The sequence below is a fragment of the Paralichthys olivaceus genome, chromosome 9, assembly GCF_024713975.1.
Source record: "Paralichthys olivaceus isolate ysfri-2021 chromosome 9, ASM2471397v2, whole genome shotgun sequence".
Lineage (NCBI taxonomy): Eukaryota > Metazoa > Chordata > Actinopteri > Pleuronectiformes > Paralichthyidae > Paralichthys > Paralichthys olivaceus.
In genome coordinates this window covers 26,531,523-26,675,701 of record NC_091101.1, presented here as the reverse complement: position 1 = coordinate 26,675,701, position 144,179 = coordinate 26,531,523, and the positions used below count along the sequence as shown (strand labels likewise).

At 43.9% G+C, this 144,179-nt stretch overlaps 3 protein-coding genes and 2 long non-coding RNA genes across 7 annotated transcripts in view; 2 read left to right on the top strand and 3 right to left on the bottom strand.

The window, feature by feature from the left end:
- The window catches only part of b4galt7 (xylosylprotein beta 1,4-galactosyltransferase, polypeptide 7 (galactosyltransferase I)), a 32,403-nt gene extending 19,480 nt beyond the window's left edge, over positions 1 to 12,923 (bottom strand). The window contains exons 1-6 of one of the 2 annotated variants that reach the window (XM_020106199.2): positions 12,384 to 12,923; positions 10,804 to 11,142; positions 10,446 to 10,671; positions 10,166 to 10,249; positions 9,445 to 9,549; positions 6,877 to 8,627 (exon numbers count right to left, since the gene is read on the bottom strand). In XM_020106199.2, coding sequence (XP_019961758.2) covers positions 8,472 to 8,627; positions 9,445 to 9,549; positions 10,166 to 10,249; positions 10,446 to 10,671; positions 10,804 to 11,142; positions 12,384 to 12,436 — 963 coding nt within the window. In that variant the 5' untranslated portion in view covers positions 12,437 to 12,923 and the 3' untranslated portion in view covers positions 6,877 to 8,471. Of the gene's footprint in view, positions 1 to 6,876; positions 8,628 to 9,444; positions 9,550 to 10,165; positions 10,250 to 10,445; positions 10,672 to 10,803; positions 11,143 to 12,383 lie in introns of those variants that run through there. The other variant, XM_069531074.1, reaches the window with a different exon arrangement.
- A 1,027-nt stretch (positions 12,924 to 13,950) lies between these two features.
- tmed9 (transmembrane p24 trafficking protein 9) lies at positions 13,951 to 18,159 on the bottom strand. The gene is made up of 5 exons (XM_020113845.2): positions 17,952 to 18,159; positions 17,322 to 17,422; positions 17,120 to 17,245; positions 16,717 to 16,863; positions 13,951 to 16,238 (listed from the first exon to the last, which is right to left on the bottom strand). Exons 1-5 carry the CDS (start codon positions 18,097 to 18,099, stop codon positions 16,089 to 16,091), a joined length of 672 nt encoding a protein of 223 aa, XP_019969404.1. The 5' UTR covers positions 18,100 to 18,159; the 3' UTR covers positions 13,951 to 16,088.
- tmem216 (transmembrane protein 216) lies at positions 17,737 to 20,681 on the top strand. Of its 2 annotated transcripts, none has more exons than XM_069531075.1 (6): positions 17,737 to 18,200; positions 18,510 to 18,618; positions 19,444 to 19,537; positions 19,654 to 19,746; positions 20,197 to 20,398; positions 20,520 to 20,681. In XM_069531075.1, exons 1-6 carry the CDS (start codon positions 18,127 to 18,129, stop codon positions 20,533 to 20,535), a joined length of 588 nt encoding a protein of 195 aa, XP_069387176.1. In that variant the 5' UTR covers positions 17,737 to 18,126; the 3' UTR covers positions 20,536 to 20,681. The 2 variants fall into 2 exon arrangements, with proteins under 2 accessions (XP_069387176.1, XP_069387177.1); XM_069531076.1 differs by lacking the exon at positions 17,737 to 18,200 and adding an exon at positions 19,181 to 19,194 and having other exon boundaries at positions 18,574 to 18,609.
- Positions 20,682 to 28,158: 7,477 nt separating this feature from the next.
- Positions 28,159 to 29,881, top strand: LOC138411495 (uncharacterized). The gene is made up of 2 exons (XR_011244128.1): positions 28,159 to 29,103; positions 29,616 to 29,881. It is a non-coding gene; the product is annotated as an uncharacterized lncRNA (long non-coding RNA).
- A 33,741-nt stretch (positions 29,882 to 63,622) lies between these two features.
- Positions 63,623 to 102,702, bottom strand: LOC138411383 (uncharacterized). Its single transcript, XR_011244022.1, has 4 exons — positions 102,537 to 102,702; positions 101,350 to 101,457; positions 63,851 to 63,977; positions 63,623 to 63,761 (listed from the first exon to the last, which is right to left on the bottom strand). It is a non-coding gene; the product is annotated as an uncharacterized lncRNA (long non-coding RNA).
- Positions 102,703 to 144,179: the final 41,477 nt, after the last annotated feature.

The window sequence follows — 144,179 nt, the reverse complement described above, 5'->3', positions numbered from 1 at the left end:
TACACAAGTACACAACAGTGGTTCAATCACAGTCTTCAACATCGCTGCACAGAGACGCAGAGTGTCATCAAGAGAAGATCTAGATAAATACATTTACTATTTCCTTTCACACATGAGCGGAACGTCAGACATGTTCCTCACATGTTCCTCACATGTTCCTCATTTTCTGGATCTTCTCCTGCAGCCTCTAGTAAAATGAGTGAGTCCATGTGAGAAAACATGTGGAACCTTCCCAGTGAGCGAGTGGACGTGTTGATGAGGTTTCTAACACGGGACGGACGTGAAACTGGAAGAACACAAATCTCTCAGGATGAGGAAGAGGAGCCGTACACGTAAGATGAAGACTTCAACTTTGAGGAGGAGACGAGGAGGTTCCAGATCTTAACAGCTCAATGAAAAATCCCAAATACACATAAATTGAAAATATGCTGCTGCTGAAACCGCTGAGGGACAGAAGAAGAAACCAACGTGTGTCCTCTCTGCTCCACATCGACTCTGTGAAAAAGACGAGATGAAAACTAACGTGTTCAACAAAGAAGAAGAAAAGAAGTTCAAGAACAAAGAAAAGAGCATCAGGCCTGAAACATCAGATCATTTCCTCTGACTCCAACAAACACCGACATGTCTGTGACGAGACCAGCGACAGTGTTTGATTTTAGCAGAGACGTGGAGGCCATTTGCACAGAGAGCCGGGTGACGGCCGAGGTCGTGTAGAGACACATCGCCCATCAGCGTCCCCGTAAACACCCGCTGAGCCTCCGGCCCACGTGTGGCTCACATGTATATACGAGGTGTCACTTTATTATCAAGTCGTAGTTTTCATTTTACAGTCGGTCCTGAGGAGATGGAAACTTTTCACACTGGACACGACAGACTTCAGGCTTCAGGCTGGAAAAGTTTCACATCTGAATGAAGGAAACGATTTTGTGGTCAAACGGAATCAAAGTTTCAAATCATTCTTCTGTTGGATTCTCCGACACGACTCCGGCTGAGGACACAGGTGACGTTCGAGTGTCAACCCACCTGAAGACTTCAGGATGTTGTCACCTGGAGATTTCTTCATGAGGCGATGAACTCAGTGAAACATCTGACGACACACTTTTAAAAAACAGACCCTGGTTCTCTTGAGACAAATCTCAGCTCTGATATTTAAAACACTAATGACGGCTGTCGCCTCACAGACATCCTTCAGTGTGGTCGGACGACATTCCCTCCACAGGAGAGAGAGAGAAACACACACACACACACACACACAGTGTCTTTCATCTCGGAGGTTCTTGCTGCACTTCCTGTCATGTCATCCTGATGTGATGAAACGTTGACTGACCGACTGTTTCTCTGACACTAACGAACGGTTTGTGATTCTTCGCTGTGAAGAAACGAAGGAAGCTGAAGTGACGTGATGACGGCGCTGAGCCTCTGAGGCCCACGATACAAAAAACAGTATTCTGAAGACGTGCGGCTCCAGTGACGGTTGAAGGAGTCGTGATGGTGACGGATCCTCGTTTTTCAGATATTCCGTTCCACCTCCAACCTCATCATTTAAACATGTGTGAGAATCTAGTTATCGTTTTCGATCCAGGCCTTGCTCTCGAGCTCGATGCTTCATCGCGCAGCAGTGATTTCTCTCTGTCGTCTCTCGTGGACGTGAACTTTGAGGTTAAATGAGTTTTGTGCTGCAGGTTTTTCTTCTTCTTCTTCTTCGGTCTGCATCAAACCAGAAGAGACATTTCAGACTGAAATAAATGAATTTGTGTGGAATCAGTGAATTCACAGTCTGAACTGTGAAACAATCATTTTTAAATCTTGAGTCATTTAGATTTCCCTGCATCTTATGAATAAAGTGTATTCATGTGAATTGAACGAACTCTTTGCTTGTGACCATTGTTCTTATTGTGATGATGTGGGTCAGTTGTCATGGACACCACTGACGAACCGACGTGACCAGACGGCTGCCTGACAGATCTGAGTGAAATTTAAAGACTCTTTCAGTCTGTAATTGGGGAAATTCTTGTAAATCAAAGTTGAATTTTAAAAGGGAACTCCCTGCAGGAGCCCCGGGGGGGGGGGGGGGGGCTTGAGAAGTGCTGCTGTACTCGCCCCAAACTGTCAGTCAGCGCTGCGGAGCGCCGGGGGCCTACAGTCGTCTCCTAAACGGTAATTTATGTGTTGTTGTGCAGGACAAATTGCTGCAGGAGGTGAACCATTAGTTAAACTGCATTTCACAGAGACGTGTTTCCACCTGCAGCACAGCTATGCCAACAATGTCATAACTCAGCGCTCGGCCGCCGGGGGGGGGGGGGTTTACTGACACCCTGCACTGTCAGAGGTTCTGTTCATGTTCTCACACATAAACTGTATAAACACACACACACACACACACACACACACACACACACACAGTCAGTTCTGATGACCCACGTTTCTGACACCGACCTTTAACCTCTGACTCCACAAACATTACATCAGCTCATGAATTTGAATCAATGTAAATTCGAATTGTCTGTAAATAGTTAATTATTAAAAGTTCTCATCATGTCTTGATTCAGACAAAGTCAACTTTAATAAGTTAGAACAGTGGGAGCTCATCGAACCACCTGATGTAAACAGTATTATATCTATATTATAATATTATATTAAGATGTCTTGTGTTTGTATGATTATCATTAGTAACTAGAGCTGTCAGAAGAACTGGAGGAGAAAATATCCTGTGTAAAAATACAAAACAGCATCAAATGAAGAGGAATAACCTTTAAACTGTACAGTTACATAAAGTACTGCAGTAAAAGTGTTTCTGTCACAGTTACTAATTATTCAAAGTAGTTTTTTATTAATGAACAGATAATGACTGTTAATTACAGATATAATCAGACTTTACAGGTTATAGATGCATTTCTTTTCTGTTTATTTTCTGGTATCGTACTGTTTATATCTTTATGTGAGAGGTTTTAGTTTGAATCCATTTTTAAGTCATTGAAGACATTTACTTGCGTATTTATTGAATATTTTACATTAAGATTATATAATGAAAGTTTGTTTTTGCTCCTCAGCTCATAACAGAAAAGCACAGCGCTCTCCAGTGGTCGGACACTGAATCACACACATCACAGGGAGTGTGACCTGAATTAAAAATGTCCTTAAATGTAAAAATAATATATATATATATTTCTCATCTCAGATATTATATATCACTACTATTAAATGTTATTTTGTGTTTTTATATTTAATTAATGTTATATACTGTTATATTTTCCTGTTTCTATAAATCTAATAATACTTGTTTTCTTATTTCTGTGTCATATTAATAAAAATATTAAATATTCACTTTATCTTATGACTTTTAATTTCACTTTCACCAAAGAGCATATTTTCCTTGTAGCCACATTTTATTCTATTATCAACATTTTGTGCTTCAGCTACAAAAGTGCAATAAACATGAAACCAATTATTCCCTCTGTGTGTGTGTGTGTGTGTGTGTGTGTGTGTGTGTGTGTGTCATGTAGCTCAGACGTGCGTCGTTAACACGTCTCTCAGTCTAAAATAAATACGTTTAATTGAAAACTAAAATATTTCCCTTGAACTGAACTGTAGAGGAATAAAAGTGTAAAATCTCATAAAACTGGTGAACAAACTGTTTCTGTTTTGATTCACTTTTTAACATTTACTGTGAATATATATTTTTTATATTTTACATGATTTTTACTGCATCTTTACTTGAGTATTTTATTTTTCCTCATTTATAAAACTGTCTTTGGATGAACTACAATTCAAATGCATCTGATTCGAAGCAGAATATCTTCTGTGCTAAATATAATAATAATAATAATAGAATATATATAATGATTGTGTGTTTATAATAATTCTGAGTCAGATTTTTCTGCCTCTTCTTCCTGGAGACACATTAAGACTCATTTGTTCTGGATCGTTTAGTATTTTCTTAGAGATTGTTGAACTTATGGTGATCGAACAAATTAACCACAACAATCTACAAATTAAAAACATTAATAAGATGTTGTCACTGCTCGGCCCCGACAAATTCAACAAAGAGCAAACGAACAAGTTGAAATCTAAAGCTTCGAGAGGCGTCAGCAGCTTCACCGAGCTTCTAGAATTCCAACATGTTCGAGGTTAAATCTTCATCACGAGCACCAGACACCATCGTCTCTGGAATTACATGTTGTTACTGCTGCTCTGTTCCTCCTGTGTGTGCCATACTCTGTGTGTGTGTGTGTGTGTCTATTTGTGTGTGTGAGTGTGTGTCTATTTGTGTGTGTGAGTGTGTGTGTGAGAGAGTGTGTGAAAATCTGTCTGATTTGGTTCAGCAGCTTCCAGCAGCAAAGCAGCCAATCAGAGTGTGACAGACGAGTGTGAGTCTGACCATCTGTAGGTGGACTGATGCCGACACACACACACACACACACACACACACACACACACACACACACACACAAAGATATGTTTAAAGAAATTCATTTAAAATATATTTTGAAACTTTGCAAATCTTTGTTTAAATCAGTCATTCATCTTTTCTCTTTTTCGTTTCGTGTGTGTGTGTGTGTGTGTGTGTGTGTGTGTGTGTGTGTGTGTGTGTGTGTGTGTGTCATCAGGACTCCACAGCGCCTCTAGTTGACTCAAACACTGAATTTAAACTTTGGATTAAGGATAAAGTTGCGATGAGATTTAGATGTAGAGCAGCAGCAGAAGCAGAGGTCAACATGTAGAACATCATGTTCATGTGAGAAGGTTCAATCTACAAAAAACTCAAACTGTGCAATAATTAAAGGACGAAGATTTTAAGACGTTTTTGAGTCGTCAACCTGAAGTCAATTTAAAAATGGTCCAGAGGAGTAAAAATAACCTTCTGATCTCTGAAGATGATCAGGTTCAGTTATAGAAGTGGACGTAGACTCCGACAGTGAAGCTCATGTGGAACCTGGAGACGATTCAGTGAACGAGTCAAAGCTCCAGAGGAACCGTGAACACGTCTTCACCTGAGATCAACGAGCTTTGATCACATTCCTCTCCTTCACTCTCGATTAAAGAGTAAATGAACTGTATTTCAGAGGAGTGAAGGAGCCAGGGATCGAACCACCATCCTTATGGCTGATGGACGACCCGCTCTACCTCCTGAGCCAAAGCTGTTTGGCTCTCCTGTAAACGACTGACTGAAGAATCAGCGCCACCTGCTGTTCATCTGCATGAACCAGCCTCTGATATTCACAGACCTGCCGAGGAGGGAACAGTTGTTTCTGGAGCTCAGACTCAAACAGGATTTTCTGCTTAAAGTTAAATCAACTTTGAAATCAAGCCACAGGTGAAAGTTCTGTAAAGTCACGTGAGACACAGAGAAGATCGACACTGAGGGACTGAGACCAAGTGCTTGTGATGTCACGTCCTCATTAAACACAACCAGGAGGTGAAAGCATCTGTCCAGAGGGACATTTCTTCACATCCCGTCTGTCTTTGAAATGGAATCAGGAAGTCTTCACTTCAGAGCTGAAGCAGTTGCTTGTGTTGTGACTGCGTCGGCCCCTCTGTGTTTTATGAGACATGCTGTGAACATGATTACGTGCTCTCTTCGCTCCAGTTTATCTTTTATTTTTTTGCTAATTGCACCATAATAGAAACATAATCCCCCCCCCCATTCATTAACAAAGGCTGAAAATTAAGTGTCTGCACCACATCTGCTCTCGAACTCTGAGCATCTATAAATACGTGTGAACGGCGCAGCCTGGCTCTCGTACTTATTACTATACAATTTCCATTATCTTATATTACAGCCGAGATAAAGAATTATAATTACTGAGAGGGGAATTAAAAAATTAGCACAAAGCTGCAGTGCAGGGGTGCTGCTGTCGTCTATTTGTGAGCGGAGGTGTTTTTTTTCCTCATCATCACAGTCACCTCCAACAAAAGGTGAAAATTGCACCCGTGGGGGAAAAGCTTTGAGGGGGGGAAGGTGTAGATTCACCCCTCTCTTTGTCTCTGTCGCCGTCTTTGGCTCGTCCCCCCAAAAAATCCACAACTGCACCTTCAGAGCTGGTTTCTGTCGGCAGGAGACGACACAGGCGGGTTGTCAAGGCAGCCGGGGCCTTCAGGGGCCCCAGGGACACGGCTGTGATCAACATGTGTTCAAACTGCAGCCTGAACAACTGTTATCGTAGACTTTAGTTAAATGAATTCACACCGAGGTGCTTGTTTTTATTTCCAGATCTTTCTCAGTAAATGTCCAGGATGTGACGTTCCTCCGTCTGATCTCCATGAGCTCCTCATGTTTGTGGATTCATGAGTTCATAATGAATTAAACATCAACACATTAGAAACACAAACAACGAGCAGAGTGTGACGAAGAGGTCGGGTCAACTCTTCTTCTTCTGCAGTTTCAGTGTGGAGCAGATCCACCGTGGCTCATTAGGAGGAGCAGGCTAACCGGATGTAACTCCTGCTGTCTTAACCTGCTGATGGCTCCGCTGACCTCTGCTCCGTCACTCCGGTAACCACACACCTTCATTCCTCCACGTTCACCTGTGTTTACCTGCATTCCTCCCGCTGCTGACTCACATGTGCGTGTGAAAAGTCACACCGGCAGCAACTCGTCATGCAAATGAGGAGCGAAGAGGAGGTGACATGTATGTGGAGGAACCGTAAAGATGCACACCGACGATCACACATGTAAGAGGAGGTGATTTAAGGCTGTGAACTCGTCTCCAGCTGCTTCATATGAACAATCAAGTATTTAGATTTTCTTGTTGCTCAGATTGAGAAGAAGTGAATTCGGTCACTTTCAGAGTTTTGAATGTGTGATAAGTATCAGAGGAAGATTTTAAAATCATGAATAATAAGAAGACAAAGAAAAAGACACAACCACACAACTGCTTCTTTTTTCCTTGTATATAAATACTGAATACTGTACAAATAAATGGCACCATCATCGGTGTAAAACTAAATCACATGACATCATGGTCTGTAAATGAACGCCTCTAAACACATTGCCTTTAAAACTCCATGGCGCACCCTGGAGGCCGACCAGCACATGACAACAGCAGGGAAGAAGACAGTGTCAGCAGCCGAACAAGAACTAAACTAAAAACCAGACCGAAGAGATTCAAACTGAAAACACGCTCCGAGTTTTATCTCAATAAACCAGTTCAGTGATTCTGAGATCATTTTCTTTCCTTTTGTGTTTTAAAAACAGACTCCGACTTTATTTTATTAAACTGTGATGAGAATAATCTAAATCATTGAGGCTGGTGTTAAAAACACTGGTGAAGCATCATCTGCTACCATTCATTCATACTGGTTTGGCTCCGCCCACACCGACACCTGGAAACACCAGGAAGAGAACGTGAGCGTCATCGCTTCTGTCCCTTCAAACTAAAACACAACCTCAGAGTTTTCAGACTCAAACGAGACCAGCAGCGTTTAAACGAGTCTCGAAAACTCCAGAGTAGTGTGGGCAACAGGCGTAACCATGGCAACAGTGATGAGTTTAAAAACCAAAACGTGTCAGTGTGGGCGTCACCAGAGTTCGGCTCAGTTAACTTTGAAGAAACTCAAAGAAAAGAAACTACTTTCTCGTAGTTGTGACATCATACCTCATCAGTTCTTGTAATTATGGAAAAGTGAAATCGTTCATTAAGTTTTGATTATGAAACACAGAAATCCTGATTTCTTTTTTTCCTTTGGTGAATCCTCTGAGTTTAAAAAAAGTAAATACAAACACTTTCTCCGAAAAGAATAAAAACGAGTTTCAACATAAAATACTTTCGAGGTTCGTAGTCAGAACTTTGCCAAACGCTTGAGTTTGATGAATCTTCAATATTATTTTCAACCATTTCCTGATTTAAAACCTTAGAGAAACCCTGTGATGTTACAGAAACACGCACGTTGTCCAGACGTGGTGAAACATCTGGTGAAACGGGCGTCGCTGGAGGTTGTTCCTCCATCTTCTCAAATTGCTGTTTGCACAATCCCACAGTAAAAAAATAGATTTGAAGTTCTCGTACCAAAAGAAAACAACAAGCTGCGTTTCGGTCGTGATCGTCCAGTTTGATTCAGATGAGCCACGATGTAACAGTCGGTGTCCGTCCGCTGAGGTTTGAGGTCAGACGCCAGGAAGTGTTTGTGTTCATGGTCGTTTTAACCCGTCATGTCCGAACCAGACGGATTAAAAGAGAAGTTAGCGGCTGGTTTGTTTAATCCTCAGATCATTGAACTTCAGCTGCTGTTGTTTCAGTTCAATGTTGAAATGAATCAATGTTCAATATGTCTGTTATTGTCACACAAGTATTTGCAGCCACGTTTGGTTTCACTGAAGACGATGGTTTCAATCCAGCTGCTGATCATCAGGACAAATGAAATCCCTTCGCAAAAAAACTAGAAGCACGAGCGTTTCCCTGAAGAATCGGCGTCTCGTTGAAACCCTGAAAGGTTTCCAGGGGAGCGTCGGGAACTGAACCCACGTCCGTGGTCTACAGCAGCAGACACCAGGGCGTCTGGTTCTGGTCACACTCCAGTTTGGTGTTGATGACGGTGCACGGAGCCCCGCTGATGGTCAGCTCCTGTCTGGACTCCACCTGGTAACGCAGGTTAGTCAGCCCCCCCTCTGGGTCCACCTTAAACTGCTCCTACAGGGAGGAGGGACAGAGGGGGGGGGGGGACATCTGGATTTACATGTGTTTATTCAAATGTTGACATCCAAAGGTTTTATTCTTGTTCTCTCTGTAAATCTGATTCTTTTTCCGTGGATTAGAGATTAGAGATTTTTTATTCTGTGTTTATGTTCCTGAATAAACCTTCAGACTCTTCATCACAGAAACGTGAGGACGTCTCCTCCAGCTGAGCTGCCTGTGTTTCACCTCTGATTTTAAAGTGTTGCTGTTGATGACACTTAGCTGAGTTTCTAAATTCCTCCGCAGCAGCTTTAATCCTGAGATCCTCTGATAAAGACACTGAAGAGCAAAGGTGCATTTTCACCAGCACATTTATTTGTTGAAGATGTTTTGAGGATCACAGCGTGAAAGTGAGAGAGCGTCGGAAACCTCGCTGCGGAGCGGCCAGGTCAGAACTGAACCTGCGGCCGCTGCAGAACTTAATCCTCAGGATTAAATGTATTTTATTTGAATGCGTCTCAACAACGTGTTCTCTTACGTCCACTGAGTGAATATTAAATGACTCGTGTGTGTTACAGGTTTGTTGAACTGCCCGTGTACTTTTACACATTTTGTAACGTACGTTACTCATGAATCGATGCAGAGCTGAGGATGTTTGGATAAAAGCTTGGAGCAGCTGTCATCACATCCTCTGTGGTTTTCTGTAGTTTCAGAGATGGTGACGAGACAAATGTAAATTAATTGATGATCCTCTGGACGTTTGACTTTTCCACCACGTGCAGAACAAGCTGCTGAATTCAACGTGTGACGGACTCGTGATGAACGCTCGTACCTGTTTCTGAGCTGCCACTCTCTTCTGGTCTCTCTTCCTCCAGGCCGGGTCGTGGATGTGGAGGAAGGTTTTATATCCTGTCGTGATTCCGCTCGGTCTGAACAGCTGGAGAAGAACAACGAGACGTCTGTCACGTTTTCAAACACTGATCAAAGCGAAAGTCATAAAAGTGAACGTAGGACTCAAACCTCTGACTGAAGACTTATTTAAAACTTGAAATTCTTTAGGGTTTAAAGTTCTTATCAAATTATTAAAACTGATTTAACGGAACATTAATTATAATTAAATTAAAACTGTTTCCTTCTTTGTGCAGAAGGTTTCAAACTAAAGGTGATAATAATTTTACTTTCACCACTTTCTTCACCTCAGGTTATATTTTCCCTTTGACTCACACTCTCCTATCTTCATTATTACATTTACATAAGAGTACTCATTATTCACATTATATATTTCATCTTTATGTATGCATGTAGCTTATTGTGAAGAGATATATTATGTTCATGGTTTACTGTATACTATACCTGCATTTCTAGATATATACTAACATCTCCCTATACACAAGCAGACCATTGTAACACTCAGTGTAATCATCCTGTTCTTAGTGAAAGATGTTTATAAAACATCGAGTCTCTAATTAAAAGATGAATATTTGTCGTCTCCTGAGATCTTTCAGTCTCTCTCTTATTGATGAAGCTTTAACTCTGCTCATTCTTCTTCTTACCTGTAGTTCAGCTTTTTTCAGTCTCCTGTAGAACTCGTCATCTTCTCTGCCCCAACCCCAGAAGCGGTTTGACATCCCGTTACACTGTCAAACAACAACAGGGCTCATCACATCCTCTCTGTGCACTTACTGCATGACTGCTCAAACTACAGCTAACAGCGTCACCTGGTGGACGAATTAAATCAGTACATCACAACATCTGAGTCAAGAACAACTCTAATACACCTGAATGAATAAATATAGTATATTGGGGTCAATGATGTGTGAAGCAGCTCAGTACCATGTGGTAATGCTTCTTGGTGAGCAGCAGGATTCCTCCCACGTACGTCTTGTAGTGGTAGAGGGGGTGCAGCTCGGGTGAGGCCACGTGGAAGGGGCCGCCCTCAGGGAAACCGTAGTCCAGAGCGTCGTTCTGCGGCAGCAGGTCCACGTCGTGCATCGCCAGGTAGTCTGTGTCGTTCCCGCTCTCCAGGTAGCCGACATTGATGAGGGACGCTCGATTAAACCTTTAAAGAACAAAAGAAAACACTGGAAGCTTTGACGTCTGCAGACGGTTTAACGGAACCCGTCCACGTGTGACCGGTGGACGTGAACGGTCACGTGACGTGTGTTGAGATTACGGTCGTCTTCCTTCTCACCTGTAGTGATCCACCTGGTTGATGATGATGAACTTGTGGCGGATCTTCTTCTTGTTGAGGAACGTGTGCATGAAGGGAACGAACACCAGCAGCTCCTCGAAGCGCTCTCTGAAGGGGATGATCAGGGCCAGTTTGTGAGGACCCCAGGAGAGGTCGTCCGCTGCAGATGCCCGACTGTCAACGGGACAGGGCGCCGGTGGCGGCTGTTGGCGTCTGCCGTCGTGCATCGGAGACGACATGTCCCCTGAACAGCTGAGCTGCAGCCACAGCAGAGACACCAGCAGCAGCACCATGCAGAGGCCGAACAGCTTGTAGATGGTGCATCTGCCCGACAGGAACCTGAAACACAGGACGTCCAACACGTGATCCAGCACGAACCTGGAACCTCCCACAAACATCTGCAGAGGAGGAGTGGTCTCTGCTTTACTCATTCCTTCTGTTTGACACGGCTGTTAGGGTTCAACTATCAGACTGTTCAACTATCAGACTGTTCCACTATCAGACTGTTCCACTATCAGACTGTTCAACTATCAGACTGTTCCACTATCAGACTGTTCCACTATCAGACTGTTCAACTATCAGACTGTTCCACTATCAGACTGTTCAACTATCAGACTGTTCCACTATCAGACTGTTCCACTATCAGACTGTTCAACTATCAGACTGTTCAACTATCAGACTGTTCAACTATCAGACTGTTCAACTATCAGCTCCACATTTATCCACGTTCCAGACAAAGACAACTACCTGTCCCAAACACATAATGAGAACCACAGGTCGAGAACCACAGAACCACAGGCTGAGAACCACAGGTCGAGAACCACAGGCTGAGAACCACAGGTCGAGAACCACAGGCTGAGAACCACAGGCTGAGAACCACAGGTCGAGAACCACAGGCTGAGAACCACAGGTCTAGAACCACAGGTCTAGAACCACAGGTCTAGAACCACAGGTCTAGAACCAAAGGCTGAGAACCACAGGCTGAGAACCACAGGCTGAGAACCACAGGTTTAGAACCACAGGTTTAGAACCACAGGCTGAGAACCACAGGTCGAGAACCACAGGCTGAGAACCACAGGTCGAGAACCACAGGTTGAGAACCACAGAACCACAGGTTTAGAACCACAGGTTTAGAACCACAGGCTGAGAACCACAGGTTGAGAACCACAGGTTGAGAACCACAGAACCACAGGCTGAGAACCACAGGTCTAGAACCACAGGCTGAGAACCACAGGTTTAGAGTCACAGGCTGAGAACCACAGGTTTAGAACCACAGGCTGAGAACCACAGGTTTAGAACCACACATAAATCACGGTTGGTTCTTCTGTTCTCTGTGAGGAACTTCTCACGTGCCAGTTGTCACAGTAGAGCAGTGTTCGTGTATCTGATGAGGACTAGAACCACAGGTTTAGAACCACAGGACTAGAACCACAGGTTGAGAACCACAGGTCTAGAACCACAGGTTGAGAACCAGAGGTCTAGAACCACAGGTTTAGAACCACAGGTTTAGAACCCCAGGTCTAGAACCCCAGGTTCTCACGTGCCAGTCGTTGATGAGCCGGTGGGTAAATCGAACTCACCTCCTCTCCTCTTTGAAGTACAGCACCGGTTTTCTTCTCGATGAATACATCATGTTTTCTCCCGGTGCCTCGAACACCGACACACCGACAGCAGCTCCGCGGGGCTCGGGGGTCCCTCTCCGGTCACTTCCAGCGGTCCTCACGGCTCCATGGTCCGGACCGAGCCCGGTGCTAAGTGCCGGCTAACGAAGCGGTTCGTCCCCGCAGCCTGTGAACATGAGCTCGGGTGAATCTAGAGCAAAGCGGTGGAACCCTGGTCGTGTCTGTGAGCGTCCATGTTGGTGTGTCGGGGTCTTCGCTCCGTCACCGGACACGTAGCATGTAGCGGGTCACACCGCCGCCGCTCCGGGTCCGAACGTCTCCCGCTCTCGTCTGGGTTTTACCGGCACCGCGTCTCCGTCAGAGTCCGGTGAGAAGTGACCGTGGACGGAAGAGAAGCGGAAACACGACACGGAAACATTTAACGATTATTTCACACGATTGAGAAACAATCAGCCGTTTGTGATGCGGTGCACCTTGAAGATGAGTCCGGAGGGGAACGACCGTTATTGGTTCTAGAGGTTCCTACTGCGTTTGGAATTAAAGGGACAGTACAACACTGCTGACGTGTTCTATAATTAATCAATTAGAATATTCTAATTAATCAATTAGAATACTTAAACACTGTACTTTAAAACCGGTCATGTACTTTTACTTTACTACTGTACTCATTTTATTCAACTGGTGTCAACGTCACATTACAGAGAAACATTTACACAAATACAGTGAAATACTGTAAATTTACTATCATAGAGAAATACTTAAAAGGTTAATTTAGTTTTTATAGTTCAATACTTTTGATTGAATATATTAACAGACTTGATAACTTAAATGTGAAAACAAGAATTAATTTAGTTAAACTTTTCTCTTCTGTCAGTTTAGTTACTTTACAATTTACACACATAACATAAAAACACAATTTAGTGTAAAAGGCTGAATACATTTTTATAAAACGTTCATATGACTGATCAGTAAATTATCTGGTAACTGAATACTGTTTTGATTAATTTAATTTTAATCTGCTGAGATTAGATCTGAATCATCGGTTTTTAAATCCATCCTTTAAATATTTTTCAAAATACTCGTTTGTGTGAATTACATTTTTTTGTCTTAATTCTTTAAGTTATCCACAAATGAATCTCCTTATAATTCTTAGTGCTTTTCTTCAAGTACAAATGAAATCATTGCAGTTTGATTATAGCGATAACAATAAAGAAATCACTGGAGCTCAGTATCTTTCAGACTTTTGACACTGGAATTGATTGAGCTTCATTAAACATTATGAAATATGAATTTAATAAAAATAAATATATTGTTGTGCTGTTACAGGAGAAGAATCCTAAAATATCTTCAATTAACTAAATCAAAATCTATCAGAAATTTTAACTCAAGGAAACAAAATAAAATTTCCTTCAGTTTTTCACACTAATTTGTTACAAATGTTTAATTTAAGCACAAAGTTATCGGAGCTTGAAAACTGACTTCTTCTGTTCGTACTTTTTAAAAGAATAAAAACAAACAGCATCAATTAAACCAAATGTGACAAACTTTATTTCGAGTGCAACTTTTCCATCTGATTTCACAAGGACAGAATCTCTGAAAATAAAATTAATTCACGCCCCTTTTCACCACTTATTCAAAATCTAAAAAACGTCCCAGCAACATTCACCTGTTCAACACAAACCAGCAGAAGACGAAAACACATGAGGAAGAGAAACAAAGTTTTCACTCAAAGAAAGTTTTGCTGAACAAACCTGTCGTTGAGCATTTAGAGCCTCAGGACTTTGAGGATTCTGCTCAGTGAAGAGTCTGAGAACGTGAAGTTGTTCTTATGTTATGATTTAAATTTCTTGTTTCTGCAGCTGAAGTGAGAAAACGTCATCTGAGCTGGTGATGGAGTCAGACACAAGATATTTTCAAATGTTTCCTCATGTGGCTTCAATAATTTAGATTCTAATCATTCAAATTAACCTGGAGACTGAGCTGACTTAATGCAGCAGAAATGTGGAATTGCTATGTTCATTCACACAAACTTCCCTTCAAGCCGCTGGTTGTTGACAAGAAGTCAACACCAAAACCAGCTGATAAAAACATGGAGAGACATTGTTCATCTGACGGAAGAACGGACGTCTTAACGTGTCCAATTATTCAGATTATTCAAACTCCAGACTCAGATGAACAGAAATGTACATTCACCCTGGACGCTGTACAAAATAGAGATTCACTCAGATGAACAAAGCATCAAGCAGAAAAAAAAGGTTTTGGTAGAATTTCACTGAGTCACGCTGAAATAAAAAAAAAAACCAATAAAACCCCTCCACCTGCTGAACCTGGAGCATCTTCAGCTGATCCACAGTTTACTGCATCATCATGTGATTTATTTTCATCGTCATTAACACGAGCCGACGTCTCACACTGTAAAAGATGTCACAGATTCTCTGTGAGCCGCAGAACGAACACAAAGTCTGATGTTAGCACTGGAGCTAAAACTGGTCACGTGACAAAACGAGCTGGGGACATTTATTACCAGGATGTGACTGAAAATCAGAGCAAATCTAACTTCACTCTATGTTAACGAACATCGATCATGATGTCCGACAGCAGGATGTTACGTCAGGTTTTATTATTTAAGTGAGTAACGGAGAAAACGATCAAATCCAAACATCTGAGGAGATTTAACCATCAAATATTCAACATTTGTGCTTCAAACAATAGTTTTAATGAGTGGATCAGTTTTTAGTTCCCGTGCTGCAAAATGTAAACTTTTAAATCAATTTATATTATTTTACGTTGATTTTGTGCTGATCACGTTTTTAATCCTGCAAATATAAACTGTGATTGAATCATTAAAATCAAGTATATTTCACACATTCTAATCTCTTTGTATGCAGAGTTATACAACGACAACAAAGACTTTCTATTATATTCATCTCAATCAACAAAATAGTGACCGTCAACATTTCACCTCATTTTATTCAGTTTATGAAATCATCTGATCCGGTGATGATACAAAAACAAAACCTGACCCACTCCTCTACAGATAAACCCAGATTCTAATTTCAGCCGTCACTCAGAGACCAAGGAGCAAATCAACAGTTTCAAAGTGAAAGTTCCTAAAAAGACAACTTTTCTTTCCAACATCTCTAGTGGCCAGTAACACGTCAAGTACTTTTAGTAAATAACACGAAAGAAAAGGGGAAAATTTACAACAATAATAAAAGAAAACTCCAGAACTGAGAAACACGGTTTGAACTTCCCGACAGATGCAGACTCATTTGTCCTCAAGCTGAAATTAAATTAAAGAAATTAAACGTATCTGACATGAGAACATAAGACAAACGACCTGTGATCAACATGTTCCCTGATCGTCTGCTGCAAACGTGACGGGCTCGTTACAAACAGTGAGTGAGGAAACGAGAACATTAAGAATCATGATGAGGATGAAAATGTTGTTTTTAAACCAAATTGTGCTGCTGGATTTTTCTGTGTCACATCTCCTCAGCAGTTTTCCTCCGACAGCAGCCGCCGCTCAGTAATGCATCAATCAGTAGAACACACACACACACACACACACACACACACACACACACACACACACACACACACACACACACACACACACACACACACACACACACACACACACACACACACACACACGGTTGGTTACACCAGCTTCTTGGCCTCGAAGAAGCTCTTGAGATGTCTCATCTGCCAGATGCCGATGGCGACCAGGATGAGGGTCTGGACGATGGACCACCACAGGACTCGCTGGTTGGTGCTCTCGCTGGTCAGACGGAAACGCTCCTCACGATACTAAGAGGAGACACACAGACAGCAGGGGGCGCTCAGAGACACACTGTCGAGGGGATTCAGGTAAAAAGTCTCACGCTCAGATCACACGAGCAGTGACGTTACCACAGCAACGCTCAGAGTGACTTTGTTCCAGCTGCGTGAAAACAGAAAGTAACGCAGCATTTCAGGCTCCGTCCACACAGACACGTTTGAGAACTCAAGGGGCTTCCTGTCAGTAACACTTCCTGTCAGTAACACTTCCTGTCAGTAACACTTCCACCTCGTCGTCCCTGCTCTGACTTTTCACCTTCACTGTTCCTTTTCTGTAACTAACCAACTGCAGGGGTCAATCTATTTCCTGTTTACATCACATGACCAGTGTACATGAACGGTCATGTGACGTGTTTTCATGTGTGTTAGTGTGGGCGATGGTTATTTTAAAATTGTGGGCGGTGCCTCGGTTGCATTAGTTTGACTCCTCAAACATTCACTGACTGACCCTCTGATAGTTCTGCTCCTTCTGGATCTGGTCCACCTGCTCCACCAGCTGTCGCACTCTCAGCTGCAGCTCCGTCAGTTTGTCTTTGGCGGCGATCTCAGCGTAGTTGTTGGCATGCTCGCCCACCTGGATGTCCAGGTGAACCCTCTGCAACACAACACCGTCATCGTGAGTCGTATCACAGAATCACAGGTTTAACACAACAACACGCCCACGTCGGACGTCGTCTACAAACCAATCAGAGTCAAGTACAGGTAGACGACGCCCACGTAGGTGAAGACGACAGGATGTAAATTATAACGTGAAACTAAAACTAACAGATCAAATGAAACATGAACAAACACACGAAGCTTCAGACTCTCAGTGTGAAGTTCAACACGAACACAAACTCCAGTTTCCTCACCAGCAGGCCTCCAGCGAACAGGGAGAACTTGGAGGAGTTGGAGTGCAGACAGATCTGATGCTCTCCAGGCGTGTGCGACGTGAAGGTGAATCTTCCCTCGGAGCCGTACTGACGAGACAGAATCACCTGCAGGAAACAGAACAGTGAACTCCTGCAGAAACCAACAGCTGCTGGACGAGAACATTTGGAGTTTTGTCCGCACCTTGTCGTCAGGATCCTTGACTTCCACAAACATGCCCAGACCCTGAGTGGCGGGCAGGTACTCCTCCCGCTGTTTGTCGTACAGCTGAGTGCGGTAGTTTCCTGCAGAGAGAGAAACACATGAAATCAAAATGGTTCTCAAACATCTCAGTGAATAAACTTCAGATCCATTATGTGTGTTAAAGATCAACGATCCAAGAAAAGCACATTTATATCATTTCAGTTTGATAAATGATTATAACCATCTGTCAATCAACTGATCAATGACATCAGGTGGCAGCTCCTGAGCTGCAGAGAAGTTCAAGTACTCATTCAAAGTACAAGTAGTGGAGTACTCTTCTTTGAGATACTTTGGTCAGGCTGCGTTAGAGACAGAAGAGAAAACTACAATCACATTAAAGACAAACAGGAAGTTCGTTAAAGCTCAGCTTCTTCTTCTTCTTCTTGAGCTTCAGACTGAAACTCAGCTCAGGTGTTGAAACAGTTTCCATCTGAAGCCTCTTCGTCTTTTATTCAAACTGTGAAACTCGTTTCAAAGATGTTTGAGGACACGAGCGGACTTTAGCTCCGGTTAGCCGATTAGCTCAAGTTGGAGAGCTAGCATTAGCGGTTAGCATCAGCGCCCACTCACCGATGATCATCGTCTCGTCCGGGATCTCCTCGATGAAACATTTCTTCTCCGTCTCTCCGATGTGAAAATACAGCGAGGACACGAGTCCGGAGAAAACGTGGAGGAGGAAAACCGACAACACGCACGGCTTCATCCTGACAGACGCCATGTTCACACCGGGACAGAGCCACTGCGCATGCGTGCTCCCCGCAATGCCACGTTAACCATAGTCCGAGGGTGGCCAATCAGCGCGCCGCACGAGCATGCTGGGTAATGTAGTTTAGCTAGAATTATCATTTGCATGTTTTTTAAAACCAAGAGCATATTATTATTATTATTATTATTATTATTACATATGTAACTTTTATTTTCAATAATTTCATATTATGTGAATAAAGTGTTAAAATAAGTGAAGAGCGATAATAGAGATAGATAAACATAAATACAGATAAATGATTCAGAAGTTCACTAATTATGGGAACGTGTTTTTATATTATTTAACTTGATTGTGTGTTGTTGATTCCTCATTGATCCTCTGAGCTCAATAAGGTGAATCATAGGATCATAAACCAACTGCAGGGGGCAGCAGCAAGTTAACTACACCGAGCTTGAACCCGGCAGAGAAGAAGAAGCACTTCCGGTAAGCTGCTGTTTCCATGGCAATCAAACATGGCGCCTGGTAAGAAACGCTCTTTCTGTTCTTCCGTTAATGAATAAACATGTTGTCATGTGACTGTTGTTTTAACGTGTTCATCAGCGGGTTCACGTTTAACATTAAAGATTTATATAATATGCATATTTATATATAATCCACCTCCCGCTACTGCTCTACTACTATTACTATTACTACATCTACTACTACTACTACTATTACTACTACTACTACTACTACTACTATTACTATTACTACTACTATTACTAATATTACTACTACTATTACTATTACTACTACATCTACTACTCTTCTCAGGTAGTTTTATTCTCAGCAGCAGAGAATCAGACCGAGCAGATGAGCTGCACAGGAAGTTAACAAACGTTCACCAAACCTCAGCCGTGTTTGCTGAGAGGACAATTGTCCTCTCCACATCAACCTGCCGGACAAACATGGAATCTATGGCTCATCTTTTCAAACCTTTGTTTTCTCCTCCATCTTCCAGAAAGTCAGAGTTCTGTCTTTCCCTGCTCACTGTCTCCTGTCACGTGGTGTCACATCACATATTAAAGATGCTCTTTGTCTCGTTTCTCTGCAGGAAATCAACCAATCGTATCCTTCACAGAAAACCGCTGCTCAGCTCAGTCTCTCTCTTCCTGAGCACTATCCCTGATAATGAAAGATCATAAGAGGAAGTGAAGATGCGAAGGAGAAGCTGAGGGAGTCAGGAAAGAACCTGACTCCACTTCTACTCGCTGCTTTTTAAACTTACCTTGATCTCAGATAGAAGATAAGTTCAGACCGTACAGTGACATCTCTGCAGTTCTCTCTGTCTTTGCTCCTTGACTCCTTCGTCCTCAGCTGTCGTCCACTCCTCTGCAGATCCTCCTCTACCTCAACTCCTGGTACTTTGCAGCCTTCTACCTGGCAGAGATTCTCATGTTCATCTATAAAGGTTTGTTCCTGTTTGTGTCCACAAGTCACCATCAGCTGTGTGAGGTCATGTATTTGCTGGCATCTGCTGGTCAACCTGGGATATTACACTCCTGTAACGAGTCTGTGTCTGTTCAGGGATTTCTCTCCCGTACCCGTCAGATAACCTGGTTCTGGACGTGGTTCTACTGCTCATCTTCCTCGGACTGGAGACGCTCAGGATCTTTTATGGTGAGTGAGATTTTATTTATACTCACCTGAACAGACGATTCCTGCCTTTTATGAATAAAGACAAACAGTCATGATTTATCAAACACGAGCGAGGTCTGGTTTCATTCAATCAGAAAACTCCTGGACGAGGAGCTTTGAAAAAATGATCTGTTCATGTTTATGATCGTTGAAGCAAAATATTCACTGAAAAGTAAAAGAAACGTAATAAAATCCTGAATCTGAGGATCAGAGAAAAATACAATCCTGACAGAGCCTGTGACATGAATCCTTTGTTCATTAAACTGAAATTAAAACTGTTTTTCTGTCTGAAAATGAAAATTTGTTAAATGTAAATGTTGGCGGCCATGATGTCGTCACATGTTCCACCCCAGTGTGACGTCATGAGTTCAGTTAAATGTGTCAAGTGACAGAACAAAAATCCATCTCTGGTGTTTCTGTGTCTCGGTTCAGGTTGGAAGGGGAACCTGTGTGAACGCTCTCTGGCTTCGTGTGCGTCGATCTTCATCCTGCTCCCCTGCGGCGCGCTCGCCGTTTACTTCCTGCTGCTGCAGACCTTTGTTCTGCGGCTGGAGTTCATCCTCAGCGCCGTCCTGCTCTGCTTCTACGCCCTCGAGCTGCTGCTCGGACTCCTCTCCTTATCTGCTTTCTCCAGGTGAACACGTCCAGAGGCTCAGATCGTCTGATGTCAAAGTTGAGATCAAGTCTTTGATTTCTCTGCTACATCTGAAAATATCTGAGTTCACACTGTTTGTGCTTCTGTTTTGTGTCTGTAGGTCCAAAGTTTACTGAAGAACGTTCACCTGAAACAGAACATGACGACAGATCAACTGTAAATATAAAACACTGCTGTTAAATACTTCTACTGTTTGATACCAAACTTTTTGTAAATGTATCAGTGCTTTGATCTTTGTGTAAATAAATTCTGGTTCATTTTAGATTTGTATGATGAACAAATCTGTGTTTTTATTTGAAGAGTCGACAGTAACGAGCAGCTCAACATAGAAAGTCAGAGTCTTTCCACCATCTTCACCTTCGTCTTTGGGTTTAATCGATGAATGTGACGGAGGAAGTTCCTACTAAGGGCTTTCTGATTGGACGCAGAATGACTCAAATGTAGTGACATGTTTGACAGGAAGAGAAAAGACAGAGATTTAGATAAATAAAAAATAAAAATATCAGCATGTTGGTTTTATAACAAGAGAGAAATGAAAAGGAATCAAACTAGAACATGAATCATACAAATGCAGAATTTAATTTCCTCCTCAGAAGGTGTTTTTGTAATTACTGTGGGTCGTATTTGATCAAATGAAAACGGGCTGAGAAGCCATGATTGACGGCTGAGACTGACTCATGATTGGTTGACCGTGTATATAGGCGGGGCCTCGATATTTCAGCTCCACCCCATGATCACTACAGACTCTGACTGCAACTTACATCACCACCACAAGATGGCAGCGTTCGTATCGGAGACATTTTAGCTTCATTTCTGGAGGAAGTGGAGACGAGTTTTTATTTGCAGTCACTGATCATCGATATTTTCAGTCCATGTGTTTATTATAAAGTTTGTGTCACGTTTCCTCTTTGATTTATTCATCTACAGTTGAAAACATCTTTTTTATTTCAGCAGAGAAACTGGTTGTAATTTCTGCTGTGAAACGAGCACAGAAAGTAGTGAGACTTAAAAATCCCCAGAAAGTTTCTTCCCCTCACTTTGTTTTTGCATATGTTCAATATACATCAAGTTTCTCAGGGAAAACTTTCTTCCTTAAGCCGTCTCTAATCTGAGATGACTAATTTAACAGTAAGCGAACAGGCAGAATGTGACTGCCAGCGTTGAAAAGAGGATAAAGAAAGTTGAATTCTGCTTCGGCCATCAGCGCCGCTCCTCCTGACCTGCGCATGTTTGTGCTCGCAGGGCATTTGTTCTGCTTGTCAAAGTCGCCGTCCAATTGGGTGAAGCTTGTATTAAAGAGATCAGTGTATTTGCATGTTTCCACGATGGCTGCCCTGCTCGTTTCTCTCAGTGAATATAAAGTAGACAGACGTTAAAGCTGAGAGGTTTCATTACAGAGTCTATCGCAGCCACACAAATTAAATTGTGCCACTTTGTTGAACAGCGACCTCTGTTCATAACGGCAGCTTCATCTGCACAGTGAGTCCACAGCCTGCACACAAACCTGAACCTGCACAACTCAACCTCACAACAGACACACACTCATTTCTATCCTCACAGATTTTCTTTGAACTTGGATTTAAAGAGCCTTTTAAACGTAGACTTAGAAACCACCTGCAGGATAAATTAATATTTGACACATTATATTATTTTGTTCTTGAATTCTGAGAGTTAATTATCCACTGGAGTTATTTATTTTTTGTCAGTGTTCAAGGCCTCAAATGTTCCAACATCTTTGCTTCAACATTAAAAAGATGCACAAACAAACTCTTTAAAGTTAACTATATAAAGATTTAAGATGAACAGAATTACAGAATTTTCTTTCCATGTGAAAATTGTGAATGTTCCTTGATATTTCTATAAGTTACTTTTACCTTATAATTATTATTATGTTTATTCCGTAACTACATATCCCATCAGTCTTCAGTTTTACTGCGTTTGTGTGAACCTTTTTTTTCTGCATATATATTATATATATTCTCCACACAGTATATGTATACATACATATATGATCGTTTCCGGCTCATTAGATCATATGTGTTGTGTCAGTTTTCTTTTTTATTTCAAATAAAACAGAGACAAAGGTTTGATTTGAAATAAAAACTGATAAATATCAAAATCAGAATCAGAATTCTGATAAGCAGAAAAAACTTAAATATTCTGTGACCAAACTGAGTCGTCTTTTTTCATGTTCAAAGACGTTTACGTTACTTTTCTAAAATCATGATAAATCTCTATGTGATTTGAATTCATCACCTGATGCTCTCTGCTGATCTGAGCCTCTGTTCAGGTGCAGTTCTGTCAGTCAACCAGTAGATCTCAGTAAAACTCCACCAGGCAAAGCTTGTGTCGACCAAACTGGAGAATAAATAAAGACATTAATAAATAAAGCTTTGGAGAAATGAGGTGTGAAATCAAATGTGATCAATAAACAGATAAACTGGTAATAATCATCAATCAATCATTAATATCTTTTTATCATGTCATCGGAAGGAAAATGTGACTGATCACATTAGAAATAATTTTTTAAACGAATCAAATGAGTCATAAATTATCATTATCAGTAATGTTCATATTTTTATATTAAATGAAGCCGAGAGGTGAAGCAGCCAATCAGGAGCGGAGCTACCTAACGAGCAGCAGGAGGCGGGGCCTACAGAGACGGATGGATGCATCTCGCTCCTCGGCCTCGTTGACAGGAAGCAGAAAATGATGATTTAGTAGGTGAGCGTTGATTCAGGCCTCGTCCCAGAAGAATAAAGATCAAATTAGAGGTTTATGAGCGGCGCCGTCTGTCCTGACATTTATATGAGCTCCGGGCGTCGCTCGCTGTGATTTATGTTTACAGCAGCGCAGGAGGGAAAAATAAATTAAAAAACAAACAAACCAAAAAAAATTAGGCAGCCTGAAATCATATTCTAATGTTGTGTCAACAGCAGCAGACGCAGTGAGGCATGATGGGAGAAAAGAGTTTGAGGTGATGATGGTCACATTCGGTCCTGATGGCTTTTACCAAAATACTGATTTTAAACTGAGGCAGTAAAATGATTGAGTGTCAAGATGAACGACAGAAAGTTAACCACGATCACGACTGCACAGACTCTAACTTTAGCTATCTCAGTACTGCAGTCAGCTACCAGGGGGCGATGGAGATGGTTTGGCTTCACTTCATGGAGCCGCCATCTCTTTATTGACAGTGTATGACGGAGCTGAGTCTAAATGTGGGACGTCTGTGGAGGAGGAGCAGTTTAAACATGGCCGAAGAGTCTTTCCAATGAATCTTGATTCTTCTCACGTGAACGTTCTGACTCAGTTTCCCTGAACTCAACAAACCGTCCAATTAAAAGCTCCTGTTGCTGTGAACCTCAAGATTCAGAGTCTGGAGTCAAATTCACAGGTCGGGAAGTTCAGAGGGAACGTGTCTGAACTGATGCAGAAGAAATCAGCTCGAATATTTCAGATCAGATGATTCAACAAACACAGAAACAACCTCACTGCTGATTAAAACCACAAATATGTACATACATATACATATATACAGTATATATATACATATATATATATATATATATATATATATATATATATATATATATATATATATATATATATACTGTACATACATACATACATACATACATATACATATATACAGTATATATATATACTGTACATACATACATACATATATATATATATATATATATATATATACATACATATGTATATTTTGTATATTTTGTGTGTTTGCAGTTGTTTTGTGTCTTTGTGGTTGTTCTCTCTGGTCCAGTGTGTGTGGAGGTTTGTATAAACTGTTGCCACTTGATGGCAGTGAAGCACCATGATTCAACTGTTTGTGCCATAGAAGGTGGTGAAAGAGAGAGGAGGAGGAAGAGGAGGAAGAGGAGGATCCATCAAAGTAGAGAGAGAGAGAGAGGCATGAAGTCATCTGTATAACCCCTCCTTACCAATCTTGAGTCAGTCTCAGCTGTCAATCATGACGTCTCAGACTGTTTTTATTTGATAAGAATGGCATGAAATGACAGAAACCATCTTTGAAAATCAATTATTTAACGTCTACTTTAATTCTTTTAGTTTGGTCCGTGTCCCATCTGCTTACATGGATGAGGAGGGTTATACCGCAGCAGGACACCAGGGGGCGACATAGACTTTTGGGAGTTGTCATGTCATCCATCTTTATCATCTGAAGTCTTTTCTCCAGAAGTTCAAACATGATGAACATTTAAATTCACTACATTCAGATTATTTTCAGATCTGCAGCAGATCACAAACACTCAGAAAACCCCGTCTGATTGTTTTCATCTAAGAATCAATGCAAATGCTAAAAAATGTTCATCTCACAACTTTAATCTGCTCCTCTCCGACTCTCAACACATCCTTTCACCAGGTTTACTGGAAATCTATAGTTTCTGTGAAACTAACAAAGGAAGCACACACAGATGAAAACATAAATCACACCTTCACGTGTTTCTGAATGTTTCAATGTTCATGTTCCTGCAAGGAAAAGAAATAGATTCAGTGAAACAAGGTTTTCCTTCAGAGTCGAGCTGCTGATCGACAAATGTAAAAAAACATGTTCACAAAAAAAGTTTTAAATCAGTATAAACCTTTTGTTTAACGTCAGGGATCAAATAACAACACTTTTCTTTACTGCTTTAATTATTATTAGAGATAATTGTTTTCTTCCAGAGTCACGTACGTCACGTGTTAGAAACCTCATCAACATGCCCACTCGCTCACTGTAAAGGTTCCAGATGTTTTACTAGGAGGCTGCAGGAGAAGATCCAGAAAATGTCCAGAGACACTTAATCAGACATTTGTTCTCACATACAGAACATGTGAGGAACATGTGAGGAACATGTCAGGAACATGTGAGGAACATGTGAGGAACATGCCAGAAACATGTCGGGAACATGTGAGGAACACGTCTTTGGTTCAGTTCATGTCTGAAACAGCCTAAATGACCAGTTTTAATAAGAATGTCCCAGTTAAATATCTTAAATCAAAGAAATGTGGTGTTCTGTGTTCCTCTGGTGAACATGTGATCTGTTTGAACGTCAGACTGACAGATGAGCGTCTCTGTGGCGGTGGAGACACCAGCCTCTTAATGCTCAGCCTCATGAGACTGGACACTGCTCATAATTCTCCGTCTCCTGGATGTTTAATTCATGTTCCTCTGGCTGCGACACATTCAGCTTCGTTTCAGCTCCGACAGAGAGCAGCTGCTAATGGTCTTTTCAGAGGAGGAGGATTAAAATAAGACGAGGACGAGGATCAACGACAGGAGGAGGAGACGCTTATCACAAATATATGAACTGTGTTTGAAGAAGATCAAACTGGAAACAAAGACTGAAAGTGAGACTGTGACTCTTTATTTAATATTTGACTTCATTTAGAGACGTAGAAAGATCCGTTCAAAACAGGACGTTATATAAAACTATGTCCACCACGAAGCTCCTGGAATGTTTTAAGGAACTAAAATGTTCTGACTGTTGTTCATCTGCGTTTCCACCACAGTCTCACGTCCATGTTCTTTGATGTATGTGTACTTCCATGTCCTTCAATCTACTTTCATGTTCTTCAATGTACTTTCATGTCCTTCAATGTACTTCTTTGTACTTCCATGTCCTTCAATGTACTACCATGTTCTTCAGTGTACTTTCATGTCCTTCAATGTACTTCTATGTTCTTCAGTTTACTTCCATGTCCTCAAATCTATTTCCATGTTCTTCAATGTACTTTCATGTTCTTCAATCTACTTTCATGTTCTTCAATGTACTTTCATGTTCTTCAGTGTACTTCCATGTTCTTCAATCTACTTTCATGTTCTTCAGTGTACTTCCATGTTCTTCAATCTACGTTCATTTTCTTCAATCTACTTTCATGTTCTTCAGTGTACTTCCATGTTCTTCAATCTACGTTCATTTTCTTCAATCTACTTTCATGTCCTTCAATGTACTTTCATGTTCTTCAATGTACTTTCATGTCCTTCAATGTACTTTCATGTCCTTCAATGTACTTTCATGTTCTTTAATGTACTTCCATGTTCTTCAATCTACTTTCATGTTCTTCAGTGTACTTCCATGTTCTTCAATCTACTTTCATGTTCTTCAATGTTCTTTCATGTTCTTCAATCTACTTTCATGTCCTTCAATGTACTTTCATGTCCTTCAAAGTACTTTCATATCCTTCAATCTACTTTCATGTCCTTCGATGTACTTTTATGTCCTTCAATGTACTTTCATGTTCTTTAATGTACTTCCATGTTCTTCAATCTACTTTCATGTTCTTCATTCTACTTTCATGTTCTTCAATGTAGTTTCATGTCCTTCAATGTACTTTCATGTCCTTCAATCTACTTTCATGTTCTTCAATCTACTTTCATGTTCTTCAATGTAGTTTCATGTCCTTCAATCTACTTTCATGTCCTTCAATGTACTTCTTTGTACTTCCATGTCCTTCAATGTACTACCATGTTCTTCAGTGTACTTTCATGTCCTTCGATGTACTTTCGTGTTCTTCAATGTACTTTCATGTCCTTCAATGTACTTTCATGTCCTTCAATGTACTTTCATGTTCTTTAATGTACTTCCATGTTCTTCAATCTACTTTCATGTTCTTCAGTGTACTTCCATGTTCTTCAATCTACTTTCATGTTCTTCAATGTTCTTTCATGTTCTTCAATCTACTTTCATGTCCTTCAATGTACTTTCATGTCCTTTAATCTACTTTCATGTCCTTCAATCTGCTTTCATGTCCTTCAATCTACTTTCATGTCCTTCAATGTACTTTCATGCCATTCAATGTACTTTCATGTCCTTCAATTTACTTTCATGTCCTTCAATGTACTTCCATGTTCTTCCACGTTCTTCCACGTTCTTCAATGTACTTCCATGTTCTTCAATTTACTTCTATGTTTTTCAATGTACTCCCGGTTCGGGAATGAAGCGCTTAATAGATTTTTACTTGAACTTGTCTTCAAATATAAAGGTTTTTATATCTTGGCAGTAATGTGAACATTAGTGAAAAACATCTCAAAAGAAAAGTCAGCATGAGGGGACATGCTCTAACCTGGTGGTTCTGATAGAATTCATTAATAAGCAGCTGCAGGACTCAAAGCAGAGGTCATGGACTGTGTTCTAATGTTGACGGAGCTGGATCCATGAGGAGAACATTGACATTAACTGTCAGTAACAGTTCGTTTCAGTTCATGATGTGAAGAGTACAGTTTTACTGCTGTTATATATATTTGTATTCTTTCTTTCTGTAAATGTGAAAAGAAAAGTGTTGTATGAATTAGGTTTGTTTTTCGTACCTCGATTCAGAAATCATCACCTTTAATGGAAATGTGTTAGTTTAGTGCATTTTGTTCAGTTCACTATTACTGTAATTCCTCATGTGTCCTTGAACACACCACCAAAGGAAACACATTGGGATGGATTATTAATCTGTGGCACATTTTATTCTCTTTATGCTAAACTATGATGAACTCAATCTATACTTAGTTAAATATTCTGATAAACTTTTTATACTTAAAAATATGGTAATTCATTATTAACATAGAGAACAATAAAATTTGTATCTTCAACTTCTCAGCATGAGTGTTTATTCTTTACTCAGCTCTGGACGTGTCCTTGAAGGCACCATCGAGGAGACTTTGACAAAAGAAACAAAGGAAACAAAAGTCAATAGTGACAAGAGGAAAGCAGCTGATTAGTGTAAACATACGACTGAAGAAACAATGGAATGGTCCTTTAAAAGAGACACAACACACACACACACACACACTACAGTCTCTGTCAATAAGTGATATTTTCCGTCACAGTATTCCTCTTTTAACGTTAAATCATGAAATTCAGAAGAGCCTCAGAGCTGCGGCTCCTCTCTCTCCAGTTTTGCTGACATCTCACTGAGCTTCTCTGGTTTTAAAGTTTAAACACAGACGTGTGCGTCGCTCTCTGAATATTTTAAAGAGGAACTTCACAGGAGACATCTGAAGGTGAGAGGCTGCCGCCACCCAGATTAAACAGCAAGCATTAAACCCGAGTTAACACAGAGACTCTGTGGTTTTAATCCAAGGGGCTGGATTACCAGAGAGCTCTGTCTTTGTTAGTTCCACTCTTTAAACATCCACTCACCTGAAGTCAGGAAGTTTTAATCACAGCAAACTTCTAATGTTCTTCACAAAAAAGAGTCCACATCAAACTTTGCCCAAAGACAACGAGATAAAACGTGGTGTTAGTCAAAGAGGCTCTGTCGGCATCATCAACGAGTCTCACAGAGGAACCAGAGTTAATGTGGCCTCCACCGCCCGACCAGAGACAAGAGGACAAGAGGACGAGCAGCAAACACAAACATCACCTCAGGTCAAATGTCTCAACTCATTTCATCGTCTGTCTTAAAGACACTGTCCACAGTCGTTTCCCCACACAACCAACACTGTCCCCTCCTAATGAGAGTGTGTCTTCATCTTCCAGCCCTCGGTGAGCAAAACAAACGCACCCTCCAAAGAAAGGGACCAACTCAGACCACCAGACATGACGCTGCTGGAAGACCGGAGGAGGCAAAGACTCAGGAAGGAGATGAGGAGGCAAAGACTCGGGAAGGAGATGAGGAGGCAAAGACTCAGGAAATTCAACAAGAGCCAAATAGACTCTTTAAAGGTCAGAATATTTATATATTCTGTATATTTTTAATTGTTTCATAATCTACAAGTCATTTCTAATATTAATGTAAAGCTGAGTAACACAAAATGTATTTCTCTTCAGTTTATGAATCAAAAATGTCTAAAAACTCTAAATTTCTGTTTGATAAAAATACATTGAATACATGAATCATTCATATTCACAAAGTTTGTCAGAAATAGATTTTTTTAACAACATATAAAATAAATAATTTAAAGGTAGAATATATAACTTTTCCACATTAAAATAATCAGACATGTTTTATATCTGTAGCTGAGTTTATACTGTATTTTCAAACCTGCAGAAATCTGTAGTTTTAATCAAGGTAACATTTCATTTAGTCGCCTGTTGGTGGCGTTATATCCTCTTTGTGCATGTGTCAGTGTTTGTTTGTCAGAAGAGTCAAAAGTGACTTTTTATCCAGTTTAAAGTCACATTTTTATGATACACGTTTTAGATCTTAATGGTTTTTAACTCTGTATTTTAAACAGATGAAGGATTTCAGTCGTCGGACGTCTGGATCTGAAGTTTTCTTCCAGTTTCACGTCTGTCACCATCAGACTCACTTTATGTTTCCTGCTGTTTCTCTGGATAATTTCAGGAATCTTGTTGCTCTGTGGTTGTTGATTTTCTTCTTCTCTCCTGAATTTTGACTCTTAAACAGTAAAATCTTTGTTCTGCTCCTTTAACGTAGCATCTCGCTCACCCTGCTCTCCTCTCACTCTCCCGCCTATGAATAATAAAAATCCGAGCTGAATTATTGATGAAGATTTTTGCACACAATCTGCAGGGGCCATTATCCAGATCTGTGATGGATCTCATTTAATTCTGACAGATTAGATGGATCCACATGTTCTGCCTTCATTGAGGAGAGCCGACCTGCCGAGGCGATTACAAAAGATAATCTGCTGTCATCTTGATTAGCGCCGAGCGAAAAGGTGAGAGACATTTTTCCATATGAATGAGACTGAGGTTTGTTTGTTGTGGACCGGCAGAAATGTCAGCTCCCCTGACGGACGCATCGTCCCAGAGGATGAGGAGGGGACCAAGTGCAGGGCCCCTCCCCCTCCCCAATTTGTGAAAGGTCGTGGTTCAGGCAGTGAGGCCGAGTGAGCGCTCACATACCCACTTATCTCTTGAAAGCCCACAAACGAGTAATCCTCCAGCAGACGCTCATTATTCGCAGCACTTTCTGCAGCCGACGATTCCAAATTTCACGTCAAGTCGAATTTCCTTCTGTTTCCTTTCCACAAAATATGAGTCTGAGCCGAGGAAATCAGCAGCAGCAGAAAACACCTTCACACATTTCTACCAACACAGAGGCTTTGAAATAGATTCACACCAATCCGAGTTTCATTTGCACCAAACGTCCATAAAATTAGTTCGAGAATTTAACTCCAGAAAAATAGCTTTTTCCTTTAATAAAGTTTTCATAATGTTTAAGACATTTAAATCCAGGTCAAGCTCATGTTTAAAGGGACTTTTGGTCTAATTGGACAATTAATTATATAAAAAAACTAAATGTTTTAAACTTTAAGGGTTTATTTTAAGGAGGTCAGCCGTCATTTAAGTTTCTCATCGTCTTTTAATCACAATGTCCTGAATTCACTAAAATACTAAAAAGGAAATTTTACTTTACAAATTCAACAGACAACCTGTAGAAACTTTTAACCTCAACATAAGAAGCTGAATACATTTTTTTTTTACTCAAAATTAAATGTGAAAAATAAAACTGCTGCAAATATGTATTTTCAGTACTGATGAATCATGTTATCATTTATTTCTCTCAATAAACCACTTTACCTTTCAGTCGCCAGTTTAAAACCTGAATTTTGAAGTTTATCGATGTAAAACAGAGAAAACATCAACTATTAACAAATTTTCATGGAAAGAGCTACGATGAAATGAAAAGAGACAAATGAGTTTGTTTTGGTGAATAAATTAAGAACATTTTGGGATGAAAGATGATTTGGTTTGTCATGAGGAAGAAGAAGAAGAAGAAGATGGTAACAGAGAGAAAGCAACAGAAAGAAAGAAAGAGGCCTCGACAAATCAGCCGACACCCTGAGTCTGGTGGTTGTGTGAGAGCTCTCGTCTTATCTGCACTCGTCTGATCACAGCTGCTGTTAAACTCCCACGGTAAATCACAGAGAGGACGCAACTCCCCAGAGAGAGAGAGTGAACAGAGGCACAAAAAACTGCATCAATTAACATGTCAGAGGAGGCAGAGGAAGGTTCTCCTCCAAAATACTCCAACAGCCCCTGTGGAAATCAGACACAAAACAAGAAGCTCTCATCGGAGTTTCTCCAAAGTGTGAACAGGTATCGTTTATCGCCGTGAGCGTCTGAAGACGTTCGACAGAGGCTCCGCCTGGAAAAGAGCCGTTAGAAGACAAAGGTATAAAGTGTTGATAAAAAAAGCTTCTGATGTGGATCACGTTCTGTCCTGACTTTTCTGTTCATGTCCACATCATCTTGACAAAACTGATTCAACACAGGTTCTCAAACTGAGACTGAAGAGCTCCGCTGACCCCAGAGGTGAAGCAGCCGCTGCTCGTGCACAACACATCTATGTGCACGTGTTGCTGTGTTCCCTGTTTCCTGTAAACTCCCCTGCTGTGACTGATGCTGTCGCTGCTCTGTCGTCATAGATGATAAAGAGGACAAAAAAGAGACAAGAGTGCAAAACTGCAATAGTTGTTTGAGAAGGTAAAGTTAGGAACATGGCTAAAATAAATAAATATGAATACATTCACAGTTATTGCAGGAGTACTCAGAGTTTTTGTGTGGACAGAAACTAAAGGTAAAATCACCTCAGGGGTCACGTGAGGTCAAAGATAAAGGAAGGGTTTTTAACAATTATGGTGAAAATACAAATATGAAGACTGACCTCTGACCCTATCTTAGTTTCAAAAATGTGTTTCTGTCAGAGGCTCCAGAGTAACACAATGTCTGACATGAACCTGCCTGTAGGGGGCGCTGTAAGAGGTAAAGCAAAGGATGCTGGGAGGATCCTGAAGCTCCAGAGAGAACCGATAGTGATGCATCGTCATCGGGAAGAAACAATCAATTCTCAAACATACATGAAGAAATCGAGTCAAGAGGGTTTAAATTCTGCAGCAGCTGAGGTGATAAAGAGTTTGACAGTTTTTAAAGGTTTTAGAAAACAGAGGAACCAGAACCTGTGACGATGGATTCATGTTGCTGCAGTAATGAAGCTCTGCAGTTCCAGTAAATACGAGGTGGAGGTACGTACGTGGGTGTCACATCTGTTTTCATCCTGGATTCAAACGTCGGCTCCACAGGTTAAATAAATGCGTGAGCCCGAACCGATGTGCAGATGTTCCTCTTGACTCGAGCTGCAGCGTCGTCTGATCTCGTCAGAAGATCAGTCAGAAAACCAAACGTGAGGCGTGCTCGCTTTTATCAGAGGAAATCATCAGCCTTTAATAGTTTTTTAATGAGTTTGTGGAATGCACTCTGGCGACAGTCTAATAAAGGACAAGCTCTGCACAGAGACTGGGGCTGAATAATGTATAAGGGCAGAGGTAGCACTAATGAAAAGATGATGAGAGGCATTCCTGGGAGAGCAGGCGAGAGGAAAGGTGCCAGGAAAAGTTGAAAGAGAGTCCCAATTAATCTTCATGTGCTTACACAAGAAATTAAACAAAGGCGGGAAAATGGAGGACGGAGAGGAAAGCAGAGAAAACCTGCACGAGAGCGAACAAAGACACCGTGATGGGTTTAATGATTTCAGTTTCACCGTCAGAGGCCGAGAGGAGAGAGGTCGACTTCGGGAACAAAGAAGGAAACGACAACTTGTTTGTGAGAGAAAGGAAGGAGAGGAGGAGTCAAGAAAGGAAAGAAGGAGGTGGATGAGGATTTAGGTAAAATTATTAGAGAATAACAAAAGGTGCCGAGGTGACAGGAAGAAAAATGAGGAAATAATGACGGAGAAGGAAATAATGGAAAGAAAAGGTAGAGAAGGTAAGAAGGGATGAGATTCTTCGTCTTCTGTGGTTGTTTGATGAAAACAGGAGAAAAGTTTGAGTTGAAGTGAGTTCGGCTGCGTCTCTTCTTCACTCCTCTTCCTGCTCCCGTCTTTTTTGGGCGGCGATTAAACTCTAATGAAAGTGTTGAACAGGAGGGCGGCGTGAGGTCGGGGAGTGAGGATTAACGCCGGGGTTATCGAGCCCAGGTGCAAAGATCAGCTCTCATTTCCATAAACTGCCACTTTCTGCAGCGGCGGGCTCCTTTAATTCTCGCTCATTTATTCCTCCACGCTCAGCCGCCAGAGGTCAGAGGTCACAGACCGATAAGTCGCCACGACCTCTGAGGTGGCGCTTGTTCTGGGTTCATCAGCCGCCGACGCCAAATTACCAGGAAGGACGAGGGAGATACATTCAGCACTTTAATTGGTCTGAAGGAGCAGAACTTTAGAACATTTTTAAATAAAGTTGGAATTCATTTTCAAATGATTAAATTCTGACTCTGAAACTTTCAAACTTACTATCAAAATATTCATCTTCACAGAAACGAACCACAGGAAGTGAATGTGCTCGAGAACTCGTGGAAGACACAATGTATTCATCACCCCCTGGTGGCTGGCTGCAGTATAGAACAAAACAAGCCTCCTCCTCCATGTTAGCAGATGTGACATGGACCAAACTAAAAAAAGCAGACGTTAAATAAATGTTTGTCAAAGATGTTTCTGTCGTTTCAGCTCGTTCTTCTCTCGCTGATGTTTGTTCAAGTGTTTCTCATCAGTTTGGTGTAATTATTATTTATGATATAAAAACAGGCGGAGACGTCATGATTGACAGCTGACACTGACTCCTGATTGGTTTGATGCCACGAAGCAGGGAAGCATGTTGATTATTCATTTTTAATCAATTATTCTCTAAACCTATTGATTCTGTGTAGAAGACAGTGTTCATGTGAACATGGTCGTCTGTCTCTCACTGTGAGTGTGTGTGTGTGTGTGTGTGTGTGTGAGTGTGTGTGTGTGAGTGTGTGAGTGTGTGTATGCGTGAGTGTGTGTGTGTGAGTGTGTGTGAGTCATGTTTCACACCTGACTCCTCTCACTGCGTCTTAGCCTCGGACATTAGTTCAGCTCTCGTGCTTTTTATCCAACCGAGCATCTTTCAATAATTATATCCACTCATTAACTCCCCCCCCCCCCCCCCCCCCCCCCACGTCATCTGTCCACCTGGTCCCCTCGCCGCTTGCCGTCCTCCATGTTTGTGGTTTTACTTCCAAGCAACGTTGTCGAGCACAGAAATGCAAACGTGTGAAGAATCTGCACCTGAGCCGGCCTCTGATGAGCTGAGGTCAGAGGTCGTGTCCGAAGGCGTCCGCCGTTTATGTTTCATCAGCGACGCTCGACTGAAGCCGACTAATGCAGGAGGGAAGGGTGGGGGTGGGGGTGGGGTGGTAGGGCAGTATGCAGGTAGAGAGAGAGAGGAGGAAAGAGCTGGAGGAAAGGAAGGAAGGATGCGACAGTAACCAGCAGCTCAACATGGAAACTCCACCACCTCCACCTTCACCTGCAGATTTAACCAATGATTGAATGTGTTGGTTGCACCTGTGATCGTAGATACGTGAGATGTTGACGATGCTGCGTCGATGGCGAGCGTCACACGTGTCCTCTGATGCCGTCACGTACTGACTCTGCACTGCCCCTACTGTTCATGTACTTATTTCACCCTGTGGACGTGTGGCGTTTGTTTCTGAGGACGTGCAAACCGACGCGAGGTGGCCATGACGGGCAGCCTCCTCCTCCTCAGCTGGAAACAGACTATGCATGAATCCAGATGGCTTTGTGTTAATATTGTTCTGTCTGACTTTTCCTCCATCATTTCTCCTCGCTGTGGAAAAAGCGGTGGCCCTCACGCCCAGGGGCCACGCTGCCATCTTCTATTATTTATGAATCTGATTAATAATCTGCCGCCCTGCTGCAGGAGAAGCTGAGATCCATGAAAGAAAAGCAGCAGCAGCAGCGCGGGGGTATAATTCCACTTCAGCAGAGAAGAGGAGAAAAGAAATCATCATCTCCCACACGCTTAATGAGAACAAAAGTCCAGACACTGCTGCTTCGAATCCCACACTCTGCTTGTTAAATGGAACTTTTTATCGAGGTTCAGTCGCAGCGGCGGGGGTTGAACGCTGAGGGGGGTGGAGGCCAAACATACAAAGGGTCCAGAAGAAGAGACGACGTTACAGGTTGAAGAAAAACAGAAGAGACGGAGGATCGACCAGTGTTTGTTCACACAGACACAAAAAAACAAACTCCAGAGAAAAGAAAACTCGACGGTGGACGACGATCAAAGTGACAAATGTAAGTTAATGAGACTTTATTCAGATCAGATGTTTAAACAAGTCTTAACCAGAGTATCAAGTGTGAAAGGTTCCAGACCTCCGCCCTCCTCTAAAGTGAATGAGTGAATTTACTGGAAACAGGTTCTTCACAACCTTTAAACTAAAGACAGAATCTCCGGGGCCACGTTTTACTCTGTACAGAAACAAAGAACCATGATCACCTTCCTCGCTCAGTATCGACCAATCGACAGAGGTCTTATTGATCCGGGAACACTCCTGTACCACACTGTCCTCGACAGAACAACCATGAAGACAGAACATCTTTTCACCGCCTACACTTTCCCACAATGCAACACACAAACACACAGATAGACTGAAGAAAGTGAATCTAAAGCCCCACAATACAATAACTGAATCATTCATATGATTTCACCTAAACTGGTGCAAATAAAACTTTTACAAATCCTAGAAAAGTAAACAATGTAAATCCATCCAGGTGTTTCTGTGTAGTTCCTAAATAGTCTTAGAAAGAATCTGCCTGAGAATCCTCTTATTCTTGTTTTCTTCGGAGCTTCACTGATAATAATATTATTTGGAGGAGCAGGGGGTGGAGCCTGACTGAGAGCTTGCAGACACGCCCACCTACACCTGTGACCTGCTTCCATTGGACGGTATAAGCTGTCATCACACTGTGGTCTCCACCCCCCAACACATGCGGCTCTTAATAAATGAACATCAGCTGTTTGAAGAAGACAAAAACTCCTGAGGACAAAGTTTACTGACGTTAGAAAGTGAGAGGAGACGTTTTCTATAGAAACTACCAGAGGAGACATATTTACACACACACACACACACACACACACACACACACTGAACTACAGTGCAGTTATCTCGCTGATGTAATCAGACAGAAGACTCTGACGGCTCCGTCATCACGTCACAGAGACGAGAGCGATTTAATCTGTCGCCACAGAAATCAACCTGCCAGAGCTGCGAGAAGCTGACGGAGGAAGAACACAAGTGAAGTGACCAGATTCACTTTTCATTCCGCGTTTTAATTTCCCCTCCATGTCTTCATCATCTCTGACTGAACCATCCTCCAGCAGCTTCAGCCCTTTCAAAACAAATGTCCGTCTCATGTTGTGCTGAACGTTCTGTGCAGTGAAATGTGGACTCGCTCACTAATCGTCTTTAAACAGGGAAACAGATTCACAGATTTGGTGTCAATGATAAAAGTTAATGATAAAAGCAGCGGAGCAGACGACTGTTTAACACACAGGTCACTTCTTTACTTAGAAACTCAGTGAGGCCTGGTCGACAAAATATCATCATCACAGAAGAAAATCTCGACTTTAGAGGCTAACACCATGGAGACACAACTTAAATTAAAATGTCAGATTCACATGTTCTAGAATCTTTTCTGTGGCGTTTTATAATGTTCTGTGAACTAGAGCAATACATTTTATAATAAAAGAGGCGACCAAATGAAATGATTGAGATAATGTATATTATGATTTGGCGCTATACAAATAAAACTGAATTGAAAATTGAATTGAATTGATTGAAATGATGGATTTCTGCAGGTTTGAAATTAAAATGTAACAACAGCTAAATATATAAAACAGATCTGATGATTTTAATGTGGAAAAGTTACGGTTTGAACATTTAAATAATTTATTTTATATGATGCTATTTCTTTTTTTACTTTGTGAAAATGAAAGATTCAGTTTTCTCCTATAAATATATAAAAATAAAGAACATGTAGTTTTATCAAACAGAGAAAATTAGAGGAGTTTCACCATCAAGAGACATTTTGGATTCATGGACTTTAAGCCTGTTGAATTAAAAACCAGACACGTTCTTAAAAACATGATTTTTCTGAATATAAGTTTTAACTGAAGAAGCTTTAAATTAATATTAGAAATAATTCACAAACTTCTCAGTGTTTGTGGTGAAATGGACAAACCTTCCTCCTCCTCCTCCCCCTCCTCCTCTCTTTATCCCCTCTCTTTACGTCTGCCTCCCCCGTCCTCCCCTGTGTGGGGTGATTTTTCATGCGTGTCATCTGCGGGATGTCACACCTGAGCAGTGTCTCTCTCTCTGCTGAAGATCTATGAGCCCCGGATTTCACATTTTCAGCTTATTTACCTCGTCGTTTGTTTTCATTCTTTTTTCCGATGCGGGTCATTTGACAGTTTGGAGTTGTTTTCGAACCTTCGCCACACAAACACTCGTACATTACAGCTCTGTGCCCCCCCCCCCCCCCCCCTCGCAGGCCGCCATCGGCTGTGCAGAGAGGAGGAAATATGTTTCCGCCACATGCTGATTTACAGCGAGCTGCTGGTGGAGGCTCACAGATATTTGTTTCCACGCGGCCGCCGGGAGTCAGATGGAGACTGTTGCTATGTCTTCATATCCCTGACACTGCCTGATGAGCTCTAACATCCTCGCATGGAAAATTTAGCACAGGTAGGGCTGATAAAAAGCTGCAGCTGCAACATGGATCATGATGGAGAGGCAGGATGAGTCAGGGTAAAGTTAAAGAAGTCGTTAAAACAAACTCGAATTTGTGAATTCTACATTTTCATTCATGTTTCTTCGTCTGTTTTCAATCTGAAAACAATTTCATTTCTTTTTCTGTTTTATCTGATGCTTGATGACGATTCAAGTAAATTCCTTCTAATGGAAACTCTCGTGAATTTCAGATAAACGACGTCCAAACATAATAGTGCTCCTCAACAAATAGGCCTTTAATTTACCTTTGATAGAAGAGCAATGAAAAGTATGGTGAGTTATGGCTGTTAGGAAATAAGCTGCACTGATCTTTATGCTCCATTATCCCATCTCTCTCACACACACACACACACACACACACACACACACACACACACACAGGAGTCTTCTCTCCTGGACGTCGGCAGTAAAACGTTCACGAGCTGCCGGTGACGAATGGCGGCAGTAAGAAGATGATGAGGTTCAGTGTGATATTCCCTCTGTTAACAGCTTCGCATCAGATTTTACTGCCACAGGTTAGAAGCACTGTCAGCTGAAAACTACGAGTGACGTCAGTGGACATTACAGAATCAGAGAGAGACTCACAGGAGCTCGAGTCCGTCCAGAAGAAAGAGGCGGTGGTTCCTGCCGGGACACGATGAACTGGTTTCCTACAGCAGAGTCCGTCATCTGTGAACAAGCAAACTGATTATAGGGGGAATCCAAGAGTTTATATGAATGTCTGTTTCCATCAGATCACATGAATCCTCCTCCATGTTAATCAACCAGGTGATTTATTAAAGCGTCTTAATCAATCATCCCCGGATTAAATAACTACATTCACTAAGTCAAACCAAACTGATCAGAAACACTTGAACAAACATCAGCGAGATAAAAACGATCTGACATTATTATTATTTAATGTCAGCTTAAAGGCAGCTTTATGAACCATGCTGCAGCCAGACACCAGGGGGCGATCCAGATGCTTTGGCAGTTTTGGAAGCTCACACTTTATGAGCCATAGATTCAGTGTTACACTTTCACAACTTTAATCAGAACAAAATAACAGAACTGAATAAACATATTGTTTCATTTTGTTGTTTTATTCTGTTTAGTTTTACTTAATTGTCTTTATTTCATTTTTAGACCTGCTCTGACTTGTAGTTTAAAATTTTCCAAAGCAACTAAATTGGAAATGAATGTTTATTATTATATTCCATATAGAATGAAATGTGTTTTATGTAAACATCATTGTCTTTAGTTTGCTGACATCATCTCATCAACAACACCAACGAGCTCCCAGAGTTTCAGACGTGATTGCAAGTTACTTCGTTTGATATCCAACAATTAAGAGGAAGTTCATTTAACTGTACAGAAATTTCAGATTTGTCTGCGCGTCGGAGAGAAACAAAAGAGCCGTCCACCGAGGCTTCGTATCACAAACCATCTGGATGGGAGTTCGGCTGCGAAACAACGATTCCCTGCAGACACTTCATATGAAACTTTAATTAATGGGGAGGATGTGTGATCACGGTGCGGTGAAATCAGTGGCCTCAGTGGCTGAAACGGCTTGCCTGACAACAACAACCTTCCTGCTTGGGGGAAACCTGACAGTGGCGGCGCCGGGTTTGCAAAAGAAGAGGAACTAATTAAATTTGGGTCTCGGTTCGCTGTTTTCTCTCAGTGCGCCCGAAGCGGCAGCTGGGAGGAGAGGGAAGAGGGAGACGGAGCAGAGAATTAAACGCCATCGCTGTCAAGTTTGGCCCAAGACGGCTTCACGGGTGAGACGGAACATCACAGTGTCTGTGTCCGACACCAGGTGCTAAATACAGGACAGTAAACTCAGGTAGGCAGAGGACAGCAGGTGAGTGGATGTGACATGAGACTCTCACAGAGGCAAAATCATTTCAAGTGTTTCTTCCTGAGGACGAATGTACGGCGGCCGAGACGTCTCACAAGTGCAAAACTCACAAAATCCACACGACGGAAACAGAACAGAAGTGAGAGAGTTAAAATATGATTCCTGTCTATTTGAGGTGTTTTTCCTTCTTGTAACTTCTGGATTAGGCAATAATCTCATTTAAGAGGCTGGTGGTTGGTCCATGTTTCCACCACATCGTCCACTTGACCACAGGAGCTTGTCCACTTGTCTCTCACCTCCAAGATCCAAGGATCTGGTTCGAATCTGAGTCTGACTTCCAACTGAGCCGGACTGAACTCACGGAGGAGGCAGATCAATGGAGGAGGTCGAGATCCAATCTTTAAATTATGAAAATACACAAACTTAAAAACTGAACAAGATGCAAACTCAAATCCCGATGACGTGTTTTTGATTAAACGAAAGAGAAAAATGAGTCGACCGTTTTTTCAGGAGCAGCTGAAAATGGCTGAAGCTTTGAGCTGAACTAAAGTGAGCTGTTCCAACGCTGAGGGTTTTTCTTTCTGCTGCTCTGCTGAGCTTTTTTTACTCTATTCATGTGCGAGCAGCGACCAGCAGAAGCTCACTGATCACAACACAGTCAAGGTCCGCCGCCTCTGTTGCACAGTGCAAAGCTTTAACTCGGCCTTTTTGTTGCAGTTGGACGTCCTTCACATGAGACCGGCTGCTGTTCACAGAGCGAGGCCGGCGCCATCAAGGACGACTCAGCGTTCCCTCCGCTCACATTTTATCTTCAAGAAAAATCTGGATAAAAGCTCAGTCACTGTATTAACGTTATGTGCAAACAAGAATCTATGAGATTATGTGAATAAAGCATGAAATAAAATCCAATTCAAATCAGATGTGATGAAATTCAGTCGTATTAAGGAGCTTATTATTTTACTGTCTTAAAAAAATGCAAAGACAAACTCAAGACTGAATACTTGAATTTTATTTATCGCATTCATTTTTTAATTTTAAACTATTTACAGATATATGGTTTTACACTATTTAATTTAAGATGCTTCCAGCTCTAAACTCCAGATAATCTCCTGAAATGATCCACTTGTTAAATCATCTTTTTATTTCAGTGACGTGCTTCATTCAGTTTGTGTTTGAACGCTCAGATGAAGAAAAACGTCCTCAAACAGGAGAAGCTGCAGAGAACAAGTGAAACTGTGTGAAAACGATATTTTAAAGATGGATGACACCTTTTTATGCAGATTCTGCGTCAGGACCCCGAAGCAACAGAAAACAAAGACAAACATGTGTGAGTGTGATCCAGGAAGCTCGACAGCATCCGTTACTTCTGTCAAACATGAAACCGCGGGAAAAATCCAATACGGTTAATTGCAGTATTTTGTGTCGCAGGGGCCGTAATTAGCTCGGCTGTGATTTCCCCGCTGCTTTGATGAACTCGTGAACATGAAACGGTTTCTTTCTGAGAAGCCTCGCGGTCGACTCTGATCAGCTGATACGGGCACGACAGTGACGTGTGCTTTGATCTCGCCACAACAGCGAGAGAGGAAACGCAGCTCGAATATTCTCCCACATGCAAATCACACGGCCGCCTCCCAGCTCAGTTTAAGACTTTCACACGGTTACATCATGAGCTGGAGAAACGCCTGCGCTGCTTCTCTTATTTACCACCTGACGTATAAAGACTGTGGAGACACAAGAGGAAAACATTCATGTCCTCATCCATCCGTTTTCTGCAGCTTATCCAGGGTCGGATCACGGAGGCTGCAGGTTAAGTGAAGTATTACAGGGGTCCCTCCTCCTGGAGGACGTCCCCAGGATGAGACATGTCGTCTCTGGCCTCTGTCAGATGAACGTGTCTGAACAGATCTGAACAGGACAGAGTCATGATCAGATGTCTGAACTCAAATGGAAATTTTAAAAGTGAATGAGCTTCTTCATCTTCTTCTTCTATGGTTTACTGTGTCTCTACAAGGTGTTTTCACTGTGAACCAACAGAACCCTGGTTCAGTTTGATCCAGACCCAGAACTCCTCTTCTGGTCTGAGGAACCGTTCACACCTGGTGTTCAGCTTCAGACTGAACTGACGAGTCTGAAACAAACCAGGAGTAAACGGGTTGAGCCCAGACACTCCACTGAGGAAACTAGAATATTTTACTTCCTGTTCCAAAACATGATTCATAAAAGATTGATCTCATTATCCCTGTAAAGCTCTGGACCAAACAAATACTGCCAAAGTAGTTTTACTGGATATTCATGTACGTGACCGTTATCACTGAGAATCAAGAATCACTTTCTGGGTTTTTTTCAAGATTTCAAAATAAAGGTTTTAAAAGTTAATTTGCAGACAAGTGAAACAATATAAAATAGTTTTATCCAGAAAAATCTTTAGGAAACGATCCAAATAGATTTTCACATTTTTCCTTTAAATAAACAGAGAAGTTTTTATACTGAGACTCTGACGTTAGTTTATGAAAAGAAAAACAAGCAGGAAGCTGAAGAGTCTCCTGCTGTGATAATCACTGCTTCCTCCGCACGTCGCTGCCATAGAAAATAAAAGTGCTCATTCAGACAATATATTCAAAAACATAAACACAGCACAACCCTCCACACATGATTCTACCTGCACACAAACACTCACACGGCTGAGGAGAGTCCGACAGTTCAGATGTTATAGAGCTGTAAATAAGCATCTTTCATTTCTGCAAGAGAGAGAGAGAGAGAGAGAGAGAGAGGATTTATGAAGAGTGAGGACGAGCGGACGGTTATTGATCTGGGATGTGATGCAGCGTCACTGATGGGACAGACTCAGCTTTTTAAAACCTGCTCCACATGAACTCAACTGGAACAAAATGATGAAACGGACAAACAAAGTTTCAGACGTTAAATAAAACTCACCTGTTGTGTTTAAAGTACATTTGAAGTTAAAATACCATGAACCAGCAGAGTGAAAAAACTGAATCCAACGAGTTCATAAATCATCTAAACTTTGAATCCTAATAACTCTGGTGACTGCAGCGCCATCACCAGGTCAAATTCATTTGTGCAGCACTTGACTTCATGACCCAACACCTCTGCTTCATCCCTCCTTTCCTTCTGTATGATCAACAATAAAATACACAAGTTTAAATATCATGAGCGCCATCTTGATTACTTTGAAACCAGAAGTAACCATATTTGGAGGAGTGGGGGGTGGAGCCTGACAGAACAGTGTCACCAGCCTCCACGTCTCAGTTTGAACGTGTGAACGTCAGAATCTGTCTGTTGATGGAGGATCCGGAGGCAGAGACAGTCTCACTGCGGAGCCGCTGCTGCTGTCGTCATGGTTATTTCTGGGTTGGGTCGAGCAGCTCATTGAGTTTCCCCCCCGCCCTCCTGCGGGATCACTAACCTGATGTGATCGGGCTAAGCGAGGCCGCTCGCCGCCATCAATTCATTTCTAAAACACGACCTGCATGGAAATGGGCCTCAGCGATAGGATCAAATACAACCAGCTCTGAAATGAATAAACCACTTGAAGGAGCCGCAGCTTATCACACTCTGCTTATCTGTGGTTTATTCTACAGCAGATTGACATGAGCGATGGCATCAGCTGCTATCTCAGACACACGGATTATTCCAACAGGAAACACACCTCATCGAGGGTCAAGTCTCAGCAGGAAGGACGGAATCGACCTTTAACTGAGGCAGAGCCGGAGGTCTGAGAGCTGAAAGTCAAACGATAACAGACGCAGGTTTTTCAGATTCTCCTCCTCAGCTCTGTTCCCAGCGTCGTGTGGAGTCTGTGTTCTTATTTACACCAGGTTGTTAGATGAGTTCATGTGGAGAAACACACGCTGCAGCTGTCATCACGTATTTCACTCTCATGTTAGTTCTATGTTGAGCAGAAGTCTTGACACAAACAATTAAACCAACGAATCTCTGATAATAAAATGTAAAGTGAAGATGATTTCATGCTGAAACATGGAGACTGTTGTTTAATTAGTTTGAAGAAAAGATCATTTGGTAGCCGACAGGTTTTTCACACAAACAGAAACAACCTCTGTCTTTTTGTTTCACTGAGACGACGAACAGAATAAAGAGACGCAGCTCGGATCTCCTCGCTCCGAGTGACCGACGTGCTGAAACTGCATTCTGCTGATGTCAGGACTTGAGCTGCGATCACTCGATTAACACGCTCCTGAAACATTGATGATGTGTGCCTGGCAGCCGGACACTGGTGTGGTCGATACCGGACGCCGGTCATGAAACAAACATGAGCGCGTCCTGCAGGGGGAGTAAATCCTCCTCTGGCTCTTGGCCGATCTGAAGACGTCCCGTCAGAAACTTCGAGCAGACACAGTGGGGGAGGGGAACTCGTGTCTGAGGCAGCGACGTGTTCGACAACGCAAAGATTCAAAGATAAAGGTCCTACAAGGGACTTTTCATTCTCAGAATCTTTGGAGCTGATACCCGCCCGGGTATTTCAAAGCACTTTGGGGACCTGAAGGGGCCCCAGACAGAGGGGATCTGAAGGGGCCCCAGACAGAGGGGACCTGAAGGGGCCCCAGACAGAGGAGACCTGAAGGGGCCCCAGACAGAGGGGATCTGAAGGGGCCCCAGACAGAGGGGACCTGAAGGGGCCCCAGACAGAGGGGATTTGAAGGGGCCCCAGACAGAGGAGACCTGAAGGGGCCCCAGACAGAGGGGATCTGAAGGGGCCCCAGACAGAGTAGACCTGAAGGGGCCCCAGACAGAGGGGATCTGAAGGGGCCCCAGACAATTGTTGATAAACTATTTGCTGCTTTGCCTGTTTCTGGAAAGTTATTTGATCCCATTTGGAAAAGAGTCTTTCAGGTTAAAGTCTGAATTAAAACTCTGCTCTGTTTGAGAACATCTGTTTGAGTGGAGTCACTCTTGTGCTCAAACAGCATCAGATCCATTTCAGTCGGTCATGAAGTCGCCCGGCGCTGCAGCATCGAACCCGCACAGAACAGAGTTGAAATTAATCATAGGTCCGGCGGGCGGCTACGACTCGGCCGCTCCATGCATATTTCATTCATCTCCTCACCGAGACTCGATCAATCCTTCATGAATAAAAAAACAGTCCCATTTAAACCAGGGCCTCATTTGCATCTGTCCGACTCCCCCTTCATTTGCCTTCTGCGACCCGCCATCATCATCGCCATTCGCCACCGCAGCATCACACGAGACAACCATAACAACCTCCGACGGTTCAGAAAGACGCTCAACAGAATCACCAGGTGATCAATAAAGTTTCAAATGACACTGGAAACTCATGGAAGCAGTTATTTAATAAATCAGATCTAATTCATTATGAACCTTCAATAATTAATAAATTAATCTTGTTCTCATTAAAATCTTAAACATTTCGGAATTTAAATCAAAACGTCTGCGCTTCGGCCCCTGGATTTCACACACACACACACACACACACACACACACACTCACGTCAGAGTCATGTGATCATGTCGATGGTTCTGATGCAGCAGCCAAACATTCAGCAACGCTCCTGAGAAGATTTCATTATTATTATAATTATGATTTAATAAATAACATGTTTATATCACTATCATCCTGAAACTCAAGATATAATCTGACACATCTAGAGAGCAAATTATCAGTCGGACACTATTTTTATATCACGTTTTAATATATTTTACTGTGATAATTTATGTTGGGTGAAAACATTGATATGAATGACACATGATGTTTACAGTCCTACACAAAAGAATCCAATTAACTCAATTAAACCTCGTTAACCATGTAATTAAATCAGCAGGTTAAAGTTGAAATGACATTTTTACGTTAAATAAAGATAAAGATTATCTGTGAGTTAATGTCTGAATGCAGCTCAAGAAACAGAATCAAATTTAAAAAAGTCTCTTTCCTCTCGTCTGCATCACTCTGACTTCCTCGTCCCTAACACCTTTAATCCTTCCCTCCATCACTCTTCCTCCTCCTGGTGAATTTGTATTGCCGTCATGAATCTCTGACATTGACGCGGCGCCTTTAGTTTGCGCTGCCGCTGCCTGAATCACTTTGGTGAATTTGGTTTTGATGACTTTAATATCGGCTCTGACCTGCATCCTGTTGGAAACCTGCAGGTAGACGAGCAGGTTTCCCTCATAAATTATCCGTCGTGCTGCTGGGAAATAATAAACATCAGAGCGACGGCGGGGGAGGATTACTAATGGGCTGCAGCCAAAGATTTGCAGCTCGGCCGATCTGTCAAGAAAATAATAATAATAATAACAGTGCCTCAGTCAGACAGGAAAACACATCTGCGAGTGTGTGTGTGTTCCTGACGTGACTGACACCCAATAAATAACCCATTTCAATTTTTGAAGCAGTCATGATGATAAACTCCACAACAGGCTTTCACGCTCACCTGTGTTGATGCATTACGTCCCTCTCACATGACAAAGTGGCTGTTTAATCACAAATCTGTCGCCACGCTACAGCAGCCATGCTCCTGACGGCAGCGGCGGGCGGGCGGGCGGAGGGCCGGGGTTCCCTCCAGCATCCACACTGCAACAGAAATACATCTTGAAAGGCCTCGGCCGTGGTGACGAGACGATCGATCACAGATACGACTGGAAATCTGCACTTTGTTTGTTTCCACTGATCCGGTGAAGATGTTGGTATCGATGATGATTTGGGAACAAAACATCTCAGCTCAAACATTTTCAGGGTTTTAAATCTGTAATGAGTCAAAATTCAAAAACACTGGAACCTACAGGAAAAACAAAGCTTATTGATCGCTGTAAATTATTGTTATAATTAACTTAACTCAAGTTAAATTGAATTGTTATAATAGTTCAATGATGTTACAACAAAGTTAAATGAAGTTCAGTATAATAAAGTTGAATAAGGAATTGTTATGATTAAGGTTAAATCAAATTCTAGAATTATCAAGTTAAATAAATGATGTTATTATAAAAAGCATATTAAAAAGTGTAATAATGAAGTGATACAGACCCGTGTCCCGTGGCGTCCCGTTCCTCTCGCTACATTTAAATCAGCTCATTTTTGTAGTTAGAAAAACTGGGCGGAGTAAAGACGGAGCGATCAATGGAAGGAGAAAGCAGAACTGAGGTTTGTGCTGCAATTAGAGGAAGACAGGTGACGGCGGTCCGACTCCCACCACTGTCTGATGCGGTTCAAACATCAGGAGGAGCGGCGTCCTCTGGCAGCTCGCTGACCCGTCTGACGGTGGTCTAATTGGACTTCTTTAATTAGCCGGCTGAGGTGTCTCCGTCCCTCTTGTCCTCAGCCGACAGAGAAGACGAAGATTTGGCGGGCCGAGTGGTTCCTGAGGCTCAGCGCAGGGACCTCCTGATTGGGCCCTTAGCTTTTCTCGCCGACCTTGCAGAGCGTTGGCCGTTTAAGTTTGACTTGAACTGGCGACGAGGGATTTTGGGAGGAGTGAGTCTCGTTTCTAGGTAACAGAGCAGCTGTGAGCCGTGATGCTGTCAGACGTTCCAACAGCTTGTTTGTTTTCTTGAACGCTGCTTCTCTTCCTCAGAGGGGGTTTCTGCTGAATGAGACGAGCGCTCGCTAATTTAAGACTAAGTTGATTTAACTGCAAATTAAAAGAGTTTATTCCAGCGTTGTTCTTAAGGCCGCTCTGCATTAGCAGCAGTGTTTAGTTTTCTCCTCGTGAGAAGCAATCATTTCTCTCTAACTGGATCTCTGTAACCACATTTGCTCTGATTAGCGTCATAAAACGCCGGCTCGTTGCAGCACATCACCTTTTTCCATGAAAACTGAACTGATGCCGGAAAAGTTGGAGTCAAACTTTTTGGTGTTTCTCGGCCGCGGATCATTTCCTGCTGCTGAACGTTCAAACAGCTGTGGGGTGTGGCGCTGTGACGCAATCTCAAAGGTAATGGAGTAATTTATTTTCTCAACGAGATCAGTTCACTGCTCTGGTTCCTGTTTGCTTCTACGCCTCCGACACGTAAAATACAGGAAGTAAGGAAACAAAAAAACCTACACATCACAGAACATTCAAACATCCAGAAAAGTTGGTTGGAAGTTGGAAACAGTTTTTTTTAAAACCAGAAGTAACCATATTTGGAGGAATGGGGGGTGGAGCCTGACTGAGAGCTCAAGGACACACCCACCTACACCTGCACCCATTGGATGGTACTCGCTGTCAATCACACTGTGGTCTCCACCCCCCAACACATCCGGTTCTCTCTGGTCTGTTTGACTCTAAATGATCTTCATTGATAAATGAACATCAGCTGTTTGAAGAAGACTTGAGACTAGAGACAAAAACTCCTGAGGACAAAGTTCACTGACGTTAGAAATCAAGTAAAGTTCAATAAAGTTTGATCGTCTACATGAAAAAAGCAACAAATAGTTGAATTTGTTTTGAAAAGATCTGATGAAACACAATTTATACACAAAATGTATAAAACATCACTCATGATAAATTAAAAATAAAGTCCATAAAAGTAAACTTGTGTTTAATATACTCCACGTTGTGTATACGTCGTGGTGACGCTGATTGTGTTGCCATGGAAACACGGAGGTAAATATCTCTCATGTGAGTGTTTGACGCTGCTGACTGAAGGTTTGTGAAATGAAGAATCCTGATGGAGGAGAACAGGATGAAGCGTCTTCTATCACCACGGAGATCAGCAGCTTCCATAACAGCCTCCTCTCTCTCACTGAGGCCTGCTGGGGGATGATGGGAGTGGGGGGTGATGGAGGATGATGGGGGGGTGCTGTGGGCGCGAAGCGGCCCTGGCAGGCCTTAATGCAGCTGTCAGGCGTCCTGGTCCAGCGATGCGCTTTCCCCCGCTCCGTCACCGTCACCACCGAGATTATACGGCTTTTAAATGAGCCGCGGCGGCAGGGAACGGCTCCCGGGGAACGCCTGTCGCTGCGGCAACATGAGCCATGATTTGCCGTGCCATTAATCTCGCCGGGGAGATCTTGGCCGATTTGTCCTCGCCAACAAATGAAGCTGTAAAACTTCTCCTCCTGCTGCACGCGTCTCCTGGATGAGTCCATGTGACAGAACCGGGGCGCAGACACCTGAACGCTGCTCGCACCCTGTCGGGCGCATCCAGACTGTGAGAAACTGATTTCCTCCTGAAGGACGGATGGAAGTGAAAACAGACGTCAGGTTGTTCATCTCTGACAGTGAAACATTCACTCAGGACGTCAGTCACATTATCTACAGATGGAAAATGTCTGAATAATCACTTCTGGGTGATTTTTGGTTCCAGTTCACACAGAAACGTGTTTTTATCAATCCTCAGTCGTCCTGAGCTGTTCAGACGTGAACTCTGGAAAAAATCCTGAAACTCGTGTCAGTGTTTGTGAAGCAGCAGATTGTCCGACTCGTTCACAACAACAGGAACATGTGGGCGACGTTCAGGAGACTTATCATCGTGATGTTTCCTCATCTGTATATTTACAGTTTCACGCTCCACAGGATTCTGCATCTTCTCGTCACGTTCACCGAGAGCCTCCTGTTCCTCAGGCCCTGAGAGGCCCCTGAGAGGCCCCTGAGAGGCCCCTGAGAGGCCCCTGAGAGGCCCCTGAGAGGCCCACAGGAGGAGGATCTCAAGTGTTCCTGCTTCGTTTTGTTTCTGTCTCCTCTCATGGCGGCCATTAGGCAGCGGGCCAGCGGCGGCAGCGATCGTAGACATTGAGGACGAGCATCAGCAGCAGCTGCCGAGGACGAGATGCAGGGAGAGAGAAGGTTTTAATGGATCGGAGGAGGGGAACTGGGTCGGTTATGTGACCTAACTGGTCTCCCAGGCCCCCCCGAAACCTCCCCCCCTCCATCCAGCAAAGCATACTGGGAAAGATGGTGAGTAGTTTATTTAAGTAAGGCCTCGGGGCCCCTGTGGGGGGAGGGGGTTTGTTGTTGGGAAGCCGTGTCCTACATCAGCTGTTGTTTCGTTTCGTAAAGGATCTGAAGCTTTGAATTCCCTGGCTGCCCCGTTACACATGAGCTTTCTAAATTTAAAAGCTCGATGAGGAAAAAATAAAATAAAGTAAAATTAGAGGCTCGGGACAGAAATCTCCCTCCAACACTGCAGAGCACAGGTTTCCACATGTGGGTTAAAATCCTCCATCATGATTTTGTTTTCTCTCTCTGTTCATTGGTTCCTGAATTCATCCTCAAAGCAGCAGCAGGGTTCTGCTGAGTCTCCATCTGTTTCAATCTCATCTGACTTTGAATCCTTTTAAAGCTTCGATATCTACAAACGTGAAATAATGAAACCAGGAGTTCACACTCACATCATGTGAATTTAACTTGAAGACCACGTCTGTCATTCGGACCAGTAACATTAGCAGCTTGTACATTTGTCATAAATTCATAGATTCAAATTTAAATATTTGACAAACCTTCATAGTTTTCTGTTTTGAGAAAAGAACAAAATATTAAATAATGGCAGTAAAACTACAAGAGTCCTCACTCACAGTGTTATCAACCATAAAGTTGTTATCGTCCACACAGATTCATAGTTTCAGCTGCAGCTGTGCTCGTATCCACAAGAACAACGAGAATCTGCTGCGTGAGTGACGCTCGTACAATTCTATCAATTCTGTTTCTCTTCTAACACATCGACGAGACACTGAAGGTCTGAAACTGTGATGGTTGATCCTGAAGTACACAACAGGTTCATCTTTCTACTAACGACATTAAACACAGGATAAAGACTCACGGCTCACTGATCCTGTCGTTGGCTCAGAATTGTTCCAGAAGCATGAACAGAAGAATCTGAACCTTCGACCACAGGAAACAAGTGTGAGCAGAAGGTTTGATCCAGAGAGTGACGAGGACAAACAGCTGCTGCAAATCAGGTTTTTAAAAAGGTTTGTCTCACAGTCAGACAGACACAGACAGACACAGACAGACACAGTCCACGGTCAGACAGTAAGACAGAGAGCATTAAATCTTAAACTGTTAAAGACTCCACAGAAACTCTGTGTCCTCGCTGAGGCCTGAGAGACGTCAGGTTTACATCACATCATCACATCAGACGCAGCTGAGGACAAACACCGACTTCTGCTCCTGGGAAATGAGTCCGGCCTCCAGAGAAAACTGAACGTCTCCACCATAGACTGTATATAAAGAGGTCTCCACAAACGTTTTGTGGTGAAACCATCACCACGCTCAGCCTGGAGCAGTCGAGCAGCTTCATCTGCGAGATGGAGTTAATTAAGGTGAAAGTCGTGGAGGAAAGACGGCAAAGCCGCGGCTCTCGGCTGCTTATCTGAGAGGTGTGAACAGGTACTTACTCCAGCTGCGAGAGACGCCAGCAGAAGCACTACCTCGCTAACGCCGGATTAGCGGCGGGGCTCTGTCACTTCGGTTTCACCAGTGGAGTCGGAGTGAAGGTGCTCCAGCTCTGATCAGACTGAGGTCCTGTGGTTCTCTTAACGCTGCTGCTGATGTGGATTCACATTGAATGATGCTTTTCAAGACAAAGTCATTTATAAAGTGTGAAATCAAAATGTTTCCCCAGAGTTCATCTGATCAACGTCCTTCATCAGCTGCAGCTCCAAGGAAATTAGATTTTTTTGCCAAATTACAAAAATTGTATTCTAATAAATCTGAATCTGTAATTCATGAAGGAAACATGGCTTCTTTCTATCTGTTTATAACATTTTAACTCTTCTTTACAAATAAATATGGAATTCGAATCAGTGCTTTTGTTTGTTTTGTATTTTAAAAATCTTTTATTTTACAGATTAAACACTGTAGAAAAGATATGTGTGTATTTATATTCAGATTTAATGTAAGAAAAATATGTAAATTTTCTCAATTCAACTTCTATATATATTTGGTTGTTATTGTTTACAGCAAAGTTTATGTTTAAACTGTAAAATATCAAACCTCAGCTTCATTTCTTCGTCTTAATTAATTTTATGTTTTAATAAACATAAATAATTAGGACATTTTACAAACTATTGTTTTTCTGACAGGTTCAGATTTTTATTTTTAAATGCTCCACGATGAGTAAGACTCTGAGAATAATATGTATTCATGGGTTTAATTTAATGTCTTTTAAGTTGTTTAAAGTTTTGTGAGAATCACTGATCAAACTTTTATCCAGACTTATAAACCTCACATGGAATAAAAACATTTGTAATCTGTGAAGGAACCTAAGCTCCGACTCTTTTGGTTTTATGACTGAAACAGACTGAAACTGTGCAGAGGATTTAATCCACTCTGATTTACGACACACACACTTGTGTCTGTCTTTCAAAGATCGTATTTGTATGGAAGCTGAGCGAAGGTCGAGTTGGACAAACTTTGAGCGGTGACATCAGCGGCCTTGATGACGCGTCTCCAGCTGCCGTCGACTCAACCCTTCGTGTTCGACCATGAGCTGAACGAGTCCTCACAGGCAAAACAAGAATGTTTTCCTCAGAGACATCATCCAGTGGAAACCTTCGCTGCGCCACTCTAAACCCCGATAAGAGCGACCCCTGCCTTTAGGAAACGAGGCGCCGAACGCCGCGGCTGCTGTTAATTCTCACTTTATCTGCCACAAGTGGTAGTTTGCATATTTGTGCGGCGGCGTAGCTTCTCTGTGTGTTTCTCTTTGTGAGTCCTCGGCCTGTAAGTCGCTGCTGAGGTCTTTGTGGAGGATTGTGTTAAATTATACAGCAGCTGATAAAACCAGTGCAGCTTTAAGAAGTGAAAGAAGAAGATGGACCGGAGAGCAGAGGAGGGGGGGGTGGGGGGCGAGGTTGACTTTGAAGAGCAGCTGGAAGATTCGGATAATCCACTCGACAGATTTGACGGCACAAAGAGAGGAAGACGAATCCGGGCCGACTTTAAACCTTTCCCCTCTTCTTCCTGCTCCCTTCTTCTTCCTGGTGTTTCTCTCTTTGTTGTCTTCGCTCGGAACGACTCTGTCACCCTCGCGTCGCTCTGTGAGGAGAGGAATTACTGAGGATTTCCACACACTCCAGAAACAGCATTTAACAAGTCATTCACTCCGTTATTGGACATAAAACCAGTGAAGAGAATCAGTCAGACGGACGAGGTCAAGTTGAAATCAGCTGGTAACTATTCATGTGGAGGATTTTACATCAACGTTAACATAAATAAATACTCTCAGGTTATTGATCAATTCTTCATTAAAATATCTAAAAACCTTTAGACCTATGTTTGACTTCTTCCCTGTTCAAACGTTCAAACCAGAGAAATCCAGTTTTATTCAAGATGTCCGCACGTTTCATTTTGTCGTCTTTAACGTGGCTTCGTCTGTTTCTGCTGCAACGTCAACGAACGACAAAGAAAAACACTCAACGCTACTTCTACTGCTACTTCTACTACTGCTACTTCTACTGCTACTTCTACTGCTACATCTACTGCTACATCTTCTACTGCTACTTCTACTGCTACTTCTACTGCTACTTCTACTGCTACTTCTACTGCTACTTCTACTGCTACTTCTTCTACTGCTACTTCTACTGCTACTTCTACTGCTACTTCTACTGCTACTTCTTCTACTGCTACTTCTACTGCTACTTCTACTGCTACTTCTTCTACTGCTACTTCTTCTACTGCTACTTCTACTGCTACTTCTTCTACTGCTACTTCTACTGCTACTTCTACTGCTACTTCTTCTACTGCTACTTCTACTACTGCTACTTCTACTGCAACTTCTACTGCTACTTCTACTGCTACTTCTACTGCTACTTCCTAACTCGTGCTGTTTATTACTCGAATGGTAACTTTAGACGTGAAGAACAACCTGAACTAATAATCGAAGAGTTTTTTCGGTTTGTTTCTTCATTTGATCTTTTCTTCCCCATCGTCAGGTTTTTGTTGCTCCTGGTTAATAATCGTGATGATTGTCCTCCTCCTCCTCATGAAGGTTTTATTCTGGCCGGACTCTGGACTTGGTGCTCGGCTCTTTGCTGCAGCGCTCGTCTTCATCTTCCTCTGGATATAAATTACATCCATTGAATAATAAAAATATCCATGTTTCTTAGCAGACAGACTTTCTTTCCTCCAACACAATTAATATGACGACTTTGAAATAGTAACTCGAGTCTGACTTTCTTCCTTTTTAATTTTTTTTTTTAGGTCCATGTCTGATGTCACCGGTCCATTTCCATGAAGTTTTGCTTCTATCCGTTTGCAGCAGAAGAATTAGCTGCGAGAGTCTGAAATATGAGTCTGTAATCACTGCGAGGGAGGAACGAGGCCGCAGAGTTCACAGCTTCTTAATTAGTTTGCAGTATATGTGTAATTATTCCTGCATTTTTAAATTCACTTAAGGCGCCATTTCCCTTTTTCCTCTCTTCATTTTTAAGGATCTGGTTCAAGGATGTCCTGCAGTTAGAAATCAATCCCACATTAGGCCTCGAAAGCTCCGTGTAATTACACACTGTGGTTTTTCTTCTCTCACTGAGGATGAACGGACGAGTAGATTTAAAACCGGCCATTTTTAGATTTTCACACTTTCTTTCTCCTCATCAGTTACAGAAAGTTAGTGGACAGGCTGCAGAGTTTCAGAGGATTTACACGAGTTCCATGTTTTTAAATATAAAATATATAAATTCACATAAACTAGAAAACACAGACGATTTAAAATATCAGCTCGTCAAGTTCATTTTTGTTGTTTTGAAGAATAATCCTTGTTAAATCTTTAAGAACTGTAATAATACAAAATTACAGATGATTCTTAATATTTAAATTATTTTGTTGTTCTTGTTTAAGTTTGTTACAGTTGAGACATTTGCACAGAACTCAACAGAATGTTTAATATGGGGAATAAACAATGATTCTGAGAATAAACTCAAATTATAATCGAGATTACAGTCGGAGAATGTTTTTTTTATATTCATGTATATTTTCTGCTCCTTCTTCTCTCATCTACGCTCCTTCCTCCTCCTCCTCCTCCTCCTCCTCCTCTGAATGAATGTGATGTAATTCTCTCCTCAGTGTTTTTCTGGATCTCTGCTCATTAATAACCTGCTCAGCTCGACCAGCGGCTGTTTGGACCCTGCAGCTTCTCATAGAAACACAAAAACACAAACAACAGCATCTATTATCAAGTGAAACTGTGTGTGTGTGTGTGTGTGTGTGTGATTGTGTGTGTGATTGTGTGTGTGTGTGTGTGTGTGATAACATGTTAGGACGCTGAACTACTGGATTCTTAAAGGCATCATCAACACGCTGCCACTCATGGTTCAGTTCCTAGATTGAAAACATGGATGAGACTCGAACACAGAGCGGGAGGGAGGCGCCTTTTGTGCTGCGTTCACAGAAATCTGGATTTCTTTACGTCATCTTGCTTTGAGCTCTGATCTTTGAAACATGTCCCACTGCTTCCTGTACATGAAACTGTGGACGTCTGCTCAGCGTTTCCAGGAAAATCTATTTGTTTCTGTATTTGAAAAATCAAACTGACACTTTGTTCAGTTTGAAAAGAAAAAGAGTCGTCGGCCTTCAACTGCAAAGTCTTCAACGCATCTCCGACAGTTCTGCTGGTTCTAAAAGTTCGATTTCTCTCATCACGATAACTGACAGAGTTTTACCTTCCTCTGAACAGAGGAGGAGCTGAGGATGAGGAGCTGAGGATGAAGAGCTGAGGATGAAGAGCGGAGGATGAGGAGCTGAGGATGAAGAGCGGAGGATGAGGAGCTGAGGATGAGGAGCTGAGGATGAAGAGCTGAGGATGAGGAGCTGAGGATGAAGAGCTGAGGATGAGGAGCTGAGGATGAAGAGCTGAGGATGAGGAGCTGAGGATGAGGATCTGAGGATGAGGAGCTGAGGATGAAGAGCTGAGGATGAGGAGCTGAAGATGAAGAGCTGAGGATGAAGAGCTGAGGATGAGGAGATGAGGATGAAGAGCTGAGGATGAAGAGCTGAGGATGAGGAGCTGAGGATGAGGAGATGAGGATGAAGGGCTGAGGATGAAGAGCTGAGGATGAGGAGCTGAGGATGAAGAGCTGAGGATGAAGAGCTGAGGATGAGGAGCTGAGGATGAGGAGCTGAGGATGAAGAGCTGAGGATGAGGAGCTGAGGATGAAGAGCTGAGGATGAAGAGCTGAGGATGAAGAGCTGAGGATGAAGAGCTGAGGATGAAGAGCTGAGGATGAAGAGCTGAGGATGAGGAGCTGAATACAAACATAAATGAACTAATCTCAGGGTTCAAACCTTTAACATGAATCATGAACTGATGAATCGATAAATGGAACAGTGGGACCTGGATGGTGTCCTCCACCTCGTCCTCGTCCTCCATCTCGTCCTCCACCTCGTCCTCCACCTCGTCCTCCATCTCATCCTCCACCTCGTCCTCGTCCTCCACCTCGTCCTCCACCTCTGCTCAGTCTTTCTTTACAGGATTCAGTGTTTTTTGATCTGGGTTTGTTGCTGAGGAGTTTTACCTTCAGTCGCTCAAAGTTCCAGGTTTTCACTTCAGAGCCGAACAGCTGAAGGTGAAATGTTACGTCCATTTGAAAAGACTCCACAAGGACACGAGACATTTCATACTTACATTTTTCATTTTTTTTTCAGTTTGATGAGTCTAAATGTTCAACTCGTCCCCTGAGGAGACTGAGGACAATGACAACAAGCAGATGGTGGAGAAGAGACAGACGATTAAACCTTAAAGACAAGTGTGTGTTTATTTACACAGAGAATAATGTGTCATACAGTTTGTGCAAAGGACACAGAGTTGTGCTGTTTTCTTTTTTGTTCAGACTCTGGATCAAGATTCTCTCCATCATCAGCAGATTTTTCTTTTGGATTAATTTTGTACTTTTTAAAAGATAATTTGTCGTTTACACAAACTGTTCTTCACAAATCTGCTGCTGTCTCTCATTCACTTTATTTCCCTGGTGCTTTTCTGCCAGGACAATAAAAAGAAGAGTAAAATCGTCAATTAGAAATGAGATCGCATTGAGGTGTGAATCCAATTTTATTTTGATTAACCAAGCAGCTCGTGACCAAACCAGTGAAACTGTGACTCCTTCACTTTGGGGCAGACGTGTTTTTCCCAGCAGAGAATCGCGGCCTCGGAGGAGCTCATCTCATCTCGCCGCCTCTCGGCTGCAAACCGCAAAGTCTTCAGCTGTGATGCAGCCGTAGCGGTGAAAAGGAATCTGACCGGTCGATTCACATTCTGGTTCTCACCGGCGGTCGTGAGGTAATGACCGAAGTTTTCAGACGACTCAACTGTCGCGGTGCAGTGGAGGCAACGACTCGTTGTCTTGAGACTGGTCCGCTCTTGAGTTGATATTTATTTTGCGGAGGAGGCGACGTGGCAGTGAGTCGTCTCTCTGCAGAGTTCTTTCAAGCAACTGCAGATTTGAGAGTTCGAGTTCCAAAATGACCGTGAGCCGTGAATTAGAGACGAGTTCGAACATCAGGAGCTGGGAGTAGAACCTGGACACCTTCCTGGACACAACCAACTGGGACATGACCCCATGATAGACCCATGAGGGACTAGATATCACATCACCAGGGATCGTCTCCGGATCAACCAGGAGTGTTGCTGATGTGTGACGGTTGGAGAAGAGACACACAGACTCAGGGTGTGGTTCATAAAGCAGCTGCTCTGAAATCAGTTTTTAACTCCGACCTCACATGGTTCACAGACGCCAGTGTTGGTATTTGTCTCTGGATTTGTATCTGAAATGTAAATTCCTCCCCGGCTGCGTGTCTCTCAGTATGCAGCATATGGAGCCTCAGACTGACAGAAGGTGAGTCTGATATTCTGCAGCAGATGAGAAAGTCGACGCTTCGCTGCGAGATATGTGTTTTATCCAATCCTGCCATCACCTCCAACAACAAATAATACCTGAGCCTCGGCCACAGCAGCAGCAGCAGCCTCCAAATCTCATTAAGTTAGAGATGGGAGAGGCAGCAATTGTTTTTTATGTTACAACACACACACACAGACACACACACACACACACACACACACACACACACACACACACACACACACACACTTTTCCTCGTTTTTCTCTTCTGTGCAACGTCTGGGCATGAAAATAAAGCCTCCTCCTCCTCCTCTTCCTCCTTCTCCTCCTCCTCCTCTTCCTCCTCCTCCTCTTTTTCCTCCTCCTCTTCCTCCTCCTCCTCCTCCTCCTCCTCTTCCTCCTCCTCCTCCTCCTCCTCCTCCTCCTCCTCCTCCTCTTCCTGTGCCGCCTCTGGCTCTGCAACAGGACGTTCTCATCAAATCATTACTTTTATTAACGGTCAGATGGCTTTTTAATAGAAACGCTTTATTATGTCATTTCTCATTTTCACCCTCACGGTGAAATTTCCTCCCAATGTTTGTTGATGTTCCTTTTCTCTTTCCATATTTTCAGGGGTTTACGGCTGCAGGGTGTCGACGCCACCGAGAGACATTTTACATGTGGAGGTGTGGGGGTGTGGGGGGTGTGGGGGGTGTAACTGGTTATTGGTTTCTGTTTGTTTTTGATAATTTGCTTCGAGGGAACATCCAGTGCTCGGCTCTCTGTGCTCACACTGAATCAGACAAGTTTCACACTTTATTATTATTTTTCCCTCTCGTGTGATCAGCCCCGATATTCCCCCCCCAGGACTTCATTTCCAAATTTTCGGAGTAAACGTGTAACGTGTGAGCGTGTTTCCACAGCTCCGGTCTGTACATGGAAAATAAAACTCATGAAGCGGCTGCAGGTAACCTGAGTTGATTTGATTTTTTGCGGCGGGGCTCCGTCCTTCACGAAGACAAGACGACTTCTTAAATCCATTAAATCTGAACAGAGCGAGTCGCAGGCTTTGTCGAAACCATAATGTGAAGTAACATTTCATCTAAAAAGAACATGGTCCACAGATGAGGGAGTCAAGTTCACGTCAGTGCACTTACTCAGAAAACTGTTTTTCTCCGAGAACAGAAAGTGAAGAGGCTCAACAGGAAACAGACGTGTTTCCACGAGGGAGGGACTGAGCTTTGATTGACACCTCCCCTCCCTTTGGGGATTTTCTGAGAAGAATAAAAAACTTATTTTAAGATTTTTGTTGTCGTCCATCTTTGTTTTTGCTGATGCTCAACTTCTGGCTCAACTACAGCAATGAAGACTACTACTCCCATGATGCCTCAGCGCTTCACCATGTCATTTCTTCACCTTCTTCCTCTTCAGTGTGTCCAACATGGCCGACCGGCCCGTCTCGTCCAGCGGACACACGACATCTGACTGAGAAGGTAACAAACGTGACAGATTGTATTTCCCGCTCTCTCTCTCTGGGGTCGGGTTCATAAACAGTCAACAGTTTGTCCCGGTCAGAAGCAGCGACGCTCTAATTGGAGCGGGGCTGATTATCTCGGGCTGGAGAGCCACGAGCAGGACGGAGACGGAGCGACTGTTAGCTGAACTGGCAGGTGGTAAAACAGCAATTAAAAAACTAAACTGTGTTTCCTCTCAGAGAGCGTGTCTTATTTGTAACAAGTGAAGTGATAAAAGAGGAAAATAATTGGATTTTTTTCCCTCTGCCCTTCTCGCCCTCCAAGTCTTAAATGTTTGGGGAAAAGGATCTTTGAACAAAGTTTATTTCATTCTAACCTTTGATTAACGGTTTCCCCACTCGAGGCCGTGCTGCAAGAGAAGCAAATTATTCTTAAGATCAAGCTCTTAGCCGTCTCATTATCTATTTGCCATCTCTGCTCAGTTTTTTTCTTCTCTCTTGCAGACACTAAATGATATGTCTGTCCTCTGAAGATTGCAGATTGGACGACTCCAGCTCTGCGCCCACCTGCTCCACAAAAAAACTCAAGAAACGTACTCGTCTAAGTGCCACCAAAATTCTTCCCTAATAAACAATCATCGAAATCAAAGAGACGAGAATCTTTCATCATCGAGCAGAAAAAGAGACAGACGCCGAGGAAAATATTCTATAATATAAATATATAAATTACAACTTTCGCAGTCAGATATGAAACTGAGGTTTATCAACACGAACAAGAGAAAAGATGAAGTCAAACAATAAAATATGAGATTGATTCACAACCTTAGATCCTTCACTCTTAACTTCTCTGATACGAACCATCCACTTAAAGGTTCGGTGTGTAGGACTTAGTGACATCTAGTGGTGAAGTGTCATGCTACCCTACAAAAAACCTTGTCTCCACCGTTTACGTGACCAAAGTGGATTCAGACACACGCCGTGCGTTTCAGGTGGAATGGTTATAACAGCGCTCAGCGTCTGCAGTTGGAGTATTTTACATTATTGCAAATGTCAGTATGAATTAGAATTCGTTTCCGCGCTGCTGGAACAGAGCAGCTGTTTCCCTTCAGCTCTTTATGAGAGTCCATCTTACCCGCCGACTGCTGCACGTCTCTGACATCATCGCTCCGCCACAGCCACGCGTCACCGAGAGATCGTCTCAGATTCTCTCATCAGAAATATTCTGCGTCTGAGCTTCAGCTCTCCAAGCACATATCCATCTCCCCGTTTCCTCCGGCGGCTTCAGTCTACTGCTGCGGATACAAACTCAGTCTGCTCTTTAATATTTCATCTGCAGTGATATGATGTGCGAGGCCCGGTCGTCTCACCTGCCAGCTGCATGAAGAAAATCTGGAATAGAGACACTTGGAGTTTTATTATTCTTATTTGAGCGTTCTCACTCTGCCAGTTTCATCTCTGAATTATTAACACGGCCTCCACCTGCAGCAAGGTCTGAGACAATAAATCTTCATCTCACATTCAGAAGCTCATTAATTAATCACAATGGTGGGCTCAGAATTATGGATTTTAATATGCTGAATAATTCATGTCGCAGCTTTATTTTAACCATCTGCAAACAACTCATCTATATAATGAGCTGCGAACGTGTCAATAAGAGGCTCCACATAAGAAAACATCCAGACTTTGTGGCTCATTGATTTATCATAGAGCAACTTTCACTTTATCAATGGGCTGTTTTTCTTTTGTTTCCAGTAACGAGCCCGGAGCGTTGACCTTCTGCCTCGGCAAACATTAGCTCTGAAAAATGGTTGACAAAGCCGCAGCGTTTAGCTGCCGTGTGACCAGAGCCGCGACCGGAGTAATTATTTTCCTCTTTCCAAGCAGAGCGGCGAGAGCAGAGGCCTCGGAAAGAGAAAGAAAACAACATCACACGGGTCAGAGTCTCTTCATCTCCTCTGCAGCTCCGAGTTCACAGATGCTGAGTTTATCTCGTCAGGATCGGCAGACGAGAGTTCACTGATCTGGAAGACGCAGACGATTCCAGCCATTTTAAAAGCTGAGAGAGAGTCTGACTTTGTTTCTGCTTTGCAGAGACAAAAGTTTATACACTCACATTAAACTGTATAAAACCTTGAGTATGGTCACAGCACAAGTCACTAGATCCAGACACAGAAAATATGAAGTCAGGACAAAAGGTTGTTCTCTGCAGGAAAGATTTTAAAAGAACAACTCAGCAACTCTCCGGCTGTTAAAGGTTCAGAGTCTGTTTAACAGAGTCAATAAAATAAAGAACGAAAAACGAAACGAGAAAATAAAGTGTAAAAGATAATCATCACCCAGATAAAGTATCGTCATTCCATTTTACTCCTTTTTAAACACTAACGATGAATATATTTATATTCTATATTTAAAAAGAGAGAATACATAACTTCAGTCTGTTGATGATCTGAGCTCGACTTACAGACCTGAGGGTTCATTAACGTTAACAAACTCTGATTCAAGTTGAAACTAACTGATCAGTTTCACTTTGGGTTGAAACTGGAGGTGAAAGTTTGAGATGCTCTGATTATAGCGCCCCCTGATGGCAGCAGCAGCTCTGACAGCTGGATTAAGGAAACAGGAAGTGCAGGATGTTTGTCCAGATGAACGTCAGCGTGAGTCTCAGTGTCTCTGAACCTCTGAGTCTGGAGCTTCACAGTGGACAGTCAGCTGCCCTGCCGCTTTGAACTGTAGGTGATTATTCCGACTCCGTGTCCTCGGTGAAAATCGGAACAGTTGGAACCAGAGGCGGCGGCTCCGAGGCTGCAGCCCGCACATAATAACACACGCGGGCGCTCATCTTCGGGCCGACACAAGTCGTGACCCGGCCCGACGTCTGTGACAGCGGTGACAAAACGCAGAGTTTCCCACCTGGCTGTGTAATGAGAAGTCTCATTATCCAGACATTATCCCAGCGCTCTGTCAGCTCCAGCATCTGAAGGGAATCCGAACACAATCTGAACCCCGGTGGCCCCGGCTCCTTAGCCCCGGGCCCCGCCACTTCATACACTTCATGATTAAAATGCCTCCCGGCGTGGCGGCCGACTACAGTGAGCGTGACGGGCCTCGCAGCGAGATTAAAATGCCGTTTGACTCGTAGGAGCCCCGGCTGCCACCTCAGGTGTGTTTTTAAGGTGAGAGGTTGTCTGGGAGGTTTCCAGCTCGCTGTTTATCCTCCTCCGAGGCGAGGAGCTGTCGAGGCGTCGCCTCAGTCGCAGCAGAGCAAGACAGCTCTGAGCTGGAAGGTCTCGGTGAAGTCTTGTGTTGGCAGCAGCTGCACACGACTGAAATCCGATGGTTTTTTCGTTGTTCACCTGAACGTGGAACAGTTCTTCATCCTGTGAAGCAGCTGACGTGTCTGTGGACTGAACTGACTGCTGCTCAACCCTCAGCCAGTAAAACATCCAGTGGAAGTTGTCCTCTGAAATAACTGGAGTTAAACGTTGGACACACTCGTGTCAGATTATTTAACTAATAAACAACATCAAGCTGTGAAATTGATTTTAATCACAAATAATGTCACTAGTTCATTTGCTCACCCATTGATTTTGTGCACTGCATTGTGGGTAAATGAGTCCGTAAATAACAGAATAACATTAAAATGAACAACATACCAGCTCCCTACAGTGAAGCCAAATCATCTGGATCGCCCCCTGGTGTCTGGCTGCAGTATAGGTCATTAACCCTCCTCCTCCATGTTAGCAGACGGGACATGGACCAAACTAAAACTCAGAGTAGACGTTAAATAAACGTTTGTCAAAGATGTTTCAGCTCGTTCTTCTCTCACTGATGTTTGTTCAAGTGTTTCTGATCAGTTTGGATTTAATCACTTATTTGATGATGTAAAAACTGAGATGTCATGATTGACAGCTGAGATGTCATGATTGACAGCTGAGACTGACTCAGGATTGGTCCAGCACATGAATGGGAGTAAACTTCCACACCAGAGTGCCACATGGCTGAGCCCTCATCTGGGATCTTCTATCTTCATATCTGTTAAATTCACTTCTTTATTCTATGTGACAGACACACACAAACCAGACTACGGTCATTTTCCTTCTAACATTTTCAAGTACTAATTATTTCAAAATGTTTCACTGAATCAAAGAATAGTTTGTGATATCAGGGGAACTTATTTTTGTCCTGTTCGAACTTTGGCCCAGTTTAATTCAACATCCGTACAAGACATGGAGGCAGATCCCTGAGTGACATGAAACTGTTTGTAATGTTTCTCTGCAGCTCGTCCTCCGTCACTGAGCTGATTCAGGACCCTGTGGGCTCAATGCTTGCTGGTGACCCCCCCACCACCACCCATCCCTCGTGCCTCATCCTCCCCCCCGCCTGATTATTGAAACTGTCCTCTGGGTGAGAACATAAAGCAATAACACACACAAGCTAATTCAGTTAACTACCAAGCTCATTGGCCCCCATACAAGAGAAAGGGCAAAATCTAATAGTCAGGTGGCAATATCTGAGCAGAATTACAGCATTAGTTTTCATCAGTGTCCCCCCAGCAGCTATGTGACTGAAAAACACGTCTGCTGAAATCTAATTGCACAAAAAAATGGATTAACTCTGGGATTGTTTGCACTTTTTTTTATTTCATTGTGGGTTTTTTTGTGCTACAAAACTTCTGGATCACGTTTTTGAGAAGTCGAGCAGGCGAGCGAGTCCCGGATGAAAGATGATGACGTGAGCGACGGGCTGATGATGATGTGACAGTCGTGTCTGTAATGACATAAATGTCTTAACTGCATATTTGATTTATGTTATTACAGGCGAGACGATGAAGAGGAAAAAACTAACGTGAGACTCACAGAACTCCATTTGAAAAACTCTGATTTTAAAAGGTTCCTTCATCTTTGATCAAGTTCCATTCAAGTGTGCTGAAAGGCGGAGATATCGACAGCTCGGTTAGATCTTCATGTGAAGGCCCATTTGCTTCTGGGAGAAAAAGAAAGGGACAATCAAGAAGAAGATGAGGGGAGGGGGAAAAGGAGGACACCAATTCTCCTGCCCGCCATAATTGGCAGTAATACTGGGCTTGGCAACAGTTGCTAGGAAACCGTCTCTAAAGCTTTCAACTTACAACCTGTCCGACTTTTAGATTTTTTATAAAGTGTATATTTAGTGTTTAGATGTTCGTCAACTCTTGTTTCATTGAGCTTTGATTTCAGGAGCAGCAGTAGATGGACTCTGGCAGGAGGCGGAGTCACTGAGGAGCAACAACACACAAACAAACGACTCTGGACCAAAGTCCGGAAATAAAGATGGACGACAACACAGTTCACAAAAGTGCAGCCACATCCCCCTGATTGCCCCCTAGTGGTTGCAGTATGAGTCATAAACCGCACCTCCTCTATGTTAGCAGACGGGACATGACCCAAACAAAAAAAAAAAAAATCAAGGTACATCCATTGATTGTTTAAGTGTTTCAGATCAGATTGGGGTGAATCAGTTGATGATATAAACACTGAGACGTCATGATTGACAGCCGACACTGAGACGTCATGATTGACAGCCGACACTGACTCCTGAATGGTTCATCACCACTGCACGGACTCCGACTCCATGTGAGGTCAAAGATTCAAGATGGATATTTCAGTTTTATTCTTTTGGAGAGTCGTCCACCATCTTTGTTCACAGTCTAACATCAGATCTAAATATCTATATCGATATTTCTGCAGTGAAATCAATCTGGACTTCTGTACTCGTGAGGATGAGTGTAAACAAAATGATTTCCTCATGTCGCCCACATGTCTAACTCTGTATGCACTTAGCATGACGGAGAGACAAACCTCATTCTGACTGAAACCCTCAAACCATCAGCGTATTGATTTAGTTGAACTCTGCTAATGATGAACTCTCCCTGCATCAGTAAAATACAAGCTGATCCTCAGAAGAGCAGAATAGAACCTGTAAAATATTCATCGGGTCGGAGACGAGGTTCAAGAGTAAAAATGATCCCGACTCTCACGAGCGAGCTGAGGAAGATGTGACGTGTTTTTATGATGTAATGAAAACAAACGTGAATAAATACAAAAAGTGGCAGAATGTTTCACGACATTGCAGCAGAGAGAAGAAACTACCGACAGGTTTTTATCGCTCTGTGCTGCTCCTCCTGGGCTTCTTCAGCCCCGATATTACAGTGGCCTTTTTTCAATAACACACACACGGACACACACAAGCACACACACACACACACGGACACACACACACACGGACACACACTGTTCAAAGTCATGGTTGGGGCCCAGAGGCAGGTCACCGGAAGCTGCTCTGCTCAATAACTTATTAACACCTGATGCTGGTGGCCGCTGTGCATTATTTAACAATAATGATAACTTCTGTTCTATTATAGATTAAAGGACCCCTCCACCCTCCTGCCACTCTTTTTTTAATCAGGCCGTCCAGAGGACAGAGAATAGCCACAGTGAGGCCACGTGACTGTGACACAGCACGATGAGGACACTCGCCCGGACGCTGCTCCAACACCGAGAGAGGCTGCACCACAGTGAAGTACTGTCTGTACAAATACTGCAGTAGTGAAGTACTCTATGTGACCACAGGTAAATCACGGAGCTACACATTCAGATCTTCAACAGTTTAATGGATCAAAGTGACGAGTGACTATATATACATATATATATATATATATGTTTTTATTAGAGCTTTTTGTCTCCCAACAAATCAAGACAAATGAATCTCACCTCAAAATCAATTAAAGACTGAACGGTGGATAATGAACAATGTGTAGTCACCTGATTATTAAGCAGAATATCTTTAACTCATGAACTGTTGGAAACAAACACAAATCTTTTTTACATCCCAGCAGATATTCATTCTGACCTATAACCACAGGACCCGCCCACTGACCCTAACATGAGTGGTGATGGAGCTCAGCGGCCCGCGGCTCCGCTCAGGAAGATGATGAGCAGGAAAAATGAAATGATTCTGATATTTCCTTCAAAGAGAAAATGCCCCCCCCCTCCTCTGAAGTGTCACAGATAGCGGAGCGAGCCGGCGGACTGCTAATGCCTCCTCTTAAGGCCAGACAGGCTCATTATGCAGCAGCTGGCTGAGGAGAAGAAAGAAAGCGTGTCAGGTATGGCAGACGAGTCCACTCCGTCCCTTTGTAAAGGTAGAAACCAGTCGCTTCCTCTCACCTCTTTTAACCTCACATGAAAACAGCCACTGGAAGTGGTGGAAACCCTCGGCCACCTGAGCAGGGGAACAGTAATTGGCCTTCATGGGAGGTGGGCGTCCTGCTGGTGCGGGGCTAATGTCGTCTTGGCCCTGATTTGTTCGTCGCTTTATTCAACCCCCGGCTGAGAACTGGAACCTGTGCCCTCCTTACTGGGGAAACCTTTTCTCTGAGGATTACCTGCTGCTGGCTTCATTATGAAAGAGCAGCTCCTCGCTCTGAAGCTGGGAACTGTTAAAGCTATCAGAGTTATTAAGACATGGGACGTTTCTTTAGAACATCACTGCAGAAATCTGAGCTGCTGGGGATTTGAACATCGGTGTTTGAGAATCTTCCAGAATAAAGCGTCTTGTTCTGCTTTTTCTATTTTATTGCGTTCGCAGGGACTCAGGTCGACAGAGATCAAAACGATAAACATCACTCAGGAGTGAATGTGTTCACGTTCAAATGATTGATTCCCAAACAGGAGGATCGATCATCTGATTCTGCCGGAAGTAAAGTTCAAGATACACAGTTTAAAATTAAAGATGAGCGACAGTTTGCACGTTTGCTTAAGTTCGATAGAAAGATCAACGACTAACAATCAAACCAGCACAGTATGAAAAGGTCTGCTCTGATTGGCCGAATGAAAACTCTTTGGGGACCATGGTCACAGTGGCATCAGTTCCGCCATATCTGGCATCTCCACAAATTCAATTCATTAATTGTAATGTGTATTTTCTTAATTAAAGTTCGGTTATATTTGTGTTTTCTTTTCATTTAGTTTAGTTTTTAGTAAAGTTTATGGTTAAACTGTAAAATATCAAGATTACATTTCTTTGTCAGGTTTTGATAACAACATCTTTAGGGTTAGGGTTTTATTAATTTAAAAATCGAAGTACAAAGTATTTGTATTTAAACATTAATGTCTTCGTCGTCCTGTGTCCTTCATCGACTGTTTCCTTCAAATCAAAAGCATGAAAACACATGAATAAAACAAACAGAAGTGAAACCAGGAGGTAGAATCTTCACTGGAGGTTTATTAGTCCAGTTGTGGAGAGAAACGAGTCGTTCTTCCTGCTGCTGCATTATTGATGCGAGGGTCATTTCAGAAACAGCAGCGCTGAGCTCACTGTATTTTCTGTTAAGCTACTTTAACACGGTGAACATTAGCAGTGACCGCTCCTAGCTGCTGTACTGTAGTAATTACAGAGCAAACGGCACACAGGCCTTTAATGGAAGCTCTGGCTGCACTCAAGTTGAACAGAGAATTACTGCGCGCTGCCTAATGTGTTCCTGCAGAGTCCAGGGATTCGTAGCGTTTTATTCGCTGGGTGTTTCATAAATGAACTCCTGCATTATTCCACTATTAGTCCAGCGTCTGCAAACAGCAGCAGAGAATGTTGGTGCGAACCACTGGAGGTCTCCAGGCTGAGCTTCATCATGTTTAGAGCTTCTGCTGCTCCTCGTCTCTTCTGGGCTTTCATTTGTAAAACTGATGAAGCAGAGAAGGTTTTTACAAACGTCTTCATCTCATGTGTCACAATCTTTAACTTTTATTCCCTCTTACACATGAAGAGTGTTGGATGATGGGAGGTAACAAGTATTTTTAAATCTGCATCTCTGTCTTTTCTCTTCCTGTAATACGATTCAACTGTTTCCTCATTTTGTGTGCGATCAGAAAGCTTTCGAGAATTTTTAACATCCTACCTGTGACTATGAATTCTGACGGTAGTATTTGTCGGCTTCATTTGAAGGAGCCACTGAAATTGGACGGCCTGGTCGCGTTGCTGAAATCAGGAGTGAAATGATGAAATGAGTCTTTAAATGCAGCACCTGATGTTGAAGGGACAGACATGATGTGTCTTCGTGTTGGACCCAACATTCCCTCTGTGTGTCCTCTTCAGGTTTAAAGTATTAAAAGAGGCTCGTGAGCGTTCTGACTTGAGCAGGTATCAAAACAGACACGACGTAGAACCTGATCTTTCCTCACACTCAGTTAATTCAATGTTTTAAATCTAAAGTAAAGAAGACATGTTATCTGTTGTGCTGTCTGAAGTTGGATCTGAAGTGACGGTGGGTTTGACGTTTTACAAAAGTCCCATTAGACAAACTCTTCCCCAGTGTCCTCTCTGTTTAAACGTCCTTCCTGAATCCCCCTCTAATGAAGGACGTGTGTAATTTTTTCCGCTCACCTCCGTCACCTCGCTGTTGTCATCAGCAATTAAACCTGAATGAATCAAAACTAAACACCCACAATGGAAACCCGCCGGGCAGCAGAGTCGCTGTTTAGTCCGTGACAAAAGATGATTTTGTTTATCTGACCGGAGCCTTTTCTCTCTCTCTCCGTCTGTCGCCTGCAGCCGTTCACACCGCAGAGGAAAATACAATCATGGAACAAAAGACAAAAGGCCGAGCGCAGTTTGATTAAATCACGACTGAATGGTTCCGGTGAGCAGCCATTGTTGGGGCTGTTTAGAGAGAGAGAGTGTGTAGGTGTGTAATGAGTTTATACACACACACACACACACACACACACACACAGGTGAGTTGTGCTGAGCAGAGCTTATAAAATGAAGTTAATTGTGAGCGAAAGCTGAATCTTCACTCAGTAGAAACCTGATAAGACATTCAGAAGTTGAAATTGGTTTGAAATCTGACTCTGGATCAGCTTTGGGAGAATTTGGCAGCGACGCTGCTGTGTTTCGTTCCCGTGTTGCAGACGTGTTCCAGCTCCGGCGCCTCCTGGCTCTGAAACAAAGTCCAAACGATTCCAGTTGATGGCTGCAACATGAATCTGCAGCATGAATCTGCAGCATGGTTCACTTCTCCCGGGGACGCCCGAGTTTGTGTGTCGACGACATTAAGGGATCATTAAAAGAAAACTTTTAAATGCGACAGGATGGCGCGCACCTCCCCGAAGAACACAAAGGCTTTAACTAAACACAGCCAACTTTAAGGACTTTCATTGGACACACACTCTCCTCCCTCAGCAGTAATCCACATCCCATAATTGCATTTGGCTGCATTTGGAGTTAAAGAAAAAAAGCACTCTTCTGCTTTGTGCCTTCAGCATCTCCCTCCATTAACTCGCTTCCAAAGTCATCAACACGGCACAAACGGCGAAACGCCCGTCGCCACAGACGCTGAATAGACCTGAACCGGAGGAAAAAAAGCACTTTATGCTATAAAGACAAACAGGAAGTGAGCGTGAACGCAGCCCAAACAGCTGCTCGTTTGTATATTTGTGCCTCTTGTGTCGCGTTTGTGATGATTCATTTTCTGAGAATTTGTTCTGTAACCCTGCGGCTCTGATTGGGCTTTCACTGTCTGACTTCACTGAAAAAGGGGGAAGTGGAGAGGCTCTTTCTACTCTTCGCTGAAAACCCTCTTCACTGCGTCTTTTCAGTCGCAGCCTCGTCTTCGTCTTCTTCTTCTTCTTCCCTGCTTCTGTTTGATTAAAGACAAAAACAGACGCCGTCTTCTCCTCCTGCAGACACTTGAGGGTTTGGTATTTTTAACAGTCGGCGTCTTGTTGTCAAACTAAGCAGCAGTCAAAGAAAGATTCAAAAGTGACACCTGCAAACAATTCACAGGCAGAAGACCGTGTCCGTCCACCTTCCATCGTCACATGAGAGGGAGGAGCCACACACCGACGAATATGGCCAGTTGAGGTGACAAGAACCAGGATGTGCTGCAAACATCAACCTGTGATCGTTGCACTGATACGTTATATAGACCTGAACGTCCGACCAGACAATCTCCTGCTGTGTTAAAGACAAACTCCAGACAAAGTCCTGATCCCTGTGCGGACATTTTCTGGAGCTCGTGTCTGAAGGCCTCAGTGCGTCTGTGTTAAGAGTCATCACGTCTGACGACAGGTCAATGAAACTGGAAACATTCAAGGAACAGAAACTATTTATAAGCAGCTCAAATCTGACAGTAAAACTTTGCTTCTATAATTAAAATAAAACACGTGAAGGTTTGTCAGTTCTTGTTCGTGATAGATGTCCGTGCTAAAAGTAATAGAGTAAATAACTAGTCAACAGAAAAAGTAACTGGATAGTTACGTCACGTTTGTTACTCGGACCAGAGGTTCTCAAACGTTTCAGCCTCCAAACCCGGAAGTGAAGCAGCTCCCGTCGCCCTCATCAGGAGGTTGAGGTAGTGTACAGGAACCTGCCAGTGAGCGGACTGTGGTTCATTGTGAGTCACTGCCTCCACAGCAGCGATTCCTCCTCATCTGGCTGAATTTTAATTAGCGCCACATTCTTGAAGATCCGCGATTTAATGAACCAAACCCTCACGCGTGTCGCCGCCGCCGCCGCTTCTATCGCTCCCTCCGATCACACATTAGAAAAAGAAGCTTAATTAAAAAAAGATATCACAAAAGGCTGAGGGGCTAAACTCGCCTTTTCAATTACACTTTGTTTGTAGGTTTAAAACTCTCAATCAGCAAATATCCCAGCAGCCGCCTCGACCTGAACGCTCGCTATCTGTTTTCCTGCCGATGGTTCAATGACCAGAGATGTGCAGGTCTGAGCCTCCGTCTGTGAACAAAGGAGATGATGGCGTGTTTTCACTCCGACTGTGCAGCTGCACAATGAGTCGAGTTCATTCACATCAGAGCTCAAGCTTTTCGTTCTGGTCTCCAGGGGGCAGCAGAATCAGTATAAACAAATACTTAATGTAACTGTATATGAAGATAATCAGGGATATAGAGACAGTGTATACAAATATGTAGTCAGTATGTAGTACATGTAGTTTTCTTTGTTATTGTTGTGTCTTCAATGGTATTTGTTTCTTTACACCGTCCGTAAATCCTGGTTCTGTTTTTCTTGTTTCCCTCATTTCCTCCTTCAGCACAATCTTAAATAAATGACGTACTTTCAGAATCATCTGCTCTATGAAGCGTTCTGTGGAACAGACATGAGTCCACACTGTGTCCATGGTTTATTAGACGTGGTTTCCTTCTGTTCGTATGTGTCGTGTAATGTGTGTCGAGAATTTTCCCGGGTTCAAATCCTCCTCAGAGCTGCGGCCACACGTCAGCGCCTGGAACAACTGCACGTGTTTGATCCGGACCTTTCCAGGAACAAATTAACAAATGAGAACCGGGCACTTTTCTTCAGACGACAGCCGCAGAGTCTCTTCTTATTGCATTTAATTTCTTTGAAGTAATAAAACACCTGCAGTGCGACATTAAAGTGATATTCTAATAAGAGGCAGCGGCAGCGGAGGGAAGACAGGAAGCTGCAGAGTGAAAGCTGATTTGTGGAGGATGCCTCGCAGCGGTGATCCCTCCTCCTCTGCAGCTCGTCAGGGTTTGATGTGGCAGAGCGAGGCGAGCGGCGGCGTTCAGCATCTCTTAAGGTAGCGAGAGAAAGAAGGTCATTTCAGGGCCGACTAATTTCTCCATTATAGGTGCACAATTATCCCAGTGTGACTGTGAACACAGGGAGATATCAGAGAGGTGAGAAGAAGGGATGAGCGAGGCCTTGTTACAGAGAGAGAGAGAGAGAGAGAGGCGCTTAAGAAGTTTCTCATCTCTTAATTGCGATCAGCGAGGAGAGTTTCTAATCTGCTCAAGGACACAAACTGAGGCTGGTGTTTGTGAGACTCTGTCTCCGACTGTGAGTCTGAAGTTCTTCACCAGAGGAAACACAAAGGTGGCGACATGACGTTCCAGTTTATCTGGTGGAGGACGACTGTTATCAAGATGTCCTCCTTCAGCACCAGAGCTTCTTCAAGCAGAGTCTCGGACATTTCTGTGATTTCAACAGGAGACGATCAATCACATGATGTTTCACTTCATAATTATATGACTGAGACTCCTTTAGCTCCTCCTCCATTTTCATCTGCTCACTGACGTGTCCAAGGTTTAGGTACAGAGTAGACTATACAAACTACCAGAGGGGACGTCTTCTATACAAACTACCAGAGGAGACGTTTTCTATACAAACTACCAGAGGAGACGTCTTCTATACAACTACCAGAGGAGACGTCTTCTATACGAACTACCAGAGGAGACGTTTTCTATACAAACTACCAGAGGAGACGTTTTCTATACAAACTACCAGAGGAGACGTCTTCTATACAAACTACCAGAGGAGACGTTTTCTATACAAACTACCAGAGGAGACGTCTTCTATACAAACTACCAGAGGAGATGTTTTCTATACGAACTACCAGAGGAGACGTTTTCTATAGAAACTACCAGAGGAGACGTTTTCTATACAAACTACCAGAGGAGACGTTTTCTACAGAAACTACCAGAGGAGAAGTTTTCTATACAAACTACCAGAGGAGACGTTTTCTATACGAACTACCAGAGGAGACGTTTTCTATACAAACTACCAGAGGAGACGTTTTCTATACAAACTACCAGAGGAGACGTTTTCTATACAAACTACCAGAGGAGACGTCTTCTATACAAACTACCAGAGGAGATGTTTTCTATACGAACTACCAGAGGAGACGTTTTCTATACAAACTACCAGAGGAGACGTTTTCTACAGAAACTACCAGAGGAGACGTTTTCTATACAGACTACCAGAGGAGACGTTTTCTATACGAACTACCAGAGGAGACGTTTTCTATACAAACTACCAGAGGAGACGTTTTCTATACGAACTACCAGAGGAGACGTTTTCTATACGAACTACCAGAGGAGACGTTTTCTATACAAACTACCAGAGGAGACGTTTTCTATAGAAACTACCAGAGGAGACGTTTTCTATACAAACTACCAGAGGAGACGTTTTCTATACGAACTACCAGAGGAGACGTTTTCTACAGAAACTACCAGAGGAGACGTTTTCTATACAAACTACCAGAGGAGACGTTTTCTATACGAACTACCAGAGGAGACGTTTTCTATACGAACTACCAGAGGAGACGTTTTCTATACGAACTACCAGAGGAGACGTTTTCTATACAAACTACCAGAGGAGACGTTTTCTATACAAACTACCAGAGGAGACGTTTTCTATACAAACTACCAGAGGAGACATTTTCTATACGAACTACCAGAGGAGACGTTTTCTATACGAACTACCAGAGGAGACGTTTTCTATACAAACTACCAGAGGAGACGTTTTCTATACAAACTACCAGAGGAGACGTTTTCTATACAAACTACCAGAGGAGACGTTTTCTATAGAAACTACCAGAGGAGACATTTTCTATACGAACTACCGGAGGGGACGTTTTCTACAGAAACTACCATAGGGGACGTTTTCTATACAAACTACCAGAGGAGACGTTTTCTACAGAAACTACCAGAGGAGACGTTTTCTACACAAACTACCAGAGGAGACGTTTTCTATACAAACTACCAGAGGAGACGTTTTCTATAGAAACTACCAGAGGAGATGTTTTCTATACAAACTACCAGAGGAGACGTTTTCTACAGAAACTACCAGAGGAGACGTTTTCTATAGAAACTACCAGAGGAGACATTTTCTATACGAACTACCAGAGGAGACGTTTTCTATACAAACTACCAGAGGAGACGTTTTCTACAGAAACTACCAGAGGAGACGTTTTCTACACAAACTACCAGAGGAGACGTTTTCTATAGAAACTACCAGAGGAGACGTTTTCTATACAAACTACCAGAGGAGACGTTTTCTACAGAAACTACCAGAGGAGACGTTTTCTATAGAAACTACCAGAGGAGACGTTTTCTATACAAACTACCAGAGGAGACGTTTTCTACAGAAACTACCAGAGGAGACGTTTTCTATGGAAACTACCAGAGGAGACGTTTTCTACAGAAACTACCAGAGGAGACGTTTTCTATACGAACTACCAGAGGAGACGTTTTCTATAGAAACTACCAGAGGAGACGTTTCTATAGAAACTACCAGAGGAGACGCCCCCTGCTGGTCAGAGAGAGAAGACAGGTTCCAGTCTCTTCTGCATTAGCTTCACTTTCTGGACTCAGAGTCAACAGGTCAGAACATGTCGTAAACATGTCGTAAACATGTCAGGAACACGTCGGGAACAGATTGTAAACACGTCGGGAACACGTCTGGAACACGTCCACAGTTTTTATTTTTAAATCAAGGAGAACAGGAAGTGTGTTTGGGTAATAATTTGACTGTTTGCCTTCATTCTGTCTCGTTATCGACTCGTGTGATCATCTCACTGCTGGAGCTTCCTGACGGGCGACACGAGAAGACTGAGCAGCATCAGTGTGTTTTGCAGAAGCTCATCCATTATAGAGTCTGATAATAATTGCTGAGCAGAGCAGCAGCTTCCTCCCATCTCAGTTTAATATGCGTTGTTATTTAATGCCTGGGTTATTTAAATGGATTCCGTCAGCTCGCTGCAGTCAGAGCTCATTGTCTCTCTCCTGGTGTAATGTTGTACAGTGTTACAGCAGCGTGAGGGTGGACGTGCTTCATTTAGAAGAATCTGTTGTGTTGGGGTTTGACGAAGCTGCTGCCTGACACTTTGCTGCAGGGCTTCTTTCTAACCCGATGCAGATTCCAAAAACTTCAGCTGAGCTGGAGTTTGAATGTTGGACTCGGAGCTCGTCGACGGTTCCCACAGTGAAGATACAAACTGATTATTATAAATCACACAAAATCATCTAAGATATCAAAATATAGAGTTTAATGATCCTGATGAGTTGGAAGTTAAGAGGCTCAACTCAAGGACTTTTCTGTATCTACATTTATGAAACAGACTGTTCTTCATCTTCATAAGTGAAGTGACAGCAGGTCCATGGCTCATTAAACTCACTTGTTCACTCGTTTAGAAGTGAAGTATGTGAACTGTTTATTTTACTTTGAGTTGTTCACAGAGCAGTTGAGTTTGAAATATCGTCTGAGGGGCTTTAAACATTTACGTTACCTCAGTTCCCTCTGCTAATCTCATCTTTCTTTGCTTCTCTTGCTCGTGGATTTTCAGGATTCAGGGAGCGAAGTCGTCCTGTGAAAAACGTTCCTCTTTCTTTATCCTCTTTCCTTTCCTTCTCCTCCAATTAAAGAACTCTCCCAGGATGCAATGCAACATTTGTCTCCATTAGTAATGTAGGTTATGAGGAGAGAGCCGTGCATGGAGAGTAAAGCCCCGATGAAAACTTCCTGGAAGCCTCATACAGATATCCAATTACAACAGTATGAGAGAGGGAGGCCGGAGAGAGAATCCCCCCCCGCGCCCTGAAGCAGCTCGTTCTGCTGATTTCAGCAAACACTATAAATCACACAGTCTGAGCATCGATTAGCTCGGCCGCCATTATTCTGACTGCTGCTGGACGAGCAGGGCGGGGTTACATAATCTCCTCTGAGGAAACACACAGCTCTACGGTCGCTGTGAGCCGGGCGGGGGGGAATAAACAGTAAGGACCTGGATGGCTGCGAGACGCACTCTGAGGAATAATTCATACATGGTTCACACGGATCTCACACGTATGACACACAGACGCCACGACACCCTGTGACACACTGTCACATCAAAGTCGTGAATCATGATCTCTGCAGGGTTTTTTATAAACACAATACTCTGGAGTGTACGACACACAAGTGAGTGTGTGTGTGTGTGTGTGTGTGTTCAATATGAGATGAGTCTTCCTCTTCCACTGAGAAAGTTGTTTTCACCCTGTTTATTTGTTTATTTGTTTGTTTGTAATGTGTTTGTTGTTGTTGGGTTGGTTTGAAGTGTGTTATTGTTTTTTGCTGTTGATTTGTTGTTATTGGTTTGTTGTGAGTTATTGTTGTTTTGTTGTGAGTTTATTGTTGGTTGTGAGTTTATTGTTGTTTTGTTGTGTGTTTATTGTTGGTTTGTTGTTGTAGTAGGTTTAATGTTTGTTGTTAATTATCTCCAGACTGTTTTAAATCTAAACATTCTGACTTTCTGTGCAGCTGATGTTTTTATCAGTTCTTATTGTTGTTCTTCCTGCTGATTGTGTTCAATTTAAACATAGAAGGTGTGTGTGTGTGTGTGTGTGTGTGTGTGTTCAGCTCCGAGCTCAAAGACGAACCCTGAACAAGGACGAAGTCCCGTGTTAATCCTCCCGTGTGTTATCTGAACAGATTCACAGCGGCGGCGTCACGGCGAGCTGCAGCCATGCGTAGACAATCCTCTCTGAAACATACTGTATGTTCACATGCGGCTCGGTGGGATTATCAGGTCACTGTTGGTCCAATATTTGTTCCTGCTGAGTGCGATACAGGATAAACTAACCATCCAAAACACACACACACAAAATAAAAACCACAGTGAAAACAGAGCTCATTAAAAGATTCAAAAGTTCAAGATAAAAAAAAAAAGTGTTATTGAAGGAAAATGCTAATTTTTATGTTTCTTTTAAAATACAAATTTACTCTGATCAAACAAACGGCAGGGGGTCGAGAGAAACGTCTGATTGTTAAAACTGAAAAATGAGAAAGGAAACAAAGAAACATGTTAATAAATGAAAAGAACAAAACTGAACCTGAGTAAAGAAACTAAACTCATTAGATGAAGTCAAACTATTCTCTCATGAAATCGCTACCGTGCCTGAACTTGTTTTTTAATGTATTTTTAAGTTTTGTGGATAAACTGTATTAATGTTGAGCACAATCTGTTTTATTTATATGCACAGATGATAGAGAAACTAAAACATGACATTAAAAGGGTTAGTGTCAGATGCACATTTTAAAGTTTCAAATTAATCCATAAACCACAGTAATCACAGAATTCTCTAAACGATCATCTGCTCCAATCAGGGCCGTCTCAACAGAAGAGGCAAAGCAGGTCCCCAAGCTAACAGGGGCCCCATCTTTACAGGGGCCCCCTCGGAACAGCTGATCCACATTAACAACAATTTTTACCTTTTTAAATTCTATAATCAGCTTTTTACAGGAATCTGCAACGACCAACGCATTAACGAGGCCCGATCGACAAGGATGTGTATCACGTTTCTAGAAATACTCTGAATAGAATAGAAATACTACTAAAATATCACGTGTTGGGGAAATACTGCACCAACGACAGCTGATTTGATTCAACTGTTGTCATAGATATTTAACAAACTGCAGCCAACAACCGACAGCTTGTACCTGGGTGTGTTCTTGTGTTTCAGATTATTTTAAACAAGGTTTTACACATCGAAACATCTCAGTAAGACATGACAACCTCCAGGTTCCTGCTTTTAGCCTGACAACAGGCTGCAGGTCATCAGGTCCAGATCCATGTGACCGTGTCATGTACCTTTGAGTTTTCTATCTTTTCTTAGAGGAGGAGCGAGCGCTGAAGGTTCAGCGGCTCCACAGCCTCCTCAGGATTTGTGTGTGTAGTGTTATTAGACCTCTGAGGGCGAGACAGGATGTATCAATCTGCAGAAACAGAGCTGAGTCCAGGTCGGCCGCCGCCCTCCTCTCTGCTGCTGCCGCTGCCGTCGAGTGATGGGACCAGTGGCGTGAACCCGTTGACAGGTCAATTATTCCCCCCGCTGAATTACAGCGTACAATATCTAACCCAGCAGAGGGAGCACAGATGGAAACACCCCGCGGGAAAAATATGCCACTTCCTATATATTGAATCCCTCCCTGTCCTCCCCTTCCTCCTCCCCCTCCTGCCACCGTGTTTCCCAGACGAAATCAAAGTTCACTCGCGGATATGCCGCCCGACGCCGTGGTCCTCTCTGTGAGGAATGGCCGACAAACACTCATAAGTCAACGATGCTGCTGTGGTTGTGTTTCAGGGAGTTTTTAATGCTGCTGCAGAGGAAGACGGCTGCAGGCGGCGGAGTCAAACGTCAGCCGTAAGAAAAAAAACAGCTCTGTGTAAAACAGCTCAGATACAAAATATGTAAAATATGAAAGAAAAGAATTCTGAAATATTGAATTGAAGTCCTGCTGGAATCAGCTCAAAGTCGCTGAGCTTCCTCCAGCGCGGCGGCTCGGCCTCTGACCACTGACAAGCCTCGTTTCCACGGCAGGACGAAGTGAAGCTGGGACGGTGGCAGCCACGCTGAGGTCAGTCCGACCAGCTGGGAGGAGGAGCTGCCGGCCGATCGCCTCCCTGACACCTCCAATGGCAAAATCTTTTTTTATTTCAGTCCGAAAAGACGGACTCACTTCTATCAAACTTAACCTGATGAAAACAGTTAGAGATGAAACCAGGTCAGTGTCATAGACCGATCCTAAAATGTTCGTAGACTCTGTGAAACTTGTCTTCTGTGTACTGACCAGCAGGGGGCGACTCCACTGGTAGTCTCTATAGAAGTCTATAGTGTGATTGACAGCTTGTACCGTTCAATGGGAGCAGGTCGCTGGTGTAGGTGGACTTGTCCCAACTGCATTTGAAGTCTGATTGTGTCACAGCAACTAGACTGTCACATTTTGAGGCCGTGTTTCAAAGCGGCAGGCGAATGCTCCGACTTCCCTTCTCAGGCTAAAACTATCCCACGATTCATTGCACTTGGGTGAGTTGCTGTTTTTAAAATGATTGGCGAGCAGCATCACCAACATGTCAACGCTACATGTTACAAAACCAGCTCCGTTGCTAGGCAACAACAGTAAAGGGAAGACAAGCTGGTGATGGAAATCACTGAAATCCTCCGTAGACAGGAATGTCCCTCAGAGGAGGCGGTCCAAGTGGCCAGGCTCCACCCCCTGCTCCTCCAAATATGGTTACGTCTGGTTTGAAAAAAGGCTTCGAAAGCTCAGCCCACAAACCGAAGGGTTGATACTGAGTCACTGTGATGAACCTGAAGATGAACTGAGAGGTTCCAGAACCAAACTGCTGCTGTGGTCGAGCACATCCTGCACGTGGTCACACTGGAATCTCCGACGCTACATGAATGCATCAGAGATAAAAGTCAATGTTCGTCCTCAAATCAAAGAGCAGGAGCAGAAGTGCGTCACTCACATGATGAAAATACTGCAGCTTTAAATGCAGCCTCTACACACACACCTTCTGGTCGACACCTCACACGATGCTGCAGTTTAATCCTAATGTAAATGTTAGTGTGGGGACTGAGGCCTCCTGAGGAGCAGAGTGATGGAGAGGAGGAGGAGGAAAAGCTGCTCCTCTGATCTAACCCTTCATTAGCTGCAGCGAAGCCTCCGGTCTGCGTCTCTCTGTGCTTTAATGACGGTATTCATCAGAAGCTGGAGTCCCGCTCTCTCTCAATCGCTCCTCAGCGTTTCTCCACGTGAACCTCTGCAACTTGTAAAAATGAAAGTGTGTCTTTTATCATTGCAGGGTCTTCACCCCCACCAGGCAAACAAAGTGATTTTACCATTAACGGGAAACAGGCGGCACACTCACACACTCACAGGCCACCGAGCGAGTCTGTGCACAGCAGCTGGAGCTGATTGGCTCTCCTCCGTGTTAAAGTGAGGAGGAGGAGGAGGAGGAGGAGTGATGGAAACGTTGGTTGTGGCCTCAGCTGATTGTTTTCTATGTCATGTGATTTTTAACCAGCAGGAGTGAAACCTTAACAACTGACCAGAGAACAGATTCATCAGATCCTGACATCAGCAAACGACGAGACTCAAAGTCCACGTTGGTTCAGTCCTGTTCCCCAGAGTCTGAAGCTCTGAACACGTTTGTCTGACACACGTACCGTCGTCATTTCCCCCTCGACAACTTTATTGGCCCAGATTTTGAGAAACACCGTTCACATACAAACCTGCAAATGTCAACGTGAACATGACTCAGCACACGTATGTGCTGGAGTTTCCACTTTATCCAGCAGTTATTGACCAGGTGGAGTCTCACGGTTATAAAAAACATCTTGTGACTTTATATGTTATAAAGTTTCCTGCCGCTGCTTCAAGATCAGGGCAGAGACACATGTCAATCTTTGTACCATGCCTCATGTTGTCCCTCCCCCCTCCCCCGCTAACCCATCAACAATAAGCACTAATCAGACGTTGTTAGGATCTGAACATGACTGAAGTTTACTTTGTTGGATTCACTCAAGAGTTTATGAAAAAAGTCCAAGTTTTCAACAGCTGCCACACACGTGACGTGACCACACGAGACGTGACCCACACGAGACGTGACCACACGAGACGTGACCACAAGAGACGTGACCCACACGAGACGTGACCACACGAGACGTGACCCACACGAGACGTGACCCACACGAGACGTGACCCACACGTGACGTGACCCACACGAGACGTGACCACACGAGACGTGACCCACACGTGACGTGACCACACGAGACGTGACCCACACGAGACGTGACCACACGAGACGTGACCCACACATCCATGACATCAGGGTTAAAGTGACCGGAAAGCCTTGAAGAAAATCTTTGTTATTATTCTCTAAATGGTTTTAATGTTTTTCTATCTTTAGTTCTTCCTCTACTCTCCTCCAGCTCTGAATTCTACTTTACTTCCACACAACTGTCAGAGCTCTTTCCTCCACTTTCATTTTATCCTAGAGAGTTTTATTGCTTTATATTTTAGCAGGAACACGTCACCAAGGCCGGTGGAGCTGCAGCCGTCTCTTCTCTCTGTTCGTTCTTTTAGCTCCGGTCATGTTTTTAATCCTCCTGTAGAGACGCTGTTTGAAAGCACTGTGAACAGGCAGCGCTGAAAGGCTCACACTCTGTGCCAGTCCCTTGAATGCAACACATAATGAGTGTGTGTGAATGAAGGAGCGGTGGCAGATGAAGTGGTTCCTCTTGTGCTCCTCTTTTCACTGCGAACACAAACTGACTCATTTCCAATGTTCAGTCTAAGGTTACAGAGGCTTGAAGGACCTGCTGCTGAGGTTCAGACCCACTCATATCAGTCCTCACGCCTCTTTACTCAGCTCACCTCTGGGTCTGGAAGCCGCTCTCACTCACTCAGCTGCCGTGTGACCAGAGAACAACTCTTTCTGTGCCAGACCTTCTTCATGTGTGGAGACAGAGGCGGTTCTACATTGAGTCACTCCCCGGGCGAGACCCCCTGCTGGTTTCACTTTCTAAAGGTTCTAATGCATCTTATAATATTTTCAGTGTATAATTTATATGTATTCTTTGTGACATTGCTGCTGCACTTTATCTCACATTATGCCATCTGAAGCGTATCTCCTCTTTTTTTTGTTGTGTAAATTATTTTTTGCGTCTCTAACTTTGCCTCCTTCTCTTTCTGAACTTTGTCGCTGTGTGAGTAAAACTGTGATAACGTCCTCAGGTTCCTGTGTGAATGTAAATACAGCGATGACGCTGATGGAACAGAGATGAGCAAAATAATATTTCATGTATCTCCAGTCTGACGCTGCATCACGAGTCTATTTAAACGCAGGGGGGAGGGTGTGACTGTGAGTGTGTGTGAGTGAGTGTGAGTGAGTGTGTGAGTGAGTGAGTGTGTGAGTATGTGTGTGTGAGTGAGTGTGTGTGTGTGTGTGAGTGAGTGTGTGTGTGTGTGAGTGAGTGAGTGAGTGTGTGTGTGTCTGTGTGTGTGTGTGTGAGTGAGTGATCGTGTGTGTGAGTGAGTGAGTGTGTGTGTGTGTGTGTGTGAGAGAGTATGTGTGTGAGTGAGTGTGTGTGTGTGTGTGTGTGTGAGTGTGTGTGTGAGTGTGTGTGTGTGAGTATGTGTGTGTGTGTGTGTGTGAGTGAGTGAGTGTGTGAGTGAGTGAGTGTGTGTGTGAGTGAGTGAGTGTGTGTGTGTGTGTGTGAGTGAGTGTGAGTGTGAGTGTGTGAGTGTGAGTGTGTGTGTGAGTGTGAGTGTGTGTGTGTGAGTGAGTGTGAGTGTGTGTGTGAGTGTGAGTGTGTGAGTGTGTGAGTGTGTGTGTGAGTGTGAGTGTGTGTGTGTGAGTGAGTGTGAGTGTGTGTGTGAGTGTGAGTGTGTGAGTGTGTGTGTGTGTGTGTGAGCTAAAATGTAGGTAGTTTCTATAGAAAACGTCTCCTCTAAATGTAAATGATCTTTATTTATACAGCCCTTTACAACAATCCTCGCTGAACCAAAGTGCTTTAAAATTATATAGTAAAATAAAAACAATAAAGTAGAATAAAATAAAATAAAGTAAAAATAAAATGAAAGTAAAATAAAAGTGTCACCACACTACTGGGTATTAAAAGCCATCCTAAATAAATACGTTTTTAATCTTAAGAGGCCCAGGTCAGAAATAACACAGGGAGCTTATTCCAGAGCCTGGGAGCAGCAACAGCAACGGCTCGGTCACAGTATTTGTACCTTGACCTGGGTACTTCAACAAAAGTTGGTTGGATGACCTCAAAGCTCTACCAGGATCACGAATAGTTAAAAGCTCAAATAAATAAGATGGGGCGAGGCCATTAAGAGCTTTAAGAACAAACATAAGAAGATTAAAATCAATTCTGTGATGGAACGGGAAGCCGATGAAGGGAGCGAAGAACAGGAGTCATGTGCTCTCGTCTGTTCGTGTCAGTTAAAAGACGGGCAGCGGCGTTTTGCACAAGTTGAAGGCGACTAAGGGCGGACTGGGAGACGCCAACATAATCTGGAACTGATAAGAGCATCGATGGCTTTCTCGAGGTCGTGATGGCTTAAAAATGATTTGACCTTGTCCAGGAGACGTAGCTGGAAGAAACTACTCCTGACAACATGGCCGATTTGTTTGTCAAACCTCAGATGACTGTGGAAGATCACTCCCACATTTCTGACGGTTGGACTGACCTTTGAGCATAAGGGGCCAAAGCCAGCCGTCACCGTAACCCAAACACAATACATTCAGTTTTACTGTCGTTTAAAAGAAGAACATTTTGGGCCAACCACTGCTTAATATCAGCAATAAATCAAGCAGGGAACATTGTGCACTGTTACTATTAGGCTTCACTGGCAGATCGATTTGTAAGTCGTCTGCATAGCAGTGAAAAGAAAGGTTGTGGCTGGTTATAATTAACCCAAGTGGCAACATATATAATGAAAAGAGGATAGGGCCAAGAATTGAACCTTGTGGGACCCCACAGGGAGAGGAGCGCTGGAGGAGGACAAGTCACTCACCATAACAGAGAAGGTTCTAATGGACAAGTAGGATGTGAACCTCTGGTAGTTTCTCTAGAAGTCTATAGAAAATGACTATGCTGGTAGTTTCACTTTCACCTCCTCTACTATCGTCATGTTTGTTGTCAGAACCCTCAACTCTGCGCTGCCCTCTAGTGGATATACTGCTTAATAACCACATCAACGTAAAGAGGCGCATCTCTTTTTCGGGGGTAAAATAAATTTGCCCTAGAATAAGCACTAACGTGCTCTATGCATTGGTTACTTCTGGTTTTTAAAAACCAAGATGGATTCAAAACTGCAGCTCACGAACCAACGGGTGACGACACAGAGGCTCGATACGTGTTTTAAAACATCTTGTTAATGCATCCAAACTATTCCGGAGGTTTCTAGACTTTTGTGAACGATGACTCAGACGTATCAGCGACCAAAACACTGCTGAGGTTCATAACAGCTTGAGACAAGATCACACAACAGAAGACGTCTGTCTGTGTTACAGGATCCACCGAAGACGACTTCATATACGAAACAATAAAAACGACATATCTTTATATAACACGCTGACATGGTTGAGTGCTCCCCGTGCACAGCGCTGAACACGTTTAATGATCTGATTAATGAAGTTTGAGGTTTATTTTACAGTGTAGAAATAATAAGCTTCTAAGAATAGAAGACTTTGTGCCCTGCGCTGCTTCTTTAAGAGAACTCACCTGGGAGGACGCTTTCCTGCAGCGGAGTGCACGAAGAACAAAAGAGATCCATGACGAGCAATCAGGGACCTCCAGGAGCTGCGTCCTGCTGGGACTGATCCCAGAATGCACTTGGGGGAGAGACATACAGGAAGAGATGTTCTGATTTTTTTTGTCCCAGTACAGTGAGGGTAGCTGGGCAGCTGCTGGCGGCGAGGGCGAAGGGAAGAAGAAGAAACAGCCTCTTTTGGGGGTCTGGGTGGAGGGGCCCAATGCGAGTGTGTGTTTATGTGGAAGAATATAAATGAGCTTCTTCCCTCGGGACGGCGAGCTGTGCCAATTATTTCTTCTTGGGGAAAACACTCGCGGAACGATAGAGAGGCAGCAGAAGAGGCCGAGATGAAAGAAGAAGAAGATCAAATTTGCCTTTTTGCTCGATTCATCACAGCGTCGAGCTTCGTGTCGCTGCAGTTTGTTAGGAAACACTTTGGTTTTGTTCCTGTGACGGAAGAGAGAATGTACTGAAGCACGCACACACACACACACACACACACACACACACACACACACACACACACACACACACACACACACACACAATAGAACTGTACTCACAGTACTATTCATCATAAAATACTTTCAGACAAATGTCTAATCGTATAAAACAGTAAAGTTCGTTATATAAGATGTTTCTGTCACTTCAGCTCGTTCTTCTCTCTGATGTTTGTTCAAGTGTTTCTGATCAGTTTGGATTTAATTGGTCATTTGATATAAAAACATCATGATTGACAGCTGACACTGACTCAGGGTCACATGTATCTGCAGGACCTCGATACCACAGCTCCGCCCTCTTGATCACGACAAACTGACTCCAGTTGACGTCAACATCCTGTTTCTGTGACACACTGACTTCATTCTTGTACAACAGGAGGAAGCGGAGACACGTTGTCCGTCTTTATTCACAGTACTGAACTCTTTAACGTCTCCTGTGTAGCCTGATGAACCGTCTCTTCTCCCACGTGACAGACGATAAGAACTTGACTTCCTCACAGTAGCTAATCTAAATGTGATTTACTGCGTGTGGTGCAGCGCGGTGAATATGATCCCACATCATTTGCCTTCAAGTGTTACTAATTTCCATCCATTAATTCTGGAGGAATGAGAAAACAGACACGAGGGTCGGGAAGCAGCCGCAGCAGTGGGGGGGCAGAGGAAATAACATAGGAGGCAAAATGGTTCAATTAACTCGTCAGTTTGTCTTAAATCAGAATATATTTTTCATCATGTGCATAAATGATCCGGGTTTAATGTCTCTCCAGATGCAGCGTAACGTGGAGGAGAAGTTGCAGCATGAAGCCGGACCGGAGGCGCAGTGAAGGCAGAGGAGGAGTCCGACCTGACAGAGGAGGAGTCCGACCCTCTGAAGACAGAGGAGGAGTCCGACCCTCTGAAGACAGAGGAGTCCGACCCTCTGAAGACAGAGGAGGAGTCCGACCCTCTGAAGACAGAGGAGGAGTCCGACCCTCTAGAGGAGGAGTCTGTTCTGCAGTTTCACAGCTATTAAATATTTACTGAGATGGTTTTCAGCCAATGAGCAGACCAGGAGTAACCATATTTGGAGGAGTGGGGGGGTGGAGCCCAACTGAGAGATTTCAGACATTGCCCCCATTGGATGGTACTAGCTGTCAATCACACGGTGGTCTCCACCCCCCCAACACCTCCGGTTCTTTCTGGTCTGTTTGACTCTAAATGATCAGAATGAACTAAATCAGCTGTTTGAAGACGACTTGAGACAAAAACTCCTGAGGACAAAGTTTACTGACGTTAGAAAGTGAGAGGAGACGTTTTCTACAGAAACTACCAGAGGAGACGTTTTCTACAGAAACGACCAGAGGAGACGTTTTCTACAGAAACTACCAGAGGAGACGTTTTCTATACAAACTACCAGAGGAGACGTTTTCTACAGAAACTACCAGAGGAGATGTTTTCTACAGAAACTACCAGAGGAGACGTTTTCTATACAAACTACCAGAGGAGACGTTTTCTACAGAAACTACCAGAGGAGACGTTTTCTATAGAAACTACCAGAGGAGACGTTTTCTACAGAAACTACCAGAGGAGACGTTTTCTATAGAAACTACCAGAGGAGACGTTTTCTATAGAAACTACCAGAGGAGACGTTTTCTATAGACTTCTATTGAAGCTCGCAGTGGAGTCGCCCCCTGCTGGTCACGTCACAGAACACAGATTACCCTGAATGAACCAATCAAACCAGTTGAAATCTGCAACTTCACCACAAGATGCCACTAAGTCCATTTTACAAGAACTGTAGAAGAAGTGTAACCAACCAACAATTATTCTTCTTATCATCACTTACACAAACTATAATCTTTAATAAGATTCAGGATTCAACAAAAATGGAAACTTGTCCTTTATCGATGGAAACAAGGTAAAACAGTGGACGTTTGATTTGAGTCCATGTTAGATTTAATTGATGTAAAGTTAAACACCAGCGGAGGTGAATTCCCAGTTTGCTGACAATTATTTAACGTTGTTCTTTTCTTCAAAAGGAACAAGAGAAGCTGAGGATTCACAAAGTCAGCAACTCCTGATACTGCGGGCTCACACACACACACACACACACACACACACTCACACACACACACACACACACACACACAAACACACACACACACACACAGACCAAAGTACAGTGGAAATGATTATATCACATTTCTAATTTATTGTCGGAGCTGTTAAAAGTCTTAGAGGTTTTTTATATACTTAAAGGTTGTACACACGCGCACACGCACACGCACGCGCACACACACACACACAGTGAACACTCTTAGTGTTCCCACATATTATTACTAATTTATCGGTGTTCGAGCTGCTGCTTTTAAAAGTTTGAGGAGCTTGGTTTTTTGAAGGTATAGTTTTCTTTGTGAGCTGCACAATCACCCTCCGGCTTCACTTTGTAAAACAAGCTGCTCCCTCCGCGACCTTAACCTGCATTATTTACCCAGAATGCACTGTGTTTGCCACAGTAACAAAAGTAATCTCAATCCAAAGGTCAGCGTCAGCAGGAGGAGAGGAGGAGGCTGTCAGGGCCTGAGGCGAGTGTTTGTGGAGCGGAGGATCAACGTGAGGGGGGAACAGGAAGTGAGACACGTGTCACCTTTAATGAAATAATGCTTCTTTACCTCGTCGTCAGAAAGGTGACAGCATTAAAAACCTCTTGTTCTTTAAGTATGACTGCTCCCACCTCTGGAGGCTGTAGACACTGTGATGTCATGTGATTCATATAAGGAGCCACAAGGTTGACGGTTGAAATCCCTCTGGTTGATTTGTTCACAAAAACACTTTGATCCATGTTTATTGTTGTGACCATGACGGAGAACTTCCTGTAATCTTAAAGAAACACTTCAACATCTTCTCATGAATCTAACTCTAAGTTTAATAGTTAATCACTATAGATGTTTTAAAGAAGCGTCAATGGATTCACAACATCCTCAGTGATGTTTCCACTAAAACTCAAAGTGAGAGTTTTCAGCCTCTGGTTTTTCAGACTGGTTGTTTGAGTCGTTTTATCTCGTTAACAAACAAAACTCCCACGGAGACAAAGAGGAGGATTCACCAAACCAAGAGTTAGAGGAAAATCACACACAAACACACACACACACACACACACACACACACACACACCTAACTAATCTCTCCTCTGGCTACAAGTCACAGACCAAACACAATTTTCTTTTATTGTTATTTCGCATCTTCCACCATATTAGATTTGAACAGCAATGAAAATAAAACCAAACATCAGGGATCAACAGTATAAACAATTCTAAATCCTGTCGTGTGAATCCCATCAAAGCACGAGGCTGGTGTCTGCTCCTCACTGGTTGAAGATGCTGCACCATGTGAAGACGCCTCGTTGTGATGTCATCAGAGACAGAACTAATGACGGGATGAATGACCTGAGGTCATTGATAGATAAATGTTCCTATTTGTTTTAAAATTATGTTTGTGATGTATTCAAGCTACTGAAAATGCTGGAACAGACAGTTCAATTCTGTCTATGTGGAAATATGTTTAGAGACAAGCACGCACACACACACACACACACACACACACACACACACACACACACACACACACACACACACACACACACACACACACACACACACACACACACACACACACACACACACAGGTAATCCCTGGGCTCAGCTCTGAGCTCTCGGTATAATCGCGGTCGAAACCTCAGTGTGTGTCCACACCACCACGGCTGGTTAAATCCTATTGGCTCAGGCAGCTACAGCAAATAACCATTTAACACACACACTGCAACTGTGTGTGTGTGTGTGTGTGTGTGTGTGTGTGAGTGCCATCACAATGTGACCAAACAATTGTCTCTTTTTATTTACTGCAGGACGTGTTGATGTTAAAAGGGCAGTTGCCAGCTGCCATGCTGCTTTTCGTTTGACTTGCTCTTTATACAATGACTCCCCCCCCATCCCTTCCCCATCTCCTCCCTCCACCCCCCCACCACCTCTGACTCTCTGCCTCTTCAGAGCTGGCGGGTGGTTTGATTGAGTTTTACAGGCAGCACTGAAAGCATGCTGCTCCGCTCCCGCTCTCAATGTGACAGCAGAGCAGAGCGCCGGTGAGCAGTCGCTGCTGATACCGCGTCTCTGACACCGGCGGCGATGGAGGGATGACATTTCACAGGCAGAGAAGGAAGAGAAGGAAGGAGGAGGAAAGAAACGTGTGCAGGGTGTGTTTAGCTGCATCAGGACTGAATGAAGACAGAAACCAAAGTGCACAGAAGACGATCTCAACAGGAAACCAGGTTTACAGGTGTTCACACTGGACGACGAGGGAAGATTAGAAATCAAACGACTCAGAGATGAACAGACGAACATTAGAGCAGGAAATAGAAACACAAGGAGACACATGGGAGGTTCATTTCCAGTCTGACCTCTGACCTTTAAAATCTTTTGTGTCTTTGATTCGACTGGTCATAATTTGGAGAAATTATCTAAAGGCAGAATTGACAGAGAACTGATCTGTGAGGCCAGCGCCACCTTTGACCACCAAAATCTAACAAGTTCATACTTGGATCCAAATAATACATTTACAACAATGTTCACAACCCAAAAACCTCTCAGTGCTGCTGGAGCAGAAGAATAATAAAACAGGAAATAACTAAATCATTGGATCTCTCAAATTCAGTTCGATATCAGTCCCCTAACATGTTTTATGTTGAGCACCAAGTTATTCACCATCTGACTGTGACACGACTGTTAAAGATGTGTGTTTCCCACATGTTCATTAAATCTGTGCGGGAGCCGAGGGAACACCCGCTCCTGACAACAGATTCAAAGTCACCGACGAAACAGTGAAAGAGAGAGAACGAGTTCTGCCTGCGTGGATGGTAACAACTTTACGAACGGTAGCACAAAGCTATACAGAAACAGAAAACAATACTTAACTCCAATGTTATTATGAGAGGTGTGAAGAGATTTTCAGGTTATTATGAAAACTGTGGCAGGAGAAATTAGAATCCAGGAGGTCGTCTTGAAGTTCTCAATGTGGAAAATGCTAGAAGACGTGTTTTTCCTGCCACTTATAAGACTTTGAAAATCAGGCCACAGACAATTTCAGGAGCAAATGACACTTCCTCTGGACCTGGACCTTCAATCTATTATTTCTTCAGCTGTACTTTGGGGAAATGGCCAATTTCCTGTAACAACGAAATATGTTAAAATAACAAAACCACCTTTAAAAACTGTGAAAATGAGAAGTAAGATTACAAAGCCGAAACTCACAGGAAGCTAATCAATGGACCCATTATTTCCCATAATGCTCTTTGACTGCCTGTAACTGTTGGCCATTGAGGCTGTAATGGAAAATTCTCCCCTGGCTGCTCTGTGTGCAGCTCGATCTGATCCGAGATTCAAACCTCTGCTGAGACGAGGAAGAGGTGGAGGAGCCGTTTCATGTAAAATGACACGGTCCTCAAAACCCTCAGCGCCGTCTGTCAGGCAGCAGAACGCTCCATACAGCAGCCATCGCTTGTTCGTGTCATGGCGGCGGCTCGCAGGAACGCGGCGGGCCTGCGCCGACGGGTCGGAGGCTGACTGCACCGCAAATACCAGCTGCCAATCGTCCGACTCGTGACCTTTTCTGTGATTCTTTAAACTGCGAGCGAGCAGAGACTCACTGAGCTGCTGCAGGTGGAACAACACGACGCGGAGGAAAAACAGTCCACACTTCTGGGTTCTGAGTTAAGTTCAGTAAAGTTCAGTAATGACTCTAATAACAGAAGTTCAATTAATTAACGTCTCGCATTGACCACGTTACTTTCATAATGTCACTCCGACATTTAAATCTTCAGCAGAACGTTTCCTCCTTCGCTCCCTGAGTCTGTTCTCTCTCTCTGCTGAGTGGGTTCATCTCCTGAGAGAACAAGTGACTGAGAGTCTCCATCAGCTCCAGTGGAAGAGTGAAGCTGAACTGAGATCAGTTCTTAACAACCAGAGTTTATCTCCAGTGTTCAGCAGAAACTTTAAAACATGAAGAACTCGGAACAGTTCGGTGGATTTGTTACAGCAGCAGCTCTTCTGGTGCAGGAAGCAGAGGATCATGGGTAATATCCAGCGTTATTAGTCAGTTTCACTTTTGTTTTTCCACTGAGCCTCGAACAGATGAGTGTTTATCCAACACTTTCTTTCTGGGAGGAATCCTCTGACTGTCAAAGAATAGGACGTCTTCAGAGACAAATGATCAGTTCCATTCAACCTGTCAAAGCACCTGAACGCCTCACGTAGGAGGAAGCTGAGGCTCTATCATTAATATACCCCCCCCCCCCCTTGATCACACCTCCTCCCATCGTGGGAAAATAAAACCAACTGTGACTAACGAAGGAAACTTTTCAGCGGAGTCGACGGCCCCTCCTGAGCGCAGAGCTCCATCCATCCAGAGCCGGACGTCACCGAGACAAACGAGACGGAGAGTGATGCTCCAGCTGCTGCGTGACAGGCATGACCGAGAACGGACGGGTGGACGCTCCGTGGATCCAGATTCTCACTTCTCTCAAACAAACGCACCTTGTTCCTTTTCCTGTTTCTCTGCAACGATGAACGGCTTTAATTTGTTAGAAAACACAGGAAAAGTTAGAAGAGAGAAGTTGTCGGAGTGTGAAGCACCTCAGGGATTTTATCCTCCTTTCCTTTCTCAGCTGTCAATCATCTCAGAGCTTTTCTTTAGTGTATCCAACACAAACATCGCCTCTCCATGAAGAAAAGCAAGTCTCACGGGACTCAAACACAGAAGACTTTTGACCCAGTGAAGAAAGACACTGAATCAACATTCCTGGGACGGACACACACGACCAGATCTCAGACTTTGTGTTTACATCCTGGATCAGAGACACCTCACACACGACGAGCCGGCTCCTCAGCTGCCGACCTCCGTCTTTACGTGAGGTGGTGCATCCGAGGATGTTGCACTTTGTTGGGATCCACGAGACAAACTGAGATTTGTGAAGATGAGCTTTACAAATAAGATGTGATTGATTGATTGATTGACATCACTGTGTACATATCAACAGTTTGTGTTCGAGCCAGTGATGGAAACAAGTTGTGTTGGTTTGTTTGTTGCTTATTTTTCGCTCTACGCAAACAGTTGGTACCAAAGATTCAACGAACAGAAAGTTTGTTGTGTAGTTTGTGACATCAACACTGTCACACTTAGATCACGACATCAATCTGTGGGATTCCACTGCAGCAGCTCACCGTTAGTCGCACTGCACTAACATACGCTGTTACTATCGACACAGTAGTAGTTGTGTGGTGGTTGTTGGTCGGTCGATGGGCGAACAGAGGTTTTTATAAACGTAGAAAGAAAATATCCTTCAGCTCATGTGACATTTGAATTCTATGTCGACGTCACTGTCCATGGTACTGAAACACGGGATTTAACTGAGGTTAAATTAGCATCTGTCCTCTTTGTTTATGATCACGTCCATCATGTGACCATCCAGAGAGAACTACTCTTCTTTACATATATTCAAATATTAATTTCACTCAAACACTTTCACCCAAACTTGAGAAGAATCCTTCAAACTACTTTATTTTTCAAACTAGACAATCGTGTTCAGGATCGCTCGGCCTTAGCTGAGGCTCCAACACCAGCTCACTGTTAGTATGAACTACAGTCCGTGAACGTCCGTCCGAGCCCGAAGCTAATGTTGAACCCAAAGCTGACATTCTGTCTCTTGTGTCCAAGCCCGATGCTTTTCCTGATTTCAGGCACGTTCAGTGTAAAAATCTAAATATCAGCAATGTGACTAAACCTGACGTGAGCCTGAACGACACTTTTTGTCTGAACCCAACTCATCAACAAGATGGAGTCCAGGTTACTTCCATGTGAATCTGTTACTGCTTAGCTCAGCTGACCCTCTGTGTTTCACTCAGGTCCTCACAGTCGGATCTGAGCCGCTCCACAGGAGCAGCTGGGCTGAGGAGAGTGAAGTCATGTTAACGGCTCCTTCACTTCTTCCACCCACAGGTAAACGCTGCAGTGACGGTTCTGCTCTGAAATGCTTCTAATGCAAAGTAGCACTGAGGCTGAAAAGCATCTGAGACACTAATGGAGCTGCTTTCACTCCACAACCACTGCAGAGGAATTATCATACAACCACTGCTCCACAACCTTCACAGTCCACATCTACCCTCCTGTTATAAGTGCCCCCCCCCCCTTCAGCTGCTCATTGAACCATTCTGCTGCTTTTCTCAGATTTATTCACCAACGATCGGCTGGATCAGCATCTTGATATGAGTCATCGTGATTTAGAATTATGATCCATTCAGAGTCAAATACACCATGAGGCACTGTACCGTGAGGTATGTATTACGGGGGTGGATACCACAGTGTGATTGGCAGCTAGTACCGTCCAACGGCTGCAGGTCGCAGGTGAAAGTGGGCGTACAGAGTCACAGGAATGTCTTCGAGCTGCTGCTGCACCAGATCAGCGTTGGTTCTCTCTTGTCTGAATGACGCCTCCGACTGCGTTTATTCAGTGAATGTGAAGTAAAAACTAATAATGCAGTAAACATGAAGTTGACTCAGAGACACTTCTTCAGCTCTGCATCCTGCAGAGAAGAACTGAATAGATCTGCTGTGTTTCAAGCTCTGAGAAGAAACAGTTTTATTTTTGCAGATGAGACAAAAAAAAACACAGGTATAGTAGAAAATTCCTGGCTGCCATTGTTCCACCTACAGCTTGTCAGGGTCTCATCACGGCTCATTGTGTGGAAGACAAAACCGTCGAGCCCATTGATCAGTAAATCAGATTTCTGTAGCGCACAGTGCAAACACAGATGCATTGTTTGTTGGAACAATATGGCGTTGAATGATGAGCTGTGTTACTGATAGCAGCAGCACTGATAAACAACTCTGCATAACAATGGCCTCACAGTCACAGCGGATTGAAAAAAAAACGCTGGAAAGTTTCTGAGTTTCTGAATTTAACAGTCAGGCTGCAACATTATAATTAACTAAATACTCTGAGGCCATAAAAATCCCATTCTCAACCTCGGCAAAAAATAATTGCTGTATTATTTCCAGCCTTAATTAAGTGGCTCAGGCTTCTTACAAGTGTAAAAATTTAATCCCTTTTCTAAATCCTATATAATTTAATGTGAGAGAAATCAAATAAATAAGAGGCTCTGGCTCTTCTGTGAGAGGGTTTGATATGGGTGATTAGGTGAGCGCGGCGTGAAGAAGCCCATTAGTATTGTATGGTGTCATCACAGCAGCTCTGGGCGGCGGCCCTAATCCACTTCCCAGCCCACCCCCCACCCCCCCCCCCACCACCACCGCTACTCGCCATTTTCTCTGTGACTGCAGCAGCAGAGACGCTAAAAGACGAGCGGCCGTTGATTGATTTTTATCCCCTATAAGGAGACAGGAGACAGATAAACGCCGAGGTAATGAGAGGCAATTATCAGCCATGATGATATTATGGAGGGAGAGCGTCCTCGTGTCGGAGACACGGCAGCGAGAGGAGAACAGCTGAGTGTTGAACATAATGAGTGATCACAGAGTTACTGTACAGGTCACAGCTCAAACAAACTGGGACTGTAAACAGTTTGAAAGGATTCATCCTGAGCTTCTGGCCGACACACGTTCTTCTCTCGTTGTTTAATCGACCAGACGATGGAGCTCGGCCACAATCACAACCAGATCGTGTTCTCTACTTGACTCTACTTCAGCTGTGTTCTCCACACTGTGATTGTCGGTCCTCTCTGGTGATACCGCCTGCAGCTCTACACGCACCAGTCAGAGAGGCTGCTGGGAAGTCATGTTACTATTGTTCTCTGATTCCCTCAGGATACAAAGTCAGGAAATGATTTCATAAAAACATTCTTGAAAGGAATTCTTAATATGAGATCATCAAAACATCGCAAGACGTCTCAAAAGCACTTTTGATCAGACGGTTAGAAGTTTGATCAGAAGTCTGATGAGACGGGAAAGAAAATAATAGAACGTTTTGATCCCGCACAGGAAATAAAGGTGCGTAATGAATGAAGACAGAGTTTCTTTATGAAGTTTGAAAGAGGAATCACAGCCTGTCTCTCCACCTCTGAGGTTTGGGATGTTTTCTGTTAATCCGTATGTGGTTCCAGGTGTTAGCCTGAAATGTGAATAAATGAATAACGCAGGTTTCTCTTTGAGGTAGAACACATCTTTGACTAGACAGCAGGGGAAGGAGACGGCAGCTTTAATTGGCACATCTGACAGTTTTTTGGGTTCTGAATTGGCAGCAGAGCTCCGACACGATGATCAGTGGATGTGACGCTACCCCCCCCCCCCCCAGCTCTGAGGCAAACTGCTGCTGTCAGGTGAACAGGAAACCTGGTCCACATCGCTCCTGCTCTCAGAACCTTCACTGACTTTATGGTTGTGACTCCTGGTGTATGAAGCTCGTAACGGTCTGGCTGCTCTGCGTTTGGTCAGCTACAGCTCAAACTACGCTTAATCTCTACAGACGTATCGAGACATATTCAACCAACGATTGCTCACCCTGACTTTTGGCGGCTCGTCATGGTAACATTCAACAGTATATCGCATGTTATCGCAAACTAATATCCTGCAGCCCTACTTAAAAGCAACCTTTTCAGAATAAGATTTTTCGGGATAAAAAGGTTTCAGTAAAGAAGCACACCACCAAGGTTAGCGTTGGCTAACTGCAGCGCTATCTGCCAAGTAGCATCCAAAACAAATGTTCCATCCAAGCAGACGGTAAGAACTTCAGGTTTCAGCTGCAGTTACCTGCGAGGGGAATAAAAAGCATATCTCGCTCTCGCTCTCCACTTTCACTGGAAACACTTTGGTCAGAGGTGTCGTCAACAAAGTTATATTTTGGTCTGAGTTTGAAAAAGACTAGTGTGGACGCAGGCGTAACCGTAGCAACAGAGATGTTTTTATAAAACAAAAATGTATTAACGAGTGTACAACCATAACTAACGTGCTATAATAATGAAGGGTTAGATTAAATTAGATTTCTACATATTTGTGTGGACGGACACAGGTTCATTATCTTTCTCAGCAGCAGAGATGAAAATATCAACACTGTTCTAAACATGTGCACGTTTGAATTCTGTATTTTTTTGAGACTAAATGATGAAACTGCATCCGTCAGACTGATGTGATCTGAGCCTGGATGTGTTTGTCATCATGTGTTTGGGTAAAAGTCTTGTGACTCATTTTAAAAACTGCATTTGTGCAAATCTGTCCAAATAAACTTGAAATTGAACGCGAACACCTCAGATTTGCAAAAGAAAGTTGTTTTGCTGAAAGGAGGAATAGAGCAGCTATTTTCTCTGTGATGTGTTTCTGCAGTGAGAAAATGATCATGTGTGTGAATCCACAGTGAAACAACGACGACTGAGCTTTTCACCTCATAGAAAACCACCTGAGACGAGCGTGTGTGTGTTTTCTCTTCTGATGCTTTATATGTTTTCACCCCCCCCCCCCGATCCAGACTCAAGGTGATAAACATCGAAATAAAAACCTGCCTTTGTGTGTTTTCATTCCCTTTTTTAGACGGAGCGCAGGTTCTTTTCTGTGAACACTCAGCTGAGAACCAAGGGCAACGCCACCCAATCACCCGGCTGCTGAAAGAGCGTCAAACATCCCACTAATGGCGAGAAAGCTTTTATTATCCACAACTAGAATTTTAATAAACTTCTAATGGGAGGAGTTTGAAATAAAAAGGCAATTCATCATCGCTGGAATCTTTTCAAGGTTTTCAACATTTCAAAACCTCGATTATCAAAGTGTGGATTAAAAAAGGTAATTAAAAGCAGCAGCGCTGACAAACAACACACACACACACACACACACACACACACACACACACACACACACACACACACACACACACACATTTTTGTTCATGGTTATTTTATATCTTATTACTTTTTAACTCATCTTCTTTTACGGTTTTTCTCTTGCACAGAATTTTTCATTTCATCTTTTCATCCATTCTTTCCTTTGACATGATTAAAAGAGATCTTGTTGTTTTATATGATTTGACTTCTCTTGTCTTTGCAGCAGACGTGGAACCTGTTGTATTGTTCATTGTCACATTGAAACAGGGAAAGAACAATCACACAACTCTTCACATGCATGTATTGACACAATACACACTGAGGATCTACTGTGTTTCCAAACAACTCAAAAGAACTCGAAGCCGAAGGTGACGAAAATGAGTTTTTACAAAGAGCCACACTGTTCCTGCAACCACCTTTAAAATCACTCTCTCATTACTGTGCCAATGAAATGTCCGCTGTTGAGAACAACTGAAAGTTCAGAGGTCACAACAAATCACTGAGCATCTAATAATCGTCACACAGTCACTCACACGTCAAGGCTGTTAGCTTCAGGCTGTTAGCTTCAGGCTGCACGTGCGGCGACACACACACTGAGTTGAGCTTTGTTTGCTGCCGGGATCATGTGACCTGCACTCAGTGTCGTTGAGAACATCTCGTGTCGACACACACGGGACGACTCTGCTCCGACACAAGGTTCTCACCGCAGCTGCAGCAGAGTCGAGCCTTCCTCGTGGACACCTGCTCTCTGACAACACTCGACCATAATTTATTATTATGCAATCAGAACTAACAAATTACTCAGGGAAAAATAAATCCGAATATTTCACCGGTGCTTGTTTCATTCATCAAAGCCTCAGTTTTACAATCTGAACTTGGAAACATTTGGAAATGGAAACATGTTTTTCCATTTCTTTCCAGATCCCTGTAAACACCATCAGAGCACAGAGGCCATCAAGGACACGGACACCAGCCACACAATGAGGCCGACTCACAAAATACCACAACCTCACGAAAACCCAATCATAAAACCCAACATCCAGAGACGCAGACGGGAGGACAGACAGACAGAGGGACACATAGACGGGGGAGTTCATTTTCAGCGTCCAGCTGAGCAACAGCCGTTCTGTCTTCCAGCTCCTCTCACATTATTTTATGGCACTCGGCTCGGCAGGGAGCAGAAAAGCCTCAGAGCAAAACTATACCTAGTGCCGGATGAATTTCCAACTCCGAAAATATTACATTTCCTGTGTGCAGAGATGGAAATCAGTATTCTAACCCAAAGCAAAAATATGATTAATTGCTCCCTGCCTGAGTCCAGGCGTGAGGGTAATAAGCTCGACTGGAGGAGTTTCTCTTTTCAAGCTCTTCAGCTCCGCTCCACTATGTGCAAATACATTTTTTAATGTATGCACTACATTAGAAATACCCACACAAAATTGAATTTGGATGGTTACATGTGTAAGTACCAACCTCATTTTAGACGCGGCTAAATGAGAGCAGAAAGAGAAAGGAAATGGAAAAGCTGTCTGCCGCTCTTTGATACCGTGAACAAATAGCAGCGCTGAGAGCTCCCATCTTTCTCCCTGCTCTTTGGCTTCTCATGCATTGTCTCAAATGCCAAAGTCAGGGAATCTTTTCATTACTTCCTGGCTCCAACACGTACTGAAATAAATGCACCTTTTTTTTTTTATTTATAGTAATGTGTGTTAAATATTTCAGAGATTTCCAGAGTGATTTCAGAGAGAGGAGGAGGAGGAGGAGGAGGAGGAGGAGGAGGAGAGCTGCTGTTACCCTGTTACTGAAAAGAGAAGGAAATGCTGAGGCGGAGGGGGATTTGCTCCGCTGCATATTTTTAATCAGTGTTATCAGAGAGTCAGGTCCGACTGGTCATCAGACAAACTGGGACAAAGCTGGATGCGTCCGTCCTCCAGTAAACAGTCCGACCTTCAGCAGCTCAGAACCAAACGTCACCCGCCTCACGCAGGGAACCTGTGAGTCTATATATATATAATTATATATATAATGATCAAACACTGGAGGTGAACTGGGCTCGTTACAACAGGGGCAGTAAGGTGAAGTGGTTCCAGATACACTGAGCATGTGATGTTTACATTGTTCTACACAGTGAATTCAGTGTGAACAGGTGCTGGCAGCGTCACAAGGGTTTTACTTTTGCTTTGGGAGGAACATGTTGTATTTGGAGCTGCCATCACTTTACATATTTCTAAAAGGGAAAGGTCTTTGTGTGTTTGTTGTGAGCGGGAAGCGTCTGGATATCAGCCATCGGCCCGCCGCTCTGTGCAGCGCTAGATTACTCACACAGTCGACCTCCAACCCACAGCAACAACACACAGCGCGGCGCTCTGCAGATTGGACGATTACGGGTCGTGACATCAACGGTTTGGCAGGAACGTTCATCTCACATCTCCGAGGTCAGAAACAGACTCCACTGTCCCACTGATTCTTCACATATCTGAAATATTTGACATTTCCCTCTCGCTTTCACTGTTTTCAAGAATTTTCTTCATTACCCAGTCCACAGTGCACAGTGACACCGAGAGCGAATAAGAGAAATACGATGTTCACTGTGACGGATTATCTCTGAGCCTTCATCCTGGAGGTGATGGAGTCCTGAGAAACTATTTGTTTGTCTGTTCCGCTAGCTGACGGTTTTGTGAAGGAGGTTTGAACGTCTGTGGTTTGTGATTGCAGCTCCTGTAAAGAGGGTTTAACCGATATTGTGTTTTTGAAAAAGGAAACAAAAACCAGCTCCCAGATAATTCCAGATTATCGTAGATTTACTGGGTTGTTCTGATACCGGAAACCTCCAAGATCGAATCCCACAGGTGAGATAAAGTTACCTGGAATGAAATGTTGGCTGCACACAACCCAGAGGAAAACCAAAAGACTCCAGCGGTCACGTTAATCAGAAAACTCGTCACAACAGCTTTACAGTGAAGTTTCACGCAGCAAAACAAGTGAAGTCGATACGTCTCTGAATCAAAAATCTAAAGACATGAAATAAATAAATGTGTGTGCGTGTGTGTGTGTGTGTGTGTGTGTGTGTGTGTGTGTGTGTGTGTGTGTGTGTGTGTGTGTGTGTGTGTGGAGAAGGATTCTAACAGAGTCTGTAAACCTGCTGAGCACAAACACAAACTCCAGCATGTGTTCGACAGCGTGGCGGGCGCAGATCAAAGCAGGAGAAAGAGCTCCGACAATATCGACTTCAAATGAAGAGCAGGAGGAAAACACCTCGAGATACATCCATCCTCAGCACCTCCTCTGCACCTCCTCTGCACCTCCTCTGCACCTCCTCTGCACCTCCTCTGCAGACCAACACACAGAACATCTTCTGGACCCTGTGTGTGTCTGTGTGTGTGTCTGTGTGTGTGTCTGTGTGTGTGTCTGTGTCTGTGTGTGTGAGAGACACATTTGATCCAACATTGGATTCTACAGTTACAACCTGAATCAACATTACGAGTAGAGAACAGATTCACTGCAGAATAAAACAATCTCCGTCTTTACCGATCGACAATTCAAACAGGAAGAAAACTGTGTCTTCAAATAAATTCAGAAATATCAGAGAAATGTTGCTTTATTGTGTCGCAAAAAGTCAGTGGAGCTCCGCCCCTGCTGATGCATCATGTGACACACAATGTACACCTGGCAGCTAATCTGACACGCCCCCTAAGAGGCCGCAGGGTCAGTGTGAGTCAGTGTGTGTCAGTGTGTGTCAGTGTGAGTCAGTGTGAGTCAGTGTGAGTCAGTGTGAGTCAGTGTGAGTCAGTGTGAGTCAGTGTGAGTCAGTGTGTGTCAGTGTGAGTCAGTGTGAGTCAGTGTGAGTCAGTGTGAGTCAGTGTGAGTCAGTGTGAGTCAGTGTGAGTCAGTGTGAGTCAGTGTGTGTGGAATCAGCTGGACATTTGTATGAGTCCCTGTATTTCAGGTGCGTTTGATTTTCATATGTTGAAATATGAGTGTGAAGTGGTTGAGTACACCTGGTACTCACAGTAATAATGGTCATACTTACAATAATAATACTACTGCCCCCCCGCCCCCCGCCCCCCTCCCCCTCCTCACTGCTCACAGCCTTATCTGCTCTCCACCAGGTTATTAGTTCCTTTGCCATCGCCATGGCAACAAAGCGCTGTGTCTGCCTCAGTCCATTATGTTTCAGAACAGAGAGCGAGAGAGAGTGAGAGACAGAGAGAGAGAGAGAGAGAGACAGAGAGAGAGACAGAGAGAGAGTGAGAGAGAGAGAGAGAGACAGAGAGAGAGAGAGAGAGAGACACAGAGAGAGAGAGAGAGATGTAGTGGCGAGAAGGATCAAAGCAGCTCGGTCACTACGGCGACAAACGAGAACGAAACCAGCAGCGAGTCTGAATCTTTGTGGAGTGTGTGTGTGTGTGTGTGTGTGTGTGTGTGTGTGTGTGTGTGTGAGTGTGTGTGTGTGTGCTGCTTCAGACTGAGCTCCTCAGGTCTCTGGATCTTCTCTGGAGGACAGTGAGACTCAGTTTGTCTGTCTCCTCCTTCACTCCAGTTTAAAGTCCAGGAGAAGTGAGGACACAGCAGAGCGTCCTCCACTGGTCCACTGAGGGAGTGGGGGGGTGATGAGCTTCTAACACGTGACACAAACATGAAGAAACACAAACAAATGTCTCTGGAGACAAAGTGCTGACACACACCTAGAAGACACAGACGAAGACGTGAAGACAGTTTGTGGTGACGACGGTGTCAGGTGATGTAAACATGATCACATGATCACTTCCTGTCTCTGTCTGGACACAAATCTCCAAACTTTCCCCGCAGGTCTGAAGACGAGGACACAAACTGAACGAGGCTGAACTTCATCGAACATTAAGTTTGTCAAAAACACACAGCGACAGGATGTGGCCTGAAGTATGTGGACATCCTTCTCGTATACGTTCCAGGGAATGTGTCCTTTAAATTCTAATTCAGGGTTGATTCAGTTCTCGGTTCTTATTTTATCTCAATTATATTAAATCAGATCACATTTAGATCCTTCTCTTCAGTGGACTGAATGTGAACACGTCTCAGTAAACTCACATTTCACTGCACTCCGTCCTGTTGTTTACTAAAAACACAGAGTCCTACCATGATGCAGAGGTTTCCATCAGAGTCCTCGTCCTTAAAGCGTCGCTCAGATCTACTGAAGCAAACGATGACATCTTCTCTCATCTCTCCATCTTCACAGGTGAAAATCTAAAAACATATAAACACAAGGTTCAAACAATCACATACAAATATCTTGAAAAATAAGAAAGCTCATGTGGACGTTAGCTCAAGTCAGAACAACAACTCAGAGAGTTGATGAACTCATGATCAGTTAATGTGGATAATCATTCACATTATTATTTCTTCTCAGTTTAAAGACAGAAGCTCCTGAGTGAAGGTTTTAGTTTTGTGAGCAGACGACAACAACAACAACTTGATAAACAAAGATTTAAACAAGCAGATCAATTACATGTGAAACTTCCTCTCACACAATGAATGGACATGGTTACATACGTGTCACGTTGCTAATGATGACAATTTAATTCGAATAGTTGTTGATGTTTTATTTCCCAGCAGCCATTGTGACATGAAATAGTGGATAAACACAAGTATTCAGTTTTATTTAAGGAGCGTCACTGAATCTGTTCATTTACAAACAAACACTGAAGCTCAACACAGAAAATGTCCAGTAGACGTCTCAGTAAACGAATGTCTCGATAGAAATAAATACATATTTAAAAAATGATAATCAAAGCAAATCCTGAGGGAAACAGTTTTTTACTTCTCAGTGAAAAGTTCACTTCACAGTTTTGTTAACGTTTGTATATTTTCTTTAAATCTGCATGAAAATCCAGTGACACTGAGGAAATCGTTTCCATCCATTCTTTTAACGTTCAGACTCGAAAGGTTAAGAATGAAGTTAAATCTTGAAATAAAATCTTCACAGTCAAATTTCACACTAAGATTAAATATTGAAGTATTTTAATCCTTCAGTCACATCCCAAAAGTCTCTGAATGGAAACAAGGGAAAAGTCACAGTCAGATAAAGACGAGTTAAGTGAGGTGATGTTTAACTGACAAACAAAATGGTGGCGCTCATCTCCACACTTTGTTGGAAGCTAAACTTGACGGTGCAGTGGGTCCAACTTGTGTTCACTTCACACAAACAACACAAAACCCACATGAACACACAATGAAACGTCCTCACACTGTCTGTGTTTAGCTACCGGGACAAATATCAGCCTAAAAAACGAGTCATTTGAATTTAACAGACACGATGAACTCACCAGATTATCTTTCCAGAGCGTCAACAACGAGTCAGAGTCCAGAGACACAGACACAGTTTCAACTCAATCATCCAGAAAACAGGAGGAAGTTTAAAATCCTCCAAACTCTTCGGCTCCTTCCTGAGAATCCACCTCTGCTGTTCTCTGCATGTTTGTCCTCCGTCCAGCAGGGGGCGACACTGACAGGAAGTTACTGAGTAAAGGAGCAGTGCAAACAATATATGTCAAAGTATATACGAGCAAATACTAAATACATCAACAGTACAAAGAAAATACATCAACAGTACACAGAATATACATCAACAGTACACAGAGAAATATATGTCGGATTTATTTCAACATCTTTTCTAGTTTTATCGTTCTCATAAAAATCCAGTTGTAAAATAATTTGGTGTCAGATTTTTTTCCCTCTGATTCCAGAAAAGTTGAATGATTCAGATTCTCACCAGACACAGTTTGAAATGACGTCAGCACTCAGACGTACTTCCAGATACTTCCAGATACTTTCCTGACCTTTAGTCTAAAAATCTCTCCGATTATCGTGTCTGTTTAAGACACAAGTGAAATAATAATGATTTCTAACACTTTTTTTATACAAGATTCGATTTTTCACCTCAGCCCAAGGATTTGTAAATCTCTGCACCCCAAGGCTACAGTTACGGTATCGACCTGGACGTTGATTCATATACAACCAACACAGCTCGCAGCGCGTGTGTTTCTGAAAGACTCTTAATGTCGGTAGTTTACAGTCGGTTGAGGACGAGTTGTGGCTCAAGGCAGAGTCTGTTTTGTTCGACCAGAGTCTGCGTCTCTGTCGTGTCTGTGCTCCTCACTTTATATCCTCCGTTGTATTTCATCACTAATCTATTTTCCTCTGAATGAAACTGATCTCATTCTGCGGCGTCTGTGCGACGCTCTGTATGTCGGCCGCTCGTGTGCTCCTCCCGTGGTTCGTGCAGATTTGATGATTATTCGTGAACATCCTGAGAACTGCAGGATGTTTTTTAATGCGTCAGACAAAAGCCGCCTCCTACTCATTGGGCTGTGTAACGTCCTGTAGAGCTCGGTGACACTTCATTTTCTGGTCCACAGTTTCCACAGAATTATTATTAGAATAGAACTAAATTAAGTTCCTATCCACAGAAACGAGCAGAGGATAAAAACCCTGAGCTGTTGCCAGAATAAAGACTCATTCTGATCAGACTTGACCCGACGCTCTGGATTCAGGCGCAGCTTGTTCTCAATATGCTGTGAGTCAGCTGAGTGGTCCGAGAGCGTGCAGGCCTGGATGCACCTGCTAATGCACTAAAGCTGGACCGCTCTGCCTCGTTCAGGTGCTCCAGCAAACCACCGGGTCACTTGTTTTGTTCTCTGGCTGAACATCGTGTCCTTGTGCGAGCACTGAGAGCCTCGTTGCCTGTGAACCGCTGCGTGGCCATCGACCCGCCACCTACTCAGGCCACGCAGCGGCGGAAACAAACACCCCCCCCCCCCCCCGAGCTGCAGCTACATGAAAACTGACTGGAGCTGATTTCATGGACCGAAGTATAAACAGTGAAGAGACACTGAATATCATGCAAAGTGTGCCCCCCCCCCTGAATATCTCTGTGGGTCAATAAAGTCATAAAGGTAACAATATTCATAGAGTCACTTCCTCTCCAGCAAGTTATTTTCAAAGTAAAAGCACAACGTTTGTTCCGTTGCTGTAATAATTCATATGGAGAGGAATTACATAGCTTTTATTTTGAAAAGTTGCTTGAACAGAGAAACAGTTTTATATTTAAACGACTGAAGAAACAGACGAGGAGAAAATAATGTTATTCAGAAACAGGTCAAGAGTTCAGATGTTAAATCCAGATGTTGGTCAAACTTAAATCCAGATGTGGAAGTCTTCACAAAACAGACATTTAATCCAGAGGTGAACAGAAGTGTGACCCACTAACAAAGTCCTGTCTGCACACACACACACACACACACACACACACACACACACACACACACACACACACACACACACACACACACACACACGTAATTTCCCTCCGAGCGTTGGTGATGGAGCCTCACACATCTGTGAGTGTGTCAGTGTTGTGATCCAGCTGGTGTGAGCGTCTCTCCCCTGTCGCCTCCACGTTGCACAACACAACGCCGCTGAGAACCAGGAGGCTTCTGAGACGCACGGAGCTTCAGCGAATCCAGCGAAACGCAGAAACACATTAGTACGAAACATTATGAAAATATATCAGGCGTATGAAACGTGTCAGTCAGAGGAAAGTGGGAGGAAAGAATCTGGAAAGCTTCCTCGAGTGGAGCTGTGGCACTTAGGCCCAATTAGAATGCATATTTTAAGTGGAGTTAAACCTGGTGAAATATTCATGATGTGTCCCGTTGCTGCTGGAGGAGGAGGAGGAGGAGGAGGAGGAGGAGGAGGAGGGATTGGCCTCTGGGGGGCGCCATGCTCCCATTGAGTGGCGTGAAAAGGAGAGCGACAGCGGTGATGCTGCTGCCCACACATCCTGCTGCAGAGAGGGATGAGAGGATGGAGAGAGGGGAGGCAGGTATGTGATGGACAGATGGAGGAGGAGGAGGAGGAGGAGGAGGAGGAGGAGGACTCTGCTGACGCTCTGATCCTCAGTGATTTATTGTGAAGAGCAGCAGCAGCTTCAGCTCCATCAACACAAACACAGTCACTGCTCAACACCTCAGGTCTCCGCTCGTCCTCCGACGTCTCCTCCAAAGAGAGAGGTCCCACACGAGTCCCCAGATTATGATCCTCGTTAAATGAAAAGGATTTCACCTCCTCCCTCAGAATTTATTTGATTTAACAAAACACAAAAAATAAAAATCTACAATATTAATAACGAACCTCCTCATCAGACGAATTCAAACCTTCTGATCAGCACAGAACTTCTTAAAGTCGGCAGGTTTTTTAAACGTGGGTTCACCTGCTGATGAAAGTGACTCCTCCCTGTTTGTTGAGGAGTTTCTCTTTCTGCTTGAAACATGTTAAATGTTGTTACTGTGACAAATGGCTCAGGAGGTAGAGCCGGTCGTCCTTCATCGTGTTCATCATCATTTAAAGTGCAGCTTGATAAACAGCTGCTGAGCTGAAGATACACAGGAAGTTTAAATTCATACACAAGAGAATAAATTCTAATTTTCTAAATTGGGCCAAACGGTCGAGACGAGTTCTTACAGGTTCAAAGTCCGAAAGATTTTAATGGTGATTCTGTGATCGTTTGTGTTTGACTGAGCAAACCTGCACACGTGCACTCTGCACACGTGCACTGAGCGCTCCCTGACCAAATGTGGACGCCGTGCACTGAGCGTGTCTCTGCAGCCTCTTTGTGTTTCTGCTTGAGGGTTTTAATGGCGTGGAGGCTTCTGGGGCGCTGACCTCGCTGTGGCAGGTGTCTTCTGCAGCGAGGAGCAGACTCGACTCAGACAAGGACAAAAACTCAAAAAAGCTGCATGTTTGCTGAGAACTTTTCAAGGTTCCTTGTTAAAAGAGTTTACGTTGCCACCAGAGTGACGGCACATCGCTCCCACATTAAGACGACTAACGACTCGTCCTTGGACGCCTTCTGTGCAGGAAATGGCAACAACCTGCACAGAAATCTCAGGACTGTCAGAGCACGAAGCGTCGGACGTGACTTTGCTCTGATCCTTGTTAAAGACTTTTTTTTTTCCTGGCTGTGCACCTTGTAGGAATTTATTGAAAGTGTTCCTGTCACAGTTAAGATAAGATGTTGTTCAGGGACAATACAGTAAAAAAAGATTTTTCCCTGCATGCATCAGGTCTGTGACGTCACAGGACGATAACTCCGTCTGATCAGGATGTTTCAGGAGAATGTGATCGCAGCAGCAGGTGAATGAACCAATCATCTGTGACTTCAACGTCTCAGTCGTACTAACGATGAACACAACGAGCTGCATCCTGTTTTGTTCTGTAACATTGTGATGAACAACGGCAGCTTCAGAGTTCACTGACAGACGCTTTGCATTTCCTGTGTCTCCTTCACAATAACAGTGTTTCACCAGTTACATCCATCAGTGGATATCGAGATAATACTTCAAGACACATAATTATACTTCTGTCAGGGAGCACTGAGTGACCTCAGTCCTCGATGGATCGTGACAGACGTTTAAATCCGTTCACGTGAACATTGTTTAAATCTCTGAAACCTGTAATTACGATGATTCCGGTCGGATGTGAATGCAGCATTAATCCCCATGTTCTTTTCTGTGAGCCTGATCTTTATCTCATCATTTTTCCGAGTCATAATTTGCTGCTGTCTTTTTGTCTGGATTTTTTTCCACACATTCTCTCTGCTCATAAAATCTTCCACTTTCCCTTTGACAACATCGTTAAAGGAAAAATCTCTTCATCCTCAGAAAAGACGAATCGAGTCGAGCTGATGCAGGAATGAAGTCGAGCGTGTGAAGTGGAGACTTTAACCGTGAACTCAAATCTTTCCCATCACATCCTGTCGTCATCGTGAACTGCAGAAAAACAGCAATTATGAAACGCTGGTCATAATGTGCCTGATGTTAAAACTGTTGCCTACACTCAGCACCCCTCACACAGAACGAGCCTGTGCTTCATCTCTGACCCGTGCACCTGCTGTAGGTGGAGGAATTATTACTGACATTTCAGGTGCTTTTATTTTTACATGCAACTCAAGTGGTTTGGATCGTTTGTTTGTCTGAGTGCTAAATGGACGACATTTAAAACGACGAGGAAAACAGCACAGACACAGGAATTCTGCAGGTTTCGACATCTGAGATAATTTCACGATCATTCCTGGTTCCATGTCGTTGATTCTGTTTTGTGACAGTAACTTTAACTTGAGGATCAACTTTTAAAATATGTCAAAATCTTCTTCGAGACACTTTCACCCTCACACACGAACACACACCTGAATTATGTTCAAAACACCTGAACATAATTTATTACTTCAGCAGATTCGGATTCTTTCAGTCGATATCAAGTATTTTTCATCCTATGATTCAGTGGAACCTGTTTTTCTTTTTTTGGCCGTCGTCTTTATTTACGGTCAGTGACACACGTGAAATCGTCCCTTGACGTTTTAAGGACCCTGAATAAAACAGAATATTTAACTTTGGGCATTTGTTCTGTATTCATGTTTTTCAGCTTCGTGTGTTTTACCTGAATGAATTAAGAGTCTGTAGAAAACACATTAATTAGAAGAAGACTCATTAACTTCATGAAAACCTGCGTGTAAATATATTTTGTCAAAGCTGAAGTAAACGTGCTAAAACGTTTCTGACACCTCAGGACGGACGTGTTCTCGCCTCGTACGCAGGGAAGCGGTGTGTCGTGTCTTTGTAAACTCCTCGCAGGCTGCGAGCGCAGTCCGCTGCCAAGAACGCAGAGACTCTCTGCAGGTGAAACAGTGAGACAGTTTAAGAAGCGAGCGCGTCGAGCTGTAGAGAGCAGAAACAGGCCAGTTAGAACAAATGGAGACATGTTGTGTTCGGAGGAACGACCGAGACCTTTACACTGAAACACAGGGAGCTGCTGCAGGCGGAGAGAGAGACGGGAGGAGAGAGAGAGTCGCGGCAAAAACACACAGACAGGTCGGGCTGAGAGGGACGGGAAGACAGACAGAGAGACAGACAGACAGACAGACAGGCTGCTGAGGCAGGAAGACACTTTATTATACATATAATATTTAAAATATACATATTTTATACTTTGTTTTATACGAGAAGGTTCAAAAACTTGACATGCTTGTAACCATGCCAACTGACACGTCTGTTTCCTTCCAGTGAGCACAGACAGAAAATCTACTGAGAAACATGCACGGCTCCAGAAAATACTGTGTGTGTCCAGATCCAGATCCTGATCCTGATCCAGATCCTGATCCAGATCCAGATCCTGATCCAGATCCAGATCCTGATCCAGATCCAGATCCAGCTCTGATTCAATATTAGGATTTTCCTGAAGACATCGCTGACTTAAGGAAAATATCAGTAGTGGAGAGGTCAAAGGTCATAGAAGTCCTCTGGTCTTAAATTTATAATTATCCAACCAAAACCACGGCTGCTTTTATTCTGAAGCACCTGGCTCGTCTCAGACAGGAAGTTTATGCATTAAAGAGACGTAATCACAAATGTTTTTTCTCGACGGAGAAAGTTCAAGTGAACAACATCTCTGGTGAAACTTCGGTGAAACTGATAAACCAGTGAAAATAAGTTTGTAATCAGCTCTGGACAGGAAGAAGGCAGGAAGACGCCCGGGCCAAACTGGATGTGAGCGTGTGTCCCCCCTGTGTTCGCTCCGACGCCATGTGAAGTCTGGTGACAAGACTGCAGAAGAGAGAGGGGGGGTGCAGAGGAGCAGAGAGACAGTCGGTCAGACAGACAGGCAGCAGCCATGGCGGCTCCACATGTTAGCTGGAAGAGGCCATTTAATCATGTTTCAGCAGCAGTTGGTGGCGTGCGAGCAGCAGATGCTACGCCATCCGACGGCGATTAATCCTCCCACCGGCCGTCAGCCGGCGGGCCACGAGCCTCCACCGTCACCACGGCGACGGAACACGAGAACACACGGACAAGGTGAAGGTGGGGACGGAGGAGATGGGGAGGGCTGCTTCACCGGAGGGCGTCTCCCTCTGTTTCCTCCACCGCTAGTAGGCCGTCTGTTTTCCTACAGACGGCAGGAGAACCAGCTGGGCTCCTCTGTCAGTGTGTGTGTGTGTGTGTGTGTGTGTGTGTGTGTGTGTGTGTGTGTGTCTCTTTACTCAGCACTAAAGTTAGACACTTAACATTTGTGTAGAGATTAAATTCTCTGAAGCTGCATCTTAGATTGAGTTTGATTTGTCGACGTGAGGAAACACGAGCTGTTCTCAGGCGTGAAGTGACGTCAGCAGGAAGTGACGTCAGCAGGAAGTGCGGAGCGTCTCACTCGGACATTTACATTCACACATGAGAATCTGCAGAGTCACGTCTGAAGCAGCTAACTTCACAAACTCCGACTTCATCCTGACATGTTTAGTTTTTCTGTTAACGCTGCTGAACTCATGTGATGTAAAACTTTCTGGACGAACAGAAACTGAACAGTCGTTTCTCGTCTCTCAGGTGATCAGCTGAAGTTACATCTTCCTCCTCGTCTTCCTCCTCGTCTTCCTCCTCGTCTTCCTCCTCCTCCAGCGTTTCTGTGTTGGAGCCAGTAGTTAGCATCCTGTGGCTCAGCTGGATGCTAATTGTGTCCTGGCAGCAGTGAGGCTCCTGGCTGCAGAGGCCTCTCCTTATCCTGTCAGTCAGGTGATGCATGTTCTGCACGGCTGCTTCATAATGCGATGCAGAGCGAGGCTGCGTACCGAGGCCTGAGAGACGAGTACACGCTGCCACACGTTGCTTGTCATTGCGGCGGCGGCGGCGGCGGCGGCATCTGGAGGGCTGCAGAGGTGGTAATCTGTCAGCATACATATGTATGGACGGATATTCCTAATGTTTCTGTGCCGGAGAGAAGCAGCTGCCGTCTGATGTTGCTGTTAATTCACTTCATCGATGCCAGAGAACAAACACTCTGCTCGCACCATCCCGGAGGTCAGAGAGGAGCATGCTGGGACATTTTTATTGAGCTCCAGGCCGCGCTCACACCTAACCTGTGAACGACCTCTGGTGTGTTGGTCCATTCGGTTCGGTTCATTTAGGAGAAGCTGCGTTCACTCAGGTCATTAACAGAATCAACCTGACATCTGGATTTTAAAAGAACATGAGAAACGTTTACACACAAACTAAAGAGACGCTGCCGACGCCTCGTCACGCTCTTCTCCCATAAACAAAAAACTTTCTCTTTCGGTTTCTTTAGAGAGGAAATGATCCCAGAGTGTTTCCAGGTGTTTACTGTGATGACAACCAAACCATTTTCTGAGTCGTGATCACGGACACACACACACACACACACACACACACACACACACACACACACACCTCCGGGCTCCTTGTGTGTTTTTTTAAAGACTCAATTACCCAGAGATCCTATTGGCTGTTAATCCCTGAAGCTTCATTCATTCAGTTTAGCATGAGAGCATCAAGAATCAATTCTGAACTATAGCGACTCGCTCGGCTCCCATTGAGCTCTGAGAGCAGGATTAACACTCATCTCACTGTGTGTGTGTGTGTGTGTGTGTGTGTGTGTGGTTCACATCTGGACGCAGCATTAGTTGGTGTAGTTTGAATCACAGCAGCTGGATCGACAGTGGGAGTTGAACGATGTGGTTCTGCAGAGGATGAGTGAGTCGCTCAGTGTTGGACTCAGACTCGTTCTTGACTCTGAGGACTGAAGCTGCAGATCTCGACTACAACCACCACACATGGCAAGTGTCCACATACTTATGACCATGGAAATAAAGATGGAGTTAGGGAGGAAAATGAATTAGTTTAATGAATCATCTGCTGATTTAAATGTTTAAATGCTCTGTGTGTGTGTGTGTGTGTGTGTTTGTGTGTGTGTCTGTGTGTATGTGCTGGAGGGTTGTGTTGTGTGTGTTATTGTCGAGCAGCTGAGTCTGCAGCCTCCTCCTCCTCCTCCTCCTCCTGCTGCAGCACATTCAGCAGCTAACCAGGTTACGCCTGAATTGGATTATCAATTTCTGGGCTAAGTTGAAATCTACAGATTGCGGGCCGAAGCCGGAGTGACGGGCTAAGCAGCGCGCTGTCAGGACAGATTGATGGAGCTGCTCATTCACAGCGACACCGGGTCCATTTATAAAGCCGTAATTGCTGCTGTGATATCGACACTCTTCCTGCTTTCGACCTTAACCCTGCCGCCCTCCTCCACCTCCTCCACCTCCTCCTCCTCCTGCTCCTCCTCTTATGCATCTCACATCGTGGCCTCATCTCATCCCAGAGCTTCCTTCTGTAAATCAATCTGTTGCTTATTCTTCCTGCACGTGAGCGTTCTCTGAGCTGACTGCTCGCTCTGCTTATAATGAACCATCTCATCCGTTACATCGAACCTTTAAAAAACAAAATGTTGAACAACGTCTATATTTGTGTCTTGAATAAAAAGTCACATCACTGAACCAGAACAGAGACATTAACTTTTCACTGGATGATTCTGCATCAACTTGTTTTAAGAAACTTTGAAGCCAGAATTGATTAACGATATAATATAACGATATAATAAATTAATATAATATAACGATATAATATAACGATATAATAAATTAATATAATATAACGATATAATATAACGATATAATAAATTAATATAATGAGCCTCATGCAAGAACGTTCATATTCTTCTACTACAACACTGAGTTTCTGTGAACATGACACATCACGAAATAGAACACAGTAGTGTGTTAATAATGTGTGTATATATATTTATATATATATTTATATAACTGTGGAGGAAACTTTGTTGCTCGGCCTCTGAAGTGTTCATTCATGAAGTTAACGAGTTCAAAGGTTAAAGTCCTGATTTCAGAGGAGCAGAGAAAAAAGTCCAGACTTTTTTTGATCAGCGTCAGAAGTTGAATTAAAAGAGAATTTTAGACTGAATATGATTTTCAACTCCCATGATGCCGTTCTTCTTCACAATGTCATCACACTAGTTCTTTTGTTACTGTTTTGATCAAGAGACATCTAGTGGCTGAAGTTACATATTGTGCATTTAACCACAAAACATTCGGTTTAATTATTTATTAAAAATTCAAAAATCCAATTTCACTCAGTTATTTCTTCGTCCTCCTGTATGGACGTATGTTTGTGCGTTTCCAATAATGAAAAATCAACACGACTATTCGTAAATAACAAACTCACGTTTATGATTCATGATTCTGACAAAAACCATGTCGGGTTTAAAAAGCAGAAAACAAACTCGTCCTCTCTTCTATCTTCACTTCATCACCACAGACGTCTCCTTTATCTCAGCCACTAATGATCTCTGCTCTCTCCCTTTGAGATAACGGAGCTTTTTACAACTCAATAATATCCTGAATGGTTCAAATGGCCGGCGGAGGGGATGGGGGATGGGGGGTGGTGGGTGGGGGGGGACTGAGGGAGGAGGGAGGTGATAGATTTCCGAGCATGGCGGCGCTCGGCTGTTCCTCAGAGCGACACTCACACGTTTAGTGCTGTGACTCCACGCCGGCTCTGATCAGATGTGTTATCAGGCGCTGCAGCGAAATGTGATGCTAATTTAGAGGAAACGCAGCCTCAGAAATAAATATCCAGCAGTTTCCAGATCAGATCTTGACCCGGCTCTAAGACCTACAACCCCATCTCATTGTATTTGCACTGCAGCGCCCCCTACATTAATGCAGCCTCCATTAAAGTGAAGAGGGAGCCTTGTGTAAATTTGTTCATATCACAGACACAGTTTAAACGATGGACGATAAAAGTGAAGCCAAATGACCTCAATCACCCCCTGGTGGCTGGCTGCAGTATAAACCACACATGGTGGTGCAGTACTGATCGTGGGGGTGGAGCTCTGCTATCGAGGTCCAGGCGATTCTAGTCTTTGACCAATCAGGAGTCAGTCTCAGCTGTCAATCGTGACATCTCCGCCCATTTTTATATCATCAAATAACCAAAGTGATCAGAAACTCGAACAAACATCAGAGAGAAGAACGAGCTGAAACTTTTATTTAACGTCTACTCTGATGTTTCAGTTTGGCTCATGTCCCGTCTGCTAACATGGAGGTGGGTGTTTATGACCTATGCTGCAGCCAGCCACCAGGGGGCGATCCAGATGATTTGGCTTCACTGTCAGGAGCCTTCTTGTCGTCCATCTTTTTATATCGTCCATGTTGTTGTAAAGACTCCGGTCACGTAAAGTTAGAAAGTGAAGAATTTCTTCAGCGTCTTCATCTTTAATGGTTGAGAAGTTTTTTAATGTTTTGTCGAACACGCGTGTGCGTGTGGACAAATGGACCCTGGGTAAAACAGAATGTCCCTTTAAAGGTGAGCGGACGATGTGGCTTCACTTTATTGACCAACGTTCATGTGAATCCTGTTTTCTTACGTCTGGAACAGAAGAGCTCCGATCTTTTGTTTTCTCCCCCGACAACAAACGAATGATCTCAGAGACAGGAAGTCGGACGCTGGAGTAAGAATCTGGATCAAACGCGGCCGTCATGCTGTAGAATTACAATAACTCTTCTAATTCTGTGTTTTTTAGTCGTTTCCTGTCTCGTCTTCTTTCTTTTTCTTCCAGCGCTGCGTGTTGAGCCGGGCTGCCAGTTCTCATCGTCTTTCATTACTCCCTCCATTATTCCCTAATTTCCTTCCCCTCACTCTTCAGGCACCTTTTGCACAAAGCAATCAGCCGGCAGTAAATGGCCGGGACTATCCCGCTCTGAGTGTCTGCTCTTTATTCTTCTTCTGTTCTTTATCTTTTTTCGGAGGAAATGAGAGGAGACAAAAGCAGAAGCCTCCGTCGCCACCTTGGCCCTCGTCCTCGCCATGATCCTCAGAAACGAGTTTGTCGAGTGGATGGTTTTGTTAGAGTTGTTTTATCGGAGTAATGAGTGTGTTTGTCTTTCTGGAGACGCAGGCGTAACTGCAGGTCTCCATGGCAACGACAAAATAGGGTCTCTGCAGGTATCACCATAAAAAACAACGTGAGCTTTGGGGCGTGGACACCACAGAGTGATTGACAGCTTGTACCGTCAATGGGTGCAGGTGTAGCCCTCTCAGTCAGGCTCCACCCCCCCGCTCCTCCAAATATGGTAACTTCTGGTTTCAAGAAACCAAGATGGCGCCGGATAAAATGTTTAAACTGAGTGACGTCACGGTGGGTTGATACCTGGAGACAGACAGAAATGAAACTGTCCAATCACACGGTTGTTTGATTTGTTTTTGAGGAGAACGTTTAGATTCGGTCTCAAGACAAAAAGGTCGTGAGGTCGTCAGGGGACGGACGTTTTCTTATATAGTCGTTAGTTCGTTTTAACACAAGAACACGAGAGCTGCTGACCTGATGATCCAGACCCACTCACACACACACACACACACACACACACACACACACACACACACACACACACACACACACACCTTCATCATCACATGCATCATCTTCAGTGTGAAACTCCCACTCGTCAGCATTCCGCTGCATTAACCTGTGAGCGCTCTTCCACATCACGCATGATCTCACGGCCACAGACGTGTCGTTATCGCCCCCCCCCGCCCCCCCAGGCCCTCGCAGTCCTGCTCTAATCCTCAGCGTTGTTGTCGGCACATTTTCATTATCTTTGAGAGGCTCCGCGCTCACTGTGCTTTGATGAGTTTATGAACAGTGGCACCTCTAATCCGAGGGAAGATGCTCTGGAGAACGCCGTGATCAGCGCACATCACGGCGGCGGCGGCGGCAGCAGCAGCCAGGGGACGAGCCGATGTAATTTAACATTCGTAATAATAATCTGGGAAGTCTTTAATGCGATTCAAAGACAGGCCTGTCACAAATAATATAGTGCAGTTCATATGAGTTGAGGGGCTGCGGGGGGGGGGGGGCTGACTGGAAGTCTGCTGGTGGTAATTGAGGGCTTTGTTGTTGCCTTGTCCACAAATGGATTTCTCATTACAGTGAATGCAGCAGCATGTTCTCTGCAGTGCACGGTTGCCATAGAAGCTGTAATAACACGTAATGCTGAGTGACCCCTGGCCGGTCGTTTCCAGAGATGTCAGAGCATGGACGCAATTAGACCGCCATTTGCAATACGGATAATAATACACATACATCTGAGCAGAAGAATAAACGCTGACTTTCCTGCCTCCGTGTTTTCCACAGACTTAATCACGTCTGTCAGTTTCCTGCTAAATAAACATTCGCGGTTACAACTTTGTTTATTCAGTGATTCAAGTTAATGTGCGTGTGTGTGTGTGTGTTGAAATAATCATTTATTGACCTCGAAGACGTAAATGGACTCAAATATATAAAAGTGTTGACCTAACATGAAAACATTATGTCAGGCGTATTTGTGTTAAAGTTTTTATGTCTTTTTAAAAGTCCTGAACATTTGTGTGGACGGCACCGATGAAAGTCAGAGAGGATTTTACACGTGAAGAAAACATGGATTTGACAACACAAATAACCTTCATGTGTTGTTTCCAGGTTTCAACGTTGGTTTGGGCTGATGTTGCAAACATCTTGTTTCCTAAAATGCTTGTGTTAGAAAATCTTGGCGTATTGTGAAACTCATGAGCTTTTTTCTGCTGCTGCGTTCGTCTCCAGCGTCGCAGCCGAACCCACTCGACGCGGCCCGTCCCCGGTGAGTCACCGCTTTCATCAGCTCTTTTACTTTCCTGCCAAATAAACACTTTCCTCACACATTGCTCTGCATATTCACATGTGAGAGCAGCGATCAGAGACGAGGGCGAGGACAGAAAAAGGAAGGCGTCCTCGCTGCTGGTCAGCGTGCAGGTCTTATCTGTCCGTGTTCAGGACTCTAATCTGCTCTCGCTCTGTTATTGTTCGTACGAGGAGTCAAACTGCTGAGGCCTCCGCTCCCGCCCGTCTGCCATGTGCTGTTTTTGTTGCCATCTGTCCTCTTAACATTTCATGAGCGATGCTGTTTCTGGAGAGCACATGGAGGCACAGAGAGCAGGAGCTCGAGGAAATCTATAATTCACATCTTCGCAATTTGTCCCGACGAGCTGCCGTAGCTTGTTCTCCCTCCTCCTGCTTCCTCTCACAATTAGAGAACAAACGCTCTTTGAATGGTCTCTGGTTGATAATTCATCCCTCCGGTTTGTTCTTCCTCCTTTTTGTTTCTCTGCTGGGTGCAGCTGTTCTCGCTGACTGTTCGTGGGCCGACTACAGTAATTAAGCACCAATTTGCCCACCTTCAGAGCTGTATTAACGAGGCTCGACAGCCCGCGGCTGGGGCAGCAGGCTATAATCACCCAGCGGCCCCTCGGCAGGATAATGGTACTTACCCACTCGAGTCAGCGCCGCATCAGATGAGCTGCGTGACTTTCAGCACGCTGTTGATCTTCTTACCTCCAGTGAGTCTGCTGAAGTGCGCTGACTCCTCCGTAAATAAACTCTTTCATCCTCCTTCTATTGTGTGCTCGCACTTCTTTTTTATTTCCTGCCTCTGGCGACCCATAATTAGTGCTGCAGAAACGCTGTGATGATGCAAACAGCTCGTTCCTTCCAGTAAAGCGAGAGTCCAGAGTGTGCAGCGTCTCTGTCCGAGCGAACGCAGCAACGTCTCCCGTCACTTGTTATGAGAAGCTAATGATTCATTCTGCTGCTTTAATGGGGACGCGTGGAAAACATCTAGAAAACAACAAGAACCCACTGGTTGAGAAAACAGTGTCATGTGGTTCGTCAACTTTTCCACTTACAACTTCTTTAATGATCCGATAAGAAGCAGAGAATTAAAATGTCTCTCGGTCCATTTTCTTATTGTCCGTAGACCGAGTGGTGAATCTAAACTTGGCCTCGTGGCTCAAGTCATGAAGATCTGTCACCTACTGAAGGATAATGAAAACTATTATTACAGTATTATGTCAGTTAATCTCTTACTGATGCTCAATACATGAGATATAAGATCAACATTTGGTTCCAGGTTGTAAAATTTAAGATCTGCAGAGGAACCAAAATCATTTACCAACTCAATTATTCATGTTTCTGCAGTAATAAAACTATAATTATCACAAACTCAAATCTGTCCCATGCTCCTCAGAGGATGAACACTCCACAATCTTTTTTTTATTTATTTAGCTCTGCTGAATCACATGTAAATAATATCATGTATGAATATAACGTGTACTGTAAACTCTGGGGATGTGTCTCCTCTGAATCTAACTGAAGGACGTTGAACTGTTGTTTTAAAGGTTCCTCAACATTTAATTTAAAGGATCATTTATCATGTGGCCTCAGATATTTGTGGATGAAACCTGTTCGGTCCGCTCGTCGCCTCGGGCGCTGTGACACACACAGATTTGCTCCTGGTGAAAAGTGCGAAGAGGTCGAGCCTGCGGCGGCAGCGATGAAGCAGCGAGCGCTCCACCTGCTCCAGTCATCGGGCGGGAAAACGACAGCTCCCACCGACAGAAAGCAAAGATGCTTTCATCCGCTCGGAGGCGCAGGTGACCGAGGTCCACCCCCTGACAGCCAGGAGGCGTCTGTTTATGGAAGTTTCCACCTCTGACCTCACAGATTGCTGCTTTCTGGGAGTGATTATTTGCCGATAGAGACGTGCCTTTACATCCCTCCTGCCCCTGTCAGCCCGGAGGACGGGCGGCGGCTGACAGACAGGGTCGACCCCTGGCTCTGAAATGATGCAGTCCTGGAGAGATAATTGGTGAGCAGCGAGGTCATGTTTGATGGAAACACACTTTGCAAATTTATCTGGTGAGAGCGATGTCAGAGCAGCAGCAGGGCTGCAGTCAAACTCTGTTTAGAGCTTCTGTTCTCTCCTCTGCCCCCTCCTCTTCCTCTTCTCCTTCCTTTTCTTCTTATTCTTGTCCTTCTTCTTCCTCCTCTTCCTCTTCTTCCTCCTCCTCTTCTTCTTTTTGCTCTTCTCCTTCCTTTTCTTCTTATTCTTGTCCTTCTTCTTCCTCTTCTCCTTCCTTTTCTTTTATTCTTATCCTTCTTCTTCTTCTTCTTCCTCCTCTTCCTCTTCTTCCTCCTCCTCTTCTTCTTTTTCCTCTTCTTTTTCCTTCTCTTCTTATTCTCATTCATCTTCTTCCTCCTCTTCCTCTTCTTCTTCTCTGCTAAGACTTCTTAGTTTGGTCCATGTCTCATGTGCTAACATGGAGGAGGCAGGGTTTATGACCTATACTGCAGCCAGCCACCAGGGGGAAATGCTTGTGCTTTGCTTTTATAAACATTTCTTCTAATTTCATTAAAAAGCTCATTTTAGAAAATGGTAAAATTCTTGTTTTGAATGCCGCTCTGTGTTTCCCACTGAGGAAACGTGGCTCCAATCGTTTAGTGAATCCTAAATTATCTCTGTCATTATTTCACCCCCTGAATTTCTGCTGAATATAAAAACAAACATTTTTACCAAACTGATTTTTAAACTGTTCTTTAATTGTGTTGGAAACTGTCAACATGAGTGATCGGCCCCTTAAAGCTGTTAAATGTCCGGCTCCTGTCCTGCTCCAGCTGCTGCTGCCTGTTAAATATCTTATCTCCTCATTTCCATTCACACTCAGTGGTTTCCATTGAAGAGGGGAATCCATTCCCATACTGTGCTGTTGTGTCATTCTGCTAGATGAATATAAATTGCATCACTTTCCAGTGATGAATGCAGAGACATTGTGCTGTGGCTGCAGCGTTAGTGAATAATTGGGAGGAAATGTCAGGAGCATTTTACAATATGCAGCCGGACACTAATGTGTTTATGTGTTGGTCGTGTGTCGGAGGCTGAAGCTGTGATTCAGGGAAACATGACATGTTCTCATTATACTGCAGCAGAGATGATTGACAGCTCCGTGCTTCACTCACACATCTGGACAAAAACATACAAACACAAAACAAACGTGTGGAAGAAGCAGCTGCTTCGTTTTAGTTCGAGGAGGAGACTGGAAATCAAGATGGACGACATGACTGCTCCCAAAATGAAGCCAAAACCTCTCGATAGCCCCCTGGTGACTGCCTGCAGTATAGGTCATGAACATGGCCTCCTCCACGTTAGCAGATCGGACGTGAAACAAAGATAAGTGTTTGTCAAAGATGGTTTCTGTCATTTTCAATCACAGACAAAGAGGAAAGTAACGGAGCCGAACTAAATATGGTTTGAATTATTGTTGCAGTCATATTTGTGGAAGTTCACAGAGCAGTGAGATTTAATGGGAATCACACTTGTGTCACGTGTCTTTGTTCACACGTGACGCAGACGTGTAGTTTTACAGCGGCGGCAGCGTTCAGGCTGTTGGACGTCTCGTCTCCGTGTTGCGGGTCGGTCCGTGGTTTCTGCTCCAGCTGGCTTCTGCGGCTGACTCCGCTCGGTCCACTCCGCACTCAGAGGGATTAAAACCATTAACGCAATTTATATCAAACATCCACCATCAGCCCCCCCCCCCCCACCACCACCACCACCACCACCCCCGTCCCTCCAGCTCGTCCTGCGTCCACAGATAATCTAATTGAGGCCGTGGCTGTGGGCTGCGGATCGTTACGGCTCGGATGCTCCTGAACGCAGCGAAATCAGAGCTTCATTAGAATAAGATGGATTGACATTCCAGGGTAAAAAAAGAAAATTAAAAAAATTAAAGAGGAGGCGGCAACGTGGGTGGAGGGGGGGGGGGGGGGGCGGGGGCAGAACAAATCAGCTTTGATTGGGTGGAAGGTCGGTAAACTGCTCGCCAGCGGTCAACGCCTCCTGGTCATCGACTCCCACTGGAACAGACTCAGTGTGGTCTCGGGGGTCGGAGTGCGGGTGGGTTTTTTGTGTGTGTGTGGGGGTGGGGTGGGGGCGGGGGCCATGCATGAACTGAACCAAATCAAGTTCGAGATCCGCGAGCCGCTCATTAAAATTAAAGCGCTCATTAAAGCTAATGGCCAATTTAAGGAATCTGGAGGATCTTTCCTGCTCGCACCTCGCTCTCGATCTCACCGCCTGTCAATCACAAGAAGAGGAAAAGACCCCGCCCCCTCCTCTACCGAAAACACTTCCTGGAACAGCCTTCACTTAGACTTTTATTTTGAAATTCAAGCTGTAAAAATGATCATTATTTATCACAGATGAAAACCAGCTCAGTCGCAACGTAGAACAGGAAATGTTGAATTCACAGCAACGATTTATTTGAAACTATCGATTATCAACCACAGAGTCACAGACTGTCATTACAACGATTATATTCTAACATAATTAAATATATTAAACAGGTTGAGCACAACCAGGAACCAAGAATCTGATGTTTTAACCACTTTTAAAAACTTAAAAAATCTTATTAATTCAAACTTCACAGATGAATTATAATCAGGTTTCTGCTTAAATCTCAAAAAAAAAACACTCAGATTACGACAGATCAAAACTCATTTTACAAAAAGTTTAGACTTTTTGTCGTTGAGATGCTGACAGCAGCTGTCACTCATGCAGGGTTTTGACGTCTCTCCGCCCCCGGATGATCGCAGCTGAATTGGAGCCAGTTGCCGTCGGTGATTCCAGATTTCAGTTCCTCTTCCTGGAAGCAGGTCATCCCTCAACGCTGCCCCCTCCCTGCTGGCAGGAGCGGCGCACCGGCCTCGCAGCAACGAGACCAGTTGATGACCACACCACCAGGAGGAGGGGGGGGGGGGGGGGGGGGGGGCGGCCTCCAGGATCCACGGCAGAGAGTCATTAATTTCTGCAGAGCTCCTCCAGGCAACGTATGAGTTTACATACAGAGGACACACTTATAGCACACACACACACACACACACACACACACACACACACACACACACACACACACACACACACACACACACACACACACACACCTGAGGCAGAGGCAGAATATCAATAACGTGTGAAGCGGCAGCAGCTAAGGTGAAACACACCTTGGATCAGTTTGGCTTTCAGCGAAAACAAGCCGCCGGCTGGTTGTGAACAAGCTTTCAAGCTCGTGTCAGCAAGGTCGACCCGCAGGAACAAAGCGGCGTACATGTTTCCGCCGGCAACGCCACCGCCACCGCACATCGATCCAAAGAGCGCTCCGTCGATGGCTCGCTGGAGGTCACACCAGCCTTCCACTCACAGTCAGACAAAAAAGACCAGAGTGTGTGCAACAGATGGGAGTTGATGTGTGATTTATTTTGCAGCGTGGACGTGTTTATGATGAATGATGCGTGAGCAGCTACTCGCCATGAAACACGCTGTGAATATTTATGACCTCTGACCTTCCCCTCCCGCTGCAGCATCAGGTCGGAATGCACACCTGACTGATATCACACGTCAAGAACCACAGGATGGATTTAACTTCAACTTCCTCAGTGGAACTTCCTGGAAACACCTGGTTCCTGGTGACTGCTTCAATCTTCAGGTAAAAACATTCACCTGAGAATCTGACGAACGGAGAGCCGAGGTTTCACAGGAAGCTGGAGCCCGAGCAAGAGTTATTAAATATATTAGTACGTTTAATTCTGTTTTACCTGATTATTCTAATAATGTTTGTGTTCACTCTCTTTCATTGAAGAAAATCAATGTCTCTGTATTTCATCCTCATCCTTTTATCTGTTTGTTTCACTGTTTTAAAAACAGATATTTTTAAATCACAGGTTCAGGATCAGATTTGTGAGAGTGACAGTTTGGTTCCTTCGTCTCATTGATTGTGAGTTAAAGATGGCCGCCGCCGCAGAGAGGTGTCGTTTATTGAAGCTGCTGTGTTGGAAATGTGAACGGCATTCTGGGAGATAAGTCAGCAAAACTTCATTGCTCACACACACACACACACACACTCACACACACACACACACACACACACACTCACACACACACACACACACACAGAGGCCCTAATAGGCTTGGTGCAATATTAACATGTATGTTTTGGGATCTTAATTACTCGTGGACGCTCAGTTCATAACGAGCTCCCGGCAACGGCGCTTACCTCGGCGAGCTTTCACTAAACGGGATGATTACTCACTCGGGCCGGTGTAAACATGACGAGCAATAATTGGCTCTTGCAGATTTCACTTATTAGTATGATGTATCGATCCGTCTGAGCCCTGAGCACGCCACGGCTGGAATCTATAGCCGCCACTTCCTGTTTGTTATCCGTGGTTAAAGGTCAGAGAGAGAGACACGATGCTGCAGGTCAGGTTTTTATAAGTCCGTCACGTTCCACACAAATGCGGGTGGTTAAGACAACATCAGAGAAAATGATGAAAATCTTTTCTGGTATTTTAGACGACAGCGAGCTCATCGTGTCAGGGTGGGAGTGGGCGGGGCCTCCTCTTGACAGGCGGGACTTCCTGCTGTGTGTTTTGACAGGTAGACCGATTGTCCTGCAGCAGCGTGTCACCTGATCACAGGACGGTGCTCCTCTTCCCTCGCTCTTCCTCTGGAAGAATGATGAGAGAGGAAGGAGGGAATGGAGGTAGTGGCGGCGAGCGCTGGAACAGGTGGCAGCATCGATTAAATGTTAAATGATGAAGAGGTGGGGGGGCCACGCTCCTGCAGCACCTGTCAGCCCCCCCCCCGGTCGCCCCTGCAGTCGGCGGTGGGAGCGGCGGGCAGGCTGATTCATGACCTCGCCTGCAGGAGACTCTCCAAACAATTTGGGGATAAAGTCTCGTCATTTTGAAAGCCCCCGTCGCTCTGTTCTGCCCGTTTAACGCCTGACACCATATTTCTTCTTCTGCTCTCGCCTCAGCGCCGCTCTTCTTCTGTGGTTAAAGACTGGCTGCGCTATTGACCTGATCATTTTGTCACAGGAGGAAGTGAACCAGGAAGTTTCTCTCTCACACTGGACTCAGACTTCTCGTCTTCACAGAGGTTTTCAGGCTTTGTTAACAGAGCGGGAAAATAAAAACTCTAGTTTGAGGAAGTTATTTACGACCGACGCAGGTTTTTCTTTTCTTCTCTTCTGCCTCTGATGTTCCTGAATCCAAATATGATCCTGCAGAGATTCTTCAGTTCGTATGAAGATGAGAAAGACGTTTTAATTCACCTGGAAATGATCTTAAGACACAGAGAGGATGAGCCACTGACCCAGAAAAATATGATCAAGGATTTTAACTTGTTTATTTTAAATCCTACAGAAGAATTATAGTTTGAAAACTTGTTGACATGAGGGATCTTCATCAGCTCACATTTTATTTTGTGAACATCAAACCTATTAGTCAACAGGAAGTGGGTGAACGTTTCAGAGCAACAAGGCACGTGGATGAGCCTCTGCAGCTTTCCATCCTAATGAGAGAAAAGAGCCGATCGAGTGTCAGCGGAGAAGAGACTGTGTTTGTCATAAAAGTGAAACAGAAGAAAAGGTTTATGGGACGTTTGTGAGGTCACGATATGAACCAATGAGCTGCGGCTGAATCCGCACGGGATTAAAGACGAAGCCTCTGGATTTAAATCAGGTGAAGGACTGAGGTTAATCTCACTTCATTTAAAATGTGAAACTGAAAATTAAGAACAAACCTTCTGATGAAAGGTCAAATCAAATAAATCGTACACGTGCAGAGAACTGGTTCAGTTTGGTTGATTTTCAAAATGACGACTTCAGAGTGAGAGAAGATTCTTCAGAAAGGAACTCGAGAAGAAAACTATAAAAGAATAAAAACTATAAAAGAATAAAAACTATAAAAGAATAAAAACTATAAAAGAATAAAAACTATAAAAGACAGGACTCTGTTTAAGTGGTGCAGCAGTGAGGGATGATGGGAGTTGTAGTCTTCTCCTGGTCTCCTCTCACTCCCTGCTTCTTCTTTCAAACACAGTAACCAGAAGATGAATGTTAGTCATAGACTTTCTGAGAGTGAAGCATCGTCACACTGAGGAGTTCTGGAGAGAAGATGTGAAACTGTTCCACGACTGAGCTGATTAACTCTTTTCTTTCGACGACACACAGGAAATGGACTAATGACAGTGATTATTCACAGTGAATCGTGTTTAATCTGCTCGCCTCTCTTCTTCTGCAGGTTGTGAAGCTGCTGCCTCCTCGTGATAACAAGTCTGAGCGGAGCTCGGCCCGACACCAGAGCGTCGTCCCGTGATGAGTGGAAACGTGAGAACGTCAGGCAGAAGCAAAACATTTGTTTTTCATTTAGTGAAAAATGAACAAATACACAAACGTCACAGCAAGAAGAGAAGGTTTGATTCCACAGCTGATACAACATGAACCTCAGGATGCATCAGGTCATTGTGACATCATGGTTGGATGTTTACAGGTGTGTGTGTGTGTGTGTGTGTGTGTGTGTGTGTGTGGGGGGGGGGGGGGGTTGCCACCATAGCAACGGATTGTTGCCCCTCCCCCCATCGCTGCACGCTGCCCGCCGAGAGGGCGGAGGACGAGATCGCTGTCAGAGAGCTCCTCCATGTCAGCGAGCTCACATCAGAGAGCAGCTGAAAGGCATGCTGGGAGAGCGAGGGGACCACAACACACACACAGACCAAACAGGCATGTGTCAGTACATCCTGTAGGTTACAGTGACATGATGTAGTGGCAGCTGCAGAGCCCCCCCACCCCACACACACACACACACACACACACACACACACACACACACACACACACACACACACACACACACACTCTCGGTGCCTGTGGTGGTGTCACGGTCGCTCTGGTTCACTCAGCAGGAGAAGCCTCATTAGATCCGACCGTGCAGCGTTCAGTGTGGGTCACGTGTTTCTGACGGGGGCCGTGGTGTGCCTGCAGCGCCCCCTGGCTCCACCACATGCATCACAGCTGCAGGACGAGGTGGTGTCGCTTTAAGAACCATGAACCATGTGACTTTATTTTAGCTCCAGGAAATAAAATGTTTTTACTCCTCATTAAACTGGACGTGTGGGTTAGTGACGGATCTAAAGCTGCAGACAAAGAGACGATGATCAATCCTTCAGCCTCTTTCAGCTCCTTGTGTCGGTTTAAACATTTACTGTCTCTCTCCTGAGGAATCGCACCATTTTTAAAAATACACAGATAGTTAACTTTATTTATACAGGAAGGAAAACCTGAATAATATAGAATCTGCACTCGTGCACTCTCTGTGATCTATAGACACGAGTCTGTCTATAGATCAGATCTGTAGTTCTTTTAAAAAACCACTGATGCAACAGAGGCTTTGTTTAAAATCAATAATACCAGATACCAGCTGGTGCATTTTCATGTCTCACCTGAATTAACTTAGAACACGTGAGCTTTGCTTTAATGCTCGTCATGGCAACGCACACACCCTCAGCTGAAGAGGTGACGAGGTACGATTGTCTGTGAGGATGGTAAAAATATTTCTCCTGGTGCTGCCGATGGAGAGAGAGAGAGAGGACGAGAGACAAAGGTACATTGTGGCTGGAGTCTTTGTCTCACTGAAAGCTGTGGTACCGTTTCTGCAGGGGTCAAAGTTCAGGCAGGAAACAGAATCTAAGTTCAGCAGAGAAAAAGTAGTTGTTCTTCTCCTGCAGCAGCTGATCTGACTGACTGTGTGTAATTATGAAAGGAAGTCAGTCAGTACTAACAGAGATTTAAAGCTAATGAGAAGACAAATGGAGCGGAGGTGAATTTTCTTCCCCTGAAGCATAATCAAAACATGTTGACTCATTACCCACATATAATTACCAAGTCATCCTCATGTGCGGCAGGAAACTTTGCTTAGTTTTCTATCTACACCGAGCGTTTGATTTCACTTTCAGAACCAGGCCTTATTTCTTCCCCTCCCTGCTCTGCATTGTATTCCGCCATTAGTCTAATACTATATAATTGCATTTTAAAGAGGTGATAGATTATAAATTCGCATAATGAGGACTGCCACTTTATTCACGGCATAAATCTCTGTCAGCATAATGTGTGTCCTTAATAATGCTTGTTCACAGGCTGCCGAATTAATTAAAATCAATTTAACCTGTCTCATGAAATAAGGTAATAAATTATTGAATTATATTATGTGTCGCTTCGTGTCGACAAAAGCAGCTATTTATCAAGTGTTTGTGAACGCAGCTCGACGGCGCAGGTGAAGGAAGTGATGAACGCTGGACGAGGTGCTGAAATAGTATAAAACCAAAAGAAGAACCTGATGAAGAACTGGAACCTGGAACCTCAGTGATCAACAAAACATCTAAAACATCCACGTGAACCTTCTAAAGATCTAGAACCTTACTGACCACCGGGACTTCCACAACAAGATGCAGAACTTTCTCAGTGATCTCTAGAACTTCCAAAACTAAATGTGAAACCTTCTCAATGGCCTTTACAACCTTCAGTGCCTGGAGAACCTTGTCATGGACCACTTACATCCTCCATTTACTCTTCCAAAACTAGATGTAGAGCTTTCGTTAGAACCTTTAGAATTGGCAAAAGACACAGAGATACTCTAAGAGGACCTTGACAACCTTGTAATTGACCTTCAGAACATTAAATGGACCTTTAGAACCTTGTAACTGACCTTCAGAACATTAAATGGACCTTTAGAACCTTGTAACTGACCTTCAGAACATTAAATGGACCTTCAGAACCTTCTAATTGACCTTTAAACCTAAAGGCCCTAAAGGTTCTTGGAGGACCTCTGGAACCTTGTCACTGACCACTGAAACTTCTAAACATAAATGCAGAACATCCTCGATCTTTCCATCTTTAGAACTTCAGGGATCATTTAAACCTTTGAAACAATCACAAATAAATAACTAAAGGACGTCGATCAGTAAAACATCAGGATTGGACATGATAAACTGGAACCTTCTTTATTTATAACTCTTTTCTTAACAAATGTAAATGATTAAAAGAGAAAGGAAAAAAAAGAATCAAGACTTAAAACTAGAGAAAGATGAGACACAAAACATTGATAAAGCTGATTTGATAAACGTATAGATTCTGTGAAGAATGAAATTGCAGTTGACAGTATATATATATGATATATTTCTTTGAATTCCTGTTTTCTTCCTGTTTCTCTTCTGATCCTCGGGTTGAAACCAGCAGCTTCTTCTCTCTCCTCAGAACGAGGCTCTTTCATCCCTTTTCTGGAACTAATCGATGTGGTGCTAACGACATCACTATAATGTGTGTGTCAATGTGATGCATTAAGGCGGCTGAGTGTCCTCTGGCTGTGACAAACCGCCAGGTATGATCACACGTGCCGTCCCAGAAGCCCCTGCAGAGTGTGAACCGATGCGGCTGTAATCTGGTTTTTGCGGCATTAATGGATATCAAAAACTCAATATGTGGAGAGGAGAGCGGTTCGTGTTAAGTGCCAGAGATCAGCCGGCCTTTCACACCTCGGAGGGAGCGGCTGACCTGCGTTAATGCACAGGAAGTGGTTTTATCAACAGCAAACAGGGAGGAGCCCCGGTGGCGCAGGGATAAGTTGATTTGTGGAGCAGGATTGATTACAGTATAATGTCTCTTTCTCTGCTCAACACATTAATGTCCCGGCTCCTCGAGTGGCTCCTCTTCAAGACAAGCACTTGTGTATTGATTTATTACGTTGTCTCCGTCTCATTTCTGGGGAGGGCGGCTGCAGGAAGACGGAGCAGAAGAAGAAGCTGTTTTGAGAACAGATTCAATTTTGACTCTGTTTACTCGGAACTGATGAAACCACAGGGACGAATAATAAAAACTTGTTTCCGTCTGTTAGTGGCGAGCGTCAGGAAACAATGAAATTAACAGAGAGAAAAGATTTACAGGCTCATTAGCTTAGCTTAGCACAGAGACTGGAAGATGGGTGGGGTTTAAAACCCTTTAAAAAATATTAGGATTGTAAAACCAGTAAATCAGGAAAAATCAGACAAACCACAGATTTTATCAGACATGAACATTGTTAAATAGTTTCTGGACATTTTCTGAGCAGTGGTGATCGTGGTATCGAGGTCCCACCCATACACCTCCACGACCAATCACAAGTCAGTCTCAGCTGTCAATCATGACGTCTCCGCCTATTTTTATATCATTAAATAACTGATTAAACCAAACTGATCAGATATTTGAATAAGATAAGAACGAGCTGAAACAGAAACATCTTCGACAAACATTTATTTAACGTCTACTTTGAACTTTATATTTTGTCTCATGTCCCATCTGCTAACATGGAGGAGGAGGGTTTATGATCTATACTGCAGCCAGACACCAGGGGGCGACGTGTTGGTCAGATGTTAAACCAGCTCTGACTACACACCATCCTAAAAGTGATTCTACATCTGTTGCTTGTTACAACGTCGTCGTAAGTTGGGATTTGAACCTGAAGCCTCGTCCGAGCCTCTGATGTCGGTTTGTTCGTCCGCTCTGAAAGACCCCTCGGTCTGGAGTCTTATAATCTCCTTCAGCATGAAAATAATCTGCCAGACATCTTGTCCTCTGCCGACCCAGAGGCCTCGTTCTGCTTCTTCTTCGAGCTCGGAGGTAAAATGAGTTTGAGGATGAGCAGCAGTGGAGACGCATCAGATCACCGGCGGCCTGCAGCAGCGTATCAGTGACTAAATCCCCCTGAAAGAGACGAGAACAACACTTTCTTTATTTATTTGTGGGAGCGAACATGGTCTGAATAGAAGACAAGTAAAAAAAGCTGCTTCTGAGAAACAATGACACATTAATTGTTTCCTCAGGGATTTAGCTTGAGCTGCGGATTTTCACTCGGCCCCCGCTGAAGCACCCCCACCTCCTGAAAACCAGCCCTGGCACCTGTTGGATGTGGCACCGAGCCTCCACCTCCTCCTCCCACCACCTTTCAATCTCTCTCTCTCTGCCTCTCACAGCGGGGCTCGCTCGCTCGGCTTGGCACAGATGGGTGAATCCAGCAGATGTTTTATCAGGACATACCCCCCCACCCCCACCCCCCCTCCTGTCTTCTTGCTTTTCCTCCGCAGGTTCCTGCGTCTCTCTCGCTGCAGAATGGATTTAGGTTGCAGAGTTAATGAGGTGATTTGCATCAGTCTAAAGCTGTTTGCTGTTGATTGTTTTGAGGGAAGAACAACAGGCGAAGGAAAGAAACTACTTTTACTGAAATGTACAAAAAACAAACTCTGCTAAAGTCTCTGGATTTATTAAGACAACATAAAGAATTGGTTTTTTAATATTGAACTTTAGATTCATCTGATCTGTTAGTTTTAGTTTCACATGGTGATTTAGTGACTGAAGAGTCCGTCTGACAGACGTACATCCTGTTGTCATCACCTACGTGGGCGGAGTCGACCTGTACTTCATGTAGTAAACACTGATCTTAAAACTGTATTATCTGTTTGATTTTAAAAGTCTGACTCCACCTGTGAGAGCAGATATGATGACGGGCTCGCTCTCTTTCTACTCACATCACCACAACTCTTCTGCTCTTTGGGGTTTTTCTTCAGTTTTTATCTTCTGGTCAGAATATCTGCTGGACGCCGGAGGCATTTCCCCCATTTTTCACAATTCTTGCATCCACGGCGGTGTAATTAATCTGGCTGACAGGTTTCTGCTGCGCAGGTACAAACAGCCAAATAATAGGTCTGTTCAGGATGTGATGGCTCCCACTGCTCCGAGCAGAAAAAAGAGAAAGAGACCAGCAGGTGTTCACTAAAACTGAAACAGAGTGAAATCAGCAGTTTATTCAGCAGCTCCGATCACACACGTCCGCTGATTATTCACACTCTGCGAGTCTGTAAATTCACTGTGGTATTAACTTACAAAAAGAAACTTTGGTCTTTTTTAATTAAAAAAATGAAAATTATGAATAAATAAAGATAATATCAAAAACATAGTTGTCAGACGTTAATGAAATAATGATTCCTGCAAATATTTAATCTGAAAAGTCTCCGAGTCTGAACGTAAAGTTTAGTTTAACAGAAAAAGAAAAAAATGATTGAAACGAATGTGTGGATGAAAAAGAGGATTAGTTTTACAAAGATAGTGTCGGGTTCTGTGACATCACATCTGGTTCATTAACATCGTCTCTTGTCTCTGTTTGTCATGATGACACGTGTGTTTCCTTCGCCCTGATCGTGTCCTGACAGACAAACAGCCTGAAGGACGAGTCCGTCTCCTCGTTTGTCTCATTTTCTTTTATTGCTGCTGCTCGATAATGTCAGAGACACGAACATCTGTTCATATAACTGATGTGTAACAGCTCTGTGGACAGATGAGGAACTCCATCAACAGTTTATGAAAGAAACTAAGACGTGCGTGAGAGTGTGTGTGTGTGTGTGTGTGTGTGTGTGTGTGTGTGTGTGAGGTCGACAGAGACCAGAGCAGCAGCTGTAAAAATAGTTTATAGGAGGAATTAGAGCTGATCATCATTAACCTGAACTCAACACGGAGCCATTAAAGAAGACGTGAAGATGTTCTCGATCAGTTTCTCGACGAGGAATCTGAAGTTCAGCTCTGCAGCTTCGTGTGTTTCATGAAGAACTTTAACACAAACAGAACTTTAATAACCTTTCGTCTGTTCGTCCATATTAATCAATTTGTCAAACTGAGGCTCCAGAACAGCAGACGTCACGGTGCCTTGATTCTTGGTTTGAAAGAATAAAACAAGGCTGTTGTTTTCTTTGCAGCGTAGGTTGTTAATTATCATTTCGTCTAACGAGTCGCTCCTGTTCTCTGTTGGACATCTCTCTGATTAGTTTCCTTCCTGTTAATCCCACCGACGCTGTATCTGGGTTATTTGCAGCAGCGACTCTGCCTCACACAATGAGGAAGTGACATTTTAATGTGGAGGATAGATCAAAATGGCCGATGTTTTATTAGCGGCCTGTCGTCGGCTGTGTCTGAGAGCTGCTTTTATCGGAGCCCTTCGCTGCCCCAGCAGCATTCTGTGCAAAAATAAATGAAGGTATTAACATCAAGCACCTCTCCCATGGAGGCAGCGGCCCTCTCATGTCCTCCGGTCAGAATTCACCAGCAGCGCCGCCGCCACAGCTGCCACTTCCACCGCCCTCAGCCAGGTGAAATAAATCACTCCTCCGCCACCATAACAGCCGTGTGTGTTCTCTGCTGTGGAGTTTGTTGCTGTTAGAATGAATCTCAGGTGATGTTCGGGACGTGACGACCTGGCGCTGATCGGGCCGACAGCCGACAGCCGCGCCGCCACTTGTGTGTTTCAGGTGAGAACAGAGAGAACAAAACAAAGAGAATGAAGGACGAGTGTGAGAGCAGCAGGGGTCCCTCAGGCAGACTTCACACACACTGCTGCTTTTCATGTGTCTGTATCTCATCATCCACACACACACACACACACACACACACACACACACACACACAGTGTCTCCTGAAAGTGTGTGTCTGTCTGTGTGTAAACGCTGCTGGTCTCGTTTCAGTTTGAAAACTCTGGGGGAGTGTTTTGGTCTGAACAGAAACTGAGACGTCCGTGTTCTCTTCCTGATTGGTTCTTATCAGTCACATGACTCGTGAATACAAAGTTAAATCCCGCCTCTGACTTTTCCCCATCACTGTTCCTCGAGTATTTTCTGTAACTAAGCAACCAACTGCAGAGGAGACAATCTACTTCCTGTTTACACCGGGGAACACTTGGTGAAGTCATAACATCACAGGCATGTTTTCTGTTTTCATGATGTGCAGCTGATTCTAGAAATTGTACGTCACATGACGTTAAATTCATCCAGTGGATCGAGGGTCAGATTCAATTGGTGACAGTTGACACGAGGTAGCTCATTTTTAAATCATCTAATAAAACAAGTCAAAAAAGTCCCTGGAGTCCTGTTGAAATCTTCACAGGATTAATGTTTGCTCCGTCTCGGCCTCCTGAACTCCGCACTTCTCTGTAGCGGAGCTTCAGGTCGTGCAGAGAACCTCCTCGTGTTGTCTCGGCTTGTCAACATCAGAAGCTGCAGCTGAATCCCAGCAAGAAGAAGAATGTCCCAGTGGTCCAGCAGCCACACAGCTGTGAGGACCAAGACTAATTCTTCATCTTATTTAGTCTGATAATGAGGTAAAAGGTTTATTTTTGAAGTTAATAAAACCGTTGTTAGTTTATTAAGATGAAGTTTCTCAGTGTTACTCTTCAAGATCATGCTTTGATTTACTGGTCGATCTACGATCCAACGTTCCCTCACCTGCGATCACAAGCTCTGGGTAGCGACTGAAGGAGTGAGAACGAGATTGCGAATAAAGGAGATAAAGCAGACGTGAGTTTTCTCCGTCGGGTCTCTGGGCTCAGTCTTAGAGGAAGGACGAGGAACCTGAGCTCAGATCAGCGGACAACACTAGATGGAAAGAATCAGTGGAACGAAGGATAAACTGAAGTGCTCCTGATGCAGCTCCTTTAAGAAAATGTGGATCTTGATCCTGAATATCAAGGATATGTTGGAGATTTCAGAACATCCAGTAAACTGAGTGTTTTCTCAGAAACTCTGCTGTTTGGTTTCCAGCAGGGTCGTTGTGTTGGCCGACGGCCGCACAGTCGCATTAGCTCCTGGAAGTAAAGCTCATGTAACGAACGTCGGCCTCGAGGGAAACGCAATCGAGGCCTAAAGCTGCAGAAGCCTCCCACGTCTTTTTAAGATCTGACACTGGAGGAAACAATAACACGGCATCACGATAATCAGTCACAGGGCCTGAGCTCCAGTGAGTGTGTGTGTGTGTGTGTGTGTGAAACAAAGTGCAGTCGTCTCACTGGATCAGATGCTTCATTTACATTAAGTTCAAGCTTCAATTGTCTCAATGCACAATTTAAATAATTAAGAATCTGCAGGTTAAACGGAGCATAATTAACCTAATGAGCTCCATGTTTATTCTTCTTCTAACTGAACACATATCTCCATTATGTATACATCACTGACTGTATATAAAGAGGAGCAGTCACGATATGCTATATAAAGATGAAGACATATATACATATATATATATATACAGATATTTCTGAAACAGTTTTAAATTTAGTGTTAAACTCAGCCGATGCTCTGCAGCAGTTTATTAACGGACTGATCCAGATGTGACGAGCGGCTGACTCTTCTTCTGCTGTCGGTCTCTTTGCCTTTTGTTGTCGCCTCCTAACTGGGCTCAACAGGAGCTCGACACTTAACAATCTGCAGCTCATAATGTTTAGCGAGGAGGAGCGCTCGTCTCCCAGCATGCCCCCTGCTCCGGCCGGGGCCCTGGAGGGAAGGGATAACGATTCATACAAAGGGTGGAGGTGTTATTTTATTTTTTATAATCTCCAGAAGTCAAACTCGTGCCTGATGATGTGTCCGTTATGTTTCTCTTCGCTTGGTTGCACGTTTCTTTCAGACACGCGAAGGCGTCAGGAAGAGATTTTTTTTACTGACGGCACGAAGACGAATAAAAAGTCATCTGGAGTCGCAGCTGAATTGCTGAATAAGTGAGAAACTTTGATTACGGCTCTCTCTGTATTGTGCGGCGTGATGGAAGCGATCTCTTGTGTGGTGTCTCCACGTTTTACAGTTTTTCTCCGGGCAGCGTGAAATGGCACATTTCATCTGCCAGGCTTTGTAAGAGCAGAGATGTGCTGAGGTTTGAGTTGCTCGAATGCACCCGGCAGAGATAGAAAAAAAACAGAAAGTGTCCCGCCTGTGAAAAGTTGATGACACGTTCGGCTCGCTTGTCTCTGAGACTGGCAGCTCTGAATTTGAAGCTGTCGAGTTTTTTTTTTTTGGACGACGAGTCGGAACTCTCGTCGAGGCCCAGTTTGATTTCCTAAGAGTTTAGATCACATCTCGTCACGTTGCCACTTACAGGTGTCATCTCCTGTTTGGCTGCAGGCGGATAAGAGAGGAGGGAAATACACTAAACACTAAACACAAGCATCAGTGTGAATGTAGATGTGGACGTCCTGCTGAGACGATTCTCACTCATGCTGTCACCAGATCACAGGAGAGATCACAGGAGTGTGTGTGTGTGTGTGTGTGTGTGTGTGTGTGTGTGCTCCACTGGTTTACAAAAACACATCTGCTGCATCGAGATGCATCTAAGAATCGATAGACTTGATCATGTGACCTCCACAGTCTCTAGACCTGGACCAGTGGAAAACTTCCTGGATCTGTCACAACAGGAAACAGTTCCTGTCACCATGGAGACGAGTCTTCATTGGATGTATTGATTATAAAGAATAACACGAGTCTTAATGCTGCTTTTTTTCTGGCACTTTATCTATTTTCTTCATCTCTCCAACACCAAAGTGAGATGTTTCTCTGAGGTGAGAGCAGCTCTTCTACTCTGTGCCGCCATCATTCGTCCTCATCCTGAGACGACAGCTGGATTTTTACATAAAAATCTGGACGAGCTGAGCCGACTGGCGGAGCTGAAAGAATAAAAGTGTCAGAGCTGCCGGGCCCTGCCAGTACATTTACTGTGAACGCAGGTTCCACCAGCAGCTGCCGAGCCGGCGTGCGCCGCAGCGTCGGAGGCCAGCTTTTCCATTAGCGCTCGATGCTAGTGAGGCATTGCCGGCGGCAATGGCTGCTGTTGGTGTCGCCACGCGTCCACTCACCGATCCCCACGCACGCACACAGGAAAACAGGAAATGCAACAGAGAGTAATGTGGAACAGATTTGACTATTCCACAGCCAGCCACTTCAGTCTGCCAACCACAGCCGCCGAGCGACGGGCCGTGCAGGATATATTTCCATCGGGGGGGGGGGGGGGGGGGGCGTCCAGCTGGATCCTGATAGAGCCAGAAACTCTGCGGGTGTTTTACAGCACAGAGACGCTGCTGCCGCTGGAGCTGCAGGAGAAACACTGGAAAACCAGCGACGCCACTGTGGCTTCAAAATGAGACGATGTCAGAGCAGATCAATTAAGATAAACTGATAAAACGAATGAACACACGGAGATAACAAGAGAAAATGGATGAAATTCAAAAAAAGGCTTAAAAATGCAAGACAACACAGTCACAGATAGTTGGACTGATGGATGCATCGCTTCATAGACTTCTTCACTCTGTCTTCAGGACGCAGGCGTTAATTGAAGCTGGACGTCTACGAGTCAGGCCGAGGATCAATACCTGCCTCACCGCCTCACACAGGGGCGAGCGAGGGCTAAACGAGGCTGGCGGCGGGTGGAGGAGAGAGAGTGAAAGGGAGGAGGGCTTTATTGAGGAGCGGAGCAGAGACGCTCTATGTGAGCTACAGAGGTTTGAGTCCTTCTGTGAATTACTTAAATTAACACGTGAACCAGGACTAACACATGAAGCTTGAGTCTTGAGTTTTATGAAAATACTTATTGTGAAATATAAATACGTCCTGTTATGACAAGAATTCAGCGTGTTGAAGAAAATACAAACCTCCGCAGCCTGCCGGGTCGATCGATGGCGATGGCAGCGGAGACGGCCGTGGACCAATCGGCTGCGAGGTGTGCAGGCCTCTCTCTCTCGGCCCCTGACAGCCGCCTCCATCACTACTGATTTGAGGTTGTGAAAAAAATCGAGCGAGGCGTGATCGTGCCTGTGATGCTTTGATTACTCTGCGACCTGCAGCTGCCGCTCTGTCCAATTAGTGTTATGGATGAGCCTGGTCTCCGCTGCCGGGACCCCTCCCCTCACTGCCTCCATGTTGGCCCCTGACCAGCCTGTTGGCCTGTCAGCAGGGAGGAGGAGCCACCAGACCTGGGGGACCTTATGGAAGATTCATCCAGGAGAGGCGGATCTTTGAAGTCAGCTGTTTTTCCAGGAAGTGACGCCTCGGAGGATTTTCACAATCAGACGGCGAAGGTGTCGTTCTAAACAGGAAACAGTTTAACTGACACTGAAACTATCAAGAGGCTCAAACTCACAGTGATCATCTGATCTGTGCATCATTAGAGAAGAGTTCACCAGGTCAATGTTTGTATATCACACACACACACACACACACACACACAGAACATCTACAATCGTACACTTTAAAAACATCAGTCACGTAACAACAGAAATAAGGTTTGTTTTATCCGACTGTAAAGTTCATTAAGAAGATTAGAAATAATGTCCTGCGGTTGTTTGCCTCCATCACCCAGTAGAAGCCACCATGACCCTTGACCTTTGACACCAACCAGGTCGTCACTGAGTCCAAGTGACAACTGAACCACAAATGAAGAAAAGTCAGATTCCAGATTTCACATTCGCAGGAACAAGCTTGTGAACTGTGAGACCTTTAAACCCTGAAGTCGTACCAGTGAATCTGTGAATGAAGGTTTTCATGAGCTTTCTCTGACCATTGACTCAAAGATGAATTGACTAGAATCTGGTGTTTAAAGGTCAAAGTGAATGTTTGTGCCAAATTAAAAAATCCCTCTGAGGTTCAGGATGTCTTTACCTGTGTGACGTCACAGCTCCTGGGGGGTCATGGGAGTCTGTTGGGTCTCACGGCTTTAGATCCAAACAGCCTGTGGTAGACAAGCGTAGCTTCCCCCGCCCGATCGTCGCAGATTAATTATCAAGCTGATGATTTTTTCCTTTAGACAAACAAAATAATCCAGCACAAAAACAACGAGCAGCAAATGTCAACAGCGAGAAGCGAGAGCACGATGTTGAATGAAGAGGTTTTTCTCTCGCAGCAGGTGGAAGTAATGAGTGATGTGTGAAGGCAGCAGCAGGATTAATGGAAGCAGAAACACTGAAGTGCATTAACTCTTCACTTCGTCACAGCTGTATTATCACTCTGCAGGTTTCCACACAGCTCTCGTCCGAGGTGCATCTCCCCCGGGATCAAAGCTGCTGAGCACATTAAACAGCTTCTCGGCTCCTTCACACCGATTCCAGTCGTCACAAAAACATTTCAGAGTGAGAAAAAGGAGGAAAATGGAAAGTGAGGTACGAAGATGCATGAGGCAGACGCCCAACAGTGTCACCAACATTAGCCCAGTTAGTGTCTGACAGCCTGTGGGTGAAACGTCCCGCCGCATTTCCTTCTTCTATCTGCAGGAATAATCCCTGGTCCAATCCACCTGTCACCCCCCCAACATGTTTTATTTATGAGTGTTTCATGAATAGATGTCCTCTATGTTTCTGACACCTACAAATTGCAAGGTATTCTGGGAGGCTCCGAGTTGCCGTCATTAGAAGCAGGGTTTGGTTCAGAGGTTGTCAGTCAGCTCCTGCTGCAGAGGAAACACAGCGAGATAATAAAAACATGCGTAAAAGCAAATATACGAAGAAAAGCTTCTGTTTTGTCACCGTGACAGATGTGACAGAGGGGAAACAGTCCTGGACAGAAATGTGCGAAGTATCGAGCGTCTCAGCGGAGCAGCGTGTGAACGAGGCCGCTCGGAAAAATAGAGTAAAAGAAAATAACAAGTTCACATGAGACGTGGACTGAAAACTGGCTGAAATGTTAAAACCGTTTCCTGGAGGGGAACTCTAAGTTATTTTGGCAGAAATAGGAAAGTGCTAAGAAAAGCAAAACTCAAGAAATGCAAAGCTCAGATTAATAAAGAGCTATTATTCATGGTTTATGACCTGAAAGCATTTAAACTAGTCATCCTGTCAACGTGTAGCTTTTGAAGCTAAGCTAAGCTAAGCTACCTTGAGCTGCTGTTGTTGCAGTTTGTGCTAAAGGTTAAAAACAACTCTTCCTGTAAACAGATGAAACTGACATCTATCGTTTTTAAATGTGGCTCATCTTGTTCTGGTCTTAAACAGTGAAATTATGTGAGTTAACAATCTGCTAATTCTGCACCAGGGTGAATGTTTGATTCATGAATTCGATTTTTGAAATAGAGAACAGAAGATAAACCTTATTCATACTTTTCATGATGAAACATTTCAGGTGTCCCTAACAAACTGAGCATTGCTGCTACATTCAGTTTGCTGTGTTAATAACTGCAGATGGATTCATGTCACTCTGAGTTTACCTCAGTGAGCATGTTCGATAATCATCTTGAAATCGAACGATATAAATATAAATCCTTCTTCCATAAGTTACAGGAGCAATATTTTGATAAAGCCCAGACAGAAAGAAGATGAATAAGTCAAACCCTCAGTAGAAACCGTCCAGGATGTAATTACAGGAACTGCCAAGGTGTGTCTGAGGCATATGGCTGTTTCTCGCTGGGTGACTGTTGTTTTTCCGTTGGGTTTCAGGGAAGAGCGATGCCCGTCTTTGTGACGACAACATGTGATTACTGCTCTTTTATTTATGGCCGCCTGCTTTTCTTATTTCCTTCTGCTTCCTCGTGTCTCTGCGGCACTCGGGGGATTTCAGCTGTTGCCAAAGGCTTTGTTCTGGTCATTCATCATTTAAAGGTGCCAGTCAATAAATTATATGAGTAAATGATTCATTCTGCCACTAAGTGCAAGCAAATACTGTGTAAGCTGCTGTTGGTGTCGGTGTTCAGAAGAGCAGCTTCCTCTTTAATTCATCAGGACGGTTCTCACTGAAAACTCTTTGGATTCCTCTGAATGCTCCTCACACACCAGCCTCCATCAGCACCGAAGCATCACTCAGGTTCTCGCTCCGCTGACTCTCATGAATTTGATTTAGAAATATAGCAGGAGATGTTGTCATTACACCTGAGATGAAGGAGAAAGATGTTCTGTCGGGACTTTTAGGAAAAGACTAAACAATTTAACCGTCCTGAGCTCCGGGGGAGATTCAGAAGAACTGTCTGTCCACTCGTCTCAGCTCGTGTCGTCCGGACTCACCACGAGATGACGATATAAATCGACAGGAACACTTCTGATGGACGACATGATAGCTCGCATGAACTAAATTATCTGAATCGCCCCCTGGTGTCTGGCTGCAGTACAGCTCATAAACTCTGTCTCCTCCGTGTTAGCAGATGGGACCAAACTAAAAAGAGTAAAATGTTAAATGAATGTTTGTTAAAGACGTTTCTGTCGTTTCAGCTCATTCTTCTCTCGCTGATGTTTGTCCGAGTGTTTCTGATCAGTTTGGTTTTAATCACTTATTTGATGATGTAAAAAAACAGGCGGAGACTTCATGATTGACAGCTGACACTGACTCAGGATTGGTCAGACAGGTTCATCAAAGGGAATGGCTCCACCCCCCCACTGTACAGACTTCAGTTGACATCACCAGTGCACGACATCACTTCACCACTGGTTGTTTAAACTTCTGTTCCACTTATTTACGTGCTTCCTTTTCGAAAACATGACATTTAATGCAAATTGGGGTTTTTTTGTGATAAATGACAAAAGTAATTTTTAAAATCTAAGTACACAGAACAGAAACTCGTCTTCACCTGTCAACATAGATCGAAGCTTCCAAAAGAAACTGCTGAACATTTGGAAAATATGTTGTGGATCAAATCTGTTCAGAAAATAAAATAACAACAACTCTGAGAAATAAAAGATCTGTGTCATTTAAAAACATGAGAAAGTAGTTGTTGGTTAAAAATCAAGGTTTTAAATTTGTTCTGTACAAAAACCAGAGAGTCGTCATAGTTTTTTCTCAGCGCAGCCTCCGTCTCCTCCTCTCTCAGTTTGCTCGATGGTTTTCAGGCAGTAGCATAAACCACAATCCTCTTTTGTCTCACTTTTTTAAGAGTGCAGGAATAGAAGATTCATTTTCATCCGTCACGGTCGTAATATCTGCCACCGAACGCTCTGCGGAGCGGCTTGGAGGCTCCGCTTGGCGACAAGAGGCGACTTTTTCCGGTTCAGTGTTTGTGGAATAAAAGCAACAGGAAGACAGACAGGCACACGGCACCCGAGGCCATAATTATCCTGTTTGTTTCGAGGCTGCCGTTTTGTTTTATTCAAATCTCCGCAGGGCTGACGAGGCTCGGGAAAGGCTCATTTTACTGTCATGTCAGGTTTGTCAGCGCGAAGACGCAGCTTTGCATTAAATATCCCGAGTCTTTTGTTACAGAGCAGAATGAACTGCAGGAGACAGCGACGCTTTAACAGCCACATTAAATCTCATGAAACCAGGAGCACGGTCTCCTCTGTACACAGCAGCAATATTCAGATGAGCGTTCGCTCTCCATGTGACAGAATCACAAACACCAAGCGACATCTTCACTCTCGGTTACATGCAGCACTTCAGTCGCAGCGGCCGGGAGCACGAGAGGTCAGAGGACCGACGAGAGGGGGAGGCCGAGTTCAGGGCGACGGGCCTGAGCACGTGGTATGTGGACAAAAGTATGTGGATAGCTGAACGTTGGATTTCATACACATAATTTTCCCTCAAGTTAAAAATGTTTAAGTTTGGCAACTGACAGAAATCTCACCTCCTGTCATTCGCACCTTCTCACCTCTGTTCACATCTTTACACTGAGTTCATATATAATCTCATCATATGAAAGACAGAACCTGAGACGCCCTCGTTCTCCTCCTGGTGTGTGGGGATTGTTTCTACCTTTTAAATGTTTTAATGTGGGCGGGGCAGGAAGGTCGGTCATGTGCTAACTGTGATCTTTGGTTATGTGAAGGTGTTAATGAGGTTTTCAACTATAAGAACAAATACAGCAAATAAAAATAGTTTTGACACATGAGCGAGAAGCGACTGACAGGATGTTCCTGAGTGATTATTGGGTCAAGTCAAGATATTTTTTACAGCTCGTGGATGAAATAACTAAAAGTAATAACTTCCTCCTCTTCCTGCCGCTGACATGATTATTTCATGTAATGACTTTTCTGTGGAGATGATTTTCCGCTGAGACCCTCACTCTCACAACACCACCGTGAAATGACAATGACAAAAACATGTTCTTTTAATAAGTAATAAGAGGAAAGAGTTTTGTGCAGCAGATGCTTCGAGCTGAATTCACAGAAACAAAACTTTCAAAATCCAACATAATGAATAAAAGTAAACAGTTAACAAAGCATGAACATTTGTCCTCGTGGAACTAAAAGCAACACCTGTAAAGGGATGGTAAGGTGAAGGGATGTTCAAAGTGCTAATTGTGTAAAGTAAAAGCTGATTACTGTGGATTCTGTCTCTGTTTGGTTTTGGAATACAGCGTTTATAATTTCTAAGATTTACAACAATGATATTTCTAAAAAGGTTGATGGATGTTTATTCACAGATAAACGAAACAAACAAAACACCAGATATTAAACATGAAGATCTGACGTCCCTCATCTGACGTCCCTCATCGGACGTCCCTCATCTGACGTCCCTCATCTGTGTCTCACTGAGTCCTGATCAAAACCTCACATTAAAGATATTTTGAAAAATCTGACAAAATGTTTAAAGATTCATAAAAGAATTGGACACAAATGTTTTCCCAACAAGAGGAGACGTGAAGCTGGTGAAGCTGGTGAGGACTGTTCTCACCACATGTGTGATATAGTGAGTATTGAGGGCAGCAGGACGTGTGTGTGTGTGTGTGTGTGTGTGTGTGTGTTAAAACCTGAGGCACTGAGGAATAGAAAGGAAATAAAAACAGCAGAAGCAGAAAATAAACACAACATGTTTCCATCAGAGTTAAAATATTTATTTTAACAAACGTACTCTTTAAATTAGTTTTACTGTGACGTCTAAACTGAACATGTCAGGATGAACCTTCGTCCTCCTCCCCTCCCCGGGTGTCCACGTCCGGGACGCAGCAGGTTCTCTCGCCGACAGGTGATCTATCAGCTCCAGCAGGGTGGGGCCTCGTCCTGCCTCTCGGTGGTCCGAGGAGCCAATGGCCTGAGAGGGACGGCTTCCCCTCCTCCCCCAACCAAACAGCAGCTGCCCTGTTGTGGTGGGAGGGGCAAGGGCAGCGAGGAAGCCCCAGCGAGGACCAGAGACGCTTTTAGAAACAGCCAGTGGACGGATATAGCGTCCAGGACGGGACAGGAGAGCTGAGGACGGTGAGAACATCGCGGTCAGGACCAAGCCGATGACAGCAAGGACACACCGGGCGGGACAGAGGGAGGGAGGGACGGCGTGTTCCAGAGGACGAGTCGGTTGTGGCCCAGAGGAGGACGAGGAGCAGGTGGACGAAGAGGACAGAAAAAAGAGAGAATAAAAATAGGAGGCTCTGGACGTTCTGTAGAGTTTCTCCTGTTAGTTACAAACGGCAGGATTCACCTCGAGTGTTGATGACGAAGACTCATAATGTCCCAACGGAGCCTCACAGAGTTAAACGTGTCCTCTGCTGCGGTTTAAAATGTCACTTCCTGTCGGCTGCACGTCTTCATTACTTCTGCAGCTTCGTTCTTTTGCTAAAGAAAATGAAAACAAAGTAAATGGGGATTAAAAATCACACATTTCTGCCACAACCATAAATATGGGATTCAATGTTTTAATTTACATTTGACTTGAGTGATGACTTCTTTTATTTAAAACACGTCTGTTTAAGTTGTGGGTGAATTTAGCAGAAGAGGAAATGCTGACATTTTCCTGGCAGAGCAGCGCAGCACCTGAAGGCCTCGTTCTCCAGCCTGACGCTGATGACTCCTCCCCTGTGGTCCCTGTTTGTCTCAGCTACACCTGTAGCTTCTGACAACAGCGTGTTAGCAAACAGGCTAATTGTGTTTGCGTGGCGGTGTTCGGACAGCGGCTCTCCACCTGTCAGCTCGACGAGAGCGAACCGGCAGGGACGACTTGTTTGAAGAGAAAACAAAGCTGAATGGAACCTTGCGACGATGTCGCCAAACGTAATTAGCAAGCGCAGCAGCGGCAAGGCTTCCTGTTAGTGAGGAGCATTGTGGGAATTATCTGCCTGCGTAGTCCTCTGTTAAACATTTAGAAGGTGCCGATTGCCTGGATTTGATGTCGTGGAGACGAAAATGACAACGACAGGAAACTAAGTCAGAGCGTTGGAGGCGGTGGAGGTTCAAGCGGCGGCAGGAGGAAGGTTAGCTGAGCGTTCCATGGATGTTCACAGGAAACGTCCCCGGGGACGACAGACCCAATTAACAAATCCCATTAATTAACAGACTATCACAACTGATTAGGGCACGGACGTCTGCTCCCGGCTCGCTGCGGCCCACATTTTCTGCTTCACGGAAAAGAGAGCGACTGCCACGTAGGATCAGATGCTGCTCGAGTGGCCTCGCTAACACGCGCTCGTTAATACAGAGACACCACAGACTGTGACGAGGGAGAGGACGGCAGGAGGGTAACACGGGAGGAAAGACTCCATTTGTTCCCTCTGAAGCTCCCTCTGTCTCAGGCTCCATCTGGAAACCAGTCCGTTGGTATTTTATCGTCAGCCTTCTCCAGATGTAGAGATAGAACTGAATTTAATTCTTAAAACAGTCGAAGCTGTTCTCATTTTGTTGGAGTTCACGGAGACGGAGGAATTCACGAATTTAAGTGCAGATGCGTCTCTCAAATGTCGAAGTGAGAACCTCTGATAATCTGCAGACGGTCACTGCAGGAGAACGTCCACAGGCTTCAGCTCCGGTGACTGAAGACGTTTCTTACAACTATTTCAGGAAATGAAGACGTCCAGAGAGTTTGTGGTGACAAGACGCTGGTGTGGACGTGATGAAGAACAAAACGTGATCTCCGCAGTAGAATTCAAATATTACGTCGTGCTGCATCATTCATGTGTGAAACGTAAACTCTGGAGAGTCTGCACTGATTCTCCAGAGCTCATGCCTGAAAACGTATTTAAAGTGATGCCACACCTCTAGATTATGTGCGGAGCCGCTCCAGTGGACGAATCTAAACATTTGCTCGTCAAAGATGTTATCAGAGAAAAAAAAAAAATCAGAATAATGTGGAGTGAACAACAGAATAAACAGAACAGTGGGAATAAAGCCCTCCTCTCTTCTCTGCAGGTCGCCCGTCAGCCAGCTGCTGGAGGCTGATGACCGTGAGCCAATAGAAATCATTTCAAACCGAGCAGAGAGGTGGAGACAGGAGCAGCGTTCTTTATAGAACATAACACACACTAATTATCCCACCGGAGAGCCGACGAGAACCAGAGAGTTTCTATACCGAATCTAAATCATCTTAATTATGAAGACACTGGAAATCAATATGTTGTCTGTACATGCACTCACACTCTGATATCCAATTATGCTTATCTCATTGAGGTGATTAACAGTTCGACCACACGGGAGGCTGCTGCTCGCTCGCCGCCATAAATCCTCCCGTTAACAGCCTCCGTCAATCATCTGCATATAAACAAAGAGGTCGTCATCATATCTTTAGTTTTCTCATTAACTGAGAGACTGTTGATATAAACTCAAGTTCTCGTCGGTCATCAGTAATTCGACTTCCTGTGGATCCACCAGCGTCTCGTTGTTTT

Coding starts and splice junctions, on each gene's coding strand:
- tmed9 (XM_020113845.2), bottom strand. CDS start 18,099: ATGGCGTCTGTCAGGATGAAGCCGTGCGTGTTGTCGGTTTTCCTCCTC. Junction 17,423..17,951: donor GGACGAGACGATGATCATCG/GTGAGTGGGCGC, acceptor CTCTCTCTGCAG/GAAACTACCGCACTCAGCTG. Junction 16,864..17,119: donor TGTTCGCTGGAGGCCTGCTG/GTGAGGAAACTG, acceptor GTTGTGTTGCAG/AGGGTTCACCTGGACATCCA.
- tmem216 (XM_069531075.1), top strand. CDS start 18,127: ATGCGTGCTCCCCGCAATGCCACGTTAACCATAGTCCGAGGGTGGCCA. Junction 18,619..19,443: donor CATGGCGCCTGGTAAGAAAC/GCTCTTTCTGTT, acceptor CTTCGTCCTCAG/CTGTCGTCCACTCCTCTGCA. Junction 19,747..20,196: donor GACGCTCAGGATCTTTTATG/GTGAGTGAGATT, acceptor GTCTCGGTTCAG/GTTGGAAGGGGAACCTGTGT.